Below are 137,447 nucleotides of genomic sequence, written 5' to 3' on the forward strand. Positions count from 1 at the left end.
AGTGTGCTTAATGACTGAGTTGCAAAGGTCTTATTCAGAATTAGTGAAAAGAATTAAGATTACTAACAAGCCATCTCAATGGTTGCTACCATATGTTTTGTGACATTTTTCAAACTACATGTGCAAGCAGCATTTCCTGTAAATGGAAAGACAGTCTTAATATTAACTAACAGCAGCTTCTTTACTAAAAGCTTGTTACGAGATACCTTCAAGTTGTAGTAGTTAATGACTGTTCTAATTTTCAGAAGTGATGTTCCTCATAGCGCCTCTATGGCTATGCAGAACTTAGCTTTCACTGTGCCAGAAGCCTGATAGAGTAGTTGTAGATACAGAATGTAACCTTACCCAGCTCTGCAGTCTTCTGAAATGATTACGGTGGATTGTATGGAGACAGTTGTGACACTTTCTGTTCTGTCAGCACCTTTATGAGAAGACAAAATCTTTGTGATCTCCAAGCTGCTCTTCTTCCCTAGTTGACCTGGAGAAGAAACGGACTGTAGAGAAGAGGATTTTGCAGTAAGGTGGCATTTGATTTGGCACAGGGAACAATTTACAAAAAGTAAGTTATCTGTCATCAGAAAAACTCCTTCAGGAGAAAGCAGAGTGATCCTTTGCTTGTTCTATCTGTGTACCTCAGAGACCTTGGTACAAAGGCAAGTGCAGCTTATACATACCCCTGCAGACAGAGGAAGTTGAACTTTTTAATTCTAGACATAAAATTCCTTCTTTATGTTTTAGAGAAAAGACCCTTCTGACCTTTAAAATTTCATCTTTCTCTCTATGTATGCAACAGCTAGACAGCAACAGCTTATAAGATTTGTTGTAGATAACTAGCAGCCATGGACAAACACAATATTGTCGTATTTCTACTAGTGGGTCAGCAAAGTAAGAGTATTGAAACGGAAGAAGGTTAGAGTATCATTTGTTGAGATAAGTGTTAATGCAAGTTCCTGGGTGGGTTTTTTGGAGGGTTGGAGGGAGGCGTCCAGGTTGGTTGTGGAATCAAGCTTTAGTTCTTTGATTTCTAGTTTCATAGAGTAGGAGGAGTGGGGTTTGCCTTTGTTTTATGAAGTAGCAAGTTTAGCGTTCTTTCCGATAGTGATACCAGTCTAGACGTTTGGTATTTCAGTACTTCCTTTACAGTTCCAAATTAGGGAATCAAGGTTCCATTGCCAAACATTGCACCATCCCATAAAAATAGTTCTTGGCTATGAGTTTACAGATTTGATGGGGCATACCTTTTAAAAACTGATCTTGTAGTATTTTTACATGTAGTTATGCAAATGCATGAAGATTGTCAATGTCAATAATGACTGGAAAAAAGGTAAAATTCAAAAGTACACTTTGTCGCAGTATGACTTTTCAAAACCAAAATGAAACAGGTAGGATACTTTTAAAATTATAGAAGTTGTTATTTATGCATCCCAGTGAAATTTAGTGATACAGAAGCTCTTTTTTATTTAGTCTTAACAATTCAAGTATAATCACTCTACAAACAGCTAAATTTGGGAAAGTTCCATTTGTAGCCGTCCATGCAATTGTAGATAATCGCTTCAGTTAAAGGTCTGTTAATTTTAATAGATCTAGTCTTGTGTTGGATTACTTAACACTTTTTTGGTATCAGTGATCCACAAATGTGTTACATTGTACTTCTCTTATGGGGGAGAACAGAAATTAAACAGCTAATAGTTAAGAACTATTAGATAGTCTAGTCTCATGTATATCAAAGGCCGTTAAAGTGCACGCATTTGCCTCTGTAGTAAGTCTCATCATTTGCCTTTATCTAAAACACATCCTAAAAATTCTTCCAGGGCCAAAGCCAATGGAAGTCTCTGTGTTACTGCATACAGGATGAGTTGAAGCGTTTCAAACTGATGTCCTGAAAACCAGGTTATTTTGGGAGGGGAGCAGCCTAGAGCTAGCAGTAGGAAACGTTAACCCTGGGGAAGTGTGTGAAATCCTGTCCCTTTCCAGCGCTGTAATGGCTGAGTCAGGACTCCAGGTAATTATCGCCATCTGCTCATGATTCAGAGCTCGCATGTAAGTACTTGCATGTTTTTTTCCAGGATTGTTCTTTTGATCTGAAATACAGAAAATATGATGGTCACCTTTTGAATAATTAGTTTGTGGTTAGAGGTCTCACAGGAGGTGAGAGATGTGGATGATGCGTTTGCTTCTGTGACAGGATACGGATTCACATCCCCAAATTTCCAGAAGGCTGCATTAACCGCCAAACTGAACATGTGTGCTGGGAAGAAGATGCTCTATACGTCTGTTGGAGCTGTCATTATGCAAAAGGAGAGCCAGAAAGAAAATGAGCAAAGGAGGAGCTAACTATAGCATAGTGTTCAAAACACATACCTTGGAGCAGGGAAGAAGGTGTGTTCTTTCCAGGTTGTTTATGCATTTAATTTTAAACAGTCTTGGATAAAAATAGACCTGGCAGTGGAGATCAGAAGTCATTACTCTGCTGGTTTTACATCTCATTAACGCTGTTCACTGCAGCTTGCTCAGGCAATGTGAGCCCCTGCCTTGTTCTTTTCAGAATCACCCACTCTCCAGACGCATCTTCGCCTTCCTCATTCTCCATGTGTTAAAACATATTTTTGTATGTAAGTCTGCGCTGTTCCTGTCTTACCACACTGCCAGTCTTTTGGTCATAAGCACTCAAGAGCTGTTGACGGAAACATCGAGTAGTGTTCTCATCCTTAAAATAATCTGCAGAAATTCACTGCTGATGTCCCCATTCAGTCGTGACTGTCTGGTGACAGTTTCTTTTTAAGATGTCTGATGGTTCTTAATCTATGTGACATTGCCTTTTATTGATCTTTTTTAATTCTAAATTTTTAATAGAGCTAACTAAAGCAGGTAGAGTTTTATGTGGCTCTTACCTGCACTATGTTTCAGGTTTGTTTTTTTTTTTACTGTGAGATGCAGCATGATGATGTGAGCATTCCCTGATGTGCAGTGCTTCCGGACAAGTAGGAAAAATGCACTACATACACTGAATTTTTAAAATATCGTTGGTGTCACCTACATGTCACTGGTAGCTTCAAGAATCTGGTGCTCTTACCCAGGTTTCATTCCAGGAATGCACCTACACTGACTGTAACCAGCCTTTCCCTGAAAGCATTTGTCGTATTTCTCCTCCCACTGCTGATTCATTGTTTGGAGAACAGAGAGGAATGGAAATCAGACTTCTTCATATCTTACCATGTTTCCTATAGGACTCTGTCATTTTATTTCCAATTATTCTGTTAGTTTACCTGCTACTGATATTAGATCTGGAGTTCTTCCCGTGCTATTTTTAAAGGAAAGGTACCACATTTTCAATTCCACAAATTTTTGCCATAGTGAATGATTTTAATTCTAATTCTCACATTCAAATTATCACTGGTTAGCTTACCCACCTGGTCTTTCTCTTCTTCATTTTACGTGTTACTGTTACAATTTATACTTTTGTATTGGCTGAACTGAAGGCAACTTCTTGTACTTTACTATTCAAATGTACTGTTTAATTTACATATCTCTCAACTCTATAGTGGACTGGTTTTTGAAGTTTCCAGGTAATTACTTTACTTGAAAAATCCTTTCATTCCCTTTTTCATTGTTTAAAATCTTTTTTTTTTTAATTCACTGGAAAGGGTTCATTTTGTAACTATCCCTCACACAATGACGTTATATTTAATTATTTTGTATACACCACTGTTTTGGCCCCAGCTATTCTTATGTATTGAACAAGGCTGAGAGAGTTGGGGTTGTTCAGCCTGGAGAAGGCTCCAGGGAGACCTTACTGCAGCCTTCCAGTACCTGAAGGGGGCCTACAAGAAAGCTGGAGAGGGACTTTTTACAGGGGCACGTAGTGATAGGACAAGGGGTATTGGCTTTAATCTGAAAAAGGGTAGATTTAGATTAGATATAAGGGAGAAATTCTTCACTCTGAGCATGGGGAGGCACTGGAACAGGTTACCCAGAGAGGTTGTGGATGCCCCATCCCTGGAAGAGTTCAAGGCCAGGTTGGATGGGGCTTTGAGCAACCTGGTCTAGTGAAAGATGTCCCTGCCCATGGCAGAGGGGGTGGAACTAGATAATCTTTAAGGTCCCTTCCAGTCCAAACCATTCCATGATTCTATGTTTATGATTCTAAGATTGTGTCCTTCACATGGATACCTGAGAAACAGTCTTTTCTTGTGAGCCTCAGAAGCACGCCTCCAAAAAGCAATCATGGTAAGTGCTGAGAAACTTCTGTAACTGGCACTATTCGATCAGGTTATTGCTTACGCGAAATGAACACGAGGGGGAGCCAATGTACTAAAAAGCTGCGGAAGAAATCATAACGTGCACTTGAAGGTAATTTTGAACAAACCTCAGACAGTTTGAAAGACGAAGTTCATTTGTATAAAAAGCAGTTTTACTGCAAGTGCTGAGCAAAAAGCGCTGGAGGTGATTAGTACAGCTGAATGCATTGACATGTCTGCAACAAGTTTAGGGTCTTCTGAATTCTTAAACTGATTTATGTTTCATATTTCATCAGGCTAGCTCAAGTTTGAAATAGCCTGTATTGAATTTCAACCTATTCAAATGGTAAAAGATTCAGAAAGCAAAATGTTTCTTTCTGACTACTCAAGGAATCTTAATCAAGAGTGGCAATCTCTAATGCATACTCTGGCTTTGTTCCTACTGTGGAGCTCACATTGATATCATCCAGTGAAGTATTATGCTTGAAATGGATATACAGATTGTAATATAGTTTCTCCACTAGCAGTTAGGTAGGAACATGATGACCTTTGTTAGTAAAAATGCACTTTAATTGTGTTTTTAATACTGGTTTATGGATGGTGTTGGATGATAAACTCAAATTACTCTGAAAACCATGATAAGTTTTATAGTACAATATAAATACTAGCATTGTTATTGTTTAAGGTCCTAGGAAAACTGACATTTGTAACATTGAGTCAGAATTTTACTTAGCTGAGATATTTCTCATGGGGATATCAATTTTAATTTAACTATCAGTATGGCTTTTCTGGCACATGTCCGAATATGAAGCCTTTGCATCTCTTCCAAAGACCATGTTGCCTTTCTTCCTATCAATCCATGGCCTACGTGTATGTTGCAAGTTAAGCTTGTTTTTCAGTGCCTCACTCTATCAGGAGCAGTGTGATCAGACATTAAAAATTTAGCTCATATGTGTATTTGCTGCCACTCTGAATTCTCAGAAAGATGACATCTCTCTCTGTACCAGCATGCAATGACACATCAGAACAACTCCCCACAGAAAGAAGCAATCCAAAGGGAGAGCTTTGCAGTTGAAAAATACTTCCACATCAGAAAATCTATCAAGAACATAGAGTAGTCTTCTACAAATGAATAGGGTCACAGGATAGAAATCAAGATGACACAAACGAAGCAAAGAAAGGGGAAACAAAGTGGAAATGAAACAAGGTTAGTACAGGGTGAAATATTACATGTTCTCATTACATGCTCAGCAGTTACAAAGACTGTGCCTGTGCTTTAGTCTATTGAGTAGATGCCAGATATTGCAATATGAAAGGAAAAGCAGTGGAAACCTAGAAGCAATAAAAACCAAACTTGCCTACCTTCAGCTGAAGATTTGGCAACTCTGTGTGTGTTCAGTGAATATCCCTTTGGTTGGATACCTTTAATTTTGCTTCAGCTCTGTGAAGTCATCCAATTGATGCTACCTGGCTCCAGCAGTCTATACTTTGCTTCCACTTAATTTAGTGATATATATTCCACATTAGCAAATCAGCCAGCTGAGAAGTGGTGTGATGTTTACTCAGTGCACGTATCGAATGATGTTTTGCAGGGCTGTAAGCTCTGATCCTTCTGTAACACTAGAGCCTAACGTCCCCACTTATGCAACATACTTGAGTTGCGTTGCAGTTGATGGCATAGCTTTAAATTTTGCTCCAGCTTCAGATCCTACCTGAAAGGTATAGTTCAGTTATCTTCAGTAGCTTACGGTGAGCATAATATAGATAAAAGGGCAACAAAGAAGGGCTCTAGCACAGGAGAGAGTAGTCAAACAGTAGAGTCAGCATGAAAAACAGCCTTTGTTTCTTAGCCAGAATATATAAAAAGTGTTGATGGGAAGTATGGCCTAAATTACATTTACATTGCAGATTTTTTTTTTTTTTTTTAATTAAGGATGCTAGTTCTCTGAGCTGCTCTGGGCCAATCCAGAACTCGGTTGAAAGTCAAGTCATCAAGAAAGCCATCAACAAGTGAATCCAAATCTTTTACAGTACCATCTGTCTAGCTCTTCAACAGCAGTTTTCAGTTTCTAGACAGTGCAGCCTGATGCTCTGACTGATCAGGTTAGCCAAATTTATGTTTTTCTCTCAGAAAATGGTTTCCGATAACCTTTTTTCATTACTTCAAGATTTTAAGAAAATGATTCATTTGGTAGAGCAGTTGGTTTTATTTTTCTCCTGTCAATCAAATCAGCGCAGTCCATAGCACTGATGCTATCACCAGGGAAGCAGGAGAGGGAAAAGTCACAGTGAAGGCTTCTCCCACTGCCTGCGGTGAGCTGGCGTAGTCCCCTCCAAGGGTTTCACACCATGGCCCAGAGACGACACCGTCACGAGTTGTGCACCCATGACTTTTTGGTGCCTGGCAGCTGGGGTGTTTCTGTAATGGCTGTGAAACACTCTTACCAGGCTGGGGCTCTGGGAAACCTTTCCCAGTCCCCTTTTTGTGATCTAATCACGCCAAGTCTATGCCCACTCCTACTGGGGTTAAAAAGGGAGATGAAGGAAGAGACAGAAATTGTTACCAGTTTATGCACTGTGATGTAGGGGTTCAATCTGGGAGAGTTTCCAGTTTGGGCTGGTGTGCTGAGGGATGTTTTGCTACCCAGAATGATCTTTAATCTTGATCTTCCCATTACCATTGACGTCTCTGCTACCCCTCACCGCCCCTCACTGCAGGTCCTTTTCCTGCAGGGCTGCAGCAGTAACCTCCGCTGGGTCTTGAGCATGTTTGACTTCTTTGGTCTCCACTGATCTTCCAGTGGGGTGTGATTTTCTTTCTACTTACAATTTCCAAACATCCTTTCTTTCTAACCCTAGGGTTACAGATTTTGGTTCTTACTTTAAAGGATAGCACAGGATGCTCTCCAGAACAGTGATTTCTTAGCTAGTCTTGATTTCTCCAGGTCTTTCTTGGGCAATCCAATCACCCTTGTTTGTTTTACCGAAAGAGTTGGGCTCTTCATTTTCTGTAAGGTCTTCTAAGTTTGGGGGTGTGTGCGTTTTTCTGGGTTGTTTGTTTGTTTGTTTGTTTTTTATTTGTTCCTTTGTTTGTTCATTTTGCAAGAACTAATAGGTTTTAATTTAGAGAGTCTCTGAATGGCCCAGCCAGGCCCTTCCTCATGGGAGAAGAATGTAATAATATAATCACAAGGGCTTTGCTTTTTTTCCTATTTCTCTAACTGCTTGACTCTGAGGGTGACTCTGAGGGACTTCAAATATTGGGTAATTATTGGGTAAGAATTTCTTATTACTTCATCTGCAGAAGTTCACTTTATTGGTGCACATCATATGCTCATTTTCTCTTCATTTATGGACCTAATGTAATTCGAGAGCTTGTATCTTCACTGACAGCACTCAACATCAAGAGGTTTCAAAGGGAGTTTTCTTAACTTTCATTAGCACAGGTGCATACGTCTAAACAAAAGCTTTATACTAGCATGATAAGAATCTTTAACTTGGGAGTTTCATATTAGAACAAGAAAATATTAATGAAATTCTGAAATGTTTGACCCTTTGGTGACCCAGCCTGCTTTCTTTTGCTATCTTCAGCCATTACAGCTCCATGTCTCCAGAGAATCAAATACGTGGCTGTAGTGATTGCTAAAAGTCAGCTAGCAGCTGCTTGTTTTAAGCTATTTTTAAGGGAGTTCCTGCATGAACACAATAGCTTGTTCATTTTTCTTTTGTTTAACTGAGGCCCTTGTCTCTCACACACGTGGAGGGTGGAAGAGGAAAGAGAGGGGCTAGTGAGCTCTGACCGCTGTATAAAGTTCTTTTCCATAGCTGTGGATGTACCCCGTATAGGTGGGACTTTCTGTTTTTCTTGTGACTTGTTCATGGGTACCGTTTTTTTCCAGCCAGAGAGGAGGAGACATTCTCCCTTTTGTAAAGCCACCTTTTGAAGGAAGGCCTGCTATTTTGTTGCCTAAGCCCCTCTTTTCCAGCAAATGGGTATTTCGGTAGGTGGAACCAGTCTGAGTTCGCAGGCTCTTGTGCCTGTCTCTGAAACTGTTTCTTTTCAAGCTTTAAGTGGTGCAGGGCGTTTACTTGATGCACAGGAGCACAGTTTTCACTGCTCTCAGGACTGATATCCACTTGTAAAATTGAATGCTTTGAACTTTCTAACTGTGGGCAAATACGCATTTGTTTAAAATTTGCAAGTAAGTGGAATTTTTCTGTCTTGCCAAGCTTTGTAGCAATTACATAGTGCTACAAGCAATTTGTAAGTGTTGAATAGACTTTGGTTAGTTCAAAAATGCTAGGGTTTTTTTCTTATGCTTTAATGGATCTATGAATGAATCTATGTGAATCTGCCAATATGTGTTTAATCACAGAAAATGCAAGTGCCAGTAAGTCCATGCAATGTGTACAAAGCGTGTCAGAGGTGTGAACTTAACTGTTTATTTCTTGTCAGTCTCAGGGAATTCAAGGTCTTAAAAAAGTACAGGTGTCAACTAGAAATTAACGTGGCCATATGTCTCACATGTCTGCCTAAAGTTTGGCTCCTATACCCAAACTTCATCGGCGAGGATTTACTCTCCATATTTTGGTTTTAATTCCCTGTCACCATGACCAAAACGAGAAACCTCTTCTGGGCACTGTATTGGCTGGGAAAGTTGGGTGTAGACCACTGTATTAAAGCACCTCAGTAGGGGCTTGCAAGGCTGGTGTATATGTATATCAGGCCTGAAGGTTTGGACTTTTGTTTTTCAGCTTTGGGCTTTTGTTTTTCAGCTTTGATTGTTTCTTGCTGATATGTCCTTTCCTGGATTATTTATCTTTAGCTTCAAAGCTTGCCTCAGAAAAGCTCAGAGGCCAATATTTGTATCCTTTGTCTGAATTCCATTTTATGGAAGATGAAGGAGAGGCAGTCCAGTACTTAAAAAGAAGTGAATGTTTTGCTGCTGTTGCCTTCAATCCCTTATAGCAAGAAAAGCTAATTTAATGAGTGAAGCAACAACTTTGGTTAAAAAGACATCCTACACCTGGAATCCCAGATTTATGTCCTAGAGCGATCAACTCTTCATCCTTCATTTATCCAGCATTAAATAGTCTATTCGGAAAGAGCTTGTCTACAGTGAATGGATGATGAACCTCCCCCCATAGAAGCTTCTGAAAAAGTTGTGATTTCTCTATTCTCTCTGAACCAAGTCTTGTCTTGGTATTGCTCTGTTGTTTGCTCATTGATTACTATCTCAAATATATATATGTTCTATATTCTCCCACTGCTTCACAGTGTATGTACACATAAGTAGAGATTAAAAGTCTGCACCGTATAAGTTACTACGACAATAATTACAGACTCAGTGCGCTGAGTGATTTTATTTTTTTTAAATAATGGTCCCTAGCAGTTCAGAACTGATAAATAGGCTGTTGGACAAAGATATCTAGCCCAGAACAATGTTTTCAGCAATCCTGTTTTTGCAGTTCCTCTCCTACTATTCATATGCATTTTCTTGATCTGTGGCTGAAGCTCAGGAGGAAAATAATCAGCTTTTGTGGGATTTAGACATTATAGTACTTCTCTATTTCTAAGCACTCAAGTAATAAAGGCTTTGGTAATCATCTCCAGCACACAGTATTACTGTCTTTCCAAAGCTGTCATTGCTGTTAAGTTTAATGGCTACTCTACAACTTAGAAGCAGCTATGAAAATCAAAAAGGATGGCACCACAACTATAGACTGAAATTCAGAAAGCTGCGGTTCTTGCTCCAAGAAAAATATTGAATGCATTAGCAGAACATGACTTCATTAACAGCATTAAAAGTTATCATTTACAGGAAGGCAAGCTCTACTTTGGCACATATTTCAGTGAACGACAACAACTTTTTGAATATTTCAACTAACATGCATTGACAGCTAGTTTAGGGCAGCAGGTCTAAAAGCATTTAAGATTACAGCAGTGTTCTTTAGAATAATATGAAGAATTGTTATTGCACTAATTTTTTTCATTTTAAAAAGACATTTTCCAAAATGTTTAGTGTATACTAATGTTCATATATAATTAAAACCACAGGCATGTCTCCTAGCTAATTATGTTACCCAGTATCTTTCTAAAAATAGTCTTTTATACTTTTCTCTTTTCTTCACAGTAGAAAAAGAAACATATTCTAAATTTTCCTCCTTCATGGCTTTTATAATTTTGCTTAGGGTTGACACAGTTTTGGGACTGGGGACTTGGATTGCTTCCTTCTGCTTCTCCTCCATCCTCGCCTCTGTACACGAAACCTACGTAATTCTCATCAGTCCTTTCTGCAGCCTTGGCTGGATTTGTTGATGATCTCTTATTTCTATCTAGCCAGCAGTGAGTCCTCTCCTAGGCTGCTGTCACTGCTACGCCACGCTGAGATTTAGCTTTTGTGACATTATCCGTTCTAGGAACAGCAGGACAGATTTCTTGGATTTCTGCAAGCCGCCTATCTGAATAAGAATACACCACTCTGCAGCTCAAAGACTGCTATTGTTTCCTGAGCCAGCAAAACAATATTGATAATGTTTCTTAGCTGTTTTGACAATTTTTTTTTTCTCTTCAGTCTCATGATAGTTACATTAATAGCTGCTATAATTTTGATTTAGGACAGCATCATTCAATGTTTCAGAAAATCAGGATCAGTTTCAATTAGGCTTTTCCAATTATCCTTTACTTACAGGAAAAAAATTCAAAGTGGGTAGGAATGCTATTGTGTCTCTGGGGATTTCTTGTTTACAATTGTAAGGCTTGATTCTCTTCTATTTTACAGTGATACAAATAAGGCATAAATGTAAGGCACAATGTAAATGTAGACTGGTGTAAAAGCAGGAGGGAGAAAGGAAAGAATTTAGGCCTAAGGCAAAATGGAGAGTACTTGGATGCGGGTAGAGTGCATGATCTTCAAAGCAGAGGGGGCAAAGGCAGAGGGTCCGTGACTCCAAAGTGGACCAGGAATCTGAACTCAAATCCTGCAGAAAAGCATGAGAGGCAGCTGGTTTGATGCCCCTGCCCAGGCTTGCCACAACTCTATGATTTCAGATATGCCTCTTCAGACAGGAGACATACAGGTCAGACAGAAAGGGAACACAACCACGTAATACAAGCCTTGCCTGCAACTCCAGGGACTGGGAAAGGAGAGCAAAGGCAGACAGGCTGTTCCCATGTCCGAGCTAGTTCTGGGTGGCTGCAGAGACCAAGCACACCTCACCATAGCTCAGAGTACCCAGGGGGGTTCTGGAAACCAGGAGAGCCTCCCAGCAGCTCCAATGCCTGAGATGCTGCAGATCCACCAGGACCTGCCTCCGCTGCGCCTGGGAGCAGCTGACATAAAGCAGACTTCTCTCCCAGGCAGTTAGAGAAGATGTGCAAAGCCTCATTTGCTGTCACCACATCCTAACAGAGCCAACAGCCTCTTCTGTAACGGAGCTGGACGCTGTTGCTGTCATACTAAAAGGGATGAAAAATGAAGTTTAAAGAAATTTGAGAAGAAAGCAGGAAAGTAAATGAAGTCAAGCTAAAATCAAGCCTGCTCTTCAGCTCATTACAGTGAAAAGAGTGGGGACAAGAAATCAACAAGTCCTTGAGGGAAGGAGAAGGGCACTACATCTGTTAACAGTGGGAACTGGAAATGCACAATGTTTGTCCCTCAAATATTCACCTTGTTGCTCACATCTAATTTTCTACCAATGTTTTCAACAATAATGACCATTAAACAGCAACACATATATACACAAAAGCTTGTATTGTGGAAATGGCATTCTCTTCCTCAGTCATTACAGACCACCCTGTGACACTAAGGAACTGCCCGTGCAATGCAAGGAGCCGTTCCCTCCTGCCGCCTACCAGCACTGGATGCATGTATCTGTCCTTGCTGCTAGTTACTGAACTTGGGCTTTGGCACCCCTGACTGAGCTGCAATGTCACCAGAAAAAGCGAAGTTTCCTTGAGTCACTGAAAAATCAGCTACATAATTCACATTTGGCAAGGGTGTGGAGAGGAAAGAAAGTACAAATTGTGGAGGCAGTTGGTGTGCTCCATGTTCAGCACCTAGATGGAGAAAGGCACAGGCACTGAAATAAAAGGATGAAAATTCAGTTGTGGAAAGGAGTAAGGGAAACATGGAAGGGGCTGAGGGGAAGGTGAAGAGCCTTCATGGGAGGAAGATGGTCCTCAAGACTCCCATTCGTCAGGAAGAAGAGAACAAAAGGACTGGAGATAGTCAAGGGAAAGGAAAGGTGGTGAAGTGATCACATGGAAATTAAGGAGGCAGACCTGATGACCTTTACTGGGGAGAGAGCGCTGAAGGGAGACAAAGCCATAAGGAAAGCAGAAGCCTTTAGGAAAGAGCAAAACAAATGCAATTTAAAAGGACCAAAGAATTTCCCCGAAAAGTGTGAGAAATGAAAAAGACTATAGAAAATTCACCCAGACATAAAAGGATGATGCTGGAGAAACGGAAAGTAAGAATCAGAGCAGGACTAGGATGTTATTGGCTCTGTTTTATTGAGTGTTTGGCCCATCCAGCATTCTGCCCCGTGAGTGAGTGACTATTGGCTTGTTTCCTTCCCTAGATTCTGTTCCTTTGAATGCAGTCTATACCAGTCTCTTTTTTTTCTTTCTGAAAAGCTGACTGATCTTGCACTCATATAGCTGAAAGTCCATAAAAATTAAAAAAAAGTAATCTTACAGCAAAAAGCAATATTACAATAGTGAAGCATTGTGCCTCCACAGGCAGCGGCTGCAGGAATGGGGTCTACTTTTCACTCTGATCAGCTCTTCAGTTGAGCATTTTCACATGTCTGTGGTCTCATTCTGTGCAATAACCGAGAGGTAACAACTGAAAACTATGGAGAAGCTTCATAATATTAATTATATAGTTACTTCATCAGTAATTAGAACATATATAACAGGAGGACATATACACACACTGAAACAGTTATAAATTATTCAGTTGAAACCACACTTACCAAAATGCCCAGGCAAATTATGCTCTCTTTCATATGATTTTGAGCTCTTACTTGTCCATAAAGATGTGGATCCTTTAATTTCTTTCATTTGTCCTCATATAGAAGAAAGAGAACACCCATGATCCCATTTTCTTTGGAGGAATTTTAGAGCAAAGTGTATCTATGGTAGCACTAAATAACTCATTGAGCTAAGCCTTATTTGCAAACTCATAAAAATGATAGCAATTCTTGGAAGCATATTTCATTGCAGAAATTGATAGTCCTACAGAGTCATCTTCTGATTAAAGTTGCTTTGGAAATATGGAGAAGGGAAAATTACCACCCAACCTCTATTTCTGTTCCTTTTAATAATATTGACCTGTAGTTCAGTAATAACCAAAATGTCACTTATATGTAAATACATAGAAAGTTTCTGTCCTCTGATAATAACTAAATGCTAGGAACATCTGAAGTACAGGTTTAATTTCAATTGGAAATGAAGTTTTAAAGAAGTTCTCAAGCCTCACAGGGCAGGCGCATGGGTTTTTGACAACAGTATTTTCATTTCTGATCAGCCTCCTCTATTTCTTGAATTTGTGCTTAGGAGAAAGTCTGGTTAAAAGGATGTTTCAGCAACCAAGTAAAAACTCCTTTAGGAAGCAATGTTTCCATACTCCAAGTTTGGAGCAGAAATGGGAGCTTCTACTATTCTCTTCTGCTCCAGGCTTGCTCTGGCTTTTCACTCTAAGGATTAGATATACCTGTCCTGCGCAATGCAGCACAATGTAAAGATTTCCAGACTAATTCTTATTGAGCTAGCACTGCTATCAAAGAGATAAGAGCTGCATTAGCAGAACACTGCATGAGAGCCAAGTTCTCCTGCCGAGAAACTAGCTTGAATGCCTCTACTCAATTAGCAGTAGGTCAGGCATCACAGACAGGTACCACGTTCTGGTGTGGAGACGTGGGCAATTTTTCTGAAGGGAAGAGCACTGACCGATTCCCCAGCTGATTCACTGGGCGAGCCTGCCTGTTAGCAATCCGTGCGCGGTGTCCCGTGGCCTTCCAAAGGACGCGATCGGTCATGAGTGACACAGCGAGGCCGAGAGACCTTTGCATCTTTGGCTCTTGACCAAGCTCCTCCGTGAGAGGAGAGGCAGGCGAGTGGCAGCAGCTGACTGAGAACATTGATCTGGGTATTGATTTGTTTCTTTCTCCAGCCTGAGCAGAGCAGGATCCTTTCGAAGGGAAGTGGCTGTGCGGGGGCCCGAAGCGGAGCAGTGTGTGTCAAGTGCCGGTGGAAACGCCTGGGGAGGCTCTGCAGTCGTTACAGCCTACGCTTCGCCCAGCACCAGCAGCAGTGCTATCAATTTTGCTCCGTTCTCTTGTCATCAAGCTGAGTCAAGTTCTTCTAAAAGCTGCATTACAGAAATGTCAGCGGAAGATCCGCTGCACCTCCACATATTGTTCAGAAAGCTCATGGGATTAGTTAAGCGTAATGCAGTAGGACAGTATATAATCTTTCTCTTCAATTGCTGGAAATCTGTTGTTATGCCAGGCTCTGCCTGTCCTGAGAGAGCATTATTGTGCCAAATTTCATACTGAGGGAGTGCAGTTCTATAAATCAGCATTAATGCTTAGCTTGTTAGAACTACAGGCAAATAAGAGAAGGCTAAATGAGCAATACTGTGTATTTAACTATGTATGAGGTACGATTCAAACAGCACAAGGCCTGTGTGTTGGATGTATTGTCAGTGGACTCAGTGATGAAGCTGTTTACTGGGGAACACTCACTTTCCTTTAGCCAAATGACAAGAAATCCTTTTTGGCATTGTATGACTGTGATGCCGCAAGTTTTGCAGTGCAGAAATAAACTTGAAAATCTAATTTAACACTGAGCAATAGCTTGCTGATCACAGACTGTAACATTTATCTTAAGGTAAATCACTTTCCTCTAGACAACAGCAATTAATGTTTAGACATAGAGGTATAATGGGCAGTTCAAAAAGAGACTAATGTCTTCATCCCTGTGCCTCATAAACTCATTGTCCAGAATGTACATAGCTCTGCTTAACCTTCACCGATGTCCTCTGCAGAACTTACTGCAAGTGTTCCAGACATTTGCTTCTTAAAGGACAATCAAAAATGCAATGAGTTGAAAATGGTTGTGATTTATTCTTGAAGCTGTTTGTGCAAGATTCTGACCCGGATTCAGCCCTCCTTAGGGCGGTTTTGCGCTGCCCTCTGGGCAGAATGCCCTTGAAAAGGGCAGAGCTGGTGTTGTGTTTGTGGACTACACTCCAAGGTGTCTTAAACAGTAAAAGTCAAGCCCTGCTTGCTCTGGGATTTTTTTTTTTAAAGTCAGAAAAAGCTAAAGGCAAAAGAAGAAAAGTATTTAGTCTGTAAAGAATATGCTGTTTAAAATATCTGTTGAGATCATGTTTGGTAAACAGTGCATTAAGGAGAAATCAAAGCGATTCCTCCAATAAATCTGAAATCAGACGTTATTGTTGAAAAAAGGAGGAGATTAGCCATTCTAGCTAGTACCATTTGGGTTTGCACTTTGGGACTGATGCTGAAAGTGCCAAGCTGGCACTCAGAGTCCAGCTTTACAAACATGACTCTACCTTTATCTTTTGCTGAAATGCTCTGTAACATAATGGGGTTCTCATTTCCTTTTTCCGGAGAGATGGGCTTTTGTCATCCTAATTCTGCTAAGAAAAAGAAAGGCTCATAGGAAACATCATCATCTCCACTGGCTTCCGTGGCTCCACTGGTAAAAGTGGCTCCACTTTCACCTGACACTTACTGTTCTTCCTGCAGCCTGTCCTTTTTGCATTCTCCTTCCTCGCGTCCCATTTTAATTTCTCTTCTTCGTCTTTCTCGCTCTCCCTCTCCTTGGGCAGGTAAGACTGCACACCTTCGTGACACCTGGATTAGAAAGCTGTGCCTTAAAGAGGCTGAACGTTAATGCCAGCTCACCAGATTTCACAGGCTGTGGATTTAACCTAGCTGCAAGGGTGCAAGAGTGCTGCAGCAGCACAAGCCTCATCTGTATCTCCTGCACTTTCACTCTGCTGTGTCCATTCATTTTGTCTTTGCAGAAACACAGCTAGTTTCTCAACAACTCCCCAGGGAAAGACCATGCTGTCTGTTCTTCTTTTCTAGAGACTCTTTTCAGACGTGCTTTACCCGCTGGGATGATCAGGTAAGTGCATCAGTAAGGATTCCTGTCTCACTGCTGCCAGACCAGACAAATTCATCTTGATACAGAGAAAATCAAATTTGTTTGCTTTCCCTCTCTGTGTCTCACACACAGAGATGTACACATGTATAGCTTCCTACCTGTTGTTTCTCATCCCTCTGGGCCTGATTGTCACACTAGCAGGCTATAGCATGATGGAAGGAAGTTTCCATTCTGTTGATTAGATTTGTCCAGTGACTTCCCACATCATGAAAGAAAACCAAGATCCAAAGCATCCCCCGCAATCTGCCATTTGTGGCTGGTAAGCCACACCGTGCATTGGGAAATATCAGCAGATGTATTCCCCTACCAGTAATGAACCCGTTCTTCAGTGTTTGGCCCGAATTGTCTCACTATCTCTCCTAGGACTGAGCAGGCAGTGGTAACTGGACTCAGCACTGCAAACTACGTTTAACTATTTACTGTCATTCAGAGAGATGATTGTGCTAGCCCTGCTCATTCACCTGGCCTGTTTCACCACCAAAATTAGCCTAGCACTTGCCACACAAATATCTTTCACTTAGAGGCTATTATATAGGAATATAAGAGCACTGTTAGTACTCTCCTGCATGTATCTGTTAGAGGAGGCCAGCACAGCTGATCTGCAGAGCCTGGGGCCTAATTCTTCAACATGAGAGAAGCTGAGATGGAAATATCTCCCCACACTTCAGCTCATGCAGAAGTCAGAATGAAGAAAACACTTGCTGTAACTGATAGCAGAAGTAGACTGTAGACAATCCCATACTGCAAGTAAGTGCATGTTATAAGATTAGGTAAGCACGTCAAAAGATTCAAAGACTGATGCAACCTCTATGGTTCCTATCAGTGTCACAGTTTTGGCTTTCCTCATTAGAAAATAAAGGTTTTTGTATCTTCCTCAATGGAAGATTTTACAATAAGAGTGAAGCAGGTGTGCAAGTGTCAGGAATAATCCCCATACTCTCCCTGCTGCCAGTGTCCTTGGGAGCTGAGATGGGATTTACATTTTCCTCCTTTAATTATGCCAATTTTAATTTGCTGGCTGTTCATAGGGAAGCCATGAGCCTGGAACAGCTGCTGAGGCTGTGTAAAATTAACCTGAGCCATGTCCAGGCTCTAGCAGATGGGTGCTAGAGCCTCTGCACAAGCTGACGGATTTGGTGCTGACATCCCGTCTTGAAGCTGAGTGCAGAAGGCTGAAAGCTGGATATGCCCTGGAGATCAGTATGTCCTGCCTTCCTCCGGGTTTATCTTCTTAGGTCTTGCAGAGATGGATTTATGGGGGGAAATCAGGAGGAGTGTAATTCTCCTCATCTGTAAGTACCACAGTGTATTTTGTATCATGAACTTTCCACCCCGAAGAACACGGCAGAATTTCTTGAACTAAGGCAAATCTGCCCTGGCTGGAAATTTTTACCCCAGCTAAACCGCAGGGTGACTCCTTTCTTAGCAAAGGTGGTTTACCCTGGGAACAGTAGCTTGTGTGCTGTTGGTCTAGGGCGGCTACCTCTGGGCTTTTGCCTGGAAACTTTTATCTCAGGCCAGGTTTGTTTAGTGCTTTTGCTCTGGTTTTACCTGTTCTCTGAATGATATTGTGCAGTCTCCAGTGCTCCCAATGCAGTGCTTGGCTGCAGTTTGCCCAAGACTCATTCCGTCCTGTCACTCTGAATGCTCTTATTTCAAATTAAGGCTGTGTTTCATGGGGAAAATCAGCAACGTAATGATGAGTCAAGAAATATGAAGTCAATTGGCATAACTTAAGAAGGGAGAAACCTGCAGGCTGAAGATTTCATCCTACAAAATGCCTTTGAATCAATTCAGAGCACTCTTTCATCAAGGACTAAATCCCTAAGGATTAAAGACCACTTTAGTCACATTAGGACCACTTTAACCGTAAATGAGGACATCCATTTGGGGCTTTAATGCATGTTGATTTCCCATGGTCAGATGAATTGGCTTAACTTGCCAAGTTGTCGTGGTTTAACCCCAGCCAGCAACTAGGCTCCACACAGCGACTCACTCACTCCCCCCCAGTGGGATGGGGGAGAGAATCGGAAGAGCAAAAGTGAGAAAACTCGTGGGTTGAGATAAGAACAGTTTAATAGGTAAAGCAAAAGCCGCATGCACAAGCAAAGCAAAACAAGGAATTTATTCCCTATTTCCCATCGGCAGGCAGGTGTTCAGCCATCTCCAGGACAGCAGGGCTCCATCACGCGTAACGGTGACTTGGGAAGACAAACGCCATCACTCTGAACATCCTCCCCTTCCTTCTTCTTCCCCCAGCTTTATATGCTGAGCATGACGTCATATGGTGTGGAATACCCCTTCGGTGTCCTGCTCCCACGTGGACTCATCCACAGGTCACAGTCCCTTCGACTGTGTTCACACTGGAGTTCCAGCCTGTCCAGTACAGCAGCACAGAAGCAGCAGCGATGCCCTGGCATCTGCCAGCCCAGGCGCATCCCCGTTGCTGTATCAAAATGCTCCCAGGCACAGCCCAGTAAGGTGATCAGCAGCACAGCAGGACAGCAAGCAGCGAAAGCAAAAAGCAGCCACTAACGAGCACTAGAGTCTAATACACAGTGAGGCAAGCAAGCCCCATGGCAAGCACAGGAGCCTGCCAATTAATAGCTAAACAGCAATAACAGCTATAAACTCAATCTAGCACGTTCCAATCAAACCTGCCATTATCTCGAAGCCTTCGAGCCCCACATTGGGGTGGAGCTCCCAGGGGTGAAGAATGTGCTGGTTTTGGCTGGGGTAGAGTTAATTTTCCCCACAGTAGCTAGCATGGGGCTAGCTAAAATCCTAAATCTCCCTTGTTTGGCATTTTTGCAGTGTCCTATACCAAAGGACTGCTGTGTCACACCTGCTACCCCACATGCCTGAAATCCTCTTTCCTTTTCTAAGTCACTCATCCCCTTTGTCAACTCTTGACTCTCTTTGCAAAGTTTTGTACGCTGCAAGCTATATAAAGAAACAAATTGCATTCAACTGTATTAGCAAGCAGCCTGGAGGGAGGTTTTTTTGTTTGTTTTTTGGTTTTTGTTTTTTTTTCTGTACAGTGCCAGAAATGAATTTTCCCAAATCTTCAAACTTTCTGAAACACTTGACTCACATTCCTGAATTATCAGGACTACTTCATGCCTTGAAATTACTGCATATGGTCGTGTTTTACTCCTTCATTCACCGTGTTCTTTATTCAGAGCTCATCATTTTTTCAGAAATTATTTAGATGATGCTACAATTAGCATATTTCAGATAGAACTAGCAAGTCCATCTACTCTCTCAGTGTAATTAGAGAAGAAATGTAACACATTTGAAAATAAATAGCCCATGCATGAGGTGGTTTTGTGGAACAATACAGAACAAGTGGGTGGACAGGAATGTGTGGAAATAGAGCCAGGATTCTGAGTGGTAAAAATTGGCTCATGTCCATCAGCTTGCTAGAGCTACAACAGCCTGAACTCTCACATTTGGCGATGAGCTATAAAATGATAAAAATACATAGTATAAGGAGAAATGTGTCCTTCTAAGTGGTTCTTTCAGTGGAGTTCTGCTGGCAACAGCACAGCTTCAGAAACAAATGATCTAAACTTAGGTTTCTGTAGTTGCGCTCTTGGCTGTAACTCACCTGGAGTTATAGCAGGGGAACCGTGCAGAATGAGGGGGTCTCTGTGATAGCTAGAATGACTGGAGATATACAGGAGGTAAATGAAGAGTTTTCTCCATATTGTAATGATCTGAGTGACCAGGAAACATGATGGCTCAGACTGACACTTTATGATATATAATTTTACGCCATTGAGGCAGTGCAGAGAGAGGAATGTTGAAAAATTCCTTGGATTTTTTCCCCTTCTTGTGAGCACAGCTGTTTCTTTTCCTGGGTTAAATTCTGGAGTACTGTTTTAAAAAATGTCAGTCATCTTTAGAAAAATCAGGATACAGGTTCTAAATTCAAGGTGCTCTTGGAAGTTGTAATCCCATCCTGCCAGTCATCGCTAACTTCATATCACGAGTCTCCTACACCTCAGCTTCTGTTTATATCTTCTCACAGGCAGATTTCTGGTTTGTGTAAATTGGTTGGCTCCCTTGGCATCTTCCAGGAGATCATGGGCAGTGCTCAATAAAGAACCAGGCACCTAATATCTGCTTCAGGCATCATTTTGTCAGCACTAAGAGGAGAAAAGCAGATCTTTGTGGCCCAACTTCCTGGTGTAGTATCTATGGATAGAAACGTGTCTTGAAGCAAGAGCGTATCTGCTTGTTTGTTACTGTTTAAGGAAGTCAGGTCATTAATTCCAGTTATTCATATCAATCTTTACTTGAGAATTTTGTTCATCTTTTCTAAGTCAAAAGATTTTATGACAGCTTAGAAAGATCTCATCATAGCTGTGCTATATTTATTAGTCAGAAGTCTGATAAGATGTGGCCTTCTCTTCTTATGACTCTCCAAATATATTCTTCCACTCATTTATTTGCTGCTTCTGGCTGACAGCAGTGCTTCAAATGGCTTAATATAGCATGTAAATATAATGAATTTGCAGAATATGAAGCATCAAAGAAGAGAATTATGTCGTACTATGTCCTCCCTCATTTCTCAGGTTAATAAAAATGTCATACACTTCTGTTATTGAATTGGAAACCAGTTGTTGCTTTTCTTTAAATTTAGGGTATGGTAAAAGGCTAAGAGTACTCCCACATACTTACATTGGAAATATTATGAGTATGAATCATCTTCATTGCATTTTCTTCCTCCCTGATGCTAGCAATAGGGCTAGTGATCTCTCCCAGCAATGAGGTTGTGTGTGCTGTTCCATTTCTTGACGTATGTCTGATGGCTGGGATCGGGACCAGTACTTGGTTTTCACAGTTGTCAGCCGAGTTTCACACTTATATTACTCCTATCCTGAAATTCGCAGGACAAAAGTATTTGTGCAGAGCTCTACTGAGCTGTTAGTATAAGGGCTATTATTAGGATAGTGTTGGGAAGCAAGACTCATTTTTCATTTATTATTGAATGAAGTATCCTGACAAGATTATTTTGTGTAGCTAACTGAGGTTCCCCACAATGAATGATCCAACAGTCACCTGTATTGCCACTGAACACACAGGAATACTGGAGGACCAGAATTTGCTCAGAATTGTTAGTGTTGAGACAGTTGTGGCCTTTCAGACAACATCTGCAGCTCAGGGGAGGCAGGGTAGGGAAGAGCCAGAATTAAGAGCCCGAGAACTTGCGCGGTGCCTCCCCCTTCAGACATGATGGGCCTTCTGGGCTCAGTGCCCAGGGAGAGCCGCCAGGGATGGCCATCATCGCTTATCTGCAGACAGAAGGACATGAGTAATGCTTTGGATGTCACCCCACACCTCTCCCGCTGCGGAGTGGTAGTGCTGCTGCAGCAGAGCCACAATCACCCCCTGGAATCCAGGGTGGCGGCGGGAATGCTGTCCCACTCACGTTTTGCATCTCAGACAAAACTCTGGGCATAAGTGACACTTTGGCCTTGGCTAAGAAGAAATAGAGAGCTGAACCTGAAGTTTTTTCCCTAGATTTTTGGTGGTTCTTCTGTTATTTGGAGCGCCACGCACCTCCAATCCTTCGCCAGGTTCTCACTCCTATAGGTTCTTACTGTCCAACGTATAAGGATGCTAAGTGTGCGCACTATTCTTAGTGGGTTACTTTTCCTAGAAAGAGAAAGAAAGAGCAGGTTTGTTTGGTTTTTTCACTTTCGCGTCTTAAGGAAATAAAGTCTTTGTCAAAGAGTTTTGAACATGTTGGCCAATTTCAACAAAAAAGGATGGCTGGGCAGAGATCTCGGAGGCGTGAAGATCTGACAGGTGACTGGATGGGGGCAAGAAAGAGGGAGCAGCAGGGGGAACTCAGCTGAGATTTCTCTCTGACAGCAGCAGTGACTTTGCATGTAGCTCTTTATACCCTGTGCTCGCTCGTGCTCAGCAGGAAGCCTGAAGGCTGTAAACAAGGGACATAAGGAGATCTTTGGATGTTGTATGAACAGATCAGGGGACTGTAAAAGGAGCTTGAGGGGGAGGAGGATTTAGGAGAGACAAATACTTGGTGCATGGTGATGGCAGTGTTGCAAGAAACATAGATGAGAGTTGGATTACATATACGGATTAGTGCTCAGGACACAGAAAATACATTTGTAAGACGTCAGGCTTAATTTGCTTTACTGCTAATGGAATAAGTTATTTGCCATAGCTTTGTTTTTATATCAGCTCTCTCCTCAGCAATGACTAGAAAGGCAGATGCAAACTTCCACAGCTGCTTGAAATTTTAGCATGGCAAAAAATAGTGTTTCCTAGCCGGGGAACAGCTCCCTGATAACTGCAGCAAGCAAATTGAAGAGCCACAGCTCTAAAGAACGTGTGTGCATGTGTCAGCAGCGGTTCTCTCTTTCAGTGCAGCGATCTGTACGAATTAGGGGCAGAAGTCACTACAGAGCCAGCTCATGTAAGTAGAGGTTACCCAAAGTGTAGTGTTTAACACCTTCTCCTACTCTTGGCTTTCTGATGTGTTTAGTGTGGGTGTTCTGCAAACTTGAACAGGCCTTATCAAGCTGTGACCTTGAAAGAGCTGCTGTTATGCAAGAAACCAAATTCCGCTTGTACAATACGTGTGTAAACGTCACTACCAGTCCACTATAGAGTTATTTGCCACTTCCGCAGTGAATGCAGTTTTTTTCACTTGGCGGTATGCCTAGTTCAGAGTTTGTACCAAGCAGAGACTAAATCTACATCTTTTACCTTCTCCCAGGAATAGCATTTGCAATAGATCTGATTGCTGTTCCTTTTGTCAAAGTAACTGTGTCACCCTTTTGCAGTTCAGTGTTATGTTCTTATACAACTTGAGCTTTACTGAAGTTCTAAGGCAAATGGCAACAGCAATAATATTTCTGTGAGCCTCCAGGGAAGTGGTGGGATATGACAAAGTGAAAAGACTTGGGATAATGACCCCCAGACTCCCAGAATCCATGTTATTCATCATGTATGTGATCTGATGCAAAGTACTGTGGAACTTTGCAAGGATGTGAAAAAGGATGTGCTGTGCTTCATCAGGGAACGAATGGCAGCTGGAAAGCCTGGTTTCAGAGAGCAAACCGGAGGCTTTGCACAACAGTCAAGCTGAAGGACGCTGCAACAATATTCTTTGTAGACAGGCTGCAAAAACGGTCAAAAAAAAAAGCGCACAAGTTTACTCTGCAGAAAATAAGACAACAATCATTTATTATTGTCCTAATAATGGATTGTGAAGATCTAGCAGTAACAAGTGAAATGGAAATGACCTGCCAAACTAGTGACACCCTCCTTTTCCTTCCAAGAGTTACACCACAGCCAGAGTCCTTGCTACTTTGTCTTGCTCCCCTCACCAGTAAGTTTCAGAAACTCTCTGAGAAGATAATTGTTTGCAGCTTTTATGATTACATCGCTGGAATGTTGTCAGAAGAAAATGCTCACCCTGAGCTGCCGCAAGGTATTGTGCTGCAGAAGAAAGTGGCTTTTTGTAATCGAGCCACTAGAGATCTCTGACTTTTCTCAGCTCTGCTTACAAGACTTTGTTGAAAACAGTGACAAAAGGCTATGTCCAGATGGACAGCTTAACCTGCTCATGAAGCACATATCTGACCATCAGAAAGAGTTGTCAAGAATTTATTGTGGATACAGAGGAGAAAGGAGAAATAGATTATTAATACAAGACTAGTGCTTATTATCTAGATGAGCTTAACACACAGTAAGATGTAAGAAGTCATTGCAAATCTCCAGTGCTTCACTTCACACCACGAAAAGGACTTGGGCTTAGTCACTCAAAGGTATGTCGCTGTTAGGTGTGGGCAATTTGTTTGAAAAATAAGTATTACTAAGACTCAGCTACACACTAATCAATTTTCTTGGATTGTAAATCGATTGTATTCCTGATAAATTAGTTTTAATTGCACACATTTTAACAGTTTGCAGACTTCTTAATATTGATGAGTTTCCATATTAGCTCTTTTTATTACATCTGGAAAAGGCCCTTCCCATGCACAAATATCTAGAATACCAGCAGTTTTTCAAACCAGACCAGTGTTTACCTTTTATACTGCACCTGTTTCAGGTGCCTGCTTTCAAGGTTAAAAGCATCAGTGTTCCTCTCCCATTGAAAGGTGTGCTTTTGTATCAGCTGAGAAATCTTTGGAGGAAAACAGTAAGTATATGACTATGTTATTTTTAATCTTTTGTATCACAACTGCAAAGAAATGTACAAAAGTCACATGAGTCGACACCATCTTTAGCCCAGGAAATGCAGGCTACCTTAAAACGGGCAGTGTCATGGACGAGTCAGAGTAAATCACAACCCACAGTGGATCTGGGAACTGGGGGTTACTTAGCCACAAACAAGATTAGAACTTTTACCCTTGTTAATTATTTCACACACTCACTCCCTCCCACCACCACCCCAGCGTTACGTCCACTAGGTCTCAACTTCCCTTCCCAGCAGGGACATCACTGTCCATCCAGGAATGCCATCCCCTGGCATTCACCTACACGCAGTCCTCTGGGCTCTAGGATCTTCCCCCACTTTCAGGACCTTTCCTCTAGCCAAGATCTTCACCTTCTTTTTTCCAGGCCACCTTCTTTTATTGAGACCACTTCTCTTAGGGAACCCTTCATTTTATCACCAACTCTTCTTTCCAGAATTCCAGAACCCCATTTTTCCCAGTCTGAACAGCCAGTGTGCAGAAGCACAATGCGCGTGATCAGCCTCGTAATTGGTGGTTCTCTCTCATGTCTCTTCATTAATTGCAGGATTCATGATGTGTCACTTGTGTTTAGTCCAGGTGTTACCAAAATTTACTACCAGCCTGTACCAGTTGCAGTTAGTAAGTAGCAGTCTTCTGCTTGACAGTTCCGAAGTTCAGCTTCAGACATTCATCCCCACACACATACACCCTGTTAGCTTTCACAATTTACGCCATTTTTTCACCTAAGACAGGCAGGACAGAAGCTTTCCACATTCTTCACTCACTGCGTTAGCTGGGACTGGGATTAAAGGGCTTGGGGTGAATGCTTGAGAACAGCTAGATTTTAAAGTATATCTGGCTGGGGAAACACTACTGAATCCTACCTGGACTCTACTGGAAGAAAGAATCTAGTTGGGAATAACTTGGTCATTTCTATCTTCCCTGGCAGAGTCCACGAACGCCACCCTCAGGTTGCTGAGCCAGATTCAGGAGCACAATCCTGCCAAGTTAGTCGTGAGGGAGGTGTTAGGGTAAGCTAGATAAGACAATAACAAAGTTAATACAAAACACTGGTAAAATTTGGCATCAGCACACACAAAGAGATTTAATAGTAGGCAACTCTGCAGCACAAGGCTCTCCAAGTAGCATGAGCTCAACCCAGTAAGTCCTAGAGCGCATCCCCATGAGAACATGGGTATATTGCTTCCAGATTCAACCTGGCTCACATGGAGCCCGTGTGGCTGTCTCTGCACTGAGGGCACAGTTACCGTGCCACCTAGTTAATTCTCCCCTAGCTAACCAGGAGGAGACTGTCATTGTTTTGGTTTTGGATGGGTTAATATAAACTAAACCCCACTTGCCTGTATTCCATACAAGCTAAAAAAGACAAGAATGACTGGATCCGGTGGCTAGAATGGCAGTATTTTAACAGAAGTCTGCTCCATACTTGCAATGCTTCAACCTGGCTTTCATTAGAGACTCTTTTGCCTTTTTCTTCTTTTGTATTTCTAGGAGCTAATTTCCATTTACAAAGTTATTTCAGCTGGATCAGATAGCTAGGCTTTACTTCTTTTAAAATGGCTGAAAATTATTTAAGTCTATTCATTGTGAAAAGAGCCCCCAGAGTGTTGGGCATTCACAACGGAAAACTATTTTAGTCTGTTTTCTTAAGGAAACAATGCCTACTCAGCCAAGCTGTTTGTTCACCCATCTATCAATTTAGTTCTAATAACTATGAACCTGCAGACTGATTTGAGCCAGATTTGGCAAATTTGCAATGTTCCTGCAAATCATGTAAAAAATCTGTGGTTAGATAGAAAAAGCCTATTATTTCCTTCATGATGCAGGGAAAGGGGGAAAAATTCAGCCATTGTTCTTTTGGGTGAGAACAGGCTGGCCCATTAGCCTGTGCTACTAATTGACCAGGTGCAGAGTTCTAATTCAGCTACAGCACATCCGGCCTCTTCCCTGCCTGGTAATTAGAAGACCTGGGGTGAGGTGAGACTATTATAGGAGAGCTTAAGGATACGTAGGTAAACTGAAAAAGATGAGGGGACAACTGGGGTTATTGAGTGGAGCTTTGTAGGAAACATGTAGAGAAATAAATCTGTAGGAGATCAGACTTCATTAGTTCTGCTACCCATGAAACACTGTCTTCTCTTTCCCTCTGGAGTTTCTTACTCTGATTTTTTTTTTTTTTTTGCCATTTATATTCAGAAATCTCACCTGAATGACTCAGATCTTCTCAGCTGGCAGTTCGAAGATGTCATTGCTGGATAAAAAAGACAGCCACCTTTCCCAGCATCTCCTCCCTGAGCTACTTTGAGAACACAGAAGCCCAAGCAGCACACTCCATTTCCCCCCACACATATTGCCTGTGTCACTTCCCTTCCTTTTCTTCTTTTGGGGAGTGAATACTGAATATACACCTCACGTTGACACTGGGGAACTTTTATGGTGACAGTCATGATTTGTGAAAGTGTCAGCTGGTTATGTCTAGATCATTTTCTTTTAAGTGTGAGATTTCAAGAATTGAAAGCATAAAGATTTTTAGCATGTACCTGCTAAACAAGGTGCTTTTCAGATTTAAGTTATTCTCAATCTCAAACACATACAGAAGTGACAGGATGGCCACCTGAGGAGGTGAGAGGGGAAAAAAGGGAAAAATAGAGGAAAAATTGTAGAGGGAATGTTTGGGTCTGCACTTATGGTACACAGGAGTCTGGTGAAGGAACGAGGAAGAAAAGAGGTAGATGAAATGAGGGAGTGGGAATGCAAAAAGCTGCACAAGAAAGCAATGTGGGATGTCTTTGAAAGATGCCTTTAAGTTTCAAACCTTCCCTGTAGCAGCCTTTTGTTAACTGACAAAGTGAAGACCAGAAGAACACTGCATGGTATCATATTGTTTTGTTTATTACCTTTCATTTTCTTCTTACAAATGTTAATACTTTACTCACTTTTCGACATCTGCTGAGCACTTGGCAGATGTCTTGGATGACCTGTCAACATGCACTTGCATCTTGAGCACCACAGATTGATTTGACAGCTAAACTGGACAATTTAAACAAAAATCGGTTACAATCAAGACTGAAGTCTATCTTCTCCTTGCCAAAATAAAACCCTGAAAAACACTGGTTCATTTGACACAAATATTCCATTCAGCCTCAGAGAAACGCTTTGCTTAGGAGAAAAGTAGAGGAAAATACAATCTAACCCTCCAACAACCCTCCATAGTGTTCCTGCTTCTTCAGTGCGTAAGTGCTTACCCATGATCTGGGAGACCTAACCACATGTCTGAAGCATTTTCTGGAACACTGAAAGGAATCAAGGTTTTTTTGATATACAACTAATTAAACACACTAGATCAGGTAGAGGCATTAAAGCACTGCATTTTCCTGGGAACAGTTTAATCACTGTCAAAGTCAGGGATTCATTCTCTTATTTTTTTCTCGGAGTAAATGAAACCCTTCAACCCAAACCCTTTGGCACAGCTTGTGCTGTGGTAGCTCTGGCATTCCCCCATGAGGTACGCACGTCCCTCACAGGGGAGGATGGGAAACTGGTTCTCCCGCATCTGTGCCAAGTACTCCAGTTACTACTTCACTTTTTGTAATCTGGCCCTCTAATATTTATGGGTCTTTTCTTGCTGAAACTATTTGGCAAAGTCAGTTTGTACTTGCAAACAGTCTCGAGATGACAGCAATCACATGGGCGGTTTTACTGATGGTTTTTTAATGGTCGTCTTGCCAGTTCTACTTAGAGTTGTCCTTGGAGGTTACAGTTCATTCAGAGCCCACTGCATACAAGTGTGCTGCAGCCTACATTCCTTCCAACAAACCTTATCTTGAACTTTCTCTGTTGGCATTTTGTTCACAATTATATTGCTTCCAAACATTTACAGTAGCTTTATTAGATCCATCTGGTATTCTTCATAATCCTCCCAAACTGTGCCAAACCCAAATAATCTGTATCACAAGAAATTTTACTACCAGACCATTGAAAATCCCAGACTCTGAATAATATACAGAACACTGGCTCCAGACAGGGTCCTTGGGGCATGCTGCTATTAACCTTTTTCCATTTTAAGAGGTAGTAATTTATTCTAGCTCTTCGTAGTCTCTCTCTCAGCTAGTTTTTAATTCATGACAGAACTTTACCTTTCACCTCTGATTCTCAAGTTCCTTTACAGTCTTTTTGAAAAAGACTTTATTGACAGTGTTTCAAGGCTCTAAATTAATTGCATCCCCTCATCCTTCATTAGCCATTATTTTAATATCGAAATAATGTTTACGTCTTAGAAAATAAATGCTTTTCCCACCATTAGCAAGTGACTTTATTTTGGCTTATTGAAGCCAGTGCATGGGAGGCCTATTTGCTTGCTTTTCTTCCCCTAACATTATGACTGTTTGCTTCTAGCCTATAATAGTCCCTCAGCTGCCTCGGAAATCCACCTTTTAATTCTTTACCTCAACACTGAACTAAAACTCTATAACCTATATGATTCCTAAAATCAACATGAGTTCCACTTTAAAGAGCGAATACTATGTTTTTAATTTTCTCCTTGCAGAGTAAATGTTTGCCATAACATGTTGCCTTAGCTCTTTGAGGTCAGTTAAACAGCCCATTTAATTCAAAGTGCTCTCCTGAATTCAGCTGCTTCTTATTTTAGCTCTCACTAGACATTCTTATATCACCTACTCCCAGTTAAGTAATGTGATTTAATTTCATCTTTTCAAAGATATCTCTAGGAGTCTTTTACCTTTATTACTTCTAACAACCAAGATAAAACTCTGAGTTCCCCACAGGTAGTTGTTTCCTTCCACTCCATTTTACTAACTAGCGTGACAATGAATGTACATGTCTCTGCCAAATATTTTTCTTCTTTGGTTGTGAATGGAGGACTCTCTCTTTTTAAAGACTTTAAAATACACTTGTTCACTCTTGGTTCTTACAAATGTGTACAGACTAATGACCTTAACATTTTTGCTATAGTCTTTGCTTAACTTTTCAACAGTTTTTTTTTCTAATTCCATGAGAAAATAGCAGCTTATCTTAACATCTGGTAAATTCGTGTCTACTTGTATTCAAAAGGGAGATTTTAGAAGTGGCTGGCTTTAAAATCCTGTAGCGATATCTCTTTTTCCACATCTCTTCTGGAGGCAGGAAAGTGGAAAGGCAGCTGCGCATCTCTGTCATGGTTGAGGGCACTGTTAATTGAATTTGTGCCAAGTGACTACTTGCCTGATTAGCAACTGACTGGATTGAGGTAACAGATGAACTGGCTACCTGGGCTGCAGGTGAGTAAACTTCCTTTCATGCCTTTTGCTAGTGACCTCTATGTTTGTGTTTGCCCAAGGCAGGCTGTGTGGGAGGTTTGCTTTTCCTCTATTTTACTTTGTCACTCAGTCATGTCAGACTGTGGCACTAATGCCATAAATACTTTTGTTCTTCTCTTTCTCAGCAATCATCTTTGTGTTCAATTGAAGGCTTTCATTGCTTTATCGTTGTCAAAACTTTCTTAACCACAGAGATCCATTCCTCAGCAGCAAACCCTTAGAAAAACAGCATGGATGAAAGGATGCATTCAGCAATAGACTGGGTAGCCTGTCTTGCCTCAATTATTATGGGGCAATAGTGGGGTGAGGCGGTTGTCCTCCCAACAGCTGCCTGGATTCTCATCAATGTCTTTAGATGCAAGGGAAAATCCCAGCCACACAACATTTTGATCCATTAGGTGAGGCATCTGACCCAAAGCTCATTGAACTTGGAAGGATGATTTTTCCATTGATTTCAACAGCTCTAAATCTGGTGTGATGCAGCTGTCTGGAACTGTAATGCTACTTCAAATAAAGGTGAAGATTTCATTTCTTGGACGTTCCTTCTGCCTGGAACCATTGCTAGCCTCTGGCAAAAAAACCCCAACAAATCTGTCTGGACTTACTGACTTCTTTTGTGTGGAGTCAGGGTTATGATGTCTGGAAGACATATTTTTCTGTCAAATAAGGTCTGCTGGCAGCATTGAAAATGGGAAATAAGCCATACTAGTATGCTTCTGAATTGTTTTAAAACTCAGGCCATGACACTAACGGCTGCAAAAAGAGGAGAGGCTACTACTGTACATCAGCAGAACTCAACCCACCTAGTTTAGCTTTTCCCTGCTGCGACTTGGCAGCCAGACTGAACAGTTTTCCTGTTGGAAATCTCCTGATGCAAAATGAACAGTTAATTCACACAGCAACAGGCATGCTTTCTACTCTCCTCTCGTGAAATTCTTACCTAAGTACATATATGTAAGAGCTGTGGCAGTGGATACGTCTGGTACATTAAGTGTTTACTGAAGTGCAGGTCTGGGGGTGCAAAGTATCAACAGGCACAAACTGGCTGTAACTATGCCTAGTCTGAGCACTGGGAGACTGTCTGATCACTGGAGCAGGAAGGCTCTGGAACAGCAATTTGGTTGGAGGCCAGAAGCCTAACTTTCAAGTGAGCGTGAGGAGAGCCGATTCTCTGCTCTTCTGTTCTGACACCAGTCAGGAATAACCGTTTGCTAACAAGTTTAATATCTGTAGCTAGACTTGCACACGTTATCGGGGTCCTGCTTGTTACTGCCATTATTGACCCCTGCCGAGTATCACATGCACTCAAATGAAGCACTAGCAACTTTAAGGAGTTCACACAATGGAAAACTTTGCCCATGCTGGCAGGAAATGTACCTTGTAGGTACAATTTAAAAGGTTTGAACAATATAATTTATTTTTACTTTGGAGTGAAATGCAAAGGCATCTATCCCATGGCCTTACAGAAAATGCCTTCCAGATATAAATTCAGTGCCTTATCTTACCTTTTGCTTTCATGGTCCCAAAAGAATGAAATAACTTGACGTCAAGTTCTTGTGCATAATGTTTCCACATTTTTTCCTATTGTGTGTATTCAAAGGAAAAGAATAGCAAAGCTAGCCCTAATAAAGAAAACTGGACCCTATTCTTACTGCAGAAAACATGACAGTCTTCAAAGATTAAAGAATCTATATGCAGTTCCTCTGAGAAAAGGAGAGCAGGGACCTAACCTCCGGACTTGAAGTGCTCCATGCCGTGTGCAATAGTTATGGGGAAAGAATAACACAAGAATAACACAAGCCTCACCCAGAGCCCAGTGAAGTAAGTAGCAACTTTGATTGCAGCGGAAAATATTAAGTCTTCCGTCTGCACCTACGTAAGACTTTAGAAAGGCAAAAGACCCGTGGGTGTGGAGTATCCCTGCTAATCCTTTGTGCCCCACAGGAGGTTTATACTCCAGAGAGAACTCCTCACTAGCAATCCAAATAACCAGGCTTGCATCAGTAGGCAAGGATAATTTGGCCCACACTGCACTGAATTACACTGTTTCCTAATAGCTGTATTGCCCTCTGCCAGTTGAATGGCATCTAGATGACAGATTCTGCGGAGACCTGTATCACATCTCTGTAAACATGCTTTCTGAATACGGTAAACTTCCATGTACTCTGGTATTTTCTGCCTTAAGTAATATGGAAAAAACAGGACTATTTTTTTCCATCTGACTGCATTTTAGATAAATACTAAAATCCCAGAATACTTGGAAGAATGAGTAATAGTCACCAATGAGGGGGAGGAGGATAAATGTTATAAAACAGCGTCTGGCGTGTATGAAACCAGCACAAGACTGACAAATCCAGAATCTTCAATTGCCAGTTTATTTAGCTTTTCTTCTTAAAGGAAAATGCTACTATTTTAAAAGAATCAGAATAATTTTCTCTTTAAAACCTTGGAGATTAGGGAGATAGGCAAGCATTTAGAAGTACCAGCAAGAATGACACAGGAAAGGTAGTGCCAGTAGCTTTCATAATACCAGCCAGTAAATGCGACAGGACAACAGCAACATTTGCCAAAGCATTGTCGATGGGATCGGCGGCTTCTCAGCAGTGACTGAGAATAAAACAAAAGGTACTGGTGTAAGGACAGAAATGACATGATGGGAGGGCTGGTGGAAAGAGGAAAGCTACCAAGGAAGATTTATTTTGGTGCACAAGGAAAGATGTTGCTGAATTTCAAGACAGATAACTCCTGCCCAGGACTGAAGATATATGTGCATAGTCATCAGAAGAGAAAGATAGATTAATCCAATAACTTTGCTATGTACACAACTCTGCTGCTGCTCACATCTTCTTGGCCACAAGGATAGTGATAAATATATTCCTCTGCTGTAAATGCAGAAGCTCTTCACAAGTCTTACTTGTCTTAGTTGTTCAGCTCAAACCACAGGACATAACTTGTATCTCACAATAAGGCTTTTTCTGTCTGGTCCGTATACATGGTATGGAAGCTTGTTCACTCACATGAGACTAAGATTGCTTAAATGTGAAACATCATTGCGTGTCTTTGAGTTCAATAGAGATGCAGTAATTATTTTCACTTAATAATTAAAAAAAAAAAGGCTGGAAATCAAAAGACAATCCCTTTCATTACACCACTGGAAACATTATTGTGAACTGCCTTTACAAAACCACAGGAAAGGGCAAGCTAAAAGGACACTGTGGTAAAGTTTTAATTCAGGCCATGTAATTTAATTCTGAATTATATTAGATCAAAGGGAAACTGAATTAAAAAAAAATACCTGTTGGATTATGCAGAATGGAGTTCCTCTTCTGAATAGCTCTGGAAAGATTACAGTGTCATGAGACTCCATCAATCAGAACAGAAAAACCAAAGAGCAAGAATAAATCGAAGGTTAAGTGCATGGAGCTGAGGAACACCCTAACCACCTTCCTTTTACTATTAGAAACCGGATGGGTTTGTGTTAATGGATCTACTAAGTAGGAAAAAACAGCAATCTATATTCAGACAGAGGCTTTCTGCCTATACATTTCCCCTGATGTATACAACCATTTTGTATTTTGCCATCTCAGTTAACAGACTGTCACTATTTCTCTGTGTGTTGATTTTCTAACAGAAAGAATAATCTTATTCTCAAAGGGCTGCCTATTAATTTCTTTACAAACTTTTTTTTAGCTCAGGAAAAGAGAGCACTCCAATATTTTTTCATTATTTCTGTTCAACAGAAGGGCAGAACAAAAGGAAAGGAAACAAAGCCCTAAATCCATAGCAAGATCAAACTCCTTCCTGATGTAACTCCAGTGAAATAATTTCATACAGCCCAGAGATGTGCTCAGTCCATGTTTTTTGCTGTGATGAACACAGGAACAGTAAATGTCCTAAATATTTCAGGAACCTCAAATAATGCAAAGTCTATACGGCAGGACTCAAGATGGAGATTTTGGACTGGAAGAGAATTTTATTTCTGCTTTCTTCGTTTCTTTTTTTGTTGCAGGGCCTGGAGACTGTACATCCTCAGGGAGCCACCCAGTTCCTTTCTAAAGCAAGAGGTGGTCCGAGTTTGGTTTCAGTGGGAGCTGGAACAGGCCACATGTGCATAGTAAACATACTGTTACCTAACAGTATGTTATTACATCATGTGATCACTGGAAAGGTGTACCATCAACATATTCCAGTTGCCTAATTTTTCCTTAACTGACTTGCTGCTGCAGGCTATTTGGTGCCATTAGTTCAACAATTGTGCTCTTTGAAAGGACAGTGCTAATTTCGTCCTGAAACTTGTATTTATAAAAACAAACTTTTATAAAACCTGAAACCTATGGAATTGCTGTATGTTGTTTATAAATTCCAGTTGTTTGCAAGTTGATAAATACCCTCTGGCAATACCTGAATTCCCACACAGCAGCAACTTGAAGCTACATTAAACAATATAATCAAAACTAAAACTCCTTCTGTTGCTTTTCATTGACTTTGTTGCTTGACACTGACCAAAACATCATTGCTTGAGTTTTCATTGTGTGGGCAGCATCTCCTTACGCTATCATCAGACTGTATGCCTACAGTCAGCCGCAGAGGCAACGGAAGCCCTCTCTGCTGTAGTGGCACGCAGGCCAGCTCTGAGAGAGGCATTCAAGGTGTTTGGGTTGCTTTGGTGTCTACGGTTTGGGAACCCTCTGCCGGATACTGTTCTTAATAAATCTGATACGCTGTGGGATCTCTCATGCCCTTGTAACACATAAGATTTCATTCAAAGTGCAAGGTACTATTCTACTCCCAGGTTACTCTACCACAAGTTCCCATCCATGAACACCCTCCCTATCTTTTGGGATGTCACTTGAGCTTGCTTTTCCAAATGCTTCTGCTCTTTTCTAATGCAGTAGAAATGGTATAAATGAAGAAAAGGTTTTCTGTTTCCTATAATCACTCCAGTTGAGAAAAGCACCAAGTTCTGAATGGAATCGGAAAGCAGCTGATCAGTTTTGGGCACAGGAGGCTGAGTAGAGAAATCAGGGTGGTTCTTCCCACCCCCCTCCCCTTCTCCTAAGTGTGCATTAAATCTCACTTTGCAAATAAAAACTGTGTGAATTGTGTGCCAGGTCACATCCCGTCTACATCCTCGCAAACGGTAATAATTTTGGAAAGATTTAGCGCACACATTAAAGGGTTCGTGGAAGCAGTCCAGAGCGCTTCTAACGGCTTGGATCTAATTAGTCATTCAAGTTGCTTCTTTTTAAATAAGACTCAGAGGAACACGCTAATTTTAGGATGTCGGTGCGGGGCGGGGGGAAGCGGAGAGGGGCGGGGAGGGGTGTTTCTCTCCCACCGGAGGAGCTCTTCCCGAGGCGGCGGGCAAGGCCGGGCGCGGGGAGCGCTCTCCGGTCGTTGATCCCCTCGGGCCGTTGTGGGTGCGGCGGCCCCCCGACAAGCCCTCTCTGATGGCGCCCGCTCGCACTTCGCCCCGAGGGTGCGGGAAGCTGAGGGAACCACGGCTCCCCTGGCCCCGAGGCTCCCGCAAGGCTGGTGCGGGATCAGCTCCGCGCCTCGCCCCCTCCCCCGAGCACGGCGTGCCGTGCCGTGCCCTGCCCTGCCCTCCGCCCGCCCTGTCCCAGCTGCTTAAGGCCGGCTCGCGGGCTCAGCGCCGGCTTAGCCCGGGGCTCCCGTCCCCGCGGCCCCGTCCCCGCGTCCCCTCAGGGACCGCTCCCCACCTGTCCGCCGGGCGCCGCCCGTGACGTCATGGAAACACCCCCTTCCCCCGCCCCAACGGCCGGGGAGGGCGGATGGGAATAACGCCTCCTTAGCACGGGGTGGGAGGGAGAGGAAGTGAACGGGCGCTTCCCGTTGGTCAGCGCGGCTGCCAATCGAGCGCGATGGTCCCGCCCCCGCTCCCTCGCGTGGACGTTCGCCAGAAGCGAAGAGAGCAGAGGTGTTGCTCTGCGCGCCCCCGCCCTCCCCGCCGGGACCGGCGCAGGTAGGGCGACTCTTTATGGTTGCGGTTTTCGCTCCCGCCCGACTCCTTCCTTCCTCCCTCCTTCCTGCTGGCTGTGGGGCGCCGCTTCCCGGGGGCCGTGGCGGGGGCGCCCGGCGGGCTGTAGCTCGGCCGGCGGCAGGTGAGGAGCTCGGGTGAGTGTCCGGGCCGGGCTGGTGGTCGCGGGGCCGCTTCCCGCGCCGTAGGGACGGGGCAGTGGAGGGGCGGTGTGGCGGGGTGTAGCCCCCGGGCGGGCGGGCGGGCGCTGGTTGCGCCCCCCTCGCTGAGGCGCCGCGGCGTGCGGGTGGTCCGCGGGGCGGGCCGGTGGCCTCCGGCGAACTCGACACGCGAGAAAAGTGGCTTTTTTTACCACACAAAAAGCACCTTTTCTCGCCCGGGTCATAGCGAGAGCCCCGAGGGCTGCCCGCCGGGGCGCGGGCGGGCGGTTGCTGCCGGCGCAGCGCCTTCGCCCCCGCTCCTCCCGCCTGCCCCGCCGAGCCTCTCTCCGGTCCCCTCCTGCGGCCCTCGGGGTCCCCGGCCGCTCCGGAGCGGCCGCCGACTTAAACATCTTTCCCTGCTTCGTGAGAGTGCTGCTGAGGGCTGCTCGTCGTTTATTTAACTGCCGGCGTGCTCCCTGTGGCACCGAGACGGAGCGAATTCCAGATTAGCTGCCATACACCGGGCAGCTGCTCCCCGAACGTAACCTCCCGGGCGGTGAGAGGTGGCTTTCCCGGGAGGGAGCGGGCAGGGGCAGGTCTCCTCGCTTGCTGCGTGCCCTGGGGAATCGAGCTGGCCGCCGGCTGGCTGTTAAATGCTCAGAAATCTTGGGCATGTTTGCAAAGCCGTCACTCTCGTCTAAATCTGTGGTTCTCTGTGCTCATATAAAATAAAAAATGCCACCATTATTTGGTTCTGGGTTTTTTTTTTTTTCCTCTCCTACTTCTTCAAGAAAATAGGTTAATTAAATCCAGCCACTTCAGTTTCCAGGTTGATTTAATTTCCATTTGAGGACAAATTAGGCAATATGAGCATTAAATACTCCATTACTTGAAGACTGTTTGGTACAGTTCACTGACAGCGAAGTACGCTTCACTGACACTTGCTGATTTATTTTTACTATGAGGCTATCTGGAACGGCTAGAGAAAAGGGTGTTTAATAAATTTAATTCTTCCTTGTAAGGTAATTTGTCTGCCTTACATTTTTGTCCTAGGCCTCTAATGATGGTAACAGTGTTCTTCCTTCTCAGCTTTCTCAAGAAGGGACACAGGGAACAGTTGGTTGTTGCTTCATCCCTTGACTTTCATCGATTAATCATACAGTTCAGAATGTTTCACTCTACTTAATTTCAACAGAGCTTGTAGGTCCGGTTTGGGTATTTAAAGCAAGTGTTTTAATGGACATTTTCTGTAAAGCCATGTGTAACAACAGTTTCAATTCCTATGAGTTTAGTTTTTTATTATTGAAAATGTTTTTTAAAAAAAAAATCGTAAGTAATACTCCCTAGTCTGTACTCCCAATAGATTAAGCTAAATATTTGCCACTGTGGCTCCATTTACAAAGCAATAGCATTCGCAATTCTTTATTTTCTTTTTCTTTACTCTGATATCCTCCTCCCCACACACTGTGTTAGGCCCATTTATGTCCTGTTTTGCAATTTTGTATAATATCTAGGCTTGCATGCAGGAAAGGTGGGAGTTTTAGGGGTTGGAGGCAATCTCTGTGTATGAGTGTGCATGTGTGTGTGCTGAACAGTTGTGGTTGGACTGAAATTACTAGCATGTTCACCAAGGACAGGAAATGATGGTGAGACTCAGCTGGAGTTTGCTTATTGCAACACTGTAGGGGTGTCTAGCTCATTCAGTTTTGCAAATATAAGTATACTGTATTTTATACAAAACTTTATTTGGTGTTTTTTTTTAGTATCTGTGTGTGTGTCGTCGTAAAGAATTGGGTCTAGTTCAAACCGCATCAAACAGATGCGTGTCAGCCTAACAGCCTTTCCTTCATTTGTTGCACTCTGTAGGTCTTGTTACATGCTGTGTAGAAAGTAGAGTGAAATAGGGCATTATTCTGGCAGTTTCATATTTTATGGTTTCTAATTGTAAAACTGAGTTTTGAGTTGCTACAAACAGTGCTCTTAGCTACAAAATGAGAAAAGCCTTCCTATTGAAAAGGTAATTAATATACAAATTGCTAATATATTTTAGGCTTAAATTTGATTTGCTGTAATGTGCATTTCAAAAAAAATGCAGGGATCAACGAGGCTGCAGAATGAGTATATGCAGTCATGGGGTACTTCTATATGTCAGAAAGAAGCATAGTTATCTATATCAGTGTATTTTGATCTTATTGAAGTCAATAGAAATTTCTCAACTGATCTCAGTTATGTTAAGATTTGACTCACAAAAGATGCAAAGTTTTGCTGGTAAAAGGCTAGGGGATAGATACTGTGATACACCACTACTAAGGTGCCAAAGAAACTTCTAGGAGAATCTAATTGCCTTTTCCTGTATCAAGTTTCAGATAATAGGATGCAGATATTGTGAGATCCTGACAACTCTCCAGACTGGGACTAATGTGTTTCTGTTACCAAATTTACCCAGCTCTGCTCTTTGAGATGCTGGATTTTCATGTCTGTCTTCTGCCTTTGTGGTTGTGTCCAAGCAGTATACTTTGGGGAGTAGACACTGGTTTTAGTCTCCTGCAGCTGTCACTTGTGGTACAAGTACGTAAATCCTTTAATATTGTCCCTGGAAATACATGTTTCATTGCTTTAGTTTCTCGTTTATCTGAAGGACAAGGAAGTTTTGTGTATGTAACGTTCTGTTCTGTTGTGGATACTTGTCCTTATTCTGCTAACATAAAATACATCTCCTTGATGTTAATTTCTAATTACTTTAGAGTGAAGTTTGCTGTCTGCCTTCAAGGTTGAGTGATGTGGATGTTGATGGTAATAAATATGACAGTCTAGGTAAAGTTGGAAACATAATAGCTAAGAAAAGCACAGCTGTGGGTCTGATCCTGGGAGGCAGGATATCCATAACTCCTTCTCCTTTCAATCTGTTTTAGCTTGTTGCTCATGCAAAGTTCTTGACGCTGCTTGTGACTTTCACATAGCGCATATGTTCAGAAATAGCAGATTCTGTTATATATGAAGTTATGATATGAGTTAACACAGTGTTTGAGTAGTGATTTTGGAGCTCTGTCAATATGAAACTCATGGCATGTTGTTGCAAGTTGCTTGAATCATTTTAAAAAACAAAACAAAAAAACATTGAGGACAGCCTTAATGGAGGAAGAAAACAGAAAACTTGTGCAAATTCTTTCTGATTTTTCTATGTTCAGGTGTCCCAACTGAGATAATTGTTAAATGATCAGAGTTATTTTTTTAATATGAATTCAATGACAGTTCTGGTACTTGCCTTGTTCGTAAAAGCAGTGAGCACTCTAAGAAGTGCTAGCTGAGACTGAGAAATGGTTTTGGTCAGTTCAGCCCAGTGCAGCTCAGCCTCTACTGTCCGGCCTGCCCGCTGTGCCAGGACAGCACTGACTCAGTGCAAGCTCCTTAGGGTAGAAGTCACGTGTTAGTGTGTAGCACTAAGCACGGCAGTGCTTAATCCTATTTCAGTGTCTGGGTGCTCCATGATGCTGACCACGAAAGTAAAGAAATGGAGTTGAGCCGCTTTTGATGTGGAAGGTGCTAAGCAATTTTTGCAATGCCTGTTTGCTAATGATCACATTCTTTGGATGAAGGCTATTCTAGACATGGCTCTTGAATCTTTTTCTGTGGAAAGTAAGTACTGATAAGCATGACTCGACAGGAATCCCTGTTATATGCAACAGGAGGGAGGAATAAGAGTGAGAACTGACTTTCACTGACCTCTAAGCCCTAAGCTGAAGTAGTGCATTGAGAATTGCTATGAGTTTCCAGCTCTTAAAGAGATCTCCAGACTTACTAATTGTATATCTGGCTGTAAGACAGCCTGACATAAAGATAGTGGCTGCCTAATAGCATCTGGTAAGTCACAGAAGGAAGGCTGCAGGTATGATTCTTTATGTGCCTCTGTGCATTGCTTTTAGACTGAATTTGAAAAATGCTTCCTTTGAAGTCATTGAATAGCGTATTAGCCAAGCTCTGCATTCCTTGTCTGACCTGGACGTATGTATATATCTGTGTTTCTAGATTTCTCACTTTCAAGTCCAGTTGTTAAATTACAGGTACTTGAACTGAAGATTCCCTCTTTAGTCTTTAAGTTGTGGGATTTTGATGGCTGACTCTTACTTAGGTTGGCAAACACAGCTGCTGCCATGTCAACAATTATTTCATTCTGGACGTTTTCTTTGGCGCTAATGTTAACATGGGTGTGCAAACAAATCTCCCTTCTGCCTTCTAATATAATGCATGAATTGGGAATTAAGGAGATTTTTATTTTGATTCATTTTTCCATAATAGCAACTTTTAAAGTGATAGCTTCAAATTCTGCCTGTATGTTGGTTGAGCTGAAACCTTAAAAAAGGTCACAGCAGAAACATGGTAGTATGTGGTGCTGCAGTTGTCATGTGCAGTTAAATATAAGTTAAATATAAGTGCTGTTCTTGGAATGAAGACAGTAACAATACAAAATAGTAAAGGTGAGAAACTAATCCTTGTTTGTACCAGTATTTACAACTATTCTGTGTTTACTGTAATGATGCCTGTTGGATTTCAGTAATGACTTTTCGTTGCCAGAAAAAGGTCAGGGGAAAGGTTGAACTTTGTAACCTAATTGGAAAGAAAATGGGATTAGATAGAATAGACATTCTTGCGGAACTCTTCCAAAAGAACCTGAAGCATATATTAGCAAACATTTTAAGGCATCTCAGTGAGATGGATTTAATAAATTTCCCCTTTAATAAACCTTTCCCCTTCAGAAAAACCTGAAGCATTGGGCTTTCTGCCCATTTGGTGTATCCTCTGATGAATGTTTTTAGGGTAAAAGTCTGAAACGTTTCCCTGGGTGAATGTAGTCATACTCTTCCCTCATCTTAATTTCTGCCAATTCTGTTATTACTGCTCGTGATGATACTGCAAAAAGTCTGTTATCACAAATGTCATCTCTTATCTGTTGTGGCCATCGTTTAGGTCACTTTTAGGTCACCTCTCTCTGATCTGACTTATGCCACTTTTTCCTGTGGTTCTGGAGGCTTTTCCTAGTCGCAGTGTATGCATTGTTACTGTTCTGATTTTAATCTGTTCCATTTTCGTATAGTTGCTGGTGAAAATGGACGAAGCTCCTGGTCTTAATGGTTCCGATAAAGAACAACTGTGTGGGTATACTCCATTTGCCTTACGTGTTTACTTCTTTGTGCCCGGAGAGTGGCTGAAACCACAGGAGAGACAATTTCTGAACAGCTTGTCAATCACCAACAGAACCGTGTGTGCAGGAAACTTTATCCTTCTCAGAGCACAAGCCCATCTGTGTCACTGTTAATTCTGCTTGTTACAGCAGGTTAAGTCCTGCCCTTCAAGTTTTCACATGATCGGAGTAGGATATAGGTCTCTGGCACTACTTTCCTCCATCTTGCCAACTACTCACGTGAAAAAAATTTTGTTGCAATGTCTCCCTCTTCCCCAAGATAATTGCTTTGTCAGTGTGTCTAGAAAAATAGCTTTGAGGAGGGATGGAGAGAGTTTCTTCATCCTCTTAGTTCCCCAAGTGAAATATACAATTCTTATTTTTACAGAACTTTTGCTGTCCTGTCTGCAGTGGCAACACATGGCTTTAAAACCAGCCTTGATAAGTTTTATTGTCAAAAGGGTTCTGCCACTGCCTCAGGCTGTGAGGCATAATAGCAGCGTCTCCCCTGAACATGATGCAGAACATGTCTTGTGCATACTGGCACCTGGGACTACGCTGGATGCAACTGTATTGCTAGAAAAGAAGCTTGTTTAACAGTCTTGCAAAATACTGTATTCTGAAGGAGAGTGTATGGTTCTATCATTTCTTTCTATATCCCTTGCTTGTGACAAATACGAGTGCTGAGATTCCCTAGACAAAGCTTTGACAGCATAAACTGTGAATTTAAGTGCAACTTACAAAGTAGGGGGGAAGGAGAGAAGTAGTTTTGCTACGAATGTGATTCAGTTACTGACCGTCTCGTATTCCTTAAAAAAAGAAACAGCGAATGTCCGTTAATCTTCTGTGGTACTGCTTGAGCATTTTAAAATAATGAAGTGTAAAACATCAGTAGCAATGGGGATCCCAGAGACATGCTAGTGATTACTGTCTGCATGCTGGGGAACTGGTGAAGCGAACTCCAAAGGATGTGGGCTACTGAGTCTTTGCTGGTTTGTTAAGATGACTGTGGTGGGAGTTTGTGGTGGCTTTCTCAGGTTCCCTCCGTGATACCTTGCTGCCTGCCAAAGGCCGGCATGCTGGTACTTGCTGAGAGATACCTTTCTACAATTTGGTAACTGTGTGGGGTTCCCTCTCCACAATTGGATGTGTCTGCATCTGTGCAGCTCAGTGGCACATGACCTCTCAGTTCTTGGGAACTACGCAGCCGTTTAGGTAGTAGATGTTGTAAGAACTTGCTAGTCCATTTTTTTAGCAATGATTTCACCTCAAAAGAAGCAGGCCACCTAGCATGCATTGGGCTATTTGGAGCTGGTGTTATTGCTAAAAGATTGCAGGTCTTTGCTTTTTAAATAAGCGATAATGGAACAAAGAAACAAAAAATAATAAGCAAGAGGTGTTATTAAGACTATGCATGAAGATAAGATTTCTCCCTAACTTTTTTTTTTGCTAGTAAGTAAGAGTGATTAATAAGGCTCTGTGGTCTACCCTGGTGCTGTCATGTCCTGAAAACTTCTCAGAACTGCATCTTACTTGCTGTTACTTTTAAATAGGGTTAGTTGAATCACTCAGAACAGCCATGTTTCCTTTCCTTAAAAGACAACATTTTGATAATGGTTTTGTCACCTGTTAAGATATGTAACAGGACAGGACCAGAGGCAATGGGCACTGAAACACAGGAGGCTCTGTCTGAACATCAGGAAGTATTTTTTTTCCACTGTGAGTGTGATTGAGCACTGGCACAGGTTGCCTGGAGATGTTGTGGAGTCTCCCTCCTTGGAGATAATCAAAAGCTGTCTGGATATGGTCCTGGCCAACCTGCTCCAGGTGGCCCTGCTTGAGCAGGGGTGATGGACCAGATGACCTCCAGAGGTCCCTTCCAACCTCAACCGTTCTGTGATAATTCTACCTAGTATATTTTGAAGTTTAGTATAGTGCAACTCTACTCTTCAAATTCTGTTAGATCTAGAAATGATTTTGGAAAAGCCAGTCAGAGTCCTGGTGTTTTTTTCCAGTCTCGCCTGGGCCTTAACTGAGTCAGTAAGCAAACTTGTGATTGGGATACAGATAATCTTTAATCAAGCAGGGTGCAACCATTGTTGGGATAGGCTTCTTATGGAGAATTGGTGGTGTCCGTCTGACAGAATTTGACTTCTAGAAATAGAAGGGAAGTAGAACTAATGCTAATTTGCTGATACTAAGGTCAGATAACAAGCAATTTGTATATGAAGAGAGGAAAATCTAGGCTAAATCTAATCTTCTTATAGAACTCTAGTAACAACCATGTTGGTAAAGAAGAGTTAATATTTCTTGTTTGTTTTCTGTTTAAGGTTGAACAATGGAAGGAAAAGAATTTAGGTGTTGGTCTACAGGACTTTGTCATGTCTTGGCAAGAAAGCTACTGGTTTTTAAGAAGTGAATTCAGTAAGTGTACCCTTACTAGCATCAACAAATACTATTTACTGAATGAAATGATGGACAGCTAAGATGTATCATGGACCCTCATTTGCCTACCACTGTGGTATCTGTACCACTGCTAGGCTGAGCAGGCACCCAGCAGGGTTTAGATTCCTGGGCTGGCTATGAGGGGCTGTTTTGCCATGTTATTCTTAACTTTCCATCTATAAAACAGATCTAAAGGGAAATGAAATCTAAAGTTTGGGTGTTGAGCAAAATATTGGGCCAAAGTATTATGATTGATTCTTGTCTTCCTTAACTGAATGGTACTGATAATTTTTTACTGAGTGACCTACCTAGGAAGTAACAATTCAAAGCTCTTACACTACTGCCACAGCTGCTGAAATTCAGGAAGTATAAAACCCATTCATTCTTTCCTGTTTTTTTTTTAAAAAAAAAAGATATTACTGAGTTCATTTGCAGATTTGTTACTGTCCTTCAAATCCACCTATCTCATCTGCAAGGCATTAAAACCAGAAGCACTTAATATTGTGATAACCTTATAAAACTAAGGCTCACTTATTGAATATTTCCCAGTGCTTAGAGAATCTCAAATTGTTGAGAAAGGAGAACTTACTGAGGTAGGGAACTGCTATCGTGAATAGATGAAGTTCTTGCCTTTTAGCTGATGTCCAGTTTGTTTTGTTGAAACAAGCTTTTTAACATCCGATTTCTTAAAATAAGGATAAAAATGCACTGCTGAATCATGTTGTTTCATTCAATTCACTGAATAAATATGGAACTTCATTTCAGATTCGGAGAGAAGATGTTAGAATTTTCCACAGGATAGCTGAATCATAGGCCTCTCTAAACACACACACACACTCTCTTCATTTCACAGCTTATTTTCCTATGTATAATACTATATTGTACTGTACTCTTCGAAGTTCAGCAGGATGAACGCTTCCACTTGAAAATTAACAGCGGAGCCATTGCCGGGATGTCACTTTGGCAGATGAGACTTATTGTTTGTTTCCTTGTTTGTTTTTTTTCTTAAAAAAAAAAAAAAAAAGAAGAAGGAAAAAGAAAGTATTGTCAGGCTTTCACAAAATGGAGTATTTGATAAGGGTGACTTGTAAAATTATTTTTTTCCCTTTATTGCAGGAACGCTTAAGTATATAAGGTCACTTTCTTCTGCTATGTTATATGCATGTAATTGCTGGTGTACTGAAGATCTCTTACTAGTGACGATCTTACATTGTAAAAGATCAAATTTCAAGTAATGGGACATGATTGGGTATTTTTAAATGCATACAAGGTCATTGTTTTCATCAGGTAGGCTTTAATAATCTGCTTTTAGTCCTAGTTGATTAGTTTGATAAGCTGAGCAGGGAAGATGCTGTATTGTCAGCCATCTCTTTATTTTTAAACAAGTGGCTACCTTAATTTCATAGTAATTCAGTGGTAGAACAGTGGCTGTATCTCCGTATCATCAAGTGACTAAGTATTCTCACTTTGGGAGACATTTGTGGGGCTTGTCTGTGGTGGTTACTGCTTCCTACTTGAAAATGCTTAGGAAACTTGGTTTCTGAGGCATGGCTCAGCATTTGAAAACATCCACATTTTCCTAACTGGATGCCATTTCAGTCTTGATAATCCAGACATAATGACAGTTCACATTGAACTACCAAACGTTCCTTGCCAAATGAGCTTGCGTTATTTACTTTAATACGACTAGAATGCATGGTTAGCATAAACGTACCCTCTAATTCAGTGTAGGATGAGCGTTGTTTGCTTCTGGTTTTCTCAAATTAAACTATTAAATAGTAGTTCAGTGGGCAGAGTCCTTCTGCAAAAGGATCATCTTTGCTTGCTGTTAAGGGAATTTTATGTTCTAAGCCAAAAAAGTGTTTGTCCCTTGAATATTAGGACGATGTAATGCCTTTCTCATTACAATGCCCTTCTCACTATGGCCTGACTCCCAGCACTCACATCTTGCAGAACTTGAATTCTTGAGGGATTTTCATTCTTAATATCATTGCTCAGCAGTCCCATGTGCATTGCCACTTGATCCACCTTGTGATGGGTTGCTTAAGAAGAGAGAAGGTGTAGGCTGTGCATCTGTTGTGCATTGCTTTATCCATAAAATCATATCTTCTATATTAGCCGAGCCTAAGGCACTTACAGCTGAGAGGAAGGGTGATATTTGGTGAGGGATCAAGGGATGAAGGACAGGAAAACAGATTTTTATATATTAGTGTATGTAACTTTAATTCTTACTTCTTATTCTGGTTGACCAAACTGCTTTTTTACTTCCCTGTGGTTCTTTTTGGCCCTTGAAAATCATGGGGGTGTTCTGAGTAGGTACAGGCAAGTCATCTTATGAAACTTTTTTGCCCAGTCTGTGAATGCCACTGAAACATTTGCACACAAGAATGTCTTGTGGAATGTAGGAGGAGTGCAAACAAAAATCACAAGGCATAGATTGGCTAGACTTGTGCTTGGATTGGCTTTGTTGAAGAAAGGAATTGAAAGAAACTCTTCTGATCCCCTAATTCCTCCCTGCACTGAGATTCTGAAATGCTTGTTTCTGTGTATCTGAGTCCCAGAACTCTGGAAACTGCAGTCATCGTCTTCGGAAAGGCATAGGCAAGCAAAGTATTGACATCAAATCAAGAAGAAAATATCAACAAATTTCATTGTCAGAATCAATGTAGTAGGAGCTACATTTGTCTGGTAGCTTAAACATAGATTCTAATAAGTACAGTTTCCTGTACAGATCTGCCACTTTTTGAAATTAATATTCCTTAAAAAAAAACCCAAACCTTTGTTCACAAAAGAAATACATATAAGTGAGTAAAGCTGAAGTAATTTCTTTTTATTAATGGAAACTGTAGAGTATTAAGGCAAGGTCAGTTTGCAGCCCAGGTTAAATGAGCAATAGTAATGTTGATAAGTGGTACATAAAGACTTCCTTGCTGAAAGTGGCTGTACTGACACATCACAGGAGTGGAAGAGAGTTGCTGGATACTCATTTTCAATATTTGTTACAGTCAATACATTTGTATATTCCCTTTTGTAAAGTGACCAAGCATCATCTTAAAACACTCAGAGCTTTGTCTCCAGGTGTCCCATTAACAAATTATTTCAAAACTTCCTTGCTTTGACTAAAACTTTATTCTGGGATTCTGGCTAAATGTATCCCTGACCTGTTTGTACACCTGGCTAAAACTGGTATTTTCTCTCAGTGTTTATAAGAGTATCTGCATTCCCTCTGAGCCTGTGTAAACTGGTTAACTTTTTGCTCCGTTCATGTCAGGGAGATTCTCCCTTTTCCCCAGTCAGTCTAGGAGACTTGCATTTAGATTTGGAGATGCAGAGAATCTTGTGATGTGACTGACTAGGTACGCTCGTGGTATTCACTTCAGGACAATATTCTGCTGTCAATCTTCTTTGCATAAGCTTACAGTGCTATTTTTTGTTTCCTGACCAGATTAGATGCTGGTAGTGCCTTGTACAATGAGGTTTTTTTAATGCTTCCCTATATGTCTCTGTAAGAAATGCCTTGCTTTATGTCGAAGGGTAGCTTTTTTTCTCTTTTCAGACCTTCATCAAATTGGTGACGGAGTGAATGTGTAATCAGCTCATACACGTGAGTACCTTCCCCTCCTTGGTCACTTCCAGCTGTCATAGTAGAACTTCTGCTTGTCTTACTCCCCGGGTCCTGACCTTGCCTTCAGGACTGATGAACGGCATTCCCTGTCACCGCTTCTGTTCATGTGGTTCCTCTCACCTGGTGTTCTAGTTGTTTGGTGCATCAGAGGTGCCTCTATACTTTTTGTCAGCAGCAACTTTTATTAGACACCTCAATTCCCTTGCGACTAGTAGGACTGTTAAATAAAACTAGCCCCAAGATAATTCTTGGCAACCTCTTCCGGTGATCTGTGTCCAGCTTGATAGATTTTTTTTTTTTTTTTTTCAATAGTCCTCTGTGGCCAGTTACTTAGTCACTTTGCAATTCTTCTACTAAACAAGATCATTGCCAGCTTTATTAATTTTCCTTATGCAGCTGTTGTCAGGTCCAGATGACATCTACAGATTTAAAATTTTTTTTAAAAAGTTAATCTGTTACCATTGACTCTGGAATTTCCTTCTGACTCTCTGACTTAATCCGAGATCCTGCATGTTACTGATTGTAGTAGGGCTGATTTCCCTTTTCTGCCCTCATCTCCAACTCTAAAGACAGGTATTCTGTTTGCTCTCCTGCCATCATAGAATATCTTCCACGGTTTTTTTTGTCTGCTTAAAAAGTATGAATTATGGTTTTTAAATGTTTATATTGGCTAGAGGTGAAGTAGGCACAATAACTTGAGAATGCATGAAAGTTTTATTTGCAACTATATGTACAATTTAATCTCCCTTTTTTTTTCAGAAATCTGTAGCAGCATCATCTGGTTTCCTCAGTCCTGCTCAGGAAGCTGTTACTTTTGATTCCATGCTGGTTGTGATCGTTTCCAGGCCTGTTTCATAGTAGACATCCTGTCTTTATTTCTTTACTAAGAAATTTTCATTGCCAGGTTACTTCTTCACTTAGTTACAATGTGTCGTTGAAGAACTTTGTTTTTAGTATCTTTAAAATCAAATTTTTTGAAAGTTTTAACTTTATTCCTGTACTTCAATGTGAGGTGCGACTTCTTTAATCAACTCCGTCCCTGCCTTTCTGGGAGGGGTGTGGAAGCTATTTATCTAGTTAGGCCTATTTAATTTTGCAAGCTGTCTACGGCACACTGCATCCCATAAGGCATTTCCAGATTCGTTTCTGCATGTTTAATGAAGGAGCAGCTCAGCATTATCAATTTAGAGAGCCCGAATTCCTCAGTCTACCTGACTACTTAAACTAGTTCCTTTTGCTTATTACTCGAGTCAGAGAAGTTAATCTCCTGTAATGCCCAATTCACTGTAATATTTTTCATTCTAATAAAATAAAATCTGTACCAAGGCTGGTTTCTTGGAATCTACTGCAAACTCCCAGCAGGGAGCTTTGAGCAGGACTGTCCTTTTTTTAAAGTGCTTTTTTGGACCCAGCGGATTCTGTTTGTTCTTTTGTGGTGCTGTGTTTGGGGTTTTTAATCTATCACAGTTTAAAGTGGTGTAGATATGTACTGCCCTTACCTCTACTGGCTTTTCCCAATAGTGTGTGTGTTTCCATATGTGTTTTAGCCACTCAGACTCTGTTGTTCCTGTGATATCTATCCTTGTATTTAATACCTAAATCAAGTTCATCAGTTTTGTAGTATAAGCTGCCTTTTTTTTTTTTTTGAAAGTACAGAAATACTTCAAAATGCTTTATCTGGTCATGCCTGTTTACCAGGGCAGACTACTCTGCCTGACCCCTGTTCTCATCTGTGTTCGGACTTTCAGTCCTTTATCAAACAATCAGAGATAAGAGTCCTTCTTGGCCACATCCTCACTTTCCTTTGCTAGTGCAGTGAGGTTAGATGTGGAGATTGCATGGGTGCCCAACAACGTTCCTTCTCACTTTCATCTGTAAATCGCTTCTTGGGTGTGTCACCTTGTCCTCGAGGGTCAATGTCCTTGTCTCATGAATGAGACTCTGAATACTCTAGTTTTTCACCTATGTTTCTCTCTCCTTGTTATTTTAATGCCTCTTTATCAAATCCCTTGAGATATAGCTGGATCAATTGTTTGAAGTCCTGCCATATAAATAATCTTTAGATTCTGCACCCCTCACCTCAAATTGCATTTAAGTGAATATATATATTTTCAACTGAAAATGTTTATATATAATTTTTGTTCCCCATAAAGCTACAGATACAGTAGTAGCTCTTGCCAGAGTTTTTCAGCAGCTATTGCTACAGCTGAGGCCATTTTGCAGGTCACCAGATGTAGAGAAAAGCATCTGGTAAATAAATAGATTCTGGAATTTGTAGACATCATAACTGGCCACATCTATTTCTTTTTTTTCTGCGGGAAAAATTCTCTGAATAATCTTACTGTGAATAGGTTGCAGCTTCTGCAGGATAGTATGTATTTATTCTGGTGGATCCTGGAGGATGGTATATATTTACTCTGATGGATCTTTTGTTTTAACATAATTGCTTTTTAATTATTGCTTCCATGAAAGTTTTGTGAACATTTAGGCCTCAACTGTCCTGACCTGAGGTTGATGATGTGTGGGGTTTTTTTTTTGTGGGTTTCTGTGTATACATGTGACACCAAGAACAAAAGAAGGCGGCGTTATACTTATGTAGGTGTTCTAATTTTGGAGAGGAGAGTAAAATCTCTCCAGTATTACTGGTGGCAAGAAAACAAATCACCTTTTTCTGGTGTCTTTTCTTTCCTGCTAATCCCCAGATCCAGATTTAGTGGACAGTCACATAATGCTACTGTAGCTGCGTGCTTACTTTCCCAGACTAATGCCGCAGTTGCTTTGGCTGATCTCTACTGTTCTTCCATCCTTCTGCTTGTGTGGGGCTTTCTACTAATTTCTTAAAAGGCAGCATGTGGTACTTCTCTACTCACTGCACCTTACATGATGGTTTTAACTGTGGGAAGAAGGTGAGAGGTGGTTTGGTGCTTGAGACTTGTGCAGCCACACCTGGCAGGCTGCCCTGCCCTGCCTGTGTCTGGTTGCCGCTGCCCGAGAGCAGAACAGCTCAACTAGGAAGAGCCCCGCAGAGTTCTAGGTCACTCAGCTCTGATTCATGGCGGTTAACACATAGCATGAAGAGTATATTTATCCATAGTAGATGCATGATGTTGTGTATGTCTTTTTTTTTTTAAAACATTTCATCTGTACTAAATAGGCTGTTGTGATTAGCAGAGTTTTAAAGTAAAAATGCCTTCTGTAAGAGTGACAGATCTAGTATACAAAGTGCTTCCAGTATTCATCCCTATTTTTCATGCTATTTATCTGCAGTTTGGTCTGTTACTTCAGAAGAAAAAATCTTAACGGCAATGAGCGTCATGATTTTGTGCTTTATCAGAAGTGGGTAAATGAAGTCTGTCCACACCTGCACTGACAGTAGGAAGCCTTTCTGTTCTGCGACAGCTCAGCTAGCAGTAGAGCATGGATGTTCCAATGCAGCACAGTGCACGTCAGGAGGCTGGCTTTAAAATCTCTCTTAAGCAACAAATAGACATAGTTCCTTTAACCTGTTTTATCCAGCCTGGTCTGTACCTCAGAAATGGTAGGTCAGAGGACAGAAAAAGCTGTGGCATGCTACCTTTGGTCTTGTTCAGTGTAGTAGGTACTTCCTGGCACACCTCCAGCTGGCACTCCTACAGTGCATGCACAGCTCTCTAACACAGGAGTCTTAGCTGGCCCATCTCTTCAGCTCTAATGTGGCATTCAGTAATTCTTATAGTCTGATGAATACTTTCTTTTCCGTAAGTAGCATTATTCTTTTCCCCACTCACCAAAGACAGGGATGAAGAAGACTGGACACTTAATAAAAATAAAGAGTTCATCTCGGTAAAGAAAAGAGAAGATGGATGAAACCACAGAGAAAATAGGTAGAGGGCACAAGCCAGGTGGTGGCAGGGGAGAAGGGAGTTTGCAGTCATGGCCTGAGGGAAAGCAGAAAGACTGTCATTGCAGCAGTGGCTTTTTTTTTTTTAATTTTTAATTTAACTCCTAGAATTGTAGAAAAAGTGCAGACACTTCTATTACATAATGACCTCTAAAATGAAGGTGAACAGAAATGCTGAATCTGTAGAACACATTTCTGGCTGTCAGCCAAATTTTCTGCCTGAAACCCACTATCAGCTCAGAGAGGGAAACTAAAGCCTGCTACATAAAACTTACTAAATTTTTGGAAATCCTCATTGGGTATAAGAAGGCAGAAAAGAGAACTTTGTTTCATGCCTTTATCGGGGTGCTGTAGTCTCTGCTGCCATAGCAGATTTTGGACTCCCTCGTGTATGTGATGCCGATACAACAGCTGCAGGGAAGGGTCAGGCTGCACGTGTGTGTAGGAGACTTGCTCCTCCTCTTCCTCCCCTGCAGTGCCTAGCTAGGTGGCACAGGAAGAAGCATGTGGGTGCCAGGGCAGCTTGCTGGTAAAGGCAACATCTTGACTTGAAGCATGAGGCGAGCAAGATCCAGTACAGTCCGCTAATAAAGCAACGAAATGGCTTAGTTTGAAAAGGAGCAGACATGCATGCTTCCGTCACCTACTGTAACTGGAACCAGAGTGGTGGAATAGGAAAGCAACTGGTCTCTTGAAAATGGGAGTTCTGGATGAGTGTTGGAGACTCTAACTTAATCATCTTAATGGTTTGCTTCCTGCTTCTCTGTGGTAACATGCAACTGTATATGCCTGTGTGCTTTTTCTACTGGGAAGATTTTTTTTCTCCTTGAAAGACAGAAAAGCTGAGGGGGAGCTATTAAGTTCTGAAAGCTATATTTAGCTCAGAGCAATTAAAGCTAGCACTATATAATGACACTTGCAACTAGCTTATCCATCATGCAAACGATAAGATTTTTAATGTTTGGTTTCAGTCAGACTTGCCATTACTGGCAGGTTTTGCTTACATCAAACTCTGAATTTTGGAAGGCATGTCTGTTGTGGGTTGTTTTGGGCAAGTCATTTACTTGCTTTCTTACCGTTCCCTGTCGCTTTGTTCCAATTCAGTGAAAACCAGCATAATCCTTTGCTTCCAGAAGGGGTAGTTCTGCTCTATCCTCCTGTCTGCAGCTGCCTGATTTGCTCTTTTCATCTCCTATATGCTGTTCATGCAGTGAACGGGTTCAGCAAATAGTGTGACTAAAAATCTGGCTTTTTTCCTGGTTAGTTATTAACTGGATTCATTTCCCACTCTCATTCCACTCTGTAGTCACGTTGCTACTGGTTTTAGTAGGAGTTGCAGCAGAAATAAATAGCTAACTTTGAGAAGGGAGAAAATTGGCTGGTTCCTCCAAGGGTTTAGGTCTGCCTGCTGCAGATTTATACCAAATTACACTCTATTGCCAGATTAGGTCTTCATTGCACTCCTGGTAGGCTCTTCCAGAAATACTTAGAAATATGTAGCCTCTTTGGGACTAGTACAGCACAAAACAGCTTAATGAATTATTGTAGAGTTGTTAAAAGGTCAGTTATTGCATGTTCGTTCTTTTTTTTCCTTGGTACCAAATAATTGAGTTTGTCTGTTATGCTTTAAATAAGCACCCCTCTATGATGCTCACATGAGCTGTAGTCACCCACTGTGAGATATGTTTATCGTTCAATTTATCCTTCTGTTCCAATGTATCAGACTCTATAATTTTTCTAATGTCTGTTTGTGAGTATGTCTGTACAAGTGTGGATTACTTCTTTATTTCACAGGCACAAAAAGAAGTTATAAATCAATCAACAGTGCAGTTAAGCTGGTCTGGATTTCCCAGATGATTTTAGGAAGTGTGCACCTGTATTGCAAAATATGCAGAGACAAAATATCATATGGATGCATCCCTATGCTCGCTGATCAGACTAGATCACTGCAGCATGGTGGTTTGGGGAGCAACGGGGAACATGGGACCTCTTTTGGACAAACAAGTTGTGGGGAAAATTTCATTTTGGGAGGAGGAAGACTTGCTGTGTGTGCAAAAATGTGGAAAGATGGTGGAAAAACAAAAGCATCAGCTGGCTTTATGGGGTGACTAAGTGGTTGGTACAAGCCTCAGCTCCCTGATTAACTTCTCAGATACCTTTAGAAACATCATTCAAGGTGAAGACCCCTGCATTTGGCTTGTCCTAGGTGGCATGGAGTTCATGAATTCTGCAGTTGTGAAGACAAGACCAAACTCTTACACAGGGGACTGCACAATAAGGTGGAAAATTCTGGATATTGTTTTGGGTAACTCTTAGCTAAATAAAGTCTTTGAGATTGAAATGGTGGAAATGGCAACTCCCCTTTCCTGTCCTGCAATCTGTGGAGTTGCTGCATAAGGTCTGACCTTGTGGACTATGTTGAAAAGCTTAATTTTTTTTCTTAATTTTGGGATAGTGTTTTTTTTTTTTTTTTTTTTAGCAAGTCATCATGTGTTTCAGAAGTTAGCACAGAACTGCTGATGACCTAATGTGCCTAGTGAGGGAGAATGCTTAGGTTGTGTTCCCTTGTATCTGTTACCTCCCTTTGGGGTCCCTCTAGGGTCCCTCCTATTTCAATGTGATATGCAATATACGCCTGACAACTAATGTAATTGTCTCTAACCTATATCAGATGATTTTTTTCCTATTTCTCGTACATTGTTCAGGTAAATAACACAAAGAATTAAAAGCACTATTTTTCAAAGCTAGGTATTTTTATTTATTTTTTCAAAGGCTTATCATAAGGTGACTTTTGTTGCCTTAACCGTGAGAAGTTTTTAGTATATGATTAGTTGGAAGTTTTAAATGTAGAACAGCTTAATTTCTGAATTACTGGGAATAATGCCAGCCATAGATTTGGGAAAGTCTGAGTAATAAAATTGTAAAGCTGGTTCATCACTCAAATATGTTATTATTTCAGCTGCGTCTGCCCACTTCGCGCTCCTACAGGCTAAAAATATCAATAGGCTTTTACATTAATAGCTATTTTACATCTCTAATCTTAAAAGGCAGCACAAATGAAAGCACCTTAGGTTAATATAAAATATCAAAGTTAACACATCAAGTGTTCTTTCTTGCTCTAGTTTTAAAAACTTCCACTCTTAATATTTGGATTATTATTAAAAATACACAAGTTCATACATTAAAAAATCTAATCCTAAAATTAGATCACAGATGTTTAGATTCCAAACCAGCTGGGGGCGGTGGCATTTTCAGGAATGTAACAAATAGAAGAAGCAAGGAATTGAGTGTAAACATGAAATTAGGAGTTATTAAATGTGGACAACTGATAAGAGAAGGCAAAAGTATTGCTCAAAACTCGGTAAGTTGAAAACAGGGAAAAGGATTTCCCTTTTCCTTGGAAAATATGCAAACACTTTAAGAATAATACTAAATAAGAACAGTAGTGTCAATAATTCAAGAAATGCAGAAGAATTTAGTTCCATTACTGAAATGAAGCTCTGTGGTCTATTGACAGCATATAGAAATAATAACTAAGAAAAAAGTTAAATTATAACTGCTAAAGCTATTATTTAAAAAAAAAAAAAACCACAAACTACATGGTGGATAACAGTTTTGAATCTAGGGTACAAATAATTTGAGGAATTCTCAGTTCCTCATACTGATACTGAAGAAAGATCAGGAAAGCCTCAGAGCACTGGAAGAAGCTTAGTGAGGTGCTAGTTTTTATAAACAGTAGATGATATGTGGTACCCAGACACTGCTTTGTCTGGTGTTGATTACAGACTTTCGGAAAGATTATCATCAAGCTGATATGGGAACTGACTTGGTGCAACGGAAATTCAAATCTAGTAATTGGAATGAAGCACCATACAGTCTATGAATATAGAGACTAAACTATTGATCCTTTTTAACTCAAATTGAGCACGTTAAACTTTGTCATAAGCCATTTCTTTTGGTAGTGTTCATATTGTACAGAGAAGTCCTGCAGGCTGCTAAAACTGTAAAATTGGATTGTCTTCAGAAAAAGTACTTTTGACTAAATGTCAAAACTGCACGTTGGTTGCTTCAAAGCAACAGCTGAATAGTGATATGAGTTTGTCAGAGTAGTAACCCCGGGCATCTCTTTCTGTGCAGGATCCTTCTTTATTTTTTTGTGCTGACAAGATGTTTGAGTGGGTTCCCTACACCCTCAGAGTTACACACAATTCTGGATCCTTGGGGCAAGAAAGATTTCTGTTACAAAATTCATTGCTCTGTTAGTGTGTTAGTAGACTAAAACTTAGTTGCTCAGTTATATAGGAGAATGTTGCTAACCTGGACTTCTAATATCTTTCAGGAGAGGAAGATGTAGGTGTAGATGCTGTATTTTAGGGAAATATTTTTTTTGGGGGGGGAACACACAAAAAAACTAGGTAGAAAATTTTCCAGATATTCATATATTGTGCTCCTTACCTCCTTCGTGCTTCCTAGGTATGGAAGGACAATGCAGCAGCAGTTTTATTTCTCATCTGATTTTTTGTTTGTTTTTCAGATCCAACACCAGACTCGTGAGCTTACCACATCTTGCCTAATGGAATTGCTTAGACTTTCACTGCTGTAAAAGAGGAGGAGATTTGGATTCTTCATAGTTGGCACTGAGAGACTACCCACTCACTGTAAGTCAGTCTTCCTTATATCATGGATGTGGTGCCCTCCCTATAGGAAAGCAGAAGTGAAACTGATGTGGAGCCTGTTTCAGCCTAGAGAGGATATGATTTAAGAAGCTTCTTGCTGTGAAGAATCACTCCATCAATGGAGAATGGGAGAGGACTGTAGTATAGCTGGCTTTGGGGATGATACATTGTGCTTATTTGTATGTCTAGAAGAAGAATTGAACGATGTAGCAAGGAGTAGGTAAACCTGAAGTTGTGCTAATGTAACCTTATATTCTGCTGAGATACGGGTAATTTTTCAAAAATACCTCAAAGCTGTGTTACTTTTGAGGGAACTGGAAAAAAATACAATTTGTTGGTTGTACTGTGTTTGGATTCCCTTTAATCTTAGGCTTTGAGGTTTCCACTGGTCACCTACCAGGTCAGGAAGGGACACTCACCCATTGCGCCATGGTTTGTGTCTTTGTGGTTTGTGTCTCATTCTAAAATACTCTCTGTAGACTGCAGCCAAAGATAGGACTCTGGCAAGGTTGTGATTATGTTACTGGTGATACTGAAAAACTTCTCGTGTTGCCGGTGGGTGTGTGTTTTGCCTGAGTGTTCACTAATTGTGAGATTTATCATTAGGAAGAAATTCTGTCCCAAGACATATTGCCAGTCATGGCACTTGTGGCATTTTACCTTCTCTGGTAGCATGTAAGTGTACTCACAGTGCATCCTGAATATTTAACGATTTCACTTTTGATGTTGATAATGCACTTGAGCTTCCTGGCTAGCTGCTTGTGCTGCATTTTAACCTTTTTGGTTTTTTTTTTAATATTCTTGGCTTTTTTAACCTATAGGCATTAAATTAGTATTACAAGGCACATAGGACAAGTAGGATGTTGTAGGTCTTACATGCATATAACATGTATTTTCTTGCAGTTGTGGAAGGCTGGATGTTCTGAACTGTGCAGTTTTTACAGTCCTGTGATTGTATATAACTAACGTTTTGAAATTAGTCTTAACAGGCTTACATGGATCTTTTACCTGTAAAGCGGAATATAGTACTGCTGTTCTGCACTAATTTCCCATTATACTTACATTTGTGTTTGTGTAGGCTTAGTTACTGCTTTAAGCTTGGTGAATTCTTTTAGGCTAAATCTCTCGCAGTTTCTATTGTGAGCATGTAAAAGGTATTGCTAGCTGTATGTTGCCCAGTAGGACTTACTTTCCTCTGGAAAGCTGGAGATGTGTCATGAAAACTGAAGTATGTAGCAGGAACTAGGGTTGAATCTTTGCCAGATGTGGCTACTGTAAAGCACATTAACATCTATGTGTGTTTTCAGCTTCTACAAATTAGAAGCTGAAAAAGAGTTGGAGGAGGAGAGGAAGGAATGGAAAATACTTCTACTTGATTTATTTGTGTTAATAGGTACTGCTATACTGCTACAACGGGCTCTGTCTGGGAGGTCCCCAGTTGCTATAGGATCCTTTTACCTATGCAAACAGCAGAGATTATCAAATACTATTACAAACTAGTTAGCTGATTTTGTTGGGAAGTTTTGTTTAAGTAGCAAAGCAATGTTTCATGATTGTCTAATGACTTTCAGAAAGCTTCAGTGTACTTGGCAGAAATGAATGTAGACCTGCCCCACCCCAGTATGCACATGTGGCTATTTTATTTACAGAGGGGGTTCCCATGGAACAGGTATGTTCATGACTTCACACGGAGTCATGCAGGAAACCTGTGAAAAAGTCAGCGCAAGCCCTCACTTTGCTTATCCTAATCTTTCCAGTGCAAGAATGTTCTCCATTGAAAGACAATTTTGATAGTTGCTAAAAGGAAGGGTGGTAGATCTACAGGGATGCAAAACTAACAGAGTTGAACAGTTACAAAAAGGGAATTTTTCATTGCTCTTCTAATAGCTGTAGCAGAAGGCTGCAATGAGAACTAGTGTTTATCTTAACAACAATATTTTTGTTTTCATACTGATGTAGTACTATCCTGTTGGCATATGTTCTTGGAATGCATTAATAATCTGTAACACCCTTTTTTTGAGATATACTAAATCTCACATTAACACATGGTGTAATTTCACTGAACAGCTCTGTCTTTGAAAAAGGAAGGAAACAGTACTTGGTGCTCAAAGTGAATTCACCTTAAAGTGAAGTTATCTTAAATGCATTTTTACAAAGTTGAAAGCTGAATCTATGGCTGTTACAGAAGTAGTTTCCATGTTACTAAGCCTTTAGAGGAATTCTTCACTGCTTTCTTGAATGCAGGAAAATATAGTAAAGGAAGTGATCCTCATTCCTCAATCCTCATAAATTTTATTTAAGAAACTTCATGGAAACCCTGTGTATTCCTTTGTTGCTATTTTCTCTCAGTTTTGCCAACCTAAAATTCTACCAAAAAAAAAAATGCCAAACTAAAAGCTTAGTTCTTCAGTACAAATATTATGTACGTTGATTTTTGTTTTTCTCTCACTTAGACCACTGACATAGTAAATCTTGTGAAAGGTATTTAATTTTACTTTGTAAACTGAATGTTGACAGAAATGTTAAGAATATTGGCAGCTTGGCATTGTCTGCTGGCTCTTTACTATCTGCCTTATATGAGAAACTCTTTGTACAGAACTAAATTCTGTGCTAAAATATGTCATTTAGTACTTCCTTTGAAGGAAAATGAGGTCAAATCTTAGTGTGCGTATACTTGTAAATGCAAAAATAACCAATGTGCACAATCCTAGCTCTTCTTTGTGCACAAGCTCATGTCTACGAATTTAAGATACTTCTCTCGGATGAATTCCAAAGTGTTTCTTGTGGATTTAGTTATGAATACTTGCACTAACTTGTTCAATGGATGGTAGCATAGGCAGATATTCCTGCAAAAAAAAGAGAGGAGAAGGGGGGAAAAAGGATGTTTGTTAACTTACTGTCTTACTAGTTGCTATTAAAACAAATTAATTTTGTGTTATTGTTTAAGACTAAAATAAACTATACATCTGAGCATCATGGATGGCATCAATGGAAGGGAGGGGTGAAGAAGCAGGATAACTTTACCTCATAAGAGCATAATTTGTAATTTTTAGTTTTAGTCATAGGTATTTTGGTCTTAAACAGATAATATCTGATTAGACAGAGGAACTGTTTGAAACAACTGGACTGCTGATTTAGTATGATTACAGAATAAAGTCATTTTTAGAATTTGTGTCAGTAGAAATCAAGTCTGTGAAATTATGAAAAGGTGGATCAAATGTACAGGCACATTTTCATTAATATAGCATTGTAAACCAGTCATAGCTTGAATGCATCTTTTAGGTTGTCAATTGTAAATGCCAAACGTGTCAGGCTAATGTTGGGCTTGAAGTGGTGTGAAAAGGTGGTGAACTCCTTCGACCTGTGGTGTCAAGGCCACAAACTTTCCTGCTGCAGTAGTGACACAGTATTTCTCAGACATGAAAATTCAGATCTTTTTAATAGTTACTGCTTCCTACCTTGGAAGAGACTGTGAACTTAAGTGCTTGAAGTAGGCAATTAGCATAGCGAAAAGTAACTTATAAGAGAAGATTGTGAATCTTGTCTCCTGTTATGTAAACTTTTGATTCCTTGTGCTTATATGCGGAGAAAAATAGCAACTGCTGTGTCTCTCGTCATTCCAGAGACAAGTCATTTTAGCAACAGGAACAAATTGCCTTCTTACTGGCATTACAACGGGGATTTTACAAAGTGAGATTCTGCATTTGCTTCCAGAAAGTGATACAGATAGTCCAGATTCTTACCACTGAAAATGTTTTCATCGCACTCTCACTGAGCAGCAGCACATACTTTTCATCTGGAGGTCATGAACTCAGTCAGTCCTTCGGTGTTAATCAGTTTTGTGCTTGGAGAAGCCATGAAAACTTGCCCCTTGTTTTAAGAGTAGCTCTAAGATACCATCTCTGTCTTTCAGTGTATGTTTGAACGTGTTTCCATCAGCCTTATCTTTTTTAGAAAGACTGGGTAACTTTTTCCTGTCTTTGCTTATGTAAACTCTGATAAGTTGCTTATTTGTCCACCAGGTGAAGAATAAAAATAATGCTTCAGGTACATCAGAAGGCAGAAGATTTGTCACATCTCAAGGGTGGCCTTAGAAATTTATTTATGAAGAGCAACTGTTGTATAGCTTCAGGGCCCCTTGCTTTCTAGTTGTGCCATAGCAAAGGTTTTGCAATCAAGCCAATTGCATGAGAGGGGAAGAGAAGGTTGCAGTTGTTGTTGGACTCCTTTAGTAGTATGGTAATAAGGATGTGGGACTGAATCTCCGATCCTGGCATGTGTAATAGTGAATGAGGTATGTTTTTGGCCTCTAGTGGCTACTTTGCTCATTCACTGACACCTAGTTTAAATGCCTTATATTCACATTTGATTTTGGGAAAAGGTCATGCCCTCATTTTAATTCATAAGGCAAGTTCTTTTAGCAGTAGGTATTTGAAGAAGAAATGAAAATTACATTGTTCCTTTAGGTTTAAAGAAGCTTCCTACATTAAGCAGGAAAAAAATGCTAACAGTATAATATTTTTAAAGCCACCTGCGTAAAGTTCACAATCAGTGTGCTTGTGTAGTAATGTGTTTTAATCTCTTTTTGTCCTCTCATGTTGGTCCAAGCATGTAATCTGTTGTAGATTTTTCTGTTGCATATCTTATCAAATATATGAAGGATGAAAAAAGGTCAAACCTGACCAAGGATAGTTAACAGTAGTGATTAATAAACAGAAATGTATTTATGAAAATGTGACATGTCTGCAATATTTGTTTAATGAGTTTTTTAAACTTACTGACTTTATGCATGTGCCACACACTTATGAAAGAAAATGTCTACTATGGAGGCACATACCTTTTATTTACAAAACCATAGCAAGAACTTTTGAGAAGAAAAATATAGTCTCCTGTCAGCTGAAGTTATGTTGAAAGAACATTAAGATTCTGGCAGAAAACCAGGCAAGGTCTTATCTGGTAGGGAATAAAACACGCTGGCGGGTAATTTGCAGGCACAATAGTGAGCATCAGAGCAATATGGTGTAAAATGATTTTAGAAAGCTTTAAGAAGACTTCAATACAGCAGCATGTTTTGCTGTAACTTTCACTGGCCTTCCCTTCTGTCCAGGTGATTTCTGGATACAGGATTTCTTATTTCCTGGAGGAGACCTGGGCTCTACTGCTATATTTTTGGAGGATGGCAAGTTATTAAAGAAAAGGCAAAGTTCTTGATCTAAGACCATATTTCGTATGATGCCTTACCTTAAAAAGTACCAAAAATTTTCCTTCTCTGTTTTTTTCCACTAAGTTTTGTCCATGTATATGTTTGTCCCCAGGAGTTTTTTACTCGCACTACTTAAATATCTGAACAATTTGACAACTGTCTGCAGATGTGTGTGAATGTACTGCAAGTAGTAGCTTACTTTAAACAGCAGGAATTTGTGCTTTCAGAAAAATCAAACAAATTAAAATTATTATTCTACTTTAGAAGTCTAATACTAAGTGATTAATGAAAATGTTGATACTAGAAAATTGTCCTTTTGTAGTGCAGCAAGTGTTTGGAACTGCTAACAAGCTATCAAGTACTACAAAATGAAATAATTTTAATTCTTGAGGGCTCTTAATGTTAGCTAAAAGGTAGATGCTGTCAACTACAGTAATAGTCAGAGACAGCAGTGCTCACTGTGTTGACAGTGAAAAAGCTGAGTGTGTTTCTGGTTGAGAGACGTCAGTAGAATTTGGTGTTGCTGCTGAGAAGGGTAAGGAAGAGTTCAAAAGTGCCCTGTCCCTTTATGTGTGATTTTAACGCCAGCTTTTATTGGGCAGCAACTCTTTGCTTCTAAAAGTTGAAACTGTTTGTTAATACAGTTTTTAAACACTTAGTGATGCGCCACTCCCTACCTGCTGGTTTTGCTTTTGTCATCACTGGACAAAATTATATTAACAAGTGGTCAGCAAGGTAAAAAGTACCCTAAGATAAGCTAGTTTATAGTTTTGCCTGTAATACCTTCCAGCATCTGGCCAGAAGCTTTTGAGAGGAAAACGTTTGGTTCAGGAGAAGTGGAAAAAACGTTCATCGTTTAGCTCAAGCTTTGGGACTCTGAAGGAAACTGGACCCTCCACTGTATGGAGGGAGTCAGGCTGCAAAGTTAAGAACTAAAAAGATAGTGGATTTGTCATGAGGGTGGTATAAATATGCAAATTTTCTGTGCCTGTAGATGGCTTTCATAGCTAGTAAACTTCTGACTAAATTTAGTGTGTTGTAATGAAATAGGGATGTGAAAATATAAACAGAGCAGTCTGTGTTCTCTACCCATAAAGAGGAAACATACTATGTATCTCTGTGGTCGTGTAAATTAAGGTCATACCGGAAAACTACAAAAGCGTCCCTAAATCCAGAAGAAATTTTTTTTTTAGTTGGCTTTAATCTTTTTGTATGTTTGCTTTTTATGAAGATATGGGAAGACTAATTCTCATTCAAACCTAATGAACTATATGTGGATATTCTGAAGTAAATTTAGCGTAGCAAAACAAAGCACTTTCACAGATAGCTGTACATATTTGCTTAATTAAGTAATAATTTATATAGCATCACATATATCTAATTCAGATTCTTAACTTCACACTTTTTATTACTCCTGGAATAGTGACTAAGATGATATTCTGTGTATGACCTGTGGTAAACTGCATTTCCATGGAAATTGGTCAAAATACTGAAAAAGTAATTTTTAAAATTAAATTTAAAAATGTGCAACGTACATAGAACTAACTTACTGAACCAGAAATGTACAATTGTACACTGTACTGATTTGTTTCTGGTTGTACTTCAGAAGTGTAAAAGCTGTTCTCTTGCCCAGTTTGTTGGTATTTTGTTAATTTATTAGGTAAAGAATTAGCAGTTTTTTCAATTCCCATTTGCCTTCACCCTTTTGAGAGAGCAATATACAACACTTAAGTCTAGGCAGCATATATTACCTGAAGAAGATGTTGCTGTATAAAAGTTCATGTTAACTTTCCAGAGCAGCCTTGGTTCCATGTGGGTGATTAGCAGCTCTTCCTAATCCCGTGGTTAGAGTCCCCATAAAACCCTCCATTTAAACATATGCTGCTTTAATTTGTTTTTTCAATTTAAATAATTTTTAGTAGACTATTGTCAGGCAGTGTAATAATACCTTCAGAAATAAAATTTCAAAGTTAGACATTTTGACGAAATTATTTTTGCTGATCTTTCAGGCTGTCCATAATGACCACAATTTCTAATGTTCTGTCATCATCTGGGGTGACAGAATCCACCTATCCTCTGAGAAACAGAGGACACAGCTCTCCTGTTGCCTTCCTTTCTGTTCTTTTAATGGGAAAGACAACAGGTCATAAAATACGCAAAAGCTCTGCCACCTCTAAATAACTATTAGACAGTAATTTGCTTCCAATAATACATTTTACAAGGAGTAACTACCAAAGACTTCTGAATCAACACTGGTTAAACTCAGGTTTTATGATCTGTAGTGTTGTAGTTTGGAAAAGGTATTAATGAATACTCATCATTCTCTTTAGGTAAACGTAAAGGAGTAAAAATGTCAATAAAAGTGAGTGTTTTTCTACAGCACACCACTAAGCCTGGAGAATTTGTTGCACACGCTGTGTCTTTGCTGTATGACCAACTGTAGAAGTGTTCACATCTGTATCTGAAATCTGATAAACTTTTTGGTTTGGTTTTCTTATAAATCCGTCCTTGACAGCATGCATTTTTATTTTTACTTCACTTGTTGTTGGGGAATGTATTGGAGAGAAGAAAAGGGAGGCCAGCAGTGGCTCAGGGAAGACTGTGGCTGTCTGGCTCTAAGAAAAGCGGGGGCTTTACTGCTCCAGTTAAATCCTCGTCTTGGCTTTGTGCAGCATGGGATCTTCTACAGAAGTAGGCTGTACTGGGCAATTTCCAGATAAATACTTGGATGTATCAAATTGGGAGACAAGGTTTCTTTCCTTACTAGTCCAAATCTTGCAGGGGTGTGGTTAGAGAGTGGGGGAGCTCAATTGCCTATTTTCAAAGTCATCCCATGACCAGCAATTCCGAATTTTTTGAAAGTCTCCTAAATACAAAATTATTCTTCCCTCAGGCCATAGTTCATGCTTTCACTTAGACACTGAATCTAGAAGGCTATCTGTTCTATCTGGCCAAACCATAGTTTATACTTCACCTTTAAAACTTTTGCATATGGTTTGGTTTTTTTAGTGCCATGTAGTTCTCAAGGAAATCTAAAAGAAAACACTAATAAGAGGTGGAGATAGCTAAGTAACAGCTGTGATAAGGGCATGATTCAGCATCTCCCCCTGCAACTTGTAAGATTTCTGTCTACCCTGTATTTGCAGGCTCCTTGGTGAAGGAATGGTGACCAGCAGGGGCTGCTGCGATGGATGTACTCCGTGCTTCTCTGTGCCTGTCTCTGGCACTGGCCAGTACGAGATGCTATGGAGGAAAGCGCGCCAGTCCTTATCCTGACTGGTTATAAAATGCTTGCCCTTTTGTCAAACATTTCCTATAATCTTTATCAGGGTGACTTACTGGTGTGAAAAAGGCAGGCTTTATTTTTTCCAGTTTATAGAAATTGCATATCCTATTCTAATAAGCGTACACCTTGATGGTGTCCACAAAGCTAAATAAATTTATATTATAGGGATTGACTTTGGATATATTTGGCAAAAACAAATCTGTTTTCAAGGGTGGTGTGTATTACTTCTACCGGCAACAATTGTCATGACCTAATATATCAGCTTGAAAAATAATGGTCATTTCATTTAAATAAAAAAGTGAAAATACAAAGAAGAAAATCCCCAAACACCAAGCTAAAGAAAGCAATGACTGTAAGGAACTGTAACAGCTGCAGTAACAAAATTGGCCCTTGAAATGAAAGGGGGGTGGGGTGGGAATAAACACCTCTCCTCCCCCCAATGAAGTAGCTTTACGCTGTATCATTAAATCTCACTTGACAAAATTGAGATTTCTTGTTCAAGACACTTGCAATGAGAAACTTCATTTTTCATTTGAGGCTGTTCTCTTCCCACCCCCAGAAATACCTGCAAGCTCTCACTGGTTTTGGCTGTGTTCTTTTCAAGTTTGTTTTCTCCCTGCAGTTATATTTCAGATGGAAGATTTTTGAAGAATATCACAGAAGTATTTGTCAAAAGAAGAACCACATAACATTCCTAAATACTGAGTATCTTTCAGATTGTCAGTATGTCAAAACAGTATCACCGAAATGAACTGTGCTTTAGTAAAAATGAATGTGTTGGTAGGAGAGTGGCACCACGCATTAATAGTCATCATCTCTGCATGGCAGTGGGAAGTATGGAGGACAGTATGGCTGAAAGATGGAGAGGACAGTGACTAGGCTTTAGAGAAATATAAGGAATGGAAGAAAGGAGTGATAAGAATTTCTTACAGCTTTGTATTTCTGCCCTTAAAATCAGATATTGGGCTTTGTATAATACATGTATCTTTCAAAGCACAAGTAGAAGGACATTTTCATATAATGAACAGATTTCAGGGTTCTGTAAAACATAACCAGGCTAAAATGTTATTTTTAAATGTATTTCATTTTATTCCTGTCAGTGTTGTCTTGCCTCTTTTATATTTTTGAAAAAGCAAATGTAAAGGTTTTGAAAATGCCCATTAAGACTGAAATGCAACTCAACGTACATGACTATCACAGTTTTCTTCTTTTCTTTGAAGTCCTAATGGAGGAGGATATAAATACCTCTGCAAAGTTATGTTGGTCAAGCCACAGGTTATTTAGTGTGCGTCTGTTTAGGCAGATTTGAATGTTTTGGGGTTTATCAAATTAGCATTTTCAGACTTGGTTAATTCATGACTAGCAGCACAAAATTTAAGGAATTCTTCTGAATTGGGATCTCTGGCTATAAGCCAGAGGCCTTTTTAATAGTGGCTTGCAAGGGATAAGGAGCCACTAACACTGTCTTTTGCCTGGATGTCTGGCCGTGTGGGGGATGCTCCAGCTGTGCTGTTAGACTCGTTACCTGTGGGAAGATAAATTCATGTTTTTCAGTTACATAACTATGCATCACATTTTATTGAACTTATAGCCCAGAAGTCTGACCACAACACGCTAGATACGATGTATGCACTTAAAAGACAAAGGCATTGTCATAGAAAAAATAAATCTGCACATTAAGACTTGATTAAAAAAGGATCATTAGCACTTGAACCAGGTGATAGCATCACTGTAGATGTATATATAGAAAGCATGTATCTAAATATGCATATACTTTGCATAGGTATTGGAAATAAAGCAGCTTTATGACCAACAAGAATTGTGGGTTTTAATATGGAAGGTGCTGCAGAAGTTCTTAGCCTGATAAATGGAATACGGCTGCTGAAGGTGTATTCAGTAGAGAGGAAGGCTGCAGCCCACCTGAGTCTCCCAGGCAGGTGGCATACTGATGGATCCGAGTACAGTGGCCAGCTCAGAACGCACAAGTGATGCAGGCATTGAGTGAAATGTCCGGATCTGTGCAGGCTCTGCAGTGGCTCAGAGCTAGGGGACTTCTGCTTTAGCTTCCAAATACGCTCTGTCGTGGAGCTACTATAGTCTAATAAGCAGTGACCTTTAATTGTCCTTCAGCCTTGCAGCATCAGGCTGCAACTGCCACGATTGAGTATTAGTCAGTAAAATTCCTGTCATTAAGCTGGAGTCTGAGACCAACGGGCCTTCATTCTTCTTTTTTAGGGATAGCTTTATTTGAGGTCTGACAAAGTGTCCTGCCCAAGGTCTTTGCTTACTTAGCTGGTGTGAAACAGAGTAGCATATTATAAAGTTCAGAGTAATTAAGATGTACCTTCCTTTATAAAGAGTATTTTATTGCTGTCACAAAAGAAGTACTCATATTTCTGCATGTGTTTGTACTTCAGAGTACTCTGAAATGATTGTGAAAACCAGCGTTGCTGATTTTTTTTCCTAATTATTTATTTATTTTTTCTACCAGTGGTGAACAAGTCCTGCTTCAGTATGTTACAGGAAAGATCAAATGGAAGGCTGTTTAGTGGTTTTGGAGAAATCGTGGTGACCCAATTTGAACTGTTTGCTTTCACATGATTTATTTAATTTGCTACCTGTGAAATATCCTGTTTTTGTGCATGTGGACATGAAGGCTGATTACTCTAAGTGGATGTTTTTGAAATAATAACTTGCTGCTTGCTCAACTGAAGAAAAGTCAGGCCTGTAGCGTCCCTGGAATTGGTTTTGAATATAAAAAAGCCAGTGGTTGATTATGTACAAAATGTTAATTGTCGTTCTACTCTGTTCAGACATAACTAATGTGTGACTTAATTTAGATACATTAGCTGAGAATCATTACATTCACATGGGAAGAAATGCATTTGTCACATGTATTTGCTTTCTCATGCTTAATGCATAACATCCAACTTGACAATTCCTGCACTTATTGGCGAGTTTAAGCCTCTTAAATTTGCTGTATAAGGTGGTTAAGCTGCTGGTTTTAACTTTCAAATGCCTTATGCTTTTTCCACGTCCTCGCCTAGCTCTGGAAAAGTATTCCAGGCACAGGGAGTGGGGCAAGGAGGAAGAGGGAGAGAGATGGAGCTGTGAATGTACGAACTGGCAACAGGAGATGTGAACTCTGAGCAGTTTGTGGAGTCTCCAGGCAAAATTAATATAAAGACAGATCCCTCTGCACAAGGCAGCAAAAACAGTGCATTGCAGCATTTACTGGAAGCTCGTTATTTTAAAGCACTGTATGCTGGAATTGTGTAAAACAACCTACAAGAGCAAACGACAGATTCTTCCAAATGCTGGGCGCCACAGGGAGTAAAGGCAAACTTACATCCAGTTTTTGGGAATGATACTGAGTTTTTTAATAGGTTGGTGATTGGTGATAGGTCAGAATTTTTATGTCCGGGAATGCTATCATTTATGTGAAAACGAAATGTGAAGTGTGAAAGTTTAATGCAGTTTTGGGTCAGTCTAAATGAACTGCACTTTAGGGTGGGTGTTTTGGGAAGCGCGAAGATGCGGTCAGCTTTCACTGGATGCTATTCAGAGTCTGGTATGTGGCTCCCCATTTATCCCACTTTCAAAATCTTTGTTAAAAAACCTAATTGTGCTGAAAGGAGAGAAACACAAGGAGAGAGATCAGAATCTTTTTCTCCAAGTAATTCAGTAACTTTTTTGTACTTGACACAAATATAAATTATTTGGATTTTGATGTGTGGGCTTCCTAAATGAATTGGCACGCAGCTCTAACAGCATTTTAATTCAGTTTACCAATATGAAGAGACAGAATACAACACCAGGTGCTCAAGAGATATGTTGTGTTGTGCTATACTCTGTATTTCTTGACTTTAACCTTTTCACCCATTCAGTGTGATAAGTGATCTAGTCCTAAAATCATCTCTCTAGGTGATGCAAATGATACTGGAGTGTTACAGGAGATCTTGCTTGCTTTGTCACTGCATTTTATCGTTTGATTACTGACTTGAAGCAATGATCACCTTCGTTGTTCATCTGCCTATCTGATGTTGTAAAATCACACTAGAGAACAACCTTTCAATCATCTCACTCTGGGAACAATGTAGGAATAGCTTCAACAACAACTATATCATTCTCCAGATTAGTGCAAGTTGTCTACTCTGGAAGATCATTATAACGAGGGACATCAGGGGGCTGGCTGGACTTTCACTCAAAATAGGAACTGTTTGTCCTTTTGATTCTCTGTCCATATATGCCAGCTTTCAGAGTTTTGTTAGGCAATCAGATATGTGTGGTACTTTTCTTGACATCTTTATGTTGCTAACCACAAAATGCAGCTCATAAATGTAATCCATAAAGAATTTATTATATTGAAGCTCCCCTCTTCTACTCCAGGAAAACCTGTAAGTCTTTCCAAAAGGATATTTTTGCAGCGGTCTCTTCTGCTCTTTCTGCATATGAAGTGAAAATATGCTCCAACTACCTTGCTGTTTTCCCCAGACGCTGATGAGCAATCAGGCGAGTTAGCGTGCCTGAGAACAACAGTCTGAAATAGTAGCTGGGGGACTGCTGGCTCCCACAGCCACCTTGTTTGTTTGCTGCTAGGACAGACAGTTGACTTATTTTCTTATTTTTGAGTACAGAAGAGAAGACTGGAAAACTGAAAATGCCGATGATGTAACTTCTCCAAATGTAATCTTTCCAACTGCCATCAGTCATTCCAAGATTTATCTTTAATGTGACATTCCATGTAAATCCTTGTCATTTTGGAGTAACAAAAGTAAAACATTTGAACATTTTTGACATATCTTATGATGTGCTCTCAAAAACAGTATAACATAATGCTTAGGAGAAAAGATTAGGTGCATTTTATATGGCAATTTTAAATTCTCTTGACTTAAATTACCATTCTCAGTAATTTTTTTTTTAACATTCCTCCTCCAGCTCTTCACTTTCTACATGCATTTAATTTTTCTACCTTTTCACAATTAAATGTGTAGAACAAAATAATGAAATTCAGTTCAATGGTTGTGTTTTAACTGTCTGTATAGCATAGGTGTATTTTTTCTAGAAGAAAGTGTGAGTTCTGAAAATGCTTTAATGTCTGCAAACTTCAAGTTTAGTGGTCAAGACTTGATGAAAACTTTGTACATAGAGTTTCAATCTTGAGCAGCCTTTGAAAAGAAAGTTTTATGTCAAAAGTGCAATTTTATGGCATAAGTTTTGTAAAGGTGTTTTTCTCCTTTATGTGTTCTATATTTTACCATGTAAAAAAGATGTACTTGAATGAGTTTCTCAGACCTTTTATCGCAAAAGTATCACTTGCTGGCAAAATTGTGGAAAACACAGTGAGTGAATGATGAATATTAATAAAAGTTAAGGAAAAAGTATGTAGGTCAGCATAAGTGAAGTGGGCATGACTGCCATCTGTTAAGAAATTACATTTCAATATTATGTTTCCTGCAACTTCGTATGTTATTATTTTAGACATATTTTTATTAAAAATATAACCCCCTTTTAGCTCCTTCCTCTAAGAAATTGCTTTTTTTTTCTATTTTCCTTTTCAGAAATTCATCAAGTGCGTTATATAAAAAAATTGTGGAAAATGTCTTGTTAAGTATGTCAGGATGCACTTTATGCTGCACTACTAATAATTTACCACAGGTTTAATTTATTTTTGTGTTGTAAGTCCTGATGGTCTAGAAAAGCCAGTACCATATGCCAGCATTTTAGAAACAAACACAAAAATGATGACAGGTTGGGAGGAGAGTAGAGAAGTAGAAGGCAAAGACCAAGAATGGTGGCACTCTTCTAACATTAAGCAGTTTAAGGGGAATCTACATCACTTGTGAAGACTTCTGTTTATTGCTGCTTTTACAGCCTATAATTAAAATCCAGTTGTTAGTTGTGGTTCAAGTATAACCAACCTCAAAAATGCTATGAAGCAACCAAGACGCTAGATTGCACACATTATAAAACTCTTCACATTGTTGTCTGCTGTCTCTATAGCCTGTTTATAGTGACTGGAACTGAAGTAAAAAATGAGTGCACTCATTAGAAATAACAAATATGGGTTGTTAAGTTGTAGCACCCTTTCACTGAGCTCAAATCAAGTTCTTTGTAAATTATTTATTCTTTCATATTGCTGAGGCATCCTAATTAAAACCTTCCATCTTTTAAACCTCTAAAAATGCTTGAGAATGGGAGTGTAGCTGAAGATTTTTTTAATCATGTGGAATTTCTTTTGTTTTTAATTAAATTCAAATAGATAGCTGGTAGCTTGCACTAACCTGAATCTAAACATAAGATTAGGGACAGAGAGTATCTTTTTCAGATCTGTCTGGATCAGTTGAAAATAATACTGCTTCCACGTTCTTGCCCACAAGTTGGTGATGACCATCCCTGCATTTTGGCCAAAGCAAAGTATGTGAACTACCCCCTGTGACAAATGGCTCTCCACTGAAGTGGATTAGGGAGGCCTCCTGTGATTTTTTTTTTTTAAATTATTATTATTTATTTATTTTTTTGGCAGGGGAACTACAGATCTCCAGAAAAGGAGATGCACTTACTGATCTCCAGTAACAAATTCCTTGGGAGCAAGAATTCCTTTAACTGCTTCACATTCTTTAAAAATGAATATGAATTTGAGCTCTAACCTTGTCAGTGGAGGCACTGAGCTGCTACTGAGACCCATAAAAGTCCTCAGCAGCTTTGTATTAACTCTGCTGCTGGAGGCAGGCCATATTTTCACATTGGGATGTCATGCTGTAGTAGGCTTGTGTAAACAAACTTAGTGGACTAAAACTCTACACATCTTCCTTGTTTTGGACTGTCTGTAATAGTGTTAAATTATTCAATCTTAATTGAAGCTTTCCTTTTTGGCCAATCCCCTAACTTGCTTTTAGATTTTGTTCCGTTGTAGCTAGGCAGTGGCAGGGCAAGATCTGATACGAAAGCACTCACTCTGAAATAGACCTTCTGTTCTTCCCGAGCATGGTTGCTGCTTCTGCAGCTTTGTGTTCACTTTCTTCCTTTTTCAAGGTCAAAAGTTTCTTGCCAGCTCTGTCCAAGTAGAGCCTCTAAGGTAACCCTAGCTGGATTCAGGTTCTCCAGCATTTCAGAACTTGAAGCGGGGGGGGGGAGGGGATTTCTATCATTTGAAGTGGGGAGAGGATCTGTTTTATGGTCTCTTTCCTGCTCAAGAGCTACCCTGTTAACCTAGTCGAAGGCCCTCATTTCTAGCCTGCATCTTCTTTGGCTGACCCAGCTATTGTGATCAATACTTTCCCATTTCATATTACTTAGGCAAAAAATTGCATGTAATCATTCAGATTTAGAATCTGGTTTCCTACATCTTGCATCTCTCTGCTTTAGGTCTCTTTTAGTTCATCTTTATCCTTTGCCATGAGGGTAATATAGAAAACCTGATCCGTGGAACCTCTTTCCTGGTTCCCATTGTCAAGCTGTTCATTACAACCATAAGTATGAATGGTTTTAAGACCAACTCTGATGTAGAGTCTTCCAAGAGCATGGTTCACTCCATCTGCATCTCTTCTCGTGGTTCTTGTCACCTGCATGAATGTATGTGATACGTGTTTCCAAGCAAAAGGACAGTTGCAGGTATCCATCCTGTCTGTCCTTGAAGCTCCAGCCCAAGCCTTAACACTTGTAATTTTTATTTAAAAGAAACACATTTCTGTGTACACTTTTTTCTTTATATTTGCTATTTTTTTTTCATTGAAAACTTGGAGTTAACAAACTCTTGGCATTAATAACAAAAATAATCAGCGCTTGTTGTACTAATTGTCCTCAGTATACTTTATACGTGTTAATTGTTTCCTACAACACATTTCTAAAGCATCAAGGTTTATTCACACATTGCGTCTTCAGAAACACAGTGCTGGGAAGTTAGTGGCCCCTTGCCTAAGGTCATGTTAGAAAGGGTTAACACCGATGAGCTAATAACTACTCGCCCTTGTTCATAATACTACACACCCCTTTTGATGTTTCAAGCTATCTTAATATGAAAGACCTTCTGTAAAGAAATAATCTGCATAATTTTTAAAAGAAAGCTATAGCTCTGCATTTATAAATACTAATGTTGTAAAGTACACTGAAAAAGGTGTACTGGAATGGACTTAGAGACAGAAGCCTCTAAAGATACAGTAAGTCGATCAAGAAGAAATATGACATTTTCATAACTCATGGTTATTACACTTTATAAAGTGCATAAATGAATTTCTGTGTATCCTAGGAAGAACTGAATCTTGTTACCACGGTCATTAAAGTTAATAAGATTTAAATTTTGAGCTAATAGGCCTGCTTATAAAGGAGAAGCACTAAACATTCTCAAAGGGAAGTGTTGTTTCCTTTGTAACTTTTTTCTTTTAGAAATTAAGTGACATACACAAGACATACATGACAATTCCAGTGTATCATGGAAAAGCAGATATCTGGGAGGGGGACCCTAGTTTTTTGGTTGGTTTTTTGTTTTGGTTTAGTTTTGGTTTTTTTTAGAAAGTAGATGGTGCCAAAGTGTGAAAAGTAAAACACCACACCAAAGAGAACAAAGCAGGTTTGTTGGATCCTGCCACTCTTTAATGAACATTTCTAGCTTTCCTGCATAAGATAAAGGATCTCTGTGTTGTGTTTGCTGTTCATACGTACCCCGTGATGCTTTTCTTCAGACTTTGGTGAGGATCATTCCTGGGCCACCAAAACTCTTCCAATAGTCCTATTTGCTGTTCTGTCTGAAACCACAGGTGACTGGTTTTGGGTTTCTTTCTCCATAATTAAACCAACTATGTCAGCTGGTTTAATAAAATATATTGCTTCATGTCAGCCTTGATAGATTTATGCTTCTCGCAGCATTATGCAGCTTATCAAGTCACAAAGAGACAGTTTGATTAGAAGTTACATGGATGCCTTCAATGATTTGACAGGAAAGTGATGTCTTTTTCTTGATGTGCAGGCAGTGCTGTCTTAAGATCTTGCATTACTACATGCTGGCAGACTGACAGATATTTCCACGAGAAGGCACTGGCTTCCAGAACTAACATTGTGGCTATCAAAACCGAATCTAGGAAAACAAACAGTGTGTATTTCAGTAACATTTTAGCAATAATGACTGCAGTTTGAAAAAGGAATAAGCCTTGGGGCATAGTGGAGTATCTTTGTTTTAGTGAACAAAGCAAAGCTTGAAATAGTAACAGATAGCAGAAAAATGAAAGGCAACCAAGCTCGTTCCAAAGCTCTGATGGTAATGTTTCCACTCGTACCAACTCTGGGACGTTATGACTAACAGATGCGCCTTTCCGAGGTTTTTAGTACAGACTGTAAAATGATACCACGTGCCTGTTACTTTCCTTACTGAAAATGATAATAAGCCTTTCTCTCTTTTCTATTGCCTGATCAGCCTTTGTCTTTTCTCTTGTAAGGTCTTCTCTAGATGAATAGTACTTCCAGAGCAAACAGACCCACTGCTTCTTTATTAATTGAGCACAGGGAGGGTCGTCAACCTCATTAGCACTGCTATATGCAGTGTATGTTCTCCCAGCGTAGGATTTGATCATAGCTCAGTAGCTGTTATTTTCTGCTCCATCCTTTTGACAGGGAGACTGTGGACCCCTCTGTTACTGGGTCACAAACTGGTTCCTGTGGTCCCCCAGCGTCTGGCTTCTCCGTCAAGTCTGTGAGAGTCACACTAAGAGCTGGAGGGGGCATGTGGGACCCCACTCAGTCTCCTAGCTCCTACTAGAGACCCCTGAGCTGCCAAGATGTCCCTAGGCACGGCTCTTTCTGAAAGGGGTGGGGGGGAGAAGGAGAAGTAATTATTTAGGACCTGACTGTGAGCTAGGGCAGTCCTATTAGTTATGATTCTCAACTACAATTAAAAGTTGGGTGGAAAAGATGGTGTGACAGCTGACTAATTACAGTAATAATACAGCCATTACTGCGTGTATTTTCTGTATCGCTAGTCACTAAGATTTTTAACATACAAGTTACACAAGTGTAATCTGTCGCAGATCTCGTGGGGGGGTAGAAACAGTGTCAAGATTACGCATTTAAAATGAATCATATCGCATGCAGTATTATAGTCAGTTTCTATGGTGGATGTGAGGGAAAGGTGGTATTTTTATATATACTTATATTTCAGGATGCCGATTGACCTATTTCTAAATTTATATAAGATTTTTCTAATATAAGGATTGAATTATTCGCCCCAAGGGTTAGTGAAACAGCAGATATTTGCTTTGCTTCAGGAGAGTCTGACTAGACTTGACATTGAAGCATGTTCTTCTTTGATGTCTTTGTTGGGATGTATTGTACTGGATTGTTTCTGGTTTTTTTTGTTTTGTTTTTTTGCTTTCCGTACACTGGAACATACAGGATTTTCTTTCATCAAGTGATGAACATTGTACATGAAAAGTAATCTGGTATTAAATGCATCTGGTGTTAAATGTTTGTTGTTTGTCTAGCTTTTTCCCTTTCCCACTCTGTCTCTGCCTGTCTTGATTAGACAATTAGGTGAGTTTTGTTTGAACTAAATTTTCCTCTTTTGGGTCACTGAAATAGCATGATTTAATTACTACAATAGCCTCCTTAAGGAGGTGGTCTAGATGGAAGTAACTGTTTCTTTGCATCATGGACTACTTCAGAGAGTAGTATGTGTTCATGGCTCATGAAAGCATCCGCTCAACAGAGGTTGTGATTTGAATGACATGATTTGTACATGGCATATCTATAGTCTATAAATAATTCTTTCCTTTTTTGAGCCAGATGAGACACTGGGATATATTAAAGCTGACAATTTGAACTATAACAGAGAGCGCCATGAAAGCATTACTTGGAAAAGACTGTTGCTTTGTTTATCCAGGTGGACATGAGTGAATGTAACTTGATAATTTAATAATAGCTACAGAGCAAAGGTTTCAGCACGGATTCTTTTTTAATTCAGTGAAAGTCACTCAGTGTTGCTTGCAACTCTGATTGGGGTTGCTCAGTCCTGTGCTTGCCGTGTCCACATGATTCTCATCAGGTTTTCTGTTGTTCCTATTCTATCCACAAAACCTGAATTGACGACAGTTATAGAATGAGATGTACGCTTCCAGTTTTGCTGCTCAAAATCTCTCTTCAGTGTTCTTTCACTGCTGAATCAGCTCTGAAGCAGCTGTTAAGGCTTTATTTTTCTTCCAGAGCCATAACAAAAATAATTGCAAAATGTTGATTTTTTTTATTGGTTTTCCATTTTTTTCTGAATTTCTGCCTTTCTTCTTTTGTGACATGTGGAAAAACTTGGATTTTGCTGTAAGCTTGTTGTTTTGAGAGTTGCAAGAGATGAATTGTGATACTGAGAGGTTGCTTTGAACCTGTGCAATTTTAAAGGTTTGAGGACAACTTGGGATGGTACTTTTTTTTTTAAATAGGTCTTCCTGTTGTGCATATTATCATATGTTTACATTAGCTTTAACTGATGTAGAATGATAAGGCTCTTAGTAACAGATGATAAGTAGAGATAAGTGCTGTTTATGGGTTTAGGATGTAGTAGCTATAAATAATATTTGATACTCATGTATTCTTAATTCTTTAAAATGCACCTGGCGAGGTCATTTGCAAAAGTACTCTTGGCCTACTTTTGCTGCTGTTGACTTGATAGCGAAGAATTAGGCCAATACTTAGCCCTTGTGAAAACTCCTGTCCTAAATTTATTTGGATTTACCTCAGCTTCACACCTTTGATTTGTCTTTTTGGACTAGACCGAAGTAAGTGGCACTGTATGCTCCAGAGGAAAGGTGGGAACAAACACAGTTCTGAGGCCGTCCTGTGGCATGGGGAGGAGCAAAATGTATTGAACCTGAAGCAATTGGATCATGATGACCTCAAAACATCAACTTTAGCTTCAATCTTAGCTTAGTTAGCATACTGATTTTTATGCCTGCTTTATAGTTGTAATTGCTCTTGTACCTGTTAGCCTTAAGTTCCACAGGTAATGTAAAATATCAGTCGCCCTAGAGAGGCCCAGTCACTGCTGCTGGCAGCCAGAATATGAGAGTCAGTTTGGGATGCAGGATCAGTGTTTTCACACCTTCCTGAAGAGTAAATGGGTTATTGTTGAAGGGCAACCACGGTTTTCTTTTTTTCTTCCTGAACTGGAAGAGAATTTTTAAAAAGGACCACAAAGTAGTTGCTGGAGCATGTAGCAGTTTTCACAGATGAGTTGGGGCCATGTTCATTATTCACATACACTTTCATATTCACATCTGGAAGTCTCAAGGTAATAAGTTAAATTGCTGGGAAGCACCAATAAAATAATAATAAAACACTTCGGAGAGAGGGCACATTTCACTCCTGCCTTCTTCAGGGCTTGTAACAAAAGCCTTTTCTTCAGCCCACATAGTAAATTAATATGAAGGAATAAAGGAAAATTCAAAAGCCCAATTTTGGAAGGAGACTGACAAAATACTTCAGGTGCTCTCTGTCAGATTTACCTCACCTGCCTCCTACGCCTCGTTTAAGCATCTCTGGTAGGTGGCTGAGTCACCTTCAGCTCATTTGAATTCTGGAAGAGTGCCCATCTCTCTCTTTTTGATTTCAAAAGGACAAATGACATTGCCCTAGGAGATCTTAAGTACTTACTTAGGTGGCATAAATCTGTGTCTAGATGATGTCAATGTTAGCAGGTAGAGCAGTGCAGTAAAAGTGGACTTGTAGTGAATAAGTTAAAGGTGAGGACCCAATGTCTACACCAGGATGGGACTAGTCAGGACTATCTCTATCCGGTGCCGTGGACTCAGTGCTTTGAGCACTGGATGCACTCCTGGAGCATTTCATCCAAAAGGGATTTGGTTTCCATGCTCCAAGACTGCCATGCAGTGCAAACCTAAATGTGGCAAGAGGCGGGGGGAGCAGGAGATTTGCAGCAGAAGTGCCTTTCTGCTCTGTCCTAAAGTGTTAATGTAGCCATACCTTAACTTCATTTAGACTTAGACTCCATACCAGAAACATGATGATAGAAACACTCTTCTGATTATATGGCTTCTTTTTGTGTTGAAGTCCATGAGACCTCAGTTTTTTTCAGTTACCTGATGCTTCCAGGACATCACAACCATTGTGCTGTGTGTTCAAACAGGCAAACAGCATCGTATAACTTAGATCTAGTGTGTCCTGGAGATATACTCGCAAGGTATTGATGACAGCAACTTTCAGTGCATTTTGCTGCAAATTAGAGCCTGTTTCTTGCCATGAACTCTGCCAAAATGCCAAGCTGACTCACCAGTGAAAGAGCCTCAGCAGAGCTCGCTTTCTCACCTGGCTTTTGGAGACTGGAGCTGTTTCATTACTGTTGCTGGGCATAGATTTGCTCTGGGGGTAATTAATAATTCTAACTAGGTAAGGTAAATGCCATGAAGAGAAACCTTGTTTCATGTGAAAAGAGGGCATGTTGGTTGAAATGTTACAGCAAACTATATTGCCAAAGAGGCACTGTAGGTTGGAAAAGGTCTTTGTTTGGAATTTGGATGCTTCAGACTATGGCAGTAGGGAGAGGTTTTCTGCAGCATACTGTTGCCTTCATCTTAAATATAGCACCTGGTTTTATTTGGATTTTGGGGTGTTTTTTTTGTTTGTGTGGGTTTTGTTGTTGGTTTTTTGTGGTTCTTTCTTTTTTTTTAAAAGGAAATGAATTCTTAAAATACACAAAGTGTTTTACTAGGGATCTGAAAATGCTGCTTCTCTCAGAATAGGTTTTTGAGCCTCTTCAAGAAAAGATGAAAGGCAAACTTCAATAACCAGTGAACCCAGTTCAGGACTGTTCTGACAGTGCAAGCAAGGGGATTGTGAAGTAGTGCCTCCCTGTTTCAGCAATGAAATTTCTTTTCTCTTTGTGGAAACTTCGTACCTTCCTCAGTGGTGGTTCTTGCACTCTTCCTAATGTGCAAATTCCTTGCCGGAAGCAATAAAATCTGAAGTGATACACAATTCACAAAGCTCCTCCGCCACCCCAAGTTTTGGAAAGCATGTCCTCTGTTTGGTTTAAAAAAAAAAAAATGCAGTTACCATGACAACTCTTGCCCACACTGGGAATCCATTATTGGGAGTTTCTGGCATGGCTTTTATTTGCATATGCTGCAAACAGCACTGTTATTAAACAGGCTGTTAATTATTCTTCCAGTCACTGACTGAGACAACTGATGTGACAATAGTTACAACTTTCTGATTCCAGGTAAGAGTGGTCATGCACAGCTCTATGCAGCTGAGTTTGCATGCTCACTACTTTTATGTATTGCTCTTTTATATAGAGATTTTTTTTTCCTTACAACCTGAAGCCATGCTTACTTGTTTAAATTATCAAGGAACTGGGAAAAAGAGATATTTGAAAATTTATCTTAAAGTGATTGTTGAATTAATTTCTGACAGTGTACATTAAAGCAGTCAGCTTGTATTACCAAAGGCTTTATTATATTTTCGTGATCCCTGCTACAGGATGGCAGTAAGAGATGGCATCTGATAACTTGGCTTTTTGTTTTTCTTTTCCCTTTTAGGAATTTCCATGGGATGCAGATCATGCCACTGGATTGCATTTGGGTAAAGGATGAGTTCTGCGTTTCCCTCAGGAGTCTTCCGACGCATTTTCTAAATTACCTTTTAATGGTGTTATAAGTGAGCTTACGTGAAACAAATGGTATTGGATCATGAGTGAAGAAAAAAGCTTTGGTGTATCCCAGAAAATGTTGTCTCCTTCAAGAAGTACTAGCAGCTGCTCCTCCAAGCAGGGAAGTCGACAGGTAATACAAACTTTTTCAACCAAACTGAAAGCATTACTAAGATTGGCTGTTACTTCTGCTCTTGAATATCGGCGAATCTCTTAAACTCTGTTTTCCGGTTGCTTGCTTGTTTTATTTCATCACTTCTCTGTTTTCTTTTTTTGTTGGTAACAGCATCTTGTTTTGAGTCAAATGCAGTAAATGCACATTACTGAATAGCAGACACTTGTAAAACTGGAATGCTAACAGTGAATTTGAATTTCTATCACGTTGTATATATGGTCAAATATTGCTGCTGTAGCGGGTTGGTCTCAGTGGTTTGATGCTGAAATTCCAAATCTTCCCTGTAAATTACCACTTTTGTGGTAGAATATTGTGTAACTGCTCTGCTTATTTCAAGTTTCCAGGGAAAGGTATGTGTGCATGTGTGAAAGAAGGATTTTTCTAAAACTTGACATAGGGCCTCTCTGAGAATGAAAAAGTGCTGTGAATGACTGTGTGTGCTGGTTGTTGCTGTAGAACTGTAGTTAAGAAAATAAGTATTTGTGTAACGTGATGCATCTGGATGCCTAATGCAAAGGATGCTTTGGTTTCTGCAGACATGATGGTATTCTTTAAACCTTACAGTTTTAAAAGACATGTCTAAAGTGTTTGCACATGATAAGTGAGACTGCTGAAGACAGCTTTTGTTTGTGGGCAAGAAACATTGACCTGCAGCCACACTGAGAATTAAGCTTAAACACGCTCAATCCATGCTTGCAAAATCATGAGCAATATGCTCAACATAAACTTTTATTTGTATAGATGCTGGCTTAGTGGAGCTCTTGAAGCTGCCTCGGGTTAAAATTTCAATTGGAATTGAGCATCCCAATCCCCCAAAAGCTTTGGAGACCTCAGCTGTGTTTTGAAATAGCATCTGCTTTTCTGGGACTTCTGGCCCTGTACATACAATTGGCAAGGCAAACAAATTTCTGAACAATTTATGCCTTTTAAAGTGCTGTGTTTGTAAGAAATGCTTTGAATTTCTGGTATACCGAGCAAGGAAATCCTTGCTTTCAAGATGCCTTTTTTGTTTTCCTGCAACATTATTTTTTATACCCTCGGTATGAGATTACCTTTAAAAAGTGTAATTTAAAACATTTGGTATTGTCTGTTTCAACAGTTCATGTCTATCAAGTGTTATCATGTAGTATTTAAATAATAAGATTTACATGAGCATGAGTAAATCCACTGGTGCATTACACAGCCGGTATAAGCAGCCATACTTATGCAGAAGCAATTTCTGCAAGAACCTTGCTTACTGCTGTTTAATGTGATCAAATCTGTTGGCTAGCTCAGGCTTTTGATACTGTTATTTGCAGGTCCTGTTTCTTACGCATTTTGTTCTCACCTGCTCTCTTAGGAGAAAAGGAATAAATTAGTAAGGTTTAATGTCATCTTGTCAATCCCCAATTTTTTAGTCTTTGATCCTTGTACAAAAATGCAAGGTGTACCTGACCAAGGTGAAAGATGCAACTTGGTGTTTTGATTGTATTCCTGGTACATCTGTGCTCATTCATTATAGTTAGGCAGATGGTAAATTGCCTCATACACCTCTCAGGTCAAGCTAAATGGAGGTATAAAGTAGATTATTTTGCAATGTATATTGAAGGGCGATACAGTTGATATTTCTTCCTGATAATATGGGGCATGGTGATAAGTATCTCCACTTCATTTAATGTTTCAGTTTTAATCTTTTCATGGTCAGTCATTGCAATACCAAGTAAGTAGCAGTATACTTTTGCATCTAGGGAACCTACATGGGTTGCCTGATTGTCCATGTTTTCAGGGGATGGTAAAGATAAAAGCAAGCCCACCGAAGTTCGGGAGTTTGTGTGACTTGTTATATGCTGGGAAATGATCGCTAAGCAGGTCTAAAAGCTCTGCTTGCTTGCTTTTTCTATATAGTCTGAAAGTTTACAAACGTTTCTGCTTTCTTTCTGATATCTTTCTGATATTTTTATTTTTAAATAGGGACTTCTAATATTTGTAAGGAATACTTTAATACTTTCTCTATTTCCTTCTTTACCAAGCGCAATAGCTTTCTGGCTTATCCTATAACTTTGTTTGCGTCTGCTGAAGTCATCTAGAGGTCTTTCTTCAAAGTAGCAAAATTTAGAAAGAAAAAAAAAATAATTCTAAATTATAGTTTCTTTCAGCATTGTCAGTGTTTATGTGCATGGCTGTGTATTGCTGTTCCTTCCTTAATTCCCTGATGTTTTTGGTGTTTTTTCACTTGGCTGTTTTTTCACACTGAAATTGTCTTGCAGTTTACAGAACAAACTGTTTTGCTGGGAAAAACAAACTACCTGTGCAGTATGCACGCTGGATATTTACTTGAAAATAACTTCTGTGGATCATTTTCCCTTACGTTTTTTTTTAATTTATATGTTAATTATAGTTTGTGACGGTAGCATGTTTCAGTGAATGTTTCGTTGGATATACTCTTCTGTGCTGCATGTGGAAAGAGGGACCTTGAGTGTAATAGAGGTAGTGCTCTGCAAGGCTTACTGGCCTGCACACAGCAGTGCTTTGGGTGAGGATCGGATATCTTCTCCCTGTTCCTGCTCCCCAAAAGGCTCTGGTCTTGCAGATTATAAAGATCTTTACCTTGCTAGATAGACCCTCTTTTCAGTGGTGTAAACCGTATAATATGTCATATATTATAAAGTCTAAATTGCTGGTCTGGGCAGTGAGGATGTTTTTGGGTCCTGTCCCTTTGCTCCCCCCTTCCCACAGAGGATTTCTTGTCACACCTGATCAAGTAGTTTTGTTTATATCATTAATCGCTTCTTTTCTCACTCAGCCTCTTGTATTGGTAAATTGGAGCTTCGCAGTCCATTCCTACTAATATCCACCTACTCAGTGCTGACAAGACTGGGGATGAGTGATGCCGCTGTCTGAGAGTTATTTAATTTGCCCTTTTCATCTGCGTGTTAGTTTAAATGACAGCACTTTAGGTGTTCTATTAAGAAATCAGCAACAATCTAAAGTTCTATAAAACTGTTAAAAATCCCCTAATCCAAAAACTACTACATGTGCAACATACACCTCCAGCAGATTTTTTTTTCTTTTTTTTTTTTGCAAAGCCCTGGTAGAAGAGTACAATGTAACACTGTTACTGATACTTTTTCATTAATAGTAAGTTTAAATGATTTTGAAAGTTTAAATAATTTTGCTATATGCTGTGCAGATTAGGGAGTGACATGCTATGATTTTGATATTCTTTCCTTCATCTTGCAGCTCCATGGAGTGCTTCTTATTCCTCCTTCAAACACTTGTATCTCTCTCAGGGACCTTCAGAGCTAAGCTCGTTGCTTGCAGGTTAACAACAAATCTGCCTGACAGGCGCTTTTCACTGTGCTGCTGGTCTGATGCAGCAGTTCTTTTAATCTGATTAAGTAGAAATTATGAAAAGTGCAGGGGGAAGGAACCTGGAGAGTTTGGGGGGGGGCAGGGTTGCCCAAAAAATAGTGGGATCTGAGTTTCGAGTCTCTCTGATTTCCTAGGCACAGACTCTGTTGCTGGTGCACACTAGCACCAAATAATAAGTGACCTAAGACTGGGATATGGAACCACAGTAATGTAAGGCTGCCGTGTCTGCTAAAATTTAGTTACGTGTCGGTGTGTTGCTGGCGTGGAGTGTGAGTCCTGTGATGCAGAAGATGGGCGACTGTGCTAGAAAGGAGTTGACTTAAGCAGGGCTGCAGGACTTGGAGGGGCCTACTCCTTCTTTTGCTACATTTGGTGCCCCTTTTCTGCCAGACGCAACACATTTGCAGTGTTAACAGTTAATCCAGTCCTGCTAAGTTCATGTTCACCTTGAAGCCCCATAGCAGGTTGGAGGCTACTGCCACTTCCCACCTCTCTGCTCTTCTCTGCCCCTCTCCTTCAGTCATGGAAAGGGATCTCTTCCACAAAGCCACCACTCGAACTGTATTTTGTGAGGAAGGAAGACTGGTCTTGATCTTCTTTAAATTTAAATTGACCTGTGATCAAAAGAAGATATATTGTGGTAGTTATTTTTAAGTCTAATATGTTAACTAACTTTTAAAATATATTCAGCAGGGAAAAAGCTTTCTGTCAGAAGAGCAGCTTAAAAAAACTCATGTTCTAAAAAAGAAAATTAAATCATTTCTGCCAATTTTATGAACCGTAACAAATGCTTTAGTTGCAGCTGATGCCAACCCTTATCCTCCACAAAGCAGGTTTCTATTTTTGGCACTTTAAAATATTCGGTACAACTGACTGCATTTTACACTGGAAGAAGGTCTGGCACTGTCGTCTGTTTCATTCAGGGAGCTGCAACTGCAAGCATCGGTCTGAGAGCCATTCAAACACATTAATTCATTCTTTTTCCTGAAATAATTCACCTTGAGGAGCTGTATGGTACATAATATTGCAGAAAATGAGGAGGCTTTTATTTTATTAAACAAAGAAAATTACTACAGTTACTTAATGACAGACTTATCTCTGAAGACAAAAGTATATGTTTTTTTTCCTCAGCCAAAGAGCAGGTGTAAGCCAAGTAGCAACTGCAGGGTGATTTTGCAGTGCTAATCTGAAATGAGCACCTCTGGACCTGAGAAAAGTAAAGAGTATGTTCCTCCCTCAGCCTCGAGTGAAATTTCTGCCTGGGCAGCAAATGCAGTGTTGATCATTTTGTGCAGATAGTGGCCCATAATGATACAAAATCTTCTGTAGTGTCATAACCTTAAGACACGACCAAGCTGGACATCAGGCTTATGCTAGAATTGTTAATGCCATTCAGCTGGAGTTTGGGAGGGGGTTTGGGGGGTCTGGTGGTTGTGTTTTTTTTTTTTATTTAGCGCTGTGGTTTGGGGTATCTCTTTCAGTTCCGGGTTGTGGGATAAGAATCAGCAAAATGGAGCATAACCTGAATGCTTCCAGTAGCTTTCAGGAAATCCTGTATCTCCAATTTACTCCTCTGCTATTTCAGACAGATGAGAACAGGTGATAACTGACCAGCCTGATTCATTTGTCTTCATTTTAGAGAGTAAGCAGTTTTCTTTCCCTTCTGCAGCTGCTCCCAGCAATAGCCAACTGACGCTTTTTCCTCATTAAATGAGGTGTCAGATCTCTCGCAAAACAAAATACCCATCAAGATCCCGTAGGGTCTGGGTCAAGAGTGAATGGATCCAAAACCAGTCACAGCAGCAGTGTTTTGAAAAATGTGAGCGTTCGGTGGTTCAGGTGGGAAAGGTTGGACGGATGTATGTGGAAAAGGACTAGATGCTGTTAATGCAGCGTGTATCCAGCAGGTCCCCAAACTGTTAATTCTCTGAGCTATTCCTTGCCCTTCCTTGGGTAACTTAGTTGATTAAATAGTCTTGTGCTTTTAAAAGAATCCATTTCTAATTCAACTTAGTTACCTTTACGTAAAGTTTGCAATTGAAGTGTGAGGTTCCCAGGGCAGAAATGTGAGTCGGAGACGTGCCTTCACCACCTGAGATTTGGCAGGCCATCGGGCCTGCTTGATGGGAAGAAGTGCTCCCACTTCAGCTTTTCTTCCCATTTTCACACTTTTTAATTGTGAAGGCACATTCTTGGCTGCCTCACTGACCTGAAGAACAGTGAGAAATGTGGCTCTCCTGCAGGAACGTGGGAGACACCTTGTGTCTGGACTGCAGGGTAGGCCCAGACAAAATCGGAGTTGTAATGCAGGCCAGGATGTGCTCTGTATTTAGAAGTTTGACCAAAACTATTGACGCCATGTATATTCCAGGTGAGTGTAATTGGCTGAGCTATTTCTCATCTGCTTCCTTTTTCTTTCACCTCCTATGCCCAATGTAGCATGGTTCTGTCTCACTTCAGGAGTCCCTTTCTTTCTAAGCTTATCCTTACAGAAAGGTGAATCTCTATTCTTGTGTTTTTCTTGATTGTGCTCAAATTTCTGCTTGTTTCCTGCAAGCAGACCACTCTATCAACCATATACTATGTTTAAGCTTAACCAAAGTCTGTGAGAACTTGATCCAAAGTTCAAGACGGTTGCTTTGTTAGGTGTATGTCATGGTTTAATGCCAGCCAGCAACTAAGCCCCACACAGCCACTCGCTCACTCCCCCCTGGTGAGATGGGGGAGAGAATCGGAAGAGTAAAAGTGAGAAAACTTGTGGGTTGAGATAAAGACAGTTTAATAGGTAAAGCAAAAGCCGCACACACAAGCAAAGCAAAACAAGGAATTCATTCCCTACTTCCCATCGGCAGGCAGGTGTTCAGCCATCTCCAGGAAAGTAGGGCTCCATCACACGTAACGGTTACTTGGGAAGACAAACACCATCACTCCGAACACCCCCTTTTCCTTTTTCTTTCGCCAACTTTATATGCTGAGCATGATGTCATATGGTATGGAATATCATAGAATAGAATCATAGAATGGTTTGGGTTGGAAAGGACTATAAAGATCATTGAGTTTATGGCAAAAGAGGTGGTGGAACATAATTTTTCTTTGGTTGTCAAGGTTGTAGACTGGAATGTTCTGTCGAAAAAAAAAAGGGGGGAAAAGAAAGTCCCTAATTGCAGAGGCTTAGAGCTGCCTTGGTACTTGAATAGCTGTCAAACTGCAGCTAGCCAGCTCTAGCTAACCGTCCTTGCATGGGCACAGGCTGGCTCTCTGCTTCATTCTCTGCCAGCCCCAGCCTGTGAAAGACCGGTGCTGTTGGTCCCTAGCAGCAGAGCGTGCGCTTCTGCGGCTGGTGTTAGGCTGGTGCTGGAGACAGCCCAGGAGGCCTTCTGCTCTCCCTTCAGCCCGCTAACTCATGATATCCATGAGTAACTTCTCTGTTCCCTGATCTGATATCAGTAATTTACCCCAAAGCAGGAAAGGGTTCATGATTATTGAGAAGTGAGTCCCAAAGACTAAATATAAAAAATAAAGAATATGAAGTGTAACTTCTGGTTTTCAATAGGAAAAATATGATTTCATGATCATTGGTTAGAAATAACAATATCTAAGTAGCTGTCAAAATATCTCTCAAACTGGAGGGAGTAAAGAAGCTATTTGTTACAAAACTGACAAGGATAAAACCCAAACCTGTAGGGGCACAAAACGTGATAACAATTTCAGTTAGGACAACTGCAGTTTTGACTTACCTTCAGGTAGTGAAACATCATTGCGTGGTTTGTAGGGTGTTGAATGACAGGAGCTGCTCAGCTGCACATTTCTACTGCTTGCAGCCTGTTGTGTGGTGAGTGCTGGCAGAGTGAACTCAAGCCAGGGAGGTGGAGCAGCTCTCCAGTTTGCTCCATAAAGTGCAGTGCAAGGGAAATAATGAAATAGTGCTGCCAGTAACGTGGTAGAATAAGAGATCACATTCCCTAAGCTGTTTAATGAATGTCTTTTCGAAGATGGTTTGCCGTTATGCCTTGTTACTCAAGTAATGAGCATATTAACTGATGTAATTTTTTTCTAGGTTTCTAGGGGTGAATTTTAAGGATTCTGGAGATGGATAAATGAGCAGAACTAGCACTCTTGCTGATTTTTGTTGCGTTTTTGTTTTAAAGTTTTTTTGAGTCAGTCAAGTTCTTTTTGGAAATACTTCCCTATGTATCTTACAGGAAGGACCACAAGTACTTACCTACCCGGTATAGTTCTGTTTTCCCCAAAGTGTTTCATGCTAGTCCTTTTTTGTCATTAAATTCTGTATGTTAAAGTATTCTTTGTCTTTTTCAAATATATGGGGATGGTACTAGCACATGCCATTTCCTGTCAGTTGTTCATAATTCTAGATCTGTCAAATCCTGTGGTAGCTGGCAATAAATAATTAATGAGATTTCTGATCAGAAATCTTGAAACTCATGTTACATTGTCATTAGCAGTCATTCCATAAATAAGAACTGTAAAAATAACTATGAGATTTATACTTTTCACTGTTATGTTGCTGTAAGGTCTTTCATTTAAGAGTTCCTGATGGCAAAAAAGAGAGATCCTCTTTTAATTAGAGGTGTATCTGATGAAGGGTGGTTTTTATTTTTCTTGTATTCTCCCTTTATGTCATGTTCCTCACAGTACTTGAGTTACTTCCCTGGCTTTTTCATGTGTTTTTATTTTATGTTATTATTTTTACTTTAGGGAGGCTGCAATTCATACCAAACACAAAACCTTGAGTTACTGAATATGGGCAAGAGTTTTATAGAAGAGGTCTTAATTTTCAGTGTCTTTTATTTCTGCTTCATAACCTACAAAACATATCCTTTTAGCATAGGCTGTTTCTGCCTGTGATGGCAGGTTTTTTATGCTAAATTGTGACTAGGCTGCGGCTATACGCTGTGTGTATGTATGTACAGAAAAAGATACATATAAAATTCTGGTAAGCACATACATTCAATGAAGGATGGTGTCATAAAATAGTGTTTTGTTTAGTTTGTATTGTTTCTATCAACATAAAAAAGAATCTTGTCTCTTGGAAGATACATAACAAAGTGTAAAGACGGATCTAAGGTTAGATTTCAACATCATTTGGGGTTTTTTTACTTATAGCCTTCTTCCTCTTGAATCTCTCTTAACAATTCTGTTCTTTGGAAGAATTAAAATCTACATTTGGATTTTCTGTTTAAGCAGGACAGCTGGGAAATTGTAGAAGGACTCCGGGGAGCAATGAATTGTACCCAGGAGCCACAGAAACAGGAGGGCTGCTTGCTGAAAAAGAGGAAATGGCCTTTGAAGGGCTGGCACAAGGTAGGAAAGGAATGCGTATCTGAAAGCCTGATGCCATGCGAGTGGGACTTGCTTGGTGTGGTTTTGTTGCAAAAAGGTTACTTAAGAGCAGAGAAAGTGTTCTTCAAAGAAATATGGGCGGGGGTGGGTTGTGGTGGGGTTTTGTTTGGGGCTTTTGGGGTGTTTTGTTTGTTTGTTTTTAATTCTCTGCATTTCTGGTTACAGAGATACTTCTTTTTGGACAAAGGGATTTTGAAGTATTCTAAATGCCAAGCTGATGTAAGTGATCTGAAACCCTTTAAGGCCATTATAAAGTAACAACACTATTTTATCCAAAATAACAGTAATTCCATATTGTTGGCAAGGGGAAATAGAGCTTCAGCAGTTCTAAACAGCAGGTTGAATGGGAGAAAATGATAGTTTCATCAGGTAATATCTATCGTTTTGCTTTATTCTGGAGTGATTGTATTGTTTTTACTTTTTTTGCAGATAGAGAGAGGGAAGCTTCATGGCTGTATTGATGTTGGACTTTCTGTCATGTCTGTAAAGAAATCAACAAAATGTATAGATCTGGATACAGAAGAGCAGATATACCATCTGAAGGTAGGTCTTCAAGATTGTTATAACCTTGCTCCCAAAATGACAACATCAGCTGTGTATGGTGGAGACCTTTTTTTTTTTTTAATACTAGGAGGTTTGTTATTTACACTAATAACTTACTTTTTAGTCTCAGCAGACTAGTTTACACTTTATAACTTGAGAGGCCTTATTTTACTGTTCCAGAGTCAGTAACCCTGTTCTGAATAGAAACTTCGGAGATGCCTCATGTTTAGCAGCACTCTTTTCACCCAGCACTTTTTTCAGCAAAGGGTATGCACTTGTTGCACAAGTCCCTTTATTTTCAGTAGTTGTATCTTGCTCTTTGTCGTATCTATAGGAAGTATTTTCCACAGTCAAATGTGTAGATTTATCAATCCTTGTGGAATAAGTTCTTTTAAAATACATCACCAAAATCAAATTTCTATTTGTGGTTGGTTACACCTTGACGAAACCTTAAAAATGGCAATTAAGAAACAACAAATTAAGTGGGGTTTTTTTTTTTATATTGGGGTTTTTTTCCATCCAGAAGTTGCTAAGTATTGTGTTCTGCATTGGAAATCATAACTATACTAAGTGAAGTTTCTCTTTTTCTTGACTTTACCCTGTGATTAATTTTCTGTCATGCTTAAACTCATACAGTACACGTTTTAGTAGGAGCATCATTAGAAAAGCTTTCCTGATATTTTGCCAATAAAGGTCAGCCAGGCTAGCTGTCTAATGAGCAAAAAATACCTCAGTTCCTTTGTTAGTGATTTTGAATGCGAATGTTATAAAACCTGAAATTTTGTGTAGGTGAAATCTCAGGAGCTGTTTGATGAATGGGTAGCAAAACTTCGTCATCACAGAATGTACCGTCAGAACGAAATCTCCATGTTTCCTCATGACGTCAATAATCTTTTCTTCCCTGTGTCTACTACTGCGGACTCTGTCCCTGGTTTCTGTGATTCTACTCCAGGTAGAAAGGTAATAGTTATGATTTCTAAATAATTAGCTTTCATCAGGGGTTAAATTAGTCTGATTTGTGTTTATTAAGTAAAGAGCATAATGGAAGTTTGTGGTGGGATTTAAGTTATGATCTAAAATGTCAAGAAGAAAATGGTATTATTTATTGATTTACTCCCAAGCAGTTTTGTCTATGATGCTGTTAAATTTTATAATATTGTCTCATTGTTTTAAGGAAGTAAATTACATTTTCATGATGACTTTTAAAACTGCATATTGAGTTAGAATTCTCATAATTTTTGAGACATATATCAGTATTTGTCTATGTGCTGGTGAATATTAGTCTGTGTCACAGAAGAGCACTCAGATTTTTTTTCCCTTTAGCATTTTTTCATTTATCCTTTAGCTAATAAAACCTCTCCCCTTTTACATTAATGAATCTGACTGTGCTTACCTGAGGAGTATATAAGAATTATCCAAGAGCCATCACCTGTGGCCACTATTTATATTTTTAACTGAGGTAGAAGCATTATTCAAACCAATCCAAGGACCATGCTGTAGGTGGGTATGGGATCTGGATGGGTCCAGTCGGCAGTCTGCTTCTCTTTAGGTAAAGTCTGTGACTGTTAGTTTCACAAATGACCTGACAAATGCTCAGTCCAGCACCATAACTGATTTCTTTGATGCAGTCTTACGGAAGAGTGATTGTGTTCTGTACCTGAACACAACCTCTGTGCCTTCAGCAGTCTGCCCATTGACTGGCTGACATTCACTCAAAGAAGCTTCTCTGCTCCAGTTTAGAACCAGTGATCTCTTTTGATAATAATGTCTTTTTTAGCAATATGGTGTTACTTGCTATAACTGAGATGGCTCTCTGTTTCTGTCAACTCCTAAGTGTCTCCTAAGCAGCAATCCCCTCTTTGTTATCCTCCTATCTAAGGTTTTCTTTTCCCTGGCTATACTGCTGTATGATCTGAGGGGGCTTGTTCCACAATACCTGCAGTTCATCACTTTGGTAGGACTATCCTGTAACTGAGTATGAGTTTTACCAAACACAAACATGTGCCTGAACAGCTTTTTGCTAGGAGTTGAGAGGGAAGGGATCTGTGCAAGCGGGCAGCTGAAAGAACAGTAACAGGGCTGTTCTGCAAAGAGCTGTCTGCATGCTTTCTGTGGTGCCAGCACCTCTGTGGCTCTGACAGCCTGCTATTCTGAGGCTGTGTCTGCAAGGAAATGGCAAACCTCCTGTGGCCGTTTAGTGCTTTTCTCCCAAAAGACAGCAGGGCTAGAAGGGGAGAAGAATATCGAGGGCAAAAGTGGAACATTGCAAAGCCCATGATATATCTATGCCTGTGCTCTCAAAAAAAAAAAAAAAAAAAGAAGGAGACTGCATGTGACCAGCATATCTAAAATCTATGCTCACTGTCAGGAAACTAACCATTTCTTCTTTGGCAAGAAAGACTTTAATTCACTTCTAATTTATTAATCCAGATTTGCACTGCAAAGAAGCCCTACTTATTTTCATGTGAAAAATAGAAGGGGATAGTTCTTAAGCTGCAGTTAATCACTTTAGCTCTGCTGAAGCTAAATGGAAGTGTGCCAATTTATACCAGCCCTCACTTGATCTTAGTTGATAACAATCCAGCAGTTAGGTTATTTTGAGAAAAATATATCGAGTGAACTTTGCATTGCATTTTATTTGCTTCTAGAAACACCTGATCGGTTTTCACATCCGTTTTTTTGTTGTTGTTGGGAGGTAGGTGTATGTATCTACATATGTTTATGTGGAATGCTTGGATTCTAAAGCTTAGCCATGCTGTTCAAAAGCAAAACTATGCTAGCTGGAGCTACACAAACTCTGTCTTGCCTCATTTCTTGGCAGTGCCTACTTCCTTCTTCCCTCCTGCTCATGCCCCTCATGTATATGAGTTCTGGAAAAGTTGGTCATATGAGGTAGATTTCTGAAGAGATGAATGTGGGATTTGTTCACAAAATGCCAGTACAATTGCTCATCTTTTAAATTCAGTTTACTTGTGCTTTTAAACGTGCTGGAATTATTATTTGGGTATACGTATATAGATTACTAAAGCTCATACAGCTTTATGTAGGAATAAAACAGCTAAACTACGTAGATTAATTTAAAAATAAGTGATTGTTGATGCTTACAACTGTTGCATACTGACTGTATAAATTGACACAGTACTGAATGACATCAAGTGGATAGTGCATTTTATTTTATTCTGCAACTCAAGTTGGTGCTTATATTGTAAATTTAAAAAGACCAACTAAGAAAGCTGCAACTGACTGAGATGTAGATGATGTTTCCTATGAATAGATTTAAAACTAGTACTACCTGAGTTTTGATATAAGATGAGCAGGAGGTAACAAAGTTTGTAAAGTGTATGCTTCAGAGAAGAGCCAAACAATTTAGTCAGCTTTTCTCATAACCAGTAAAGTGGTCATGTAATGGCACTTAAGATGAATCATTTTAAGACTGATTTTAAACAAGATATTGACAAAGCATGTAATTTGTGCAACTTCCTGACATAGATATTATTAAAGGTGAAAGGTTTAGTAAGGTCTAAAAATAATCAGGCATTTGAATGGCTGTTATTTGTAGTTACATTAGAGAAGAAAACAGCATTATAGGCCACAATCAACTGGTAATAGTATCGGGTAGAACTTTCTTCCCATTGGAAACTACTTAATTGTACTGCTTAATTAGCTCTTACACAGAATTTCCAGCATCTCCTGAAGCATCTGATAGTGGGCACTGCTGAAAATGAGATAAGTTTGAAAATGGTTACTGAGACGTTCTAAAAGGGTAGTATTTACCCAGATGAGGTGTATGGTCACACATGTATTAAGGCCTGTCAAGCCAAATCCATGCTAAAGTCATACCACGTAGAGTAAAATTTTTAAATAAAATCTAGAAGATCTTGCTTTCTTCACTGAAAAATAGCTTTAACAAATATGTGCATGTTACATTTAAGTTATTTTTGGGGCTTCTTTGGGGAGCACAGAGAAGGAACAGAATGTCTGACTTTGGTCCTGTTCAGATATGGTGCTTTAACTGTATTAAGTTAACTTAATTTATGCAGAACTTTGCCCTTCCTCAAAATTTAGTTTTCAGCAAATTTTTATGGTTCCTTCAGTATTTCTACTGCTTGTGGACAGTAGTCATGTTAGATATCCTGACATTATGCTCAATGACTGTACTCCTAGTCTAGTTCATACACTTTTTTGCTCTGTGTTATTGATGCCTTCAGTTCTTGTCTCTGATCATGGACCTCAACTGTTGGTTGTCAAAATTTCTGCATACAACATTAAAATATTGTTTGTTAATAATTCACTTGTTCTTCCTTGGAACAGGCAGGCAGCTTGACCAAACAGAATTCGTTGTCAGCTGGAGGTAACTTGTCATTTTCCTTTTCAAGTAATGAGTCCAGGATTTCATCTTGGCTACAGTCTTCTGAAGACATGGAAAAATGCTCAAGAGGTAATGATACTTGAAGAAAGTTGAAAGTAGCCTAATATTTCCCCTAGTTTTTCTTGACGAGAGTACTACACTGTAAGTAGTCATTACAGTTAGAGTTTTCTCTGAAACTGGAGGGAGGAAAGGGGTGGTTGTTGATTAAATGGCTACTCACTTGTTTTCAAAAGGACTAGTGATTTTGGATGTGGGGATATCAATTGTGGGCACCTCTTCAAGGAACCTATATATTTCAGTACATTTCTTTTTATATATGAACATCACCTTCAGCAGTAAGATTTGAACTTTCTTAAGCTGGGTATTCAAAAAAGGGAAGCATCCAAAATCTAGTCATTTAAAAAGCACTAAATCTTTGTACTTCAAAGTCGCCTTCTGCTTTCGTGCTTTCTGAAGAGCATGAAGATCTTTCTCACATTGGTAGCGTCCATGTGATTCTTATTTGGTAACGTTCTACCTACCAGTGAGCTTCAGCCTTAATATAGAGGAGCCTCATCCCTAGCTCTGAATGTACAATTCAGTCTTGATGCCTATGGCATTGTTACCCTCACCATGAGGAGCTCCGACTAGTCCCAAACTGCAGTAATTATCACATTATTCTTATTTTTCTGCAACCAAATATCATGATCATTATACACACCATATAGATGCATTTCAATATTTTGAATTTGAACTTGAAGACAGAAGTATACAAGCTTTTTATCCAGTCATCTAATAATGTGCTTTTAGTCAATGAGTAACTTAAGCTAGCTACAATCAAAATAAGACTAACCTACAAAGAAAAAAACTTTCAGTGTGTCTGTTACTTTAGGGCAACTGAAAATATTCTCTTGTTCAAAACAGACCTCTCCAACTGTCACACATATTTACTGGAAATGAACCAGCTGTTACAGAGCATGGATGTTCTTCACAGGACATATTCAGCGCCTGCTATAAATGCTATGCAGGTTTGTTGTTTAAAAAACAAAACCAAAAAAGTTTTCCCTTGCAATTCCGAAAACCAACCCCAAATCCTAAAGGATCAAGGTATTTTTATTTAGCTCTGCTAGTTTTATGGCAATCTATATTATTTTTGTCCTTTGTGTTGTTAAAAGGTTGGACCTTTTGAAAGCCCAAAGAAGGAAAAGAGAACACACAGGAGATGGCGATCCCGAGTTGTTGGGAAAGAGGCTAAAGGAATGTTACAGGTAACTCCAGTCCTTTCAGTGCCCATCTTTCTCCAAATCTTAGTTATTGATCACTTCTTGGTGTGACCAGTTTAGGAAATCCGAATCCTTTCTAAGTAGTGTCCTCTGCTAGCTCATTTTAAGTGGTAATATATCAGACAAAACAGAAATATGTTGTCCTTGGTATATGCAATAGGATCTGTGCTGTTACCTTCAGGAGACTGGCAATGTTTTTTACCCGTGTTTTCAATCAGCCTCCAATTTGGGGGGTTGTGGTGCTGGGTTTTTTTATCAGAACAGATTTTTGCAAATTCTCCAGATAGTTTTGTACACATTTGCATCCAGAGGCCATGTGATTAGATACTTATAAGTGGGGGAAAATAGTACAGCATATGCTACAGCTCTAAATGGGCTTGTTTATTGGAGTTTTGCCAAATCTCCAGTTACAATATCTTGGGCAAAGTTATATCTATGGTTTCATTTGCCAGGTGTCATCCATTCCAAGCCTATTGGTAATTGACAGTAGTTTTCCCATTTTTGGTGTCTCCAATATGTAACCCAGGTGGGTACAATAAAACAAAATTTTCTTTACAGTTTGCAAAAACATCATAAATGGCTATCCTCCTTACAGGTGCCTTCAGTATTTTCTGCCCCTATGAGACTGCATGCTTCCAATCCGAACTTATCTACAATAGATTTTGTAGAGGAGAAAAATTACTCTGATGGCTCTGAAACATCATTAGAATTTACTAAAATGCAAGAGGACTTATTTCAAATTGCACATAAAGGTAAATGAAGTTGTCTTTCATATGTGGTTTTATATCATCACAATTTAAGTAATGATGTGACTTTAATGTTTAGAAAAAGCAGAAAACGCCCTCCCTTCCTTTAATTCCCTTGAGGAATTGCAAATGTTGAGATCTTGAGTCATTTGAAAAAAGTGGCTTAATCATCACATATTTTTATTTTTTATTTAATAAATGACAGTCCTTTGTTTTATGTGCTAAAAGCCTAGATTGTATTTCTTTGCCAAAAAGTAAAAATCCTAAAATCCGTTGTTATAAAAAAACCAGCAGATTATAGTCTTTCGTGTTTGCATGCATATGTGTGTATATGAGCACATGTATGTTTGTATATTCGGCGTGCTTCACTGTATTTCAGGGTCCACATTTGTTGGTGATGTAAGGGTTGCTATGGTAGTAACCTATTTTTAGTGAATATAGAAGAGTAAAATCATGTAAAGCAGCCAGAGGGGCAGCTTGACTAGAAATGTTTCTTCTCTCAAAATAATTTTTCACTAGCAGTGCTTTGCTCCATCACCCTCGCACCAGAAATATTTTTATTGTTTAAGTGATCTTGGTGAGGAAGGCACTTAAGCATTTATATCTGAAAGACTTTTGGAAGTATTGGCTTTATCCCCTTTTGCACAAGATAATGGTTGATGTTATCAATAAGCAGTCTTTGCTTGTTTTTGCCCTCTGGTGCCAATGTATCCTGATTCCATTACGTAAGGAATGCATTCAAGCAGTGAACTTTATGGAAAGTCAATTATAGTCAAAACTGATGTATGTTTTCCAAAAAGAGAAAAGAAGTGGAGGTGGGGCGTAGTTGGAAAAGTTGCTATTAAGCAGAGCAAAGAAATCACCTACTCAAGATCATCTTACCTGAAATGTCCATGTTAGAAATTTTGGTTAGATTGACCCATGCATTTGAGGGGACAATTGACTTGGTACTATTTAATACAATATTGTTTTATTAAGAGTACGAAGAATTTTTTTTCTGAAGTTGCTTTATACCATACCCCTTCCAAAAAAGGGTAGTGAAGGAAACTTTTGCTTTAGCTTTTGATACAAATCAAATAAAATGTAACATTAGTACTTTAGTATGTAATAATTCTTGAAAATTTAAGTTAGTGTACAACTTATTAAATGACATTTAAGGTCACTGAAGATTCTGGTTATGCCATCTACATATGAAAGGCTAATAAAATAGATCATAGTGGATACATCTTCCTCCCCACCCCCTGTGATACTGTTAACGATTTCTTCAAATAGGTTAAAGTATGAGAATTAGCTTTGGTAATGGTTTGCAGTGTTGAAATATACCTTAAGAATATTTTCTTAGAAGAGTAAATTAGGTTACATCAATCACTCAATGGAGTGATGATTAGAAGAGAGAGGTATTGGAGATTTCTTGTTCTTTGCCCTTTCCATGCATCCATGCTCAGATTTTATATCTCCATTTCCCTGTAAATGGATACATTTTTGCATTGGCAGTTCTCATGACTGTATGACAAGGCTTGATTAGGCCCTCAGAAATCCTCTAATTCTCCAGTTAGATGAATGTTGAAATCCTACATAAACAAATATTACTCAAATAAATTTTTATTCCTTGTCGTTAAAGAAAATATTAAATGTCTTGAAAGTAAAAAAAAGGAAAGTGCATTTCCCCTTTAAAAATCTGGTGATTTTAAATTTGCATGATCTGTTGTCTGATTTAAATGTTTCAGGCTGGTGATACTGGCTCAGGAAGGAGTAGAAATAGCAGCGTAATGTGCACAACATTCAGGATCTGACCCTTTGAGTCACTAAATCATCTAACAAGCTGAAATTTCTTTATCCCCAAAAGAGATAACAAAACTCAACACCACAGCTGACTTGCTTGTGGGGAAACTACTAACCCTATAGCTGTGGCACAGTATGTGTTATAGCTGCTTTTTTGATTATTTTTTTTCTATTTCATTTTTTTTTCTTCCCTCTCTTCTTCTCCCACACTGGAATTCTTAAAGGAAGTGGATTAGAGTCACGACCACCTGAAGATTCAAGCTAATTGGGGAACAAAAGCAAGTGAAGAGCAGATGTGGTTAGTTAGCTTTGTTGCCATCTGTCACAAATAATCAGAGTAATTTTGACTGCGGCTAATATAGTCAACACGGTAGCATTCACCATAAACATTTCTCCTACTAAAATATCTACTCTATAACCTTGATTAATATTACTTATTTTTAGTAACCCACCCTGGATCTCTCAACCTAAATTCTTGTTTCCGTCACCATAAATGATGTTTCACTGAAGTTTTAAGTAATTGGTGTGTATACAATTGGTAGCTGTTTTTAACTGTCGCTTTTTACGAAATGGTTCTAGTTTACTTCACCTTGAGGTCAGCTTTCAGCACCATAGCTACAGAGAGAGAAAAGCTGAAGCAGATGCTGGAGCACGATGCATCCTCATCTCCATCTGCACAAATAGTTGGCTTGAAGAATGCCTTAACATCCGTAAGTGACATGCTGAAGTTCAGCAAGCTTTATTGTCATCAGATACTACTTTCAAATTTTATAGTAGTTACTTTCTGTTTCTTTCACGTCTCTTCTGTGCTAGAATTTGCAGTATTGAATCATAGTAGTTATTATATATGGTGTTTTTCAAAGACTCCTTCCTAAATCTTGAAGGTATTGTGAAATCACTGAAGTTTGATAAATTGATTTAGGTATATAGTATAATTTGTATCATTTGATGTTAAGGATCAGAGGGCTGCTCTGTGACGATGAGTCTACTTTCTCTCGAAACATACACTGTTTAATCACTCAGTTCTGGTAGGTTGCGGGTTTCCTTTTCCTTTTCTTTTCCTAAACAGCACTGAAGTATTCACTGTATGACTTGGCATAAAATAAAGGTGAGAGTGGCTGAAAGCGCTCAGCTGTCCCTTCTAATGTACTAGAGCTTCACCATGCTGCATCAAGACGCTGCAAAGCAAATTCAAGTACAACTTGTTTATATTGACTTCCAACCTTAATTATCTGTTAGTCATCTAACAGATGCCTAAAAGCAATGGAGCTGTTAGGGCAGAGTTCTAAATGACAAAAGATTGTGCTTTTTAAAAAAGTGGGGGTTTTTGGTTGGTATGTTTTTTGTAATGGATTGAGACCAGAACTTTCAGGTTGGTCATGTTTGAACGTGTCAGCCAAACAGTGGTCTGATTTCAGAGCAATGAGGGCCATCATTACCATGGTCTTAAAATTTCAGTTTGTTGCAAATTCCTAATCAGATGCAGGGGAGACTCTCTGGCATTGATAAATGTGATATAGAGCATTTTAGAATTATTTCAGTATGACACCTTCCCTTTGCTTTACAAAAGCTGCATATGGTTATATTTTTTTAAGCGTATAACATGCCTCTTTGCCTGGACCTTCAGAGACCATGATATCTTCACAGTATTTAAAAGCTGAAACCTGTTGCATAATAACTATACTCACTCACTTGCATTTCTTTGGTTTTGGCTTTCAGATGTTCCACTTCTGATATTTGAATAGGTGACTTTTATTTTTCCAGGGTTATTTGCCTACCGTTTTATATCAAAAAACCCATTTTAAGATTTCTGAACTCAGTGAACACTCAGCTTAGCATGAATTTTTTTTTCTGAGCAATGAAATTCTGTTGTCCATCTTCATCCTCTAAGTGTCTTTTAAAAGTCATGCTTTTAGGTCTTATCTGATACTTAATAAGCCTTTTGTAGCCCATCCAGAAGTCATCTGTGAACCTTGGCAGTTTCAGCAGAGGTTAACACCTGTGAGAGCTATTCTTAGCCTGCAGATCTGTAAAGCCATGATGCCAACAGAAATTTTCTCACCCTGTACAGCAAAGATCCTGTAGGAGAAAGGAATAAGCTTCCTTTGAAGATGTATGGAAGCACAGACATGATAAACTTGACATATGTCTAAGACTTGCTTGCAAGAGAGTCCTGTGTTGATGATGTTTGACTTAGTGTTTGTTGTTGTTCATTTCAGTTTGTTTTCTGTACATGAGGAACAAAAAATCAGACTCACAGGTTGAGAGCTATCAAACATAAGTCTGTTTTGCTCTCATCAGCCTGACAGGGGAAGAAAAGTGAACAGATTTGAAGTGGATAAAACACCATAAAATTAGCATCTCTGCCACCGCCACTTCTCCCTCATTAAGATAGTATCCTTGACCTACACACAGTCTAAGAAAAGCAAATACAAAATGGGGAAAGTACAATATTTTTATTTTTGGGGGAGGAAGAAGACAACAGAAGGAAGAAAGCCCTTTGTAGCAAACAATGAAAATTGGAAGATGCTCTTACGGGACAGCTGTGTAAATTCTTTTTCACACTTAGTTGATGTTGTGAGTATAATGCTGTCCACTTGAACACTTGACATGGAAGCATTATATGCCTGTATGGCAAATTCAGACCACACATATGTAAAGCCAGAAATTACTTTCTCCCCTGCATCATCACTTTGAGCTCACTGTCTTTCCTACCCTCAAGACTATTTCCAACAAAAATTACTGTCAAAATCAGAAGCATTTGTGGGACAAAGCGGATGTGTGAACAGCAGGGTTCTCCACATTCTAGTATTGATTCAGATCACTAAAATGGGCAGTTAGTTTTCAGTACTGTTCCAAAATAGTAACCTCATCTTTTTTTCTCAGAGATATTTTCAGGGTTGCATTCTCTTCCTACAAGTCTACTCTAACTGACATCTGTTCATCAGATGCACCCAGCATGAGTAAATAACATGTCATAAATATGAGTTTGCAGTAGAGGCTTTTTATTCTAATCATTGGCATTGTAAGCTGATAGGACACAAATTGTACCTGTACCTGTCTGAATTTAAGTCTTATTTCTCTGTCACTGGAAGGCAAAGGGAACTGTCAGTATACCAGGCTGATGGGAAAATCAAATGTTTCTGGATGTGGCAAGAGTAAGAATTAATGTTGAGAGATAGGTTGGAGATAGGGGTGAAGGAAGTGAGCTTGAAAAGAAACAAGATGCACAAAATTCATTTATAACTTATTAAATCAGCTTGCAAAACCTGGTAACTTGAAATATCCCTGCCATCTTTCCTCCATTTATGTGTCTTTTCCCTCACACTGAACAAAAATAGTTTTAATTTGAAAGATAAGGAACAAGGTTTGAAGCATTTATAATAAATAATTCACTGAACCAGTAAAAAATCATGTGGTGATGGTGTTTTATACTGCACTTTAAATACTCTTCACTCCTTTTTACACAATAAAGCCACGTTCAAGTTAGTTGAGAGAACTTTATATCCCCAATATTTTTGTTAAATATTCCAGGCAATAGCACAAAACACAGATCTTAAAGACCGGTTACGCAGAATACATGCCGAGTCTATGATCCTTGATTCAGCATCTAATGCAAAATCAAGTCCAGATTTGGTGAAGGTGGGTATGGATTTCCTCTTTCAGTGATGTCTGTTCCTCAAGCCCCTACATCTACACAGCGCTGCATAGCTGCATCTTGTCCTGTTCTTTGTGTCTTCCCTATGGTGTATTGTATTAGTAAAACAAGTCTGCTTTCATGGTTGTGAGTAATTTCTGATGATGCATTGTGTAATACTTGATTTCAGAGACTTTCCTTGTGAGCAGTTTTCCTGAGCACACTTCCATTGCTTTTTGCTACTGGTTCCTGGTGTTCTCCCTCGCCTCCTGCCTGCTTCCCATTCAGCATGAAGAGAGCTGCCGCCTTGTTACCCTCATGCTGCTGTTTCTCTTCCCCTTATTCCCTTGTTAACTTTCAAGTTCTGTAGTTCTTTCTGTTGTCTGTCTACATATTGTTAGCCCAGAACACTGGCTACCAGCGTGGCTCGTGTAAGGTTTAGAACAACTATCAGACATTTCCATGAAAAGATCAAAGAAATGAGATGTACAAAAGCCCTTTCAGCCATTTAGTTTTCTTTGTGTGAAGCCAAGGAGTCTTCTACATATCCAGTTAGCCAGTTTGACACGTACTGATATTCAGACAGTTTTCTGGCTTGCTGCAGAATGCATGTGAATATGGTGTATTTATAGGTCATAGGATCTAGGTGTTAATGGTGCTAGTGAGGGAAGCAAGAACTGTGTTATTTCTGATGGATTTTCCTAAATGCTAACTCATATAGAAACTTCTGCTGTGCATGTAGTATAAATCTTTCATTAGAACTTGAGTGAATGTAACTCGGGGGGGTTTATATAACTTATTATTTCCTTTTATTTTTAAAGACAGTTTAGTCATTCCATCTGTTCACGTCTGGTTTAGTTCTGTTTTAGTAGAGTTGTTTTGGTCATATTTAGCTGTTCGTGGGTTTTGGGTTTTTTTTTTTTTTCCTTTAAGGTAGTTGATCATTCTAATGCCTTTTGCTTTTAATCCCATGAGAATTTGAACAGCACTTAAAGTGGCAGGGAGACAGTGTCAAAGGCTTTACTGAAGTCCAGGCAGACCACATCCACAGCCTTTCCCTCATCCACTAGGCAGGTCACCTGCTCATAGAAGGAGATCAGGTTGGTCAAGCAGGACCTGCCTTCCATGAACCCGTGCTGGCTGGGCCTGATCCCCTGGTTGTCCCGCACATGGCTCGTGAGCGCCCTCAAAACAAACCCCTCCATGATCTTCCCCGGCACCGAGGTCAGGCTGACCGGCCTGTATGATACAGCAGTGCTGCTGTGAGGAAGACAGCACCACTGCACAAAACTTGGCTCTAAATGATACATCAGGTGCTATGATAGACCCGTGAAAATTGAAGCAGTATAAACTAGTATCTCAAGCCTTTGCATAAGGTAGAAGTTTAGTTTGTCTGTTGGGCTATTTGTGTTGTAGTTTATCATGCCAGAGTGGGAACATGAAAGAAGACAACCTGAAACTCTCATGTGATAGCTATAAAAACTGCTGGTTTTTTATGAGCCCTTCCTCCTCACTTTCCTTCTCATATTCAAAATAGTATTGGAAACAATCCCAGTAGCAATGCTGATGTGTGTAAGGTTTTGGGTTTTTTTTCACCTGTAGGCTAGCGTCACTGCCTTCCCACAGAAGAGACAATGTTGAGGTTTCCTCTGTTCTTGCTGCTGTATCAGAAGTTGTTTTGTTTTTTTTTTTAAAGTCTTTTGTATGATAACAGTTTGGTTTGTAACCATGTCACCATTATCAGCATGTACTGAATAACATTCCATACTATAGTAAAACCTACCAGCAGAAAAGCTTTGAAAGAAGATTTGTCAGTTTGATTATAGATTTGTCAGATTGTTCATTATGTTATTCTGAAAGTAAAACACTGCAATTCCTGCAAAATTATGATAGGGCAGTCATGGTTACAAGTTAGTAAACCATCTCATGCAGAAAAGTTCGAAAGCAGCTAATACACTCCTTTGGGCCAGCTAGCCCTTTTTCTTAGTGTTGGTGGAGTTATCAGGGAAAACAATAGTGCAATGTTCTCCAACTTTTTTACTGCATCCACACAATGAACCAAGTCTCACTGGTCACCCACCTTTGCTAGGCCACCTTTTGGAACTCTGCTTAGGCCAATGATCTGCAGAGCTCCATGGGAGGAGTTACCGGGATCTCTGTGGCAGTCAAACGTGCCTGCAGCAGCAACAGCAATGTCACTTACGTGGCTTTGATAATGTGTTGGTTTTGGTTAACACGGAGCTATCTCAGGTGTGGATATAAAGGAAAGCTTTCCAAAGCACAGCACAGAAAATTATCTAGTGAAGAAAGAGAGCCAGGAAAGCATTGCTATTATATAGAAAGCAACTTTGCCCCTCTGAATTTTGTATGCCATTGCACCGCAGGCTTTGCATTAAGCAAGGCTTGGGTGGAAAAGACTAATTCATTTGCTAAGATCAGAAGGGAATGTGAATCTAGGATGTAATATAAAGAGATGGGAATTTTGTTCTTTTGGGGGCTTTTTGAGGATACGCTTGTGTATATCTGGCTAAATCACTCAAATATCAAAGCATTTTTACATCCTTTTTTTTCTTTATTTTTTTTTTTTTTGAGGAAAAACTACATGCAGCGCCATAACTGATTTACTGAATATGCATTGCTTTTTTTTTCCTTCTTTTTTTCTTCTTCTCTTTGGTCTGTTTTACTTTGGTTTTAAATCCCTCTTTGAAACACATGCTACCTTTCACTAAATTGGAGAGGAGCATGTGCAGTCTTCTCCCAGTGTTTTACAGCCCTTTAAGTTATGTGACTGTGGAATTGCATGCATGAATGCTATTTGTGCTACTTCTGCTCTCAAAACTTTTTATTTCTTTTAAACAGGAAAATTCGAGAGAAGAAAGCAGAGGTCTGGTTCACCAGGTCTCCAATGAAAGCAGACTGTCTATAGCTGACTCTCTCACAGAATTTTTTGATGCACAGGAAGTCCTACTGTCTGCTAGCTCTTCAGAAAATGAGGTGTGAGCATTAAGATTTACATCATTCTGATGTAATTTCTGATCTGCTACTTGACGTGCAGTCTTTCTGAGTGCTAACTGCACATCACATGGCTGCCAGAAAATGAAAATTTTCAAAACATTTAGAAATTAATATGCTGCATGTTTTTATTTGTTGTCATTGTCTCTTCGCAGGAAAATGTAACAATTATTATGGAGAAGTCTTACATGCACATTGAGACAAATGGCAGTTAGGTAGCTAGTATGCAGATACTGCATATATTGTACAGTCTGCCTTGAGTCGTTATACAGGTGCTTAAGAAATTGTATTATAGAAATATATATTCATACCTGTCCTTGTGGTACCTGTAGGTACCTTGGGGCTGATGTCATGCACATTGAAACTTAATAGCTCATTTTGTCACCTCTTTCGGACTCCATAAAAACTTTGGCTTTTGATATGAGGAAAGCCTTCTTAGCTGTGGGGTCAAGAAGATGAAGCATGTCTCCACTAAAAGAATAGTTGAATTTTCGATGACGGTGATCTCTCCCAAACTCAGTTGTGTCTTCTTTAGGACTTCTTAGTACTTTCCTGTAATACTGAAACACAGCTTAAACAGTTCAAATCTGTTAAAACAATAATTGCAGCAGAAAGTAACGATTTTCATATGCATATGGAGTTATTGTAATGAGTGATGTATCTTGCTTATTTCTCCACCCCGCACTCAGGTATCGGATGATGATGACTCATATGTAAGTGATATCAGTGATAATGTCTCAGAAGATAACCTAAGCAATGACATGGAGAATGAAAGACAAACTTTAGGTAAGTTCAGTGTTTTATTATACCATGTTTTGAGAATTTTCTTTGTTTCTTTTTGTTTGGGATTTTTTTTTTCTTCTCTTACTAGAAATAATTTGATATTACAGATTTTGTGATGTAAACAGCCTGTGTTTTTTCTCTTACAGCCTCAGATTGGTTTTGAACAGCACATTCTGGCTAATCTGATTAACAGGGCCTGGGCACTGTTGATTAAGCAGGATGGTGGTTCAGTATCAGCAGAGAAACACCTATTTTCTTGGCTTCTTTGGTGCAACTCTCACTCCTTTTCAGTTCCTTTCATGGCCACAAGATTTTTCAAAGTAGCAAGGCCTAGCTGCTTGTTTTTGAAAAAGTAATTTTCTTCTTGTCGGTCTGTTTTTTCAGTCTGCAATTTCACAACCACATTCATAGTTCTGTTGTTTTTAGCAGAACTCAGTGTTTAAAGGAACATGAGAGTAATTACATACTGGCAGGCCTGGTGTATGACCATAAGGATTTCTTTTTTGCTTGTTTTAATCATGATAGTCTTGTTAGTACATATGCTTATTTAACTGTCTTGCTAATTAGAGACAGAATCAAAAAAAGAGGGAGAAGAATTGGTCATAACAAACTAATTGGCTTTGTGCTTTCAACTCCTTTCAGCTAACCACAATGTTCTTCCCACTCTATCAATATATTTTTATCTTCAGAAATGCTGAACAGTTTTATCTTCAAAAATGCTGAACAGTGGTTTCTTACTAGCAGCTGTTTCCTGATCGTCTCCGAGGTCCAGTGGATCCCTATGAACTTTGGTAGTTTGATATGCCTGGAGATCTGTTGTATCCTGTAACTGTTTAAAAATGAAGATTTTTTTTTTTTTTGAAAGATAGGAAAGAATACAGATTGATTTATCTCATGATCTGGACCTTAGAATACTGTACGAGTGTGGCTGTTCATCTTGTTGTAACAAAGACTATCGCTGAAGCTCTTCCGTATTAGCAGCACCTCCACATGCTTCTGGTACCTGCTATTTCTGTGCTTTGGGCAGCCTGCCACGCCCATTAATAGCAAACTGGATGTCTTTTTCCTACGGGGCTTTAGCTGAACCATAAGTTGTGGGATTATGATAAAATCCTCTGGCCACTGTAATGTAGAAGGTCAGACCAGATGATGATAATGGTCCAGTCTGGCCTTAAAAGTCATTAAGTCTAGCTGGAGGTCAGATGTCTTTATCTCCTTCAGTATTGTTGCTGGCCATTTGTCACAGCTCTTGCAAACCAGAACTGCATGGGCTTTTCTTTTCATGGGGGGTGGGCAAACTTCACTGTATAGAAAATTTAGTATCTGAATATATTACTTGTTTCTCTACTCTGTTTTGTCACTGGTTTACCCCAATTAATGGGCTGGTCCAGAATATGTAGTTCAGTCAGTTAGTATTCTGCTTTTAATCAGAAGCTGTCAAAGGACATAGCCAAATCCCATTTCAGAGAGCTCCTTTGAACTAGGATAAATTTTTAGCATTTACCTCCTTCCTCTCCAGATATCCCCTCATTTCTGAGGTATCTAAGGGAACATCCTTCTTTTTGGCCTCTTCTGATATTAAAGAAATTCTTCCAAGAGGGAAGTATAGGAGCTAACCTCTTAACTCTTAACAGTATAATTGTTTCAGGTGGATTTTTTGATTAATAACGCCCATGCCATTTTTATGCAAGAAGAAAGAGATAGGCAGTAGACTGCGAATAATTCACCTCTCTCTGTTACAGTAACTCGGTCGTATGAGATATTAGGACTTCTGGTTTGTGAGTGGCAGGAAAGAAGGAAACTTCTTCCGCAAAACTTTGAGACTGCTGCTTACACTTGAAAACCTCCATCTGAGGCATGGGCTAGCATACGTGGCAGTGATGGAGAAGTTAGCCCTTGTGGTTATCTGTACTTTGTCACTGCTGGAAGCACTGCTGATACCATGCTTATGTCAGTGGACCAGCAGAGGAAATACTGATTGAAATCGTGCATTTAAGGGCAGAGATTCTTTTGGGCATGTGCAGCACGGGAAAGATGTGCTGCCCAGTGCTGTTTTAATTCCTCCAAGACAAAGCTGTGTGAGGAAGGCCAGGTGAGGACAGGGGTTGACAGACTGGGGCTATACCTGAATGTCTCCCAATGGTAACTGATTGTAGGGCAGGAGCTTCCTAGGTGCTTCTAAGGACGTGTAAAGATAAAATATGTTCTTGTAGTGGCAACCGTATTCCTCTCTGAAACAAGATTGAGGTACAGCTAAGCAACGTAATCACTTCAGACTAGTGCCTGTTGCAAAAGCTTGTAGCTCTATTTTGATCCTACTACAAACCATTTTGTGGCATACTTAGAACTGTTCCCATTGCTTTGACATAGCAACACAAATCTCAGATATTTATGTCGAGGACTCTTGACATGAGTCCTTTTTTTTTTATCTTCAGCAAACCCATAGTTCCACAGTTGCTTCAGCTTTTCCAACTTTAAAACAGGCCATTTCTCCACCAACGTATGGGTGTATCTAAAAGCTAACATCACTAAAATTTTTTAAATCCTAAGCACTGTGGGGAGCACTGTGGAAAAGCCTGCATGTAAATCTGTGGTGCAGTAAAGTTCCCTGGTAGGAGTATTCAGAAAAGTAGGAAAAGATAGGTAGGAGTTTTTATTATGCTTGGATCTGTATGTTACGCCTTGCCTTATGAGAAGTGTCAACTTAATTGAAGCTCTGTCAAGGAGGGAGGTTTTATGTCCCTTAAACAGATAGGAATCCATCTCTGTTACAAATAAAATAGTTATAAGATTTACTTTTTCAAATTCAATGGAAAGCCTGAGCCTTTCTTATAGCCTTTAAGGGGAAGGAAGGTAATTTTTTATGCATCTTTTGTACCTCAGGCATTTACCTCAGTTAACATACAGAAATTAAAATCTTGTTCTTAATTTTATCATTTTTATATCAGACTATCTTCAACCACAAGTGAAATACTTGAGTGAATTGTGAGGGTGGAAGGAAGTTTTGACAGAAAAAAGATGGTTGCATTTTAATGTATGTTTGCAAAGGAGATGAAACTAAGTAAACAGTGAATTGACTTGTTCTGCCACTTCCTTCCTTTTCAGACTGTATTTCTGAGAGTGGAACTGGATGCAATTCTAAACGGAGAACATGTTTACCAGCTCCATGTCCTAATACGAGTAACATCAGCCTATGGAATATCCTGAGAAATAACATAGGAAAGGATCTCTCCAAAGTGGCCATGCCTGTTGAATTAAATGAACCACTGAACACCCTTCAGCGTCTCTGCGAGGAGCTTGAGTACAGTGAACTCCTAGATAAAGCAGCGCATACACCTAACCCATTTGAACGGATGGTAAACGTGTTATTCCAAATACTTAGTAACATTCAGTATAATTAGAATAGAGTAAATATAAAAACAATCTGCCAAAGAAATGAAGCTGTTCTGTTCCATTTTTCTTTTTCTCACAGCTGAGAGAGGCAGAGTCTCCAAACGTGTATCTGTACATACGTACATACCCACTATTTTTGACTCTTCTGCATAATTTCTGTTGCTTTGTCAGGAAGTCTCTCTCCTCAAGTACCTTGCTGTCCTGCAAGGTTAAACAAAAAAGTAGTTTAGTTCTGTTTTGCAGCTCTTGCTCTGTAAGATTAAAAATTTACAGCAAAAAAGGAGGGAAGGTTGAACTAATATACTTCCCTCTTGAATATGAAAGCTACAATATATCTTTTTTTAAGGGTGTCTAATCTGGTAATACATTTGTGCATAGAGGATGCTGGGTCTTCCAGCCCTACACTACTGTGATACATCCAAAATGTTCAGGATCTCAAAACCAGGCAATATGAATGTATGTTGGGTACAGTAATGGTGTCATCTTCTGCCAGTGCAGAACCCTGAATTCAGCATTTGGCAAAAGAGCAAGAGAAAAATGCATTTCAGTTGTTCTGCTTCCAGGTGCCCAAGAGCTACTTGATATGTAAGCCTGTAAATAAAGGATTAAAAGCTCTCTAAATTCTCTTAAATTGAAGCTATAGATTGTCGCTTAAACGGAATTAAGCCTTTTCACCCCAATATATCTTATCTTAAAATGAGGTTATTAATGAATGTAAATAGTCGTGTTATAAATACTGTTTGAAAAGCCTCTTGCTCCATTCTGACACTCTTCAAGGTTTACAATTTAGTGTCTTTTCTCAGGACAGAGGGTGTGGCTATTAACTGGGGTTTTCAGTGCATAGCTTTTTTTGTTCTCTTGAGAATGTATGTTAAAAGGAAAAGGAAATGAGCAGTAGTTGTTCATATGGGAGTGAAAAGGAGCCTTTTCCCTCCTTCCTACACCCAAGTGTCTGGGAATTACCTCAGAACGGAGTATTCTTTGCCTTTGAGAAATTCCTGAGGCAAAATTAATGCTAGCTGTTGTTCATCAAAACTCATCCAATACTTCCTGTGCCATGTTTAGGAAAAGGATAATTGGTAGATCCATGGAATCACAGACCACAACTATAAAAGCCAGTTATTATACAAAATCTAACAGTGATTTTTAAGGTTACTGCTTTGAACTGTATTGTAGAATGCTAAGCTGTTTCAAACAGTTTTCAGAAATCCTGTTTTCAGTTGATGAAATTTGCAGTGTTTGACCCTAATAACTCCATCCCTGGACCCTTGAATGACTCTCTGAAAATTGAATAATTCTCTGATGTGTGAGCTAGTGCTTAACTTGCAGGAGGCATGCATGTTTGTAGTCTGCAAATGATGGGGAAAAATACAGAATCTGATGTCAGGATAAGACCTTATTTTTTTTTTCTTCTGTTAAATCAGAATGTGTAGCAAAAATTGTGCATGGCTGTGGTAAATTAATTAATCAAAATTCCACGTATGTTATTCCCAGGTGTATATCGCTGCATTTGCAGTCTCTGCATATGCATCCAGTTACTACCGAGCTGGAAGTAAGCCATTTAATCCTGTGCTTGGAGAAACCTACGAATGTATTCGTGAAGATAAGGGTTTCCAGTTCTTTGCGGAACAGGTACTGTATGCTGCAACCCTTAGATTTGCTACTTGATACACTGCTTAATTCTAAATGCATGGCTGGAATCCTCTGGAATTAATTGCAAAATATAAAATTACTTTACATAACCTGAGCCCAGCAAAACTCAAGGAACACTGCAGAATTATAAATGAAGAAAATTGCTTTTTGAGGAAAATCTGCTAAGTCTGGGATTGACCATGACAACCAACAGCTGACAATCAAGAAGCAAGGGCTGGCAGGCTGCCTACTGCAGTAACTAGATAACTTGGTTAAGTAGAGTGCAATTCCCCATGCTGAAATCTGATCACGACTGCAACAAGCGTTCACATTCTTGTAATTTTCTGTTATGTGTGATCATTAAAAATACTGTATCTTCAGCTGTTTAATGTCTTCTTTTACAACAAATATATCCCTCGTGTGAGTCAATCAACCACTCGTATTTTCTATGGCACCATGAATATTTCTGCTTCCTGTTCAAATAGTTAGCGGGCTAAGCCTTTCACATCTGGTACCACAGCTTAGTAGGTGAAGGATGTATACAACACATCAAGCTCTGAGTGTTTATGAAAATAATTCCCCAACAGGAGAGTAATTATTAAGTGTGGTGAAAAATATTAAATTTAAACCAGCCAAGTTACCAAAATTGCTAAGCTTGAGACGTACGTTAAAAAGAGATAAAACTTAAATAATCTGGTGCCTAGCAGTGTAAGAATGATTGAAAGCTGTCTCATTCTGTCTAGACATAACAAAAAAGAAATTACAAGAAGTGTAGTGGGCAAGGGTGTACAACCTAGAAATTTGATCAGAGAAAGCCTTCTAAGAGGCTTCCTTTAGGAAACTAAAAGTGTTTTTGACCACCTCTGAAGATACAACGTTTTGTACATTATGTTTTAGAACTGATAAAAATGATACTATGTGATCTTTCCTTAGTCTCGGAAAATGTCACAGGCAAGAGTAAAAATAAGGGGAGGGAAAAAAAAGCAAAACAGCCAAAGCAAGAGTCATATTTAAAGTTCAAGTAGTGTATGTGGTTCTTCATTGTGTTACTTCAGTTCTAAGATGATGGGTATAGAGCATTGCAGTTACCAGTGTAACATCAAATTGAAGTAACAAAGTGATGAATAAAGGTTGGTACTGAGCTTAATGTTAGATTGAATTAAAGAAAGAGATTTTTCACCTGAATATTGGATAAATCAGTACAAACGGTACCTTTTCTAAAGAATTTTAATACATGAGGGGGCTTGGGCTGTTAACTATTATTCTAATACATGCAATAAGTTTTATGAGTTTATAGAGTGGTAAAGTTACTGTAATAGTATGGGGTGGAGGAATATTAGGAAGGGAGGGCAGTATAGGAGGAAAGAAATTTCATGCAGCTTGCAAGCATTAAATATTTCTCTTTGCATCAGGAGCTGTTGTTTATTGCTTGTTTGTGCAAGCACTTTGATGCTTACTCTAGATAATTGTTGGTGCAGATAGTATGTAATCCGTAGAATAGATAGGCAAAATGTATAAAATAACAGAGATTCTGTTCTATTACTAGAGTGAGTTTAGAATAACTCCACTTAGCACCATGACCTTACTCTGGAATTATAACAGTTTAAGTGAGAGCTAAGTTTAACCCAGGTATTATAGTGACATCTGGGGTTAATCTGGGTGCAGTATGTGAGAGAGAGTGTGTTTCTCTTGGTGGATTAGGGCATAGCTGAGAGCAATTAGTACTTTTCTCTCTCTTTTTTTTTTTTTTTTTTTAAACCAAGTAGAGGACGTTCAGTAAATAACTGGATGCCTGCAGAAAAAATGTTCGATAACAGACTTGCAAAATGAGTAACAAAGAAGAAAGTAAAACTGCATTTGAGCCATGCAGGTGGTTAAGAAATGAAATTCATAGTGGGATATAGCAATTTGACTTGAAAATAAAGTTGTCTGTCAAAAGAACAGTAGGCATTACACATCAAAGGGTTGGTCCTGGTCAGTTGTTAGTCGTGTTCACCCAGAAGGGAGACTTTACAGCCAAGGAGGAGCAGCTGCTTTCACTTTGTGAAGTTACTTTATTATTTGCTATTCCTTTTTAATAGTCTGTATTGTGTATTTCTTTATTTACTCACAGTCCTTGCTTTGCTCTTTTGGTGGTTGCTCTAATTCATGTATGTGCTATTACCCAAAGCTGACAAAATGCAGTGCATGTGGTTAGTGTTCCGCACTAGAAACACCTGAGGCGTCACTACTGCAGTAGTAGGGGTTGCTAGATGGAATTTCATGGCTTGATTTCTCCACCCGTGGCCCCCTCAGAGATGCTGATCACTGTCTCCTCCCTCATAGTCAGGGTTTTGTGGGTATTTACTGTACAGAAGAATTTGGCCCTTTGGTTTTTTTTATTTTTGTCTGTGTGCTTAAAGTGCGGCTTCTGTTAATATATTAAGGGGGCCCTAAGGGTAAATGTAATTATCACATTAGAGACAATGTACAAAATATATAGTTAGATTTTCACTCGATGAACAAAATTCACAGGCCTTTTAAAATAAGTGCTTCCTGTTTCTTTCAAGGCTTCTTAGGTCTCAGTACATTATTAATCTCACTGACTCCCCCTTCAGGACACAACTGCAAAAGGAAAGTAAATGTTCAATTTGTAAATGTCATATATGAATGAAAAATGAGGGGGGGGGAAGAACCCAAACCAAAATGACTGTTCAAGTGTTAATATGTCCATCTTTTTTTTTTCTCCTTTCATGTCTTGGTATTAGGTCAGTCACCATCCACCTATTTCTGCATGCCATGCTGAATCTGTGAATTTTGCTTTTTGGCAAGGTAACTTTTCAGTCTATCATTTAATTTTACAGTGTTCATAATGTTTTCATTGTGTATCTAACATGAAATATCCAGAAATTGGGAAAAGGTGAAATTCCCTGCTTAAATAACATTAATCAATTATTCTTTTCATGTATAAATATCTGCATTTCTTTAAAATCAGGGTTGGGGGGGGGGACTTTACTAAAGAAGAGTTGTACCTCAAGCTATTTATAAACCAAACAAGCTAGAACACAGCTTGAAAAACTACAAGTTAAATCCTGAGCCTTGGCAGATCTTATAAACCTGTTCTGAAAAAAATTTCCAAAAATGAGCATAACAGCAAAGATAAATATATTTACTGTGTCTTTCTCTACCGGCATTATTACAGTATGTAATATTTCGTGCTATTTGACTACTAACATTGTGTTTCAAAAAAACTGTTTTGGAGCTTTGTTTGCTGTGTAATGCTGGTGAAGTTGTCAGCCAGTCACAGTACCTGTGTGGTTAGATATTTTTGGAGTGTACACAGAACATAGCTGTGCCTTTTAATTCAGTTAAAATCCTTCACCCAGAGGTTTGTCAATTCACAATGTAGCCATATTAAACCTTTAATTCTGTTATGATTGATTCTGCTGACTTGCTGACTTGATTATTACGCATGGAGCCATACTGAACAGAAATTGGAACTCTGTCATTATTTCTGGGTCTGGGTTTCATTATTCAATACAATTCCTTGCTTTGTAAACAAATACAGGCAAGAGTCCTTTAGTTCTTAGTCAAAAAGCAGAGATGACCAAAAATTTATTCGGTAACTGAATACTGTATAAATAAGACTAGATAGCAGCCTGTCTTAATAAAAACTGATGAGACTGATTTGTTTAACAGATCTTGACAACGGTTATCACTCAAATATTTTAACATTTGCATTTAGAGAACGAAGGTCTTATGTAAAGATGAAAGCTGAGAATCTGATCAATGAGAGAGTCTGAGATTTGGTCTTGATGAGCACAGGAGACTCAATCAGGGTACTGCAGGGTTTTGGGGTTTGGTTTTGTTTTGTTTTTAAATATGGCTAGCTGAGCTTATGGGAGATCTAGACGGTGATTTTTTTCCAATGCAAAGGCAGTTTCTAAATGCTGTGGCCTCTTGTTATGGGGCTATATTAACTTATGTGGAAAGATTAACATCAAGTTAATCATAAAGGTAGCTTGTCAATGAGGTAAGTTCTTTCTGTGCCCTTTAAAACATTCTTTTCCTTCTTCGCTGTGGATGTTCTTAGTTGCTATATTTTTGTATTTGAAATTCTGCATTTGTTTTTGGCAATGTCTGCATTCATTCACTAGTAACTGAATTGCAGATAAATATATGCTGTCTGTAGCTTATTCAAATTCCTCTCTTTTGAAAAAGTTTTTGAGAGAGGACTTTTAAACCTCTGTAACTTTGCTATTTAAAGTTATTAATCCATAATGTAATGAAAAAAAACCCAAACAAAACCACGTTCGAAGGTCCACAGCATTTTTTGAACACTTTTATTATGTTGCACTTCGTTATTTTGCATTTCTTGAAAATAAAGTAGAACCCAGAAATAGAATGATTCACCCATGCTTATGACTAAACCCGTCTTTTTTTTTTTTTTTCTCTTCCTGTTTCAGATGTAAGATGGAAAAACAAATTCTGGGGAAAGTCCATGGAAATTGTTCCAGTTGGTACAACACATGTAACTCTTCCAGCGTAAGTGCTGCAGTCGTGCATTGCTGTTCACACATAGGCACAGACACGCTTGCACACACTGGAGCCATATTTATCCAAATGGGAACAAGCTGTGCTGTGCCATATTAGACCTTTGGAAGAATTGGTGATTATGATTTAGTTTAAAAAGAAGGGGTGGGGGTGGAGGGAGAAAAAAGGAAAAAAAAAACCACAAACCAAAACCGGAAGCATATAACAAAAGCACTGAGTTTTCCAAGGGTTATAAAAAACAAAAGATGAAATAAAAAAAATCACTCCTATGTATCTTGAAAAAAGCAAAGTTGGTATTTTCATATTTCAGTTGAATTTCAACCTTCGTGCATTTTAAACTCACAGGGAAAAACTGCATGTTAGAGGAAGCTGAGAATTCTTTTGCTTGAAAATGGATTTGGGGGAGAGTGTGGTGGTGGTGTTGCTGTCTTTTGTACCTATATTTGTACGGACCCTAACACCATGGGGTCCTGGTCTGTAGGTGAGGCTGATAGCTATCATCACTGCATAAGTAATTATTCTAAGTGATAAATAGAACCAGTTGCATATCTGGTGTTTATTATCCAAGGAAGTAAGCAGCCACTGTAGTTAAGTGTTGAATATAGTTTAATTTTTTTTTTTTTTTAAATAAAAATGTGCAGTGTTCCTATGAAAAAAACCCCAGAACCTAGGGCTTATCAGACTAAGCAACTAAGCATGCCTTTTTCTTTTAAGTGGGTAAAATTGCGATATAGTAAGGTAGTATCCAAAAGGTAATGTATAAAACATGTTGTGTTCATAGTGGCTAGCCTAAGCTATGGAGTGAAGAGTCTTTAGGATGTGAGCGAGGGTTCAGAGGCAAGGTAACTAATGGATTAGGGCCCATGGTGGGCTGATGAACTGGAAAAATAATCTGATTCATGTGTGGTCTCCATGTGCTGGTTTGTATCCCTGTGTATCTGATACAGAATTGGGTACAAAAAAGGTATTGAGGCGATAGGCAAAAATGAAGCATTAGTATTAAGGTTATTTTTGGAGCAAGTACAGTATTTTTAGCATGCATAATAGAGCATGTGACCTGCAGGTAGGGGCAGGGAAAGAAGTTACTGTGGGGTAAATTGGCCGTGTATCTGCTGGTCTGTAAAAACTGTCCTTCTGCATGCTCTTACAAAGCAGCAAGTGAAAGCAAGTGATTAAGGGGAGGTAAAGAAAGATTCTGATATCCTCATGGGATGTGTGTGAGGCAGTTGCTAGGGGGAAACTGGTGCTTTGTAAGTTTACCCTTTATCTTACCAGTAGTGACTTGGCTATCAATACTCAGAACAAATTGTAGAATATATGTCTTCATGAGACTTTCCTTTTCTTGAAGTTTTATAAACTTGTTTTATAAGAACATATACTTCTTTAATAAAAGGTAAAATGTTGTATTACCTATTGCTATTTTTCATCTCTCCCTATCTGCTGTCTTCCAGTGTGCAACTGCATCTTGAGTGACCTGGTGAGAACTTTTGCTCTTGCCTGAGGCACACACATAGGCTCGGCCTTGAGAGCTTGAGCCAAGCTTATTCCACTCAATAAGCCTTCTGATGTCCTTGTGTTTTCAGTTGTCACTGTGTTACAAGCTGTGAAATGAGCATTTCAGCCAGTAGAAGATGTTAGAATTATTACTTTTGGAAACTTAAAGCTGGTAAAGAAGGGCAAGTAAACTGAGAGAAAACTGAGTTCAAGACCAAAGTTTATAGCAGAAGTGAAAAGGGTTTTCTGGGAGACAGGATTGTTGTCACAGGCTTAGTTTTTGAGAAGGTGTGGGGCAAGAAGATGAGGCATTCCAGAAAAAAAAATTGTTTTGTGGGGTTTTTCTAATGCAAGTTCTCTGCAATTTTTTTTCACAAGTATATGAGCTTGTTTGAACATGGCATGAGATTTTTCTTGTGTGTATTTTTCTTGCAGTTTTAAAGACCATTTTGCATGGAACAAGGTGACATCTTGCATCCATAACATCTTAAGTGGGCAAAGATGGATTGAACACTATGGAGAGATTATAATCAAAAATCTTAACGATGACACTTGCCACTGCAAACTGACTTTCATAAAGGTAACCACAGCAGTAACCACAGCAATGCTGGCAGTGCCTTTTCTAACAGACACAGCAGTGGGTGGGTGCTTTCTGCTGAAGCTCAGCAGAACTGCTTACAAGGTGTATTTTCCTATATTTCTGCTGTAATTACCTGTGATTCTTTGAGAAACTTTAACTCTGAAGGAACTGCCACTCACTAGGTAGAGCCAGGAAGAAAGAGAATCAACAGCTTTCTCAGGTGGTTCCACCTGAGATGCAGAAAAGTATGGGGAAAGGAAAGGAAGAAATATGATGAAAAAAACCTACTCTGTGTTTGATGAGAGAGGCAGGCACAAGGTGGTTTACCACATGCCTCCTGCTAACGCATCGGCACATGCTGTGGTCGCATTCATCCAGCAACTGTAGAACCAGTGCTTACGCGGGGTGCTTCACCCAATGCTCTCTTCTAGCCCTTTGCAGGTACTTGGAGGAGCTTAAGTGAGAAGTTGTGGTGTTACTCAAAGCTTTTGCTTCAGTACAAGGCATCAAGATATGACTCCCTCAGGAAATGCCCTTATAACTGAAATTAAAATTAGTTTTTGGCGATAGATGACTTCTTCCTAGTAAAGGAAAATCAATGAAAACCTAAAACGATGCCAAAATTTCTAACCTGAGAACTAGTTTTGCAAAGCATGCTAGGAGACTTGCCTTAATCTGCATTTTCTGTATCTGATTGCTGGAGAAAGGCTGTGCTTTCCATAGAAACAGACTGTACAGGTACAAGCTAAGTACTTCGGCATACCTATGGGGCATGGCATGCTGAGCAGCAGAAGGAAAGTTTCCTTTTCTTATTTGTTTTCCTGAATAGTTTGTGCTTTCTAAGAAACATTAGGGTGATTTTTTTTTCAAATACTTATTTGAAAGTACTGTAACGTATTTGCAGAGTTGCAATGGATGTTTAGATTGAGAGCCTGCAAATCTTACACCTTTGATATTGTAAATTGTCTAAAGTGGAGATTACTGTATCAGTTCCTTCTCTTCCTCTTCTGCAAATTTGGGGAAGATGTAGATAACTAAGTCAGGAGTCAATGTTACCTGTCATTGGGCAAAATTCAAGGTCAGCTATGCTTCACCTAGTACTGCCCCGAAAAAAGGCAAATAAAATAAATATGAGTCTCTACATTAGTATTTTAATAAGCCAATTAATAGTACTAACAGCAGTTATTTGCATATGATGCTGTAATGGACAGCTAAATTAATAGTTTTCATTTCAGAAAACCACCCTACAGCATGGTGCTACTGACATGGCAAAATCACTCACACTTGATCTCTTATGCACCTTTTTTCCCCTTGTTTCTTTTAATTCTAGGCAAAGTATTGGAATCCAAATGCACATGAGATTGAAGGCAGTGTCATGGATAAAGCCGGGAAAGTTGTGCATCGACTCTTTGGGAAGTGGCATGATAGTTTATACTGTGGGACCACTTCATCTTCAAACTGCATATGGAGAGCAAGTTAGTGATCAGAATGGCTAATGTACAGAATTTAAGATCTGCTTGAGAACAAGCTTACTATTTTCATCTCTTTATTAGGCCCCAACTTCCTGTTATTTCTATGTGGAATATTAGATTTCTGTCAAGCTTTTAAAATTTAGACCAGAAGAATACATCATTTAACTTAAATAATATGGAGAACTTAATCCCATGGCTTTCTGCATTTTCTCCCTTCTCCCACATTTTCATATCTGGGCATGAAGTGGGTATTGAGGACTCTAAAAGCAAGAAGGAAGACAAAAAAAAGGAACAAAACCCCCCACTTTTTGTGTAGAGAAGTGTGGTGTATTTCATGTATTAAACATTGGAGGATAGCCCACAAAGCTTAATTCTGTAATGACAGCCGTATCTGAACTTCCTCCAAACTTGTGGGGTTTTGTTTACCGTAGTTTGAAAAAGCACTATGATAATCATCACAGTTGTGCTCTTATTCAGCTGAGAGAACAGAAATCTGTTTTGTTGCAGTGCAATTGTGAAGGGGGATGTTCTCTTTTGTCACATTATTAAAAACCTCTTATGCCCCTAGAACTGAGACCATGGTTCAGAGATGAACAAATGACCGAGGGGAGCTTGGAATTTTCCTTCTAAAGATAATAGCATTTAACTGGAATTCTGAATGTACTCTTTTCTTCGGTAGATCCGATGCCTAAAGATTATGAACAGTGGTATGGATTTACTCAATTTGCACTGGAGTTAAACGAACTGGATCTGCAAACTAGGTCATTACTCCCATCCACTGATACACGTTTTAGGCCAGACCAAAGGTAAGAAGTTTTAACTCTTAAATATCTTCCTCAAATAGTTCTTCCTCCTCTGTACGCTCACTTTACCCTAAGCTCAGACTATTTTGTGTAGATACCTGCAGTGTGTTTCTATTTCTACATTAATGTGCATCTGAAACAGACATTTTAATCACTTATCAAAAGATTGTCCAGTCATTATGGACCACTGTTTCCTAAAATTGGCTCTGGCATGCTTCTAGATAACTGCCTTTCCAAAGATGCTAAAAGTTCAGTACTTCAGGTGCTGGATGTTGAGCGTACTGTGTTTGAATAGCCAAAAACTGAGACACTTGAAATTTCTTTCTGTGGTGGAATTTTTACTGTTGCTAACTTCCAAGGAAAAGAATATAATATGACGATGACTGAGCTTGTTATGAGAGTTACTTCTCCTTAAGTGCTTTCTCATAGTGCAGTTGTCTGCAGATGTAGCTGTTTACCTTTCAAACACTGTGAACTGCCTGTTGTAAAGATTAGATTCTGGAGCTCCAGAGAACCTGGGAAAGATGGGGGACAGAAGCACCAACTATGTCTCTTACCACTGCTGGTGCTACAGGTTTCTAGAAGAAGGGAATATTGAAGGAGCTGAAATGCAAAAGCAGAGGATCGAGCAGCTACAGAGAGAACGACGGAAGGTGCTGGAAGAAAACAATCTAGAGCATCAGCCTAGATTTTTCAGGTACTATAGAATAATTAGCATATACTATCATTTATTGAAATTCTTGTTATGGTTCTGGTTCTAAACTGCCATAGCGCGGGGTCTATTTTTTCCAGGTTTCTCCTATACTTTTGATTTTTTTACTTTGGCAATGTATAACACTCCAGACTTAGTTAAAACTCAGGATTATATATTGCTTTTTCATCAGTGCATCCCTGAATTTCTAATTTTTTTTGCCTTGGTGGTGATTGACATTCAGTCTATATTTGAATTTGCCTGAGTGAATATAGCATCTTTGATTCTTTCAAGCAAGGTGAAGTAGCTGGATTTAGCTTAATTACCTCTGCTGAACTTCTGCTGAATTCAGTGGGATTGCTGTGTGCAAAGTTGGAGCCTTTCATTTCCAGGGCTATTTTTGAACATGTTTCCCCTATATGATAGGGAGAGAATTATCATTCAGAGGGCACTTTATTTCTTTCTGTTGTAAATCAATTAATGGGAGACTTCAGCCATCAAAAGACAAAAATGAATGCCGGTGAGGACATTACCTTTTGCCCTCCAGCTTCTCTGTTCTCCTGCAACGTAAGAGTTGGAGCCAAGATGAATGTTGTATGGGCCTATGTATCACAATTAGCAGATCTGGGATCCTAATTTTTTTCTGGATAGGTAGATACAGTACTTCTGATGAGAAACGTTTAAAATAGGTGCAAAAAGGAAATGCCTCAGACCACTACTTGTCCAAGGAGCTGGTGAGCTAACTCATCACGTCAATCACAACTGCCAAAGAGAAGCAAATGTTGCTTCCAGCAGGCTAAAAAGACAGGATAGAGACAAAGTCTAATACTTCGTAATTGTATATTCACAATGAGGACTGTGAATGCAGATGAGGATTTGAATCCTCACAATGAGGATTTGAAAATTGAGATTGGTGCTGTAGATTTAAATAACAGAATAAAAAATTTAATTACTATATAGCAAAAGTGTTACCCAGTGTTAGAGTAGATATGAATTATGCATTTGGCTTTTCAATAGTAATTTATCTCTTCAACAAATCACAAGCCTTGATTTACTTAAAAGAATAATTTGCTGTTGTGCCAAAAATGTTGTAGACCAGATTAAAAGCAGACCGATTCCTTCAGGGTACGGTACCTAGTGCAATCAGTCTCACCTCTTGACTTGCTCTCTTTATGCAGTAGCCGCGGTGAGCCATCTTTGGAGCGGAAAAAGGAAAGTTTCCACTTTCCACTGAAAGCTGCCTTTGAGACCGCAAAATAAACCTGTACTGTAGTTTTAAGTGCTAAGCACTGGCATGTGACAGTGAATAAGAGTGGTGATCTCAGCTGAACACCAGGCTACTGAGGTGCGTCTCCGAGGCCCAGCGGAGACATACCAGTTCAACTCCCCAAGCTGTATTGCCTTGTTTGAGACTGTAGTGAGTTGCACTGCACCTGGTTCATGGGCTGGATTGGGTATCTGTGCATAGTGCTACATTGCATCACACAGCATATGTATGGAAAATATAAGCTTTACATTTAAGGCATTTGTTTAATCTTTGATAGGAAATCCAGCGACGACTCCTGGATAAGCAATGGAACCTACATGGACCTTAGAAAAGAACCTGGTTTTTCCAAACTGGACAATCCTGTCCTCTGGTGAAGGAGGAGCCAAGTGAAGATGTTCTGTGCTGTATTCTTGGATTTGATTTAAATGAAGTATATATAAAATATATCTATATATATACATATATATACACACACACACATATAATATATGTGTGGGGCGTGTGTATGTGCATATCTCCAGAATTGTGCTTAATTTAGATTCTGATAATTCATTTGTTTTCTTTACTGACTATTGCAGTGATTGTTTGAATGTATAAATACCCTAACTTCTTTTTATAAAATATTTAATAAATAGTACTGAATGTTAACAGCGAGAGGGAAAAGAGGAGCTTCTACACTACTTTTCCAATGTGTAATAATGTCAGTTCTGAGTTAACTTATGCCTTATTGAATTGCATTGGAGACAGTAGCATCAGCATCTCCTAGCTGTGCTGAGAAATCAGAGCGCAAGCCTTAGTAACTCAAACTGTATGTAGGCTTCCACAGTTCAATGAGTAGTTCAGCAGTCTCTGGGCTGGTATGGATTGCTAAAACAGATTATAAGGTGGTGCTGGAATCTGAGTATGATCCTTTGCTGCCTGTAGAATAGATTTAATTAAGCTTTTGTTTCTATTAGCTTTCTTCTTAGCATTATGGAAGAGGTAGTTCTGAGCTTACATCGGTGGTTCTACTGCCTTATACATAAACTGTACCTGGCTAAACGTAGTGCTAGAAATTCAGAAATCATCAAAATTTTCCACTGGGAATCTTCTGATTTTATAGCCCCCAACAGGGCAAGAGGAGGAGATCCTTTGTACATAATGCTTGAGCACTGACTAGATGAACAGGCTCTCTCTTTTTCCAGTGAGTAAAATCTATACAGAGCACGAAATCCTGTGCTTCCATAGCTTCATTTGTTTTTATTAACCTAAAAATTGCAACAGTAAGAGTTTTTAAAAAGTGAGCAAACTGATTGTTTTAAGCTAGAAATTTTTTCTTAGTATTTTGGTATTTTCTACCTCTTAAGAAATAAACAGCATATTTAAGATCTTATATTTAAAAAAATTACCATCTGCCTTATGGAGAAAAGTATGGCGTCTTTGATCTTCCTCTGTTTGTTTGTTATGTTCAGATAAATATTCAAGTGTCTTGCACTAAATCAATTGCATCTCTTTCCTGTAATTTTATACATATGGCTAGATTTGTGAAACTACTAAACCATAGGTCAGAAATATAGAAACAAATGTAGCAGAAGTCGCACTTTTGAATGAAGATTATAGGGATGGGCAGTATTTTTGTTTTTTCCATCAAATCACAATGCCATAGTCATTAACAGAATAATTTGCATTCCTACCTATCTGCCACTCAAGCCTGACCCATGATTCTTCAAGTCTGTTCTACGTGTCTGTGACCCTCTGGCAACAACACAGTTTCCAAGTTTAGATCTATATCCTGTCACCACCACCACCCCCTTTTCTTTTTCTTATATGCCACTTTAATGATACAAAATAAACCCAAATGTTGTTGGCATGTTTAACTGGTTTATGACTGGAACATTTGGACAGGGCATGGATAAGGGAGACTCCTAGGGGGACTAGTAGCTTAGAAAAGCTTGCACTTTACTGTGTGCTGCATTGTTCTAAAGACAACCCATTAAACATGGATCCATGTATTATATGTAACATGAAGGAAATACTATGAATGCTTCCATTTTAAACCAAATCTGTGATGTCAGATTAGATGTATATTGAATTTTGCTCTCTGTTACCTTGAAGCCCCATTGTCTTAGAGGCAGATGAATGGCTTATTTCACCCTTTTTCACTTTGCCCAGGAACTCTGCCTCACTATCATTTCTGTAATTTATTACCAAAGAAGTTAGCATAATTCTTTCTATTTAATATGTCTTTTAAAGACTTGACTACTACGCCAGCAACTTGCAATAAGGCAAGGTTCACATCAATACGAAGACAAAATCTGGGCTTTCCAGAGGAAATCTTAACCTTTGAGGGCTGTTTGGCTTTTCGAGGAAAATGAGGATCTCTTCATGGCTTGTCCCCTTCCTGTATTGAAGGGAATTTATTCTTGTATTGACTGTCAAAACTTGGCATAGAAATTAGTTGATATTTGTATTTATTCTTGCTGTTGGTAATTACCATTTATACCAAAAATAACATTCATTTAACCACAAAATAGGGTAGGGGAAATAAAAAAAAAAAAGCTTTTAGGAAAGGGTGCAAAAGTTGTGGAGGATGCATTAAACTTGCTCATCGTCATATGTGACTACTGTCTGATCTGATTGCTGGGTTTGTATTTTCTACGTATGGAGGGGATTTCCCCATACTTTGTCATATGACATAATAGTTGATAGCATCTGAAGTTAAAGGATTAGAGGCCAAAAGGCAAAGTTAAAGAATTGTAATGCATTAAAATCAGCAGGTGTTAAACAAAACTAATCTCATATTGGGTGTTTGAGTCATGATTTTTGAGAAATCAGACCGGCAGTGTGCCTTGTATCTTACAATCTAAAATGTCTAAAATGCATTTGATTAATGACAAGAAGCATTGGGCTGAGTAGTGCCTTATATAAAATTTTCTTCAGTAAAATTCCCATATCAAGAAGTTGAACTTCAGAATTTTACTATCATCTCCAGAAAAATAATGCCTGAGAATAATCCAGGGCATTTCTTAAATACATGAAGCAAAATCATTGCACAATAGCTCCTTTTGTAAATCTCTGATACACATCTGCAAACACGGTGTAACCAGTTGTGAATGATCATCTGACCCCAAGTTTCCAACTGCAGCATAGTTGTCCCTGCTTACTTTTGTAGAAAACAATTGGGTTTAGCTGTTAAACTTCTGTCAACTGTGTATTAAGTGGAAGCAAATTGTCTTGATGTTACTTCTGTGTATTTCTGTATAAAAATATATTCATCATTCACAAACATTAATATAGTCTATACAGTTACTCTTGGTAAATTATGAAATTTTGGTAATTTTCTTCCCCAAAACTTCAGATGTGTTAATGGGTGCAAAATTTACATTAGCTTTCTGCAATATAGCTAAGACAGCTCTTGTTTTTAATAACTGACATTGAGGGACTTCTTCCTCCCATTTCTACCTGAATGGTAAAAAGAACGTATCAGGCAACTTACTGCTTCCTTTCATACACAGCAGTGATCCCCAAGCTGTTTAGCTCGATGGATCAGTCTTAAAACTTCCTTATGACCATTGCCCGCTGTTATAGCTTTCTTATTTGATGACTTTATAAGCATTTCTTAATATGATTTTGGAGGGCGGTTTGAGAAGCAGTCATCTAGCACTGCCTTTCTTTGTGTACCCATTCACAAAGTAAAAAACTCACTATAAACTTATGTCAAGATGATGGAGCAGCTCAGGCCTTTGGGTGTTAAAACACTGGCTCAGTTTTCAAATTACACAACAAAGAAAAAAAAATCCAGGGAAATTGTGATCATAGAAACAGAAACCCACACCTCTACTTCCAGATTTGCAGACTTGACACTTAGTTTCTGATTTTGGTACAGTTTAAGTTTGGGATTATGAAACAGCGTAACTTTTTTAGGAGACTACTCTTGACAGCATAAAGTGCCCTTTAGACTGAGTGGAACTGAAGTGCACCATTAATCATTGCATTCCTTTCTTAATCTCTGCTCTCTGAGATATGCTTTATGTGTTAGTTTGCCAGCACTGATTTACTTCTTTTAGATGCTTTTTGAAATACAGATCCAGTAAAGTACTTAGGTTCTTTATACAGAGCTTGGAAAATAAGGTGCATGGAAGGAAGAGCAAAAACAGCCAAAATTTTGAGAAGGAAACATCCTAGAAATCCCTTTTTCCACCAACAAGTTTTCTTTGAAGGACTGGAAGCAGGATTGCTGCTTTCTTTTAAAATCTGGCCCCTGAAGGAGGTGGTGGTTGCAAACACGGTCACCTTATTATTTGGCAGTTTAGTGTTGAAGCCAGATCACTGTACAGAAAGGAACACAGATTCATAGGGCCAGAACGTACAACCAGGGACAGCTTTGGGGTTGCACAAAGGTCCAGTGCTAGTCTCAAAAAAAAAAAAAAAAAAAAAAAACAAAAAACCAACCTAACAAAAACCTCACCCCTTCCCATGCCCCCCACTTTCCCTCAGCTGTTTACAGTCCTGTTTAGGTTTTCTATGTGGCCCCTCAAATCTAAAAGTCCTTATTCAGTGTCCTATTTTGTCTTTATTTAAAAAATTTCTGAAGAATAGGAAAACATTCTAACAAGCTTTTAAATGACAAATCATTCCTAAAAGCTGTGGTTAAAAACTTTCCCCATAAACATTGTGGCCTGCTTCTCTATCTTTTCCTTGACTGTGAAGAGGACTTTCTTCCCACTTGCACTTTGGAGTCAGAGCTGGTAAGGGTTAGCGTGCTACAGACGTGTGCAGCTACATCTGCTCAGCATACTCCTAATTAATGTCTTTGCATCTGCTTTGTGTCTTCTGTCATCTCTAGATGACCAGCTTTGCAGAGCAGGAAATTTTCAGCATATCTTATTTTGTGCAATACGGCTTTTTTTTATGTACAACTCATACAGAGAGGGCAAGCTGAAGAGGAGTGCAAAACTTGGCCCACAGTGCATATATAATAGAGCTGAGGATGAAATCCAACTTCTCCACATAACTGAACACATCTTGCAAGGGCTAGAGTCAGACAGTGGTATTCAAAGGAGTGAAGTTAAAATGGAAGGGTTTTTTTTTGGCTGCGTGTGTTTTCATTCATGGATTATGCCTACTATAAATAAAATTCACAGTATTCACTAACTCATCCTTTCTATTTTCTAGCTACTGGTGGGTGCAACTTACTCCAGCAGCTGTGGGTTCATAAGAAACTGCACGTTATCTGGCTTATCTGTTGAAACTTAGTAAATGCTGTAACATATCACCAAATGTATTATTGTACTGCTCAGTTCTTAGATATTCTTGCTGCAGCTTTTGAAAGCAATAAGGGAATTTTTCCACATAAATAGTTGCCATATGTTAAAAAATTATTTTAAGTGGTTCCTTTTTTTATATAAATTGTGGATTTGGTGGTTTTGTTGTATAAAACAAAACTGTATTAAAGCTTATGAGAATGTTTGGGAGGTTGATCCACAAGAGGTGATGAGCTCCTTCAGCTCCGCACCCTTGAGATGGTTGGTATTCCTGAGAATCAGGCAGTCTTGTATTTATGTTAACAGTATTTCACTAGTTCCAGTACTGGAAAAACATACTACATGTATGAGGTATTACATACGCAAAGCTGCTAAATGCTGAATTTGTTGTTTGTTTTGATAGGGCATTAGTGATTTCAGAATGAAGAAAGGTATTTTACGTGTTAGAATTATCACTGACTTTCAGATTTTTGAGAAAACGTTCTGTAGTCAGGATCATTCCTGTTTTCTGCTTCACTTACTCCAAAAATTTGTAATAATGTTGGAGCACCTTGCTGCGCAATTTGATTTATTATTTTTGTCTCTGTAACCAATTTAGTTGGATGTTAATAAATCATACTTTCAAAAGGTCATAGAGCACCCTGACTTTTTCCCCGGGGTTGTGAGCATCTTTCTTCAAAGGTTGTTAGTGACAGCTGAAATAAGTCTAGCTGCTGTAGTGATCTGTGCTTTTTACACTTTCCAAAATGGCAAGTATGAAAGAGCTTCCATCTGCTAGAAGCCTTATTTATCACTCTTACAATCTGTCTGGTAGTTGTGCAATGTTCCAGTTGTTTACCAGTTACCTGCACGCACTGTACAGCGCTGTCGTGTGGCTATTATGCCAGACACTGGGGCAGGTAAAGGGGTAAGCTGATGGAATTCATTTACAGCTGGAAGTTGATTCTTAAAAGTAGTTTTTAGTAGACAGATGTGCAACATAAATGTTATGCTTTAGCATAAATGTGGAAACTACAAACCACATGTTCTCCATAAAACAACTTTTAAAAACAAGGAAACGTAGTATTTACTGGATAAAATAAATAACTGGGAGGAAATGGTATCAATGTGGTGTTTTCTCCCTTAGAGATGGTGATTCAGGAAAGCTCTGCCACTCAGATCTCAACTATGTCTCAGCGTCCCACCATATGTGTATAAGATGCAATACAGATGGATTAGTATCTTGAAAAATGTGGGAGTACAGTGAGTGTAATTCCTGACCAACCTGTAATTCCTGACTGCAGTTCTGCAGCGCTTCCCAGACTCAGTGTGTACAAAGATTTGGTGGGAGGCAGCATGGACGTTCCAGGAAGAGCTGGGAAGATTGGATCAATAAATCTATTACCAGGCAAAATATCCTCAGCTGTTGTACATGGCAGAAGAATGATAGAGGCCAAAAGAAAAACAACTTTTATAGTGGGAAGAATCAGCTCCTGTTTTTCTGAAATCCAGCCATTTTGGTTCTGTATTGCGTTAAGAACTTTGGAACTTGCTCATCATCTCAGTGGGAATCACTTCACTGCTAATTAATTTCATAGAGATCTAATATGCTTTAATTGGTACCTGAAATAACTAGCATTTAGTTCAAGTTGCTGGGAAAATCGCAGTTACAGAAGCAGTAATATTTTTTTCATAATTATAAAAGGGAGAGGAAGATGGCAAGGGATCCTCGTTATTGGTGCCCTGATCGTGAACCGTGTAGGGCAGTAGGAACTTCTCTTACAGAGAAATGGATATGCAGTGAATTTCCCATGTTTGCCCCTGGAGGTAATAACATGCCAAGTACCCACAGTGTGGTCAGCGGTACCCAAACAAAACAGGCTGTTCTATCCTACAGAAATGTAAGGTAAACTTGGCTCATATAGACCTTGCATCCAATTTGTGTTTTAAGCTCAGTTGTCTGTTCATTTACAGCAATCTCTATTTTAAAGTCATTTTGCGTACTGCAAAATGATTCAAACCACCATAGCGTGAGGAAAAACACTGACAGCTGAGCAAAGCTTGCTCTGTATAGTAACTGACACATCTTGGCTTCTTTTTCTTTTTTTTTTTTTGAATGCCTCTGTTACATTTCTTTCATGTTGCAAACATTGCTCTCCATGTTCAATTCGTTTTTAACTTAGACCCCCTCTACTGCAGCAGGTGCATAAGAATTTGTAAGGTTACTCTGAGTTTTTGAAGGGGTTTAAAAGCTGGCCGGATACCAAATGCTGCTGTGTACTTATGAATTTGTATCTTTGCTTACTCTGTACCAAGGGAAATATTTGAAATTGCTATGTGTAAACCCTCATTTGAGGTAAATCAACATTGCTCTACTGAGCTGAGTGTAACTGAGGCTTAAGTTAACTGAGAATTTGACTCTGTGGGTTCATTGATGTAAGTTTTTACAGGCTCTTGGAACAATGATAAATTCCTGGAAGACAAGATGTTGTGTACGAACATCAGCTGACATTTCTGTCTGTGATTTCACAGACTTCAGGAATTATTGGCTTTCTCTAATGTGCTAGAGCACTGTTTCTCTTTGAGGATTTTTTTCACTTGCTATTTTACTAAGAGCAGCTGTTAGAATTTGAAAATATTATTTTTTGCACAGTTAACATTGTTTTCCTTTATTAAAATTCCTTTAATAAAAACTTGCTTTCCTAAATTACAAATTTCTTATTTTTTAGCTTGTGCTTAAAAAAAAAAGAAGCCATGATAGAGGCTGCAGTAAATCTAGTTTGAATTACTGCAGTACATGCCTTGAAAAATCCTTTCCTCCTTAGGTTTTATGAGGATATGTCTGCAATGCCTAGATTGCTGCCTGGAGCAAGGAAGATTATGTAGATTTATCAATAGATAAGAACCTGTCTAATAGCTGAGAGAGATTTACTGTTTTGTTTACTCTTAGGTTTGTTATAATTTCAGCCATTGACAGACTGAAGATGGAGTGAAGTCAAGAGATCATCCTACTTGTATTCATTGTTCGTTACTTGCACTTCAGTCAGTGAAACAAATTTTGTGAAAGCAAATAGAGCTATATAATAGCTATATATGGGTTTTTTTATGGAAAAATCAATTTTCTTATGAAGTTCAAAAACAGTGCACCAAATTTTTAAGGCCTTTCATGGGAAAAACTTCTACTGAGGACTTTGCCTGAGAAAGAGCACTGCAAGTAGGTTGGTTAGAGCAAGCTTGACTTTTTCTATCTCAGTTCTCTAGGTACCAAAGGATGGTGAGCCTAGCCTGTCCTTAACATATCCCCTTTCCTCATTTTGGAGAGAGAGTAAAACTTCAACCAAAGTTGATGGAGGGTAGAGAACTCAAGGATATTATATTCTCACCTTTTGTGGATATCAGAAACTGGAAAAGAGATCTGGATGTGCCACGTCTCAAGAAAGGCCATAGTAGGAGCTCCACTCCATTTTATCTAACTGCAAAGCTTCCTAAAGCTGATGCGTATGTGAATGCTTTGGTCTTGATACCAACAGGAATTCTTTTGTTTGAAATGATGGGGGAAAGGAAGGAGAGGAAAGAGTATATGTTGTTGAAATAAGATTCTCAGTATTGAAGTGTGCAGTCACAAGGTCCTAGCTAAAAGACTGACTGCAGTTCATGCTTTCCCAGTACTGGTTGCTCATTGTTTCCTCTCGGGACGCAGCTGGTCTTCCTTCTCTCTTAGAAATTGTTCACTCTGTGGTGTATTGGCATTGGTGAGACTGGACAGTAACTGCAGAAGAACCAAATAAGCCCCAGCTCAAGCTGACTATGACCAGTTCTGTAGGTGGAAGTGCACTCCCATCTCCCAGTTGCAAAGAGGGTAGTACTGGCAATAAGAAAGCCATCCACCCAAGGTTACTTGCATCATCTGTTTCAGATGCTACTCATGCAAATCAATGTGTCGTTCAGACAAACAAGGGCAATACAAGCAGCGAGGGACACCAGTTTCAGTTCTATGATAGAGCAAATAAAATACATTTTTTAATTGTCAGAGAACAGGCCAGCACTTTGTTTCATACGTGAGTTTTTTTCCAACATAGTGAAGACCTGGTCTGTATGTGTAACTGCAATATAGACAGCGTCAATAACCTGGAGTTGTGTGACTTTAGCCCTAGCCACCACCTGTACAAATTTGCAGGACACTACTGCTGTGTAGTGGTCCCTCTCTGTTCAGAAGGACAGCTGCAGCCTTTTACACCTACCAATCTGTTTTAGAATCATAGAATCATTTAGGTTGGAAAAGACCTTTAAGATCGAGTCCAACCGTGAACCTAACACTGTCAAGTCTGCCACTAAACCATGTCCCTAAGCACCACATCTACGCATCTTCTAAATACCTCCAGGGATGGTGACTCAACCACTTCCCTGGGCAGCCTGTTCCAGTGCTCGACAACCCTTTCAGTGAAGAAATTTCTCCTAATGTCCAATCTAAACCTCCCCTGGCGCAACTTGAGGCCATTTCCTCTCGTCCTATCACTAGTTACTTGGCAGAAGAGACCAACACCCACCTTACTACAACCTCCTTTCAGGTAGTTGTAGAACGTGATGAGGTCTCCCCTCACCCTCCTTTTCTCCTGGCTAAACAGTCCCAGTTCCCTCAGCCGCTCCTCATAAGGCTTGTGCTCCAGGCCCTTCACCTGGGCACGTTGCCCTTCTCTGGACACGCTCCAGCACCTCCATGTCCTTCTTGTAGTGAGGGGCCCAAAACTGAACACAGTATTCGAGGTGCAGCCTCACCAGTGCCGAGTACAGGGGCACGATCACCTCCCTGCTCCTGCTGGCCACACTATTTCTGGTACAGGCCAGGATGCCATTGGCCGTCTTGGCCACCTGGGCACACGGCTGGCACATGTTCAGCCGGCTGTCAACCAGCACCCCCGGGTCCTTTTCCTCTGGGCAGCTTTCCAGCCACTCTTCCCCAAGCCTGTAGCGTTGCACGGGGTTGTTGTGACCCAAGTGCAGGACCTGGCACTTGGCCTTGTTGAACCTCATACAGTTGGCCTCAGCCCATCGATCCAGCCTGTCCAGGTCCCTCTGCAGAGCCTTCCTACCCTCGAGCAGATCAACACTCTGGCAGCACCCCCTTTATGGCTGTCTTTTTGGGCAACACTATTGCATAATATAAAAGGAACTCCCATGCAATTAGCAGGTCACAGAGTTTTGAGCTCCTTGCCAGCCCTTGCTCTTTGTTTCAAAAAGAAGTGTGTTCTTCTCACCCTGCTTCCCTTTAGTGGGGAAAACCCAGGTATGTTCTTACCCCACTGTCTGTAAGACACTGAAAAGCAGACCCTTCGCATGCTGAAACTAGGAGGCAGCAACAGCGAGCTGAAAAATGAAATGGCTTTAAAAAGAAACCTTAGTCTTGGTACCCAACGGGGATGAATTATTGGCCCTGCATGAAACGGGGTGGGTTTTTTTCCTTTTGTCCTCCCTTGCAGTGTGCATTTCCACAGCAGAAGGTGTGGATGGCTGCTGGCAGCTCCTGCTGCAGAGACCCTGGGGAGCCCAGCAGCCCTGGCTCACCCTGCAGTGGCAATGCAGCCTGCCAGCTCCTCAGGACCCTCTGGAGCCACTGGCTTCTTTGCCATTTGTGGTCTTCTCCTCAGTGTATCTGCTACTTGTGTAGGCCATGGCCTGCTTCAAAGATCTCTAAACAAAATTCTCAATTTCTATCTTTGTGGGTACTTAAAAAATGCATTTACTTTGTTCTCCTGCAGAAACCCCTTTCAGATTGCCCTGGAACAGGAATTCCAGTTGTTGTTCAGTTCCAAAAGACAGATTGAGCTAACAGTTAACAGGTAGTGAGAATGGGGGTTAAGGAGTTGCAAAATAATTGGGAAATATAACAAAGGAGGCACGAAAAACAAAAGAGAGAGACAAAATTTGTTTTAAATCATAATAAAGCTATTGCTACACGTTGTAGTAGATGAAAACATGCGTCTGGTGTTATTCAATGAAGTATTAATTTTGCAAGGTTTGACTACAGCCATGCTCCAGTTCTGTGTCAGTGGAATACAAACACCATCCGCCCAGCTGCCTTGTGAGGAACTGCAATCGCATACTGCGATTCTTTGGAAAATTCTGCCCAAATCATTTGCTCCCGCAGTCGGATGGTGAGTGTTTTTGAGGGCTCTTGTGCATACACATCCATTCAGAGGATGCAAGAGGAATTGTGTGAACCAGAATAAACCCAGGGAACTGATCAAAGAAAACTGTTCCTTACAGTCAGCTTTTCTCTCTACAGGCAGCTTCAGTCACAGACTCTTCCCATGGATCATTTAACTCCTCATTTTGCCAATTTTGTCCTAAACTTTCTATGTATTCTTTAGATGTGCTTTCCTTAGTTCTTCCATTCACTGTAATTTTAAGGTTGTCTATAAATAACAAAATGGATATGAACTGCACTAATTTTAGGATCACACTTTTTATTGATCTGAAAATAGAACAATTATGAGTGGAAGTACAATTTATTAAATCAATGTGTATTGATGCATTTACAATCAGTTGTACCTAGCTGCCCATAGTACTAGGCATTGTACAGCTATACTTTAAATACTACCATGTGTTGTACAGTTATATTTTAAAAAACCCTGCTAGAGTGCTTACAGTCTGAAAGGTGTATGTGTGCAGAGACACAAAGATAAAGGGCCTCCTTTTTTGGAGGCTCAGTGACAGGTATCCTCTGTTTGCAATGTTTTATTGAAAAAAAAAATCCTAATATTTGTTATTTTAATACAGTTTGTCACTTGACTTTGTAGGTCCTGTTCCAACTGGCCAAGAACCAAAGATGTAAAAAAAGAATAAAAATTAAGAAGCATAGGGAATAAGCTTCATTTCAGATTTCATTACTGATATATTTTTTAGACTTTTGTAGTTTAATGTAGAATAATATGCTTTTAAAATAACTGTTTATATAGGACCTACATAAATGTTTGGGGCTCCTACACAATAGTTTGATAGCCATTCCTTTTGGCTAATTTATGAGGAAGTCCTACTACCGAATAGCTTGAACAATATAGCAGCCAGATGGTTTTTGATAAAACATTAATGAGACCAGATGGTTTGTAATAAACTATTATGGAAAAAGACTTTTGAGACATGCAAGAAACATTATCTATTCCTAAGTCTTTATTTATCATTAGTGTAAAAGAAATAAAGTTCTGTGGCTGCCATCTAATCTACAATTTAAAGTTAGAAGCACTTAGTTCATGCAGGTGGATGCAAACTAACTGTTGTTAGAGACATCACTAGATGACTCCCTAGGTAATCACAATCTATTAGACATGATCCTAGCCTACCCTTTCTGAGAATTTTCTTAAAATTATGGGAAAATCATCAAATAATCACAAGGTTTTCATAGGTAAATCTTTAGAAAGTTACAGCTATCCTAAAACACAGTCACCACGGGGATAAGAGAGCTTTTACAGTGACAGAGAGGAGCCCTGTGCCACAACACATGTACTACAGAAAGGTAGATGTAGTACTATTCCCCCCCATGTCAACATCAATACTCGCGGCACCAAGACCTGACTGATTTACAGCAAACAGGCTATACTGAGTGTCGTGGTTTAACCCCAGCCAGCAACTAAGCCCCACGCAGCCGCTCGCTCACTCTCCTGCAGTGGGATGGGGGAGAGAATCGGAAGGGTAAAAGTGAGAAAACTCGTGGGTTGAGATAAAGACAGTTTAATAGGTAAAGCAAAAGCTGCGCACGCAAGCAAAGCAAAGCAAGGAATTCGTTCCCTACTTCCCATCGGCAGGCAGGTGTTCAGCCATCTCCAGGAAAGCAGGGCTCCATCACGTGTAACCATTACTTGGGAAGACAAATGCCATCACTCCGAACATCCTCCCCTTCCTTCTTCTTCCCCCAGCTTTATATGCTGAGCATGACGTCATATGGTATGGAATATCCCTTTGGTCAGTTGGGGTCAGCTGTCCCAGCTGTGTCCCCTCCCAGCTTCTTGTGCACCCCCAGCCTCCTCGCTGGTGGGGTGGGGTGAGAAGCAGAAAAGGCCTTGACTCTGTGTAAGCCCTGCTCAGCAGTAACAAAACCATGCCTGTGTTATCAACACTGTTTCCAGCACAAATCCAAAACACAGCCCCATACAAGCTACTAGGAAGAAAATTAACTCTACCCCAGCCAAAACCAATATATTCTCCACCCGCTATTCCATACCATTTACATCATGCTCAGTCACTATCCAATACATCCTCATTAACCACCACCACCCTTCCCATCCTTTGATATAATATGCAGATATTATTCCCTTAGTCTATGGACCACCCTTGTAAAATGTCCACAAAATGTCCATTGAGTTCATTTAGTCCATGACTTTGGGGTCCATCTGTTACGGTGGTCACTCAGGACAGGAGAGATGTTGTGTTGCGTGGAGTTACTGGGCACCAAAGCCAGCTCAGGTCGGGTCGCTGCTGCACTTGCACTGCTTCTTGTAAGGCTTGTCCTCCATTGGTTCGGGTCGTTCCTGCTATAGTTATTCCTATAACATGCAACTCAAATCATGGGTTACAACAATTTAAAGGTATTTCAATTACAATCTCCATCCCTGGTCCCTTGGGCCAGGTTATAGGGTTTAACATTGCAATGAACTGCTCCCCATGCCCCTGCTCCGGCTTGGACTCATGCACAGACTGCAGTCCCTTAGGGGTGTGCCTGCTCCAAGTGGAGCCTTACCTATGAGCCACAGACTCTCCAGGGGTGTACCTGCTGCGGCATAGACTTATCCACAGCCACAGTCCCTTCAGAAGTAAACCTGCTCCAGCATGGCCTTACCCATGGCTGCAGTCCGTCCAGGGGTGTACCTGCTCTGTTGTGGGCTTATCCATGGCCACAGGCTTTGAGGTGCTCCAGCATGTTCTCATGCACGGCCACTGATGCTTCAAGGTGTACCTGCTGCAGCATGGACTTATCCACAGCCACAGATGCTTTGAGGTGTACTTTCTCCAGCATGGACTTATCCTTGGGCCACAATCCCTTCAGAGGTATATCTGCTGCGGCACGGACATAACCACGGCCTCAGACACTTCAAGACGTACCTGCTCTGGTATGGACTTATTCATGGCCCCAGACACTTCGGGGCGTCCTGCTCCCACGTGGACTCATCCACAGGTCACAGTCCCTTCGACTGTGTTCACACTGGAGTTCCAACCTGTCCAGTACAGCAGCACAGAAGCAGCAGCGATGCCCTGGCATCTGCCAGCCCAGGCGCATCCCCGTTGCTGTATCAAAATGCTCCCAGGCACAGCCCAGTAAGGTGATCAGCAGCACAGCAGGACAGCAAGCAGCGAAAGCAAAAAGCAGCCACTAACGAGCACTAGAGTCTAATACACAGTGAGGCAAGCAAGCCCCATGGCAAGCACAGGAGCCTGCCAATTAATAGCTAAATAGCAATAACAGCTATAAACTCAATCTAGCATGTTCCAATCAAATCTGCCATTATCTCAAAGCCTTCGTGCCCCTCACTGGGCGCCAAAAAGGACTTTCATGGTTTAACCCCAGCCAGCAACTAAGCACCACACAGCCACTCGCTCGCTCCCCCCTGGTGGGATGGGGAAGAGAACTGGAAGAGCAAAAGTGAGAAAATTCATGGGTTGAGATAAGAACAGTTTAATGGGTAAAGCAAAAGCCGCATGCACAAGCAAAGCAAAACAAGGAATTCATTCCCTATTTCCCATCGGCAGGCAGGTGTTCAGCCATCTCCAGGAAAGCAGGGCTCCATCACGCGCAACGGTTATTTGGGAAGACAGACGCCATCACTCCGAATGTCCCCCCCTTCCTTCTTCTTCCCCCAGCTTTATATGCTGAGCATGACGTCATACGGTATGGAATATCCCTTTGGTCAGTTGGGGTCAGCTGTCCCAGCCGTGTCCCCTCCCCACTTGTTGTGCACCCCCAGCCTCCTCGCTGGTGGGGTGGGGTGAGGAGCAGCAAAGGCCTTGACTCTGTGTTAGCCCTGCTCAGCAGTAACGAAAACATCCCTGTGTTATCAACACTGTTTCCAGCACAAATCCAAAACACAGCCCCATGCTAGCTGCTATGAAGAAAATTAACTCTACCCCAACCAAAACCAGCACGCTGAGTTATACTGAACACATCTGCCTCCTTCTGCATCTCAGTGTGGCACTCTCCAGTTGTTCTTCCAAGGGACTAAAAGATCCAGAAGTGAACTCTTTTTCCCTCATATTGGTCCCTAAAGGTAGCAGACATGAACCTGACATAAACGATAGCCTCTAAATAGTGGCCAAACTCGTTTCACAGGCAAAATCTTCAGATGGTTGAAGATGTCACCTTCCCATTGCCGCCATTAAGAGCCAAATGGACAGAAGCTCACACAAGCGGGTAGGGAAATGCAGCAGAATGGCTTTCTGGCTGCTTTGAACTCACAGGGTCCCTCCTGGCTTACTATGTCCTCCCGCTGGTCTCCCCTAAGCAGGACACAGTAACTTGCTGTTTGCTAAGCCTGTCACCAGCTGCTGGCACTGTGGCAGGGCTGATGACAGCCCTACCAGCAGGAGAGTGAGAAAGCTGTTGTTTGCAACAGGAAATGTTTCAGGGGACTGAATGGTATAGGCGAAAACTACAGAGCATCCCATCAAAACAGGAGACGAATTTTAATGTGAAATACAAATGAGACTGGTTAGCTGATTTGAAAGAAAGAAAGAAAGAAACAAAAAACGCTGCTCAAATCTTTTATTCTTGCAAAAGGAAATGGGGGTGGAAAGTAGTTCATTCTTTTGTTGGTGATTTGGCTTATGTTGCTGGACACCTTTAAAAAGATTTGCTACCCCAAGTATCCTTCTTTTCTAAATGGAAGCCCAAAATAGTTTCCCACTTTCTTTCCATTTCCTGCACAGAACTGAAGCCAGCAGACCCTTCTCCAGCCAGTGCGAGGGTTTAAAAAATGCCTAGCATACAGCAACAGAGAGCTTTGGACAACCTCCTGACACGTCAATATACAGGCTGAATTTCAGTGAGCGCTTTCTAGCCAAGCTGGGTGCAGCAAGAAACAACTCATTGATGGCTACAAGGCATTATATACCATTAGTACTGCTGTTAATACTGACCCCAAGAAAGCACTTAGAAAAGTTTTTAGGATAGAGACTGAAAAGACATTTGCAGCCAATTTTGGACTTACATCCTAATGTCAATGGTTGAAAAAAATAAGGCCAGATTATGCCATCATACAAAAAAAAAAAAATCTAATGCCAAACGCTTATAGGATGCAAAGACCTTTTCTGTACCTGGTAGGAATAACCATTCTGCAATGCTGACATCTTGTGGTGGCCTGCTCAATGATTTCTTAATATCGCTTCTGAGGAATTTCACACAGAGGTGTTCAAAGAGCATACAACTATTGTGTTGGGTTTTTTTTTCCCTTTCAGACTACTATCTTTTGTGTTATTACTCACTTCTTATGTGCATTGCTCATTTTTTAAGTTGTGGCTGTGAAGTTCTTGTGTCGATTGTCTCACTTTACATGTTTATTTAAATGAGGTAGCCAAACCTTGTCCCATACCAAAAGCAGTTTGTCCCAAAGGCAAAAGTTTCTGGTTTTCTCCTTCTGCTCTTTCTGCAAGAGGAGCTTCTCATGCAGGAGTAATGCAGAAGGATCTTCTAATGCAGAAGTGATGCACTTCATGCTTCAGCTCAGGAGATGGGAGCATATGGCAGGCAAATCCCAACACACTCACAATGTGTATTTCTCTGATACGATGTTCTCCCTGCTGGCATCCCAGTCAGTCATGAAGTAACCATGTGCTGTGAGTTTTGACTGTGCAGTACACCTGAAGAGCATTTCCACGAAGACTGAAGGCTCAAGGTGGGTGTCCAATCCTAAATGTCTCCTGTTTGCAGCCAGTTTTGATAACAGTCTTTGAAGCCTCTAAGTTAATTGCTGCATAGCCCCAAAACTGTTTGCTAACATCCAGACCTATGTTTCCATCTCTTCTAATTAATGAGAAGCATCTGAAAACTATCCTATGATGTTGGCTTGTGTCTTTCAAGTGGATAGGAGATTTCTGCTCGCAGTTTTTTCTGGAAAAGATGGAAGTATTCCTGGTGTGGGCACCCTTTGTTTGGTCTGCACGCAACCGCTGGTAACATCCTTAAAATAACTAGCAAGTTTCACTGTTTTTATTTGTGTCCTCCCTCCCCAGTGAATATTTCCATGGTAATGTGGTTCAGTGCAACTTCCTGGCTTGATTTCTC

At 39.8% G+C, this 137,447-nt stretch overlaps 1 protein-coding gene across 1 annotated transcript; it reads left to right on the forward strand.

Moving 5' to 3' along the window:
* Positions 1-35,869: 35,869 nt before the first annotated feature.
* Positions 35,870-120,623, forward strand: OSBPL3 (oxysterol binding protein like 3). Its single transcript, XM_075143557.1, has 23 exons — positions 35,870-35,981; positions 55,800-55,923; positions 78,965-79,207; positions 87,806-87,922; positions 88,127-88,180; positions 88,391-88,504; positions 89,294-89,464; positions 92,816-92,942; positions 93,777-93,880; positions 94,028-94,120; positions 94,731-94,887; positions 97,243-97,373; positions 103,160-103,294; positions 104,002-104,098; positions 107,201-107,451; positions 108,983-109,120; positions 111,868-111,931; positions 113,566-113,644; positions 115,583-115,727; positions 117,058-117,202; positions 117,879-118,005; positions 118,577-118,699; positions 120,238-120,623. The coding sequence occupies exons 3-23, from the start codon at positions 79,115-79,117 to the stop codon at positions 120,332-120,334; spliced, it is 2,562 nt and encodes an 853-aa protein (XP_074999658.1). The 5' UTR covers positions 35,870-35,981; positions 55,800-55,923; positions 78,965-79,114; the 3' UTR covers positions 120,335-120,623.
* Positions 120,624-137,447: the final 16,824 nt, after the last annotated feature.

This window comes from Calonectris borealis, chromosome 2, assembly GCF_964195595.1.
Source record: "Calonectris borealis chromosome 2, bCalBor7.hap1.2, whole genome shotgun sequence".
In the NCBI taxonomy this organism is placed as follows: Eukaryota; Metazoa; Chordata; class Aves; order Procellariiformes; family Procellariidae; genus Calonectris; species Calonectris borealis.

Coding starts and splice junctions, on each gene's coding strand:
- OSBPL3 (XM_075143557.1), top strand. CDS start 79,115: ATGAGTGAAGAAAAAAGCTTTGGTGTATCCCAGAAAATGTTGTCTCCT. Junction 103,295..104,001: donor CTAGCTCTTCAGAAAATGAG/GTGTGAGCATTA, acceptor CCCCGCACTCAG/GTATCGGATGATGATGACTC. Junction 109,121..111,867: donor TCCAGTTCTTTGCGGAACAG/GTACTGTATGCT, acceptor TCTTGGTATTAG/GTCAGTCACCATCCACCTAT.